Here is a 121,325-nt window from a genome sequence, read left to right as displayed (position 1 = left end):
TCCGACAATTACTTATTATATAGATGGTTAATTATAAACAATAAAAATTACCGTTAGGCAACAATAAACGTTTCTATATAATATTTAAATATACGTTGTTAATCTTCGCAAATGTATAGTGATATTATAATGCTTTACTCGCTTTATTTACCCTTGACATTATTGTTGTAAATATGCTATTAGCCTAATTTATTTTCACTTATTCTATAATTTTTCGTAAATATATTCTGTTGCTATCAACCGTTTTGTTATGTATTCAACTTATGTCTAATTTAATCATATTAAAATACATAGCCCGTCCATTCCATCATCTGAACCACGTCCTTCAACTTCAAGGGAATATGGTATAGATCCCTCTGCAGGACATCAATATCAAGAGCAGCCCGTTTTATGTGAACAAGTATTCGAACAACACTTAAAAACTATTCAAAAGTAATGACTCGTTTTGCTTATATCATTCAATGTAATATCATTTTACTAGAAAAATTTACAATTGTATTATTTTAAATAATTGCTTTTTCTACATGTAATCATATTATATTTTAATGCAGATCTGTACAAGTTAGGGAAAACGCTAATAAAATATATAGCCCGTCCGTTCCATCATCTGAACCAGGTCCTTCAACTTCAAGAGGACATGATGTGGATCCCTCTGAAAGTAGAAGTGGAGAACAACCTGACTCGCAAGTTCTATCATTTGAACAAACGACAAGAAATCCAGGCGCAGTTGATACGTAATTACTTGCTTTTTACTTATAATGACTTATAACGTAGAATATAATAACATCTTACTACTTAAATATTTTGACCTTTCTGCACAAGAATAATTTACAATGTTAATATCTTAAATAATTCCATTTTTAATGACATCACATTTCAATGCAGTTCAACAACTTCAAGTTTAAAGGATGTGGACGAGTTTGTAAACTCTCAAACTCCAGAGGTCCTCAAGCCTGTTACGAGTGGTGAAGAACAATTAGCAAACTTGTACAAAATTGATAAGTAATTACTCGTTTTGCTTATATCATTCAATGTAATGGCATTTTACTAGAAAAATTTACCATTTTTATTATTTTATAAAATTGCTTTACCATTTCCACATTTAATCATATTACATTTTAATGCAGATTGGTACAAAAAGCTTTAAGCGCTATCGAAGAACATAGCCCGTCCGTTCCATCACCTCAACCAGGTTCTTCAACTGCAGAGGAATATGATATGAATCCCTCTGAACGTGAGAACGATGATAAAACTAGAAGTGGAGAACAACCTGACTCGCAAGTTCTATCATCTGAACAAACGAGGAAAAGAAAGGGAGCAGTTGATGAGTAATTATTCGTTTTGCTTTTAATATTATAAGTAATTACTCGTTTTGCTTATATCATTCAATGTAATGGCATTTTACTAGAAAAATTTACCATTTTTATTATTTTATAAAATTGCTTTACCATTTCCACATTTAATCATATTACATTTTAATGCAGATTGGTACAAAAAGCTTTAAGCGCTATCGAAGAACATAGCCCGTCCGTTCCATCACCTCAACCAGGTTCTTCAACTGCAGAGGAATATGATATGAATCCCTCTGAACGTGAGAACGATGATAAAACTAGAAGTGGAGAACAACCTGACTCGCAAGTTCTATCATCTGAACAAACGAGGAAAAGAAAGGGAGCAGTTGATGAGTAATTATTCGTTTTGCTTTTAATATTATTTTATACAATGTCACGTTTTTCTTTCAACGATAACAATAAATATGAGAAATTATCTTAATGTATAAGAACATTAATCTATAATGCTATAATACGAATACAGAATTAGGGGAACTGTACCTAATATCGCGCATCACGTTTTTAAAAACCAAAAAATTTTGACTGAATACTTTTATATAAGACTATAACTAAACCGCATCATTTTATTCTAGGATTATCGTAATATGATCTCCATAGCATGAATATGTTTAAAGTTTATCTTAATTATCTTTTTTGAAGGAAAACAAAAAAGTAGCATTTTTCGAGTAACATTTAAACACTGACCATATTGTTTTTTCTTAATTATTCTATGTACATATAAATGCAGAATAATGACAATTTTGTATGTTCTATTTCAATTGACAGCAATGTTGCGGATGCAGACACTGATGACACACGTAAACGCCGAAAGAGTGACGAAACAGACACTGATGATGACGAATAATTATTTACATTGCATATGTAACACAACACAGAAAGAAGAGTGTATTACAAATTCAGTATGTATTGACTTTTTACGCAAAATTTCTCGTTTGTTTTGTGTAAAATTTATATAACGTTAGTTTATATTATAAATTGTTTTAGTAAAAAGTATATACTTTCCGCTTCTTTTTTTCATATTTTAAATGTTCATTAAGCAAATTTTTATAATTCTATGTATCTGCACAGAGCAAAGAAATAATAATGTTTAATATATCTATTTTTTTGTCACATTATAATTTCTTACATCTTAAAACAATTTATATTTATTTAATTTATCTTTTGAAAGTATCATTTTTTACACCTTAAGATAATGAATTTTCTAAAGATTATTATTAATTTCATAGATTATTATCATATTTATATATACCAAGTGAAAGCAGAATTATACTTTGTGTAAAGGGATGAGATGATCAAGTTGTGTAGGTGTTTTTTAATATAAAAGTGATTTAACAAAAAAATGCGTTACTTGTCGCATTCATATAAACTAAACGCAACCGTTGCATATGTTAACATTTTTTATACAAAAAGAAGAGATCTTTTCGACGATCACATTGACGAGACACAAGTTTACATTAATATTCAGTTTCTTACCTGTTAAAAATGTAATAATATTAACCTATAATGTTTTATCCATTAAAATATTTTTTTGTTTATATGACGTTATAATTTCACATATATTAGCTTTACGTGTGCAACGGTACAGAGTAGAGCGAATGACTGAATTTGCTGTAACATAAAAAGTCGCTAAATATATTTTTCTTACTTTAATAAAGATTATGATTAATGCATGAACATAATGTAATGGTATATAGATAAGAGAGATAATAATAAAAAGCAATTACATTACGTAAAAGAAATGTATATCTTTATTTCCCTTATTATTATGTATTTTTATTGCAATTGCATCGATCGGGAGGGCTCGTGGCGTAAGAAACGATCATCGACTCTATCTCAGTCGGCGCCAAATCCATCGATCGACGTTACCATCGCTTCTCGACACGAGATGGTTTCGGTGCTTTCGCGCGAAATCGGGTCTAGTAACGCGATTGATCGCTACCGTCGACTGTCGACATTGAACCGAGACAGACGAAAAGAAAAAGAGAGTGAGAGAGAGAATGAGAAAGGTGAGAAGGAATGAGTTGAGCAGCGTCGATTTCATGCCCCGACTGTACGCGATAGTATCGCGGTGACTGTGGGAAAACGATCCCGGCGCGAAAGAAGCCCGAAGAGCCGTGATAAAAAGCGTTAAACTCGTGATTAGACGCGGATTCGCGCATGCCCTTGCTTGCGCCGGATCCACCTTTGTGTCGCGCTCCCACCTTGTCCACACCGCGGTCATCGCGATTTCTCGTTGTAAGGCGAGACCTCCTCATCGATCGACGTGCCGAGACGAGCCGAGCCCGATTTTCTGGAAATCGAGAGAAATGCCCGCAATTTCTCTCGGTTTCACGGCACGAGCTCAATTTCCGTCACCGTTGGTCAACGATGTTAGCGATCTTCGAGATCCGCGGTACAGATCGATGAACATGAACGTTGGTTCCCACACAGCGGAGCACAAAATTTTTAATTACTTTTAAGCAGTTATTAATTACTTTAATTACAATTTAATCACCTTTTTAGATTTATTCTAAATGCCAAAATAACTTATTAATTTGATGATTAAAGTATGTGTGAGAGAAAATGTCAGAATCTCTCTTTGTCGTAAGAGAGAATGATTCTTATCTATTTTTTTAATAAATTTGATAAATGCAATCTTCCGCACATAGTATTAACTGTCCATTCATTTTGACCAAATTAAATTGTATTCTGCATGTATTGTAATTCTTTGTTTCATCTGCTTTTCACGAAGAATCTATAAAGTGATTAATATTTTTAAACAATCGGCGGCGCGAACCGATGCTGTGATTTCGACACATTTTGTGTCGCGATGAATGAGCTCCGATTTAAATGGCTAATCGCGATTAGTAAGTTGTAATTATCACTATTTATTTAGAATATTATGGTTATCCAACCTAGCGGATGCCGTGGAGACTTTTTGAGGCGACTCATTCATAAACTCTGGAAGGCACCAGAGGTAATGTCGCGGTGATATCGCCTCTCGTGCCTCGGATTCAGGAAATTTATTACGCCGTCTCGCGAGTAAACTCGGTAGGGAAAAAAAGAACGAAGCCGAGAGGAGGCGATAATGAAAAGAGGGGCTGGCCGCGAGTGGAAGAAAGAGCGAGCGAGTAGTCCGTAGAACCGCGTATATACGTAGCGTTGACCCAAACGCGTGACAAATTCATCGTGTCACGCCGCCTCACGCGTTTTGAGGAGCTCGGACCACCTCGTATAAAACGAAATAACGCGACGCAATCATCGTAGGGACCGTCGTCGCCGGGACCGTTGAAACGCGAGGCGATAAATTAAAACTAGGAGAAAACGCGGGGCTATTAGCGTACCATTAGCGGCGCTGACCATGCGTGACCCCTTCGCAGGACTCCGGTTTCAAAACGACCCTCTTGCGCGTTGCGTCGCCCCCTTCGAATAATCTTTGTCCCGCACATATTCGAATCGTCGATTATAGAATGATTATACTTCGTCTCGTAACTCGGATTCTTCAAATTGGTTTTTGATATGACACATTCCGATTATTTCATTCTATATTTTAATTTACTTTGAGTAAAAATATATCGAGAACCTTTTTACATTTATTTTACATTTGCATCGTTGCTTGTAGGTACAGTTATATTATTAATAATAGAAAGAATCTTCTTCCTCCGGTGTATTAACCCTTCCAATATTTCCCAAGGAGTTGTCACGATATAAATTCTTCGATTCGCGGTACATAATTGCGCGAAACCGGAAGCTCTCATCGTGGAATTCCGAACCGGCGCGGCGGCTGTGTCTAAATTTAATACTGACGCGATTATAACTTTGAAATGCTGTTATTAACATTCGGAATTCCTTTCCGCGGATCTCTTGCAGGAAATATTATCTGACGCTTTGCTTCTTGACGACGCTGCCGTTTCACTTCCTTATTTGCGCAGATGTCGAACTTAATCAATAAACAATTTTTTTCTTGAAATGTTTGGCCGAAAAATTCGAAGATACATTTGGAAATTCGCGCTGTTCCGGTGGCGTCGCTGAAGGGGGCGGCGATTCGATATTAATATCGTTGTTACACCGGATACTCATATAAGAATCCGCACGAGCCGTACAGTCTCACGTTTACGGTATGGCGCGGCGCGGCGGCGGACTTCGGAGGCTGCCCAGGACCGTACAGGATCGATACATCACGGGGTCCCAGCGGGGTGTCGAGATACCATCTTAGTTAGTGTCTTCGAATAGACGTGTATCTACTATCCTCGCTCGAACGAGCCAACCTCGTCATTATACTCCTATCTGCCTATCTATATCGGGGCCCGATATTCACGAATACGATCTGTCTGCATTTCGAACGTTCGATGTCGGCCGGTGGAACGAGGTTTCGCCTCGGTAGCTTTTTACAACATTGTTAGCGCTAATACGCATCTTCTTTCGTGGTTCGGAATACATATTATATCGTACGAGAGATGGACGTGCATGCGCGGAAAAAAGAATAATTGCAATTCTCCAAATGTTCTTAAGATATTTCATTATAAAGTTCAAATAAGATTGTATGTTGTATTAAGCGCTTATACTGAGACTCAACTCTAAATTTATGAAAGATAAATTGACTCGAGTGTCGAGCGATTGGTCAAGAATACGTGATATAATTGCCACGCTTTTTCGAACATTCACCGCGAAAGCCAACAGAAAAACGTGATCTAAAATGTCATAGGGACGGTATACTTAAATCAATTTCATCATTCTGTAAAAGTTGCAACAATCGGTGCGCCAGAACGTTTCGCGTCCCAGACAATTACGGGCATCGAGCGGCAGAGTTACGCCTACGATCGTTCGCGTTACAAAATCGTCGGTCAGAAAGATTAACAAAGGGTTCAGGACTGCTTCATCTGTTCTCGATCTAATAGCAATAAGAACGAGCTCCCCTTATTTCTTATTAGGCCTTTCGCAATTATATCCCTCATTGAACAAATCTAAATTATCAAATAATTGCAGAATTGCACCATAAAACGGTAATGTTTCCATATTCACGATAAATCGATTAAAAGAAATTAAATATTTTTACGATCGTATTACCGATGAAGTTATTGTATGTACAAAACTTGACAAGATTAATCTATATTTATTACGCTGAGAAAAAAAATTGTTAATCCCAAGACATATTTAGCCCTTAAATGCCACCCGGGGTTTAGCGGACCCCAGACCCTTTAGAATGATATATTTTCAAATGTTCCCCCCAAAAATGGAGCTCATGCTCCCATTGATGATAGTTGAGTGATTGACCTACCCGGTTGTACACTTAGCAGTACTCAGTTTACTTAATTTTTTATACTATGTTGAAATTGAAATTTTAACAATATAAGCATTTTATTCTCTTTTCTAAGCCTTGAACAATATTGAACATAATTTTCTTAACTAAAATCAATGAGTAAGGAGACATTTTTCATGCTGGGATCTTTTAGACCCCATGTGTCATTTACGAGATTCTTGAGAGATGTGGCATTTAAGGGTTAGTCCGATACGTTCAACTAAACATTTTAGTTAGTTAACTAAATATTAGTTGTTTCAACAATTTATTTGGTTTTTTTAATCAAGAATTAATTAATTCAACTAATGTTTAGTTAACTAACTAAAATGTTTAGTTGAACGTATCAGACTAAATATTTCTTGGGATTGACAAATTTTTTTTCTCAGTGTAGTTAGTATTCGTGATGCTACCCTAGATAACATTATTAAATAATATTGATCTCTACAAATATATTTTTTCCTTATACCGGCTTTTATCCTCTCTTTCCGTACCACCTAGCCCCACGTTACACCGATCACTCAAGATAGTTAAACACCGACATGCATTATGCGCGACACGCCCGGCTTTATTGTTCATTACGATAATGAGGAGGTGAGCTCGAGAGCCTCACGGACGGCGATCAATTAGCGAGCGCGACACCGGCGTTATAGGTAACCCGAAACTGGGGAATGAATAAAAGTTGGAGAACGCATTGCGTATAGCGATCGCGGCCATGCGGCCAACCGGTCTCCCGGGACCCGCGCTCACCGGACGCATAATCGGCACCAAATTCGAGAGAATGCGAGACACGTGTATTAATTTCACGGGACGGCTCGTAAAACTCGTGCCTTTACGATTCTAGCGCAGATACGGCACGATGGGGTCGGCGCCGAACCGGGCAGGCAGGTAGATGCAGGTCGGAGCGTGCAGCACCAGGTGGGATGGATGGTATGAAGTCGCGCGGAGGACCCCGCCGCCGGGGCCCGGTTATTTATTCAAAATGTACTTATACGCGTTAAGCGTTTAGCGCTTTGTTGCGCGAAATAATTGCGTCGCTGGTTCGGCAACGAGGGCCAGGTAGCCAACTGCCATGCCGGAGATACTCGACTCGGCTCAACATGACTCGACTCCGACTCTCGCAGCCACCAGGCTGTGCGAGAATAATTGTTTATTTTGAGCCGACGATATATATATATATATATATATATATATATATATATATATATATATATAATGCAACGGAGAAATATGATGCCTCGTTTCGCAAATTGGTTGCGTCGCTTTGTCATTACCGCCACTGGATTGACTGTTACCTATATCGTAAACGCACGTTTTACTCGAATGCGAGTTTAAACGGCGTATCTTTGTGGAATATCGACTACCGTTCCGCGACAACCGATTGTCACGCTTGTACAACTGACATCGATAAGGCGCCCGGAGTGGGCGTGCTACAGGTTTGTAAGCGTTCGACCGTGTGTGGGTGCGGGATCGCAGGAGGCGAAGATTATCAGAGGAGCGTACCAAAAAGTACGACGAGAGCACCGAGATTTTCAGGGCTCGATAATCGTTGCCAAACCGACCCTCGTTACCTGTTTAAATGTCCGCGACGGAGAAATTTGCGACAAAGGCAAGCCCATTCTGTTAATTGCCCAAAATTCCGGGTCAACGTCGTTAAGTAGTTGCTTTTAAGTGTTTCTCATGCGCCCGACCTCGCACTCGTCTCACGGGAAACGACTCGAATATTAATTAAAATTACGCTACAGCTTAGCAGGAAGTCCAATATATTTCAGAGAAACGGGCGACTTTATTACTCGCGATTTCGCGATAAGCTCGTCGCGCGGTTATCTATTCGCCGACTAACGCGACTTTGACACCGCTAATGCCTTTGGTACTTTTCTTAGACAGATCCTGCTTTCGCCAAAGAATGTCCACTGTTGATTACCGTAAGAGTGCAAACATTCCGAATGGTCTAAATAGTGAAATAGAATATATTCGTATATATGCTCCACGAAAATAGAGAAAATTTTTTCATTATATAACATAGACGACATTATCTATAATTTTTACAATATCCACAAAATTAATTTTTGGGAATGTGTCTTCTTTTAAATGAAGTCGTCTTATACAAAGTGCAATGAAAGCCGTGTTTCCGATGATAATATCGTAATCAAATATTTGTCGCAGTGTATAGTATTTTGAGGCCCAATTTATTTCAGCTCTCCTGCATCTTTCGGCAATCTTAGTTTGAGTATCCTATCAACGACATCACAGTCGATACGAATCGACTGTTCGCGGAGAAAATACCAACGGCGTTTTCGATTATTTATATCTATTGTAGCTAATCTGCAAAGAGAAAATGCGCGCACGTAGTGTTGGTTGACGATCCGTTGCAAATGGATGCTCCTGCGGCATACGTTTCCCGAAGTCTTTCTCTTTCTTTCCCGTTCTCTTTCGCGCACGCCATTCTTTACGACGCCAATTACTTGCCGAGCGATGGAACGCTTACGGGGTATTGACGAGTGGGTTCCCGTTACCTTGCAGGGCGATCTTCGACTTGGCATCGATTTGCCCTCGAAATCGAATCGCCGTGGCGTCGACACGCGAGAAGAACTCGCAAGCATCGTCTCGAGCCGAGCTATCTCGGGTTTCTAACAAATTCTTTTTTTACACAAAGAGACAAATTGAATAAAAACGTGGATTGATAATTGGCAGCAGATATGCGTGTTTAATTCGGGCGCGACTGCAACGACTGTAACGAGGCGTGCTCGTTACATTTTTCATACGACCAGGTATGTTAGCGATCGATTCTTTAAATTGTCCGTCGTTGATTCGGGCCCATCATCTCTCTTCCCCAATTACAAGATACTTTTTCATGAAACACACGGGACGAGCGTGTAATAAATGATAGGCGATAGATCAGGCGCGATGTTATCGGTAGCGGGCAGTAAACCCGTTTCTCCGCCCCGTTCCCCGCTCGCTTTCAGCTATGCTTAATTTATTCGGATGATCTTGTAAAGAACGTCCGCGCGTCTAGCGCCTGCACCTGTAAACGGTGCTCAGCCACTAAACACTAAACGCCAAACGCGCGCGAGGCTGCTGCCCACCGCGCCTGAATACAATCCGCCATAAAACGTTCTACTAATAACGCCGCGATCGGACTCGTAAAAGCCGCTGAACGAAACCTGTCTCGCTCTCGCGATCCGATCGAGAGCCTCAAATCCTGCCTCCCCCTGTCTCACTCGTTCTCCCTGCTTCATTCTCGTCCGCTTCTCCTCTTCGACCTCGACCGACCCCCTCGTCGTTTCATCCGTCGACCCACGCCTCGGCTGCCCTCTCGATTACCGGCCTCAATAAATGCAATTAATGATCTGTCACGTTTGATCCTGACTTACTAATCGCCTTGGATCCCGTTTTAACAGAATATCAATAGGGCGTTAAAAAAATCTGTGGACGTTTTAACTCTCCGGCCCAGCAGCAGCAGATTATCGACAAGACATTTCGCCAATAAACAATTTGCACAATAATAAAGCGTGATTGCCGAGGTACGAAACGCGCTACGCCGAAACGTCGTTGCGCAAAATAAAAATATATTGATTAGTTCGCAGCGGATTAATATTATAGCGGATTTAGCGATGAATAATGGTCAGATACAAATTTTACATTCGTATGTGCATTTTATTTAAGAGATATACATTTATACGCATGTTTTTACATACGGTACGTATTTCTAGACATGAAAAAAAAAAATTCCGTTTTATCATCATCGTCATTCCAAGGTGAAGTAAAATGCATTTCTTTACATTGCGCAAGTCTCTATGCGTTTGTGACTAAGAAATACTTTCAACCGTGTACCTTTCACGATTCGTCACCGCAATGCTTCGCGAATCCTTCGATCCCTCGATATCGCACCGATCTAATTGAAGCCTCATTAACGAACCACCAATGTAACCGTGCAATATTATGGGACAGTGGTTCTCCATCCGACTTTCTTCATATGAGACATACGAGCGACGAGTTGCTCTATGAAAGCGATGCGTCGATAGGAGCGATTTGACACAACTCCGAAATAGTTTATTAAATCTGATAAAACTTTTTCTTATGAAATTATAGATCGCTAATTACAAGAAGAATTTGAGAGGAACTTTTTGTTGACAGTGATGATAAGTCTGCAGATATTAATATGCGTTTCCTCGCATTGTATCAGAATCTAGAATGGAAAGCATCTAAACTTTCGGATCGCGCATCTGCGCCGCGGTGTGGGGTTCAATGTACCCGGCGTAATTACCACAAACGAACCTGAAGACAGACGACATGTAACTCTCCTGATGCGGACAGGAGGGCCGTGCAGTCACGTAGCCGGTGAACAGGGTGGGAACGGGTCCATCGAGGTTCGTGCGATGCGACGAAAAAGCCTGAGTGCCGTGGAAAGAAAGACGTGGCGGCGACGATGGCGGCAACACCGGGAGGAGGAAAAAGTCTGGAAATAGAAGTCAGCTGAGCGAGACTTAGTGCGCCTACTCTCGATCGACGGGTAATTACGAGACCTGCGTGAAGAGCAGACGATATCGAAAGAGCTCGTGCCGACAGGCGTGACCCTCCTTCACTCTCGTTGCCTCCTGCCACGGCAGAGGATTCTCTTTGTTCCACTCCGCGGCCTACCTTCGATCCATCCATCCGTTGCCCTCCCCTCCCCCGTCCCCTTTTGCCTCTTCTTGTCGTCACGGATATAGCCAATAACCGTAGCACCTACCTACTCCACGCCAAATTCCAAAGAGCTAACTCGATATATACGATCACGTCGAAAGCGATATCTTCCGGTACTTTCTTGCACGCTTCGTACGCGCGGCGAAGAAATACAGCGATACGTGTGAACGGTTATCGGCAAAACGAACGTGATATTGTTTTCACGGTAAATCTCTTTCGGTCGAACTTCGGAAGAACATCGAAGGATCCTCCACGGTTACGCGAAGAAACAGAATGCAGAATACTGAACATCTTCCGTCGTTCTTCATGGTTAGCCGGTGCGCGTTAGCGTCCTTCGCAAAGAACAACGTATCTTCGCGGATACGTTTCTTTCTCCATGTCTCTACAATCGTCGCACTTTTATCTTATACTCTTTTTCTCCCTCCTTTTTTCATCTCGCACTCTTCTCCAGGCTGAAGACCAATAATCGTAACATCTCCCTCCGGAATTCCAGAGAAACGGAGAACTTAACTGTCGGTGACGTTGTCGTCTAATGAAAAAGTCGTGGCTGTCATCTCCCCGTGGTTCTCCACGGCACCGGCGCGCTCCTTTTCCGCTCTTCGGCGACGAGTGTGAACGAGCAAGCACCTACGAGATGATTCATGCTCATGCCTATCCACGTGGAAAACGAGGAGGAACGGAGAAGAGAGAGAGCTCGTGTGATCGCTCTCTACGCGGTACATAAACGCGCGCGTATCTGTGCGTGTAAATAGTCAACGCGGCAAGAATGTTAAGTGCTCGTCTTTTACGAGACGTTGCATCGTAATTAATAATAATGGTAGGGTAAATTATTGTGTGAGAGTCCGGTGACGTAAGGACGATCGCCGGACACGATAGCCAACGAAAACGTAGAAACATATCAAAGTTACAGGTGCGTTATTAACACTCCGCCAGCGTCTCGAGAATTTTATTTCGAGCTATTAATCCGTGCATTAAAACAGTATAACTAAATTAGAACCAAATGATCATCGTTCTGCGTAAAAGTCTGTTTATTTATAAAATAGATAGTTTTTATCAAATAATAATAATAATATGGACAAATATTGAACAAACTTACAATTATAATAGAAAGCAAGACTAAAAAATATATTCCAACATGCCGTAAAAATTAAGTTAATACTAATGTTTGACAGTAGGAGAAATTTTATCGAGAATTCAAGATAGATATATAATTTTTATTAATGAAGACACATCATTTCAATCATATTTCACGGGGTCGAGAATATCCAATTTTCTTCCAGCCGAAAGACGATGCGCCTGGAAAAAAATTATCTGCCGCCGAAACTATTCGAAAAGATATAGGGGACCAACGAATAGGATAAATACTCGCCGTCGGCGAGAGTCTCTGATCCTTACGATTATAACTATGCCGCTGCTTTTATTTCGGTTGCACGGTTGCTTTCAACATTTTATTTAAGCCGACTTTTTATTCAGGCCGAAAAACGTATAGTCGTATAAAAAAGCGTGATTGTATCTATACATACGATTAGAGTCGTTAATGAGGTAGCTGGAATTTTTTTTACTGTTGAACAAATTGTTCATAAAATTTTAAAAACCGCAAAATCATGAGCAGTTTAGTTCTAAACATTTCTATAAGAGTTTCTATATGCGCATTGTAGTTGACAGAATAAATATTCCGAAATAATGAGACGTTAATGCACGCTTGAACTCGGTAACTCGTTTATTGTCCAGCTAGTTTTGCTAAAACGTTGAATTCTGGGTTAATGAGTCAAGATTCTGGCACTCTAGAAATAGGACAGAATAACGAATGCCGTCCAGTCTACTGGCTATTAATTTATGTCGTTTACGTTTACGCAATGTGCGTACACTGTTCATGTGGCACGATTCCGCTTTCTTGTTTTCAGACGATCGCGAATTATTAAGCATTATTCTCAGATCGTAAAAGTCCATTAAATTCCACGCCACGGTAATTTCAATGGTTCCGTGTCTCTCTCGTGGAATAATTATTATCGATGATTGTAAAGAGGGTCGAGGACATGGCCGCGGGACAAACGGATTCTCTCTCTCTTTCTCTATCGCGAATTGCGTCGCTTACGAGATTCCTTTTCAATGGAATCCTTCGGCTCGCCGACGCATCTCGCAAGCTGAATTTCATTAGGAGGACGCTGTGAAACGTGAGAGCCGGGACGAGATCGCCGTTATGTTTCAGCCGACTGCGCGCATCCCGCTAATGTAATCTACGCGTCGTAAGTGGAGAAAAGTATTTCAAGTATATATGAGAAGTGATATAAGGACGACTGTGAGACTCTCGAAATCGCTGCGTAACCGTTCTGCCGCCGCGTGCGGAAACCATCTGGCGAGTATCATCAGGATACGCGATGCAACCTCGATAATTGCAGCTCCCCTCCCCCGTTCTATTCGCGGTTTCCAGTCCCGCGCGCGTTTCCAGGACCTTTATCATCCGGACGTCCGAGTAAATAGGATTATCCGAAAAACACAGCATCCCGCTATTGGCACCGTTTTCGGACAGACCCCGGTATTATCCGAGCATTCAAACGGCGCGTGTTGGTAACCGTTCTAATTCGTCAGCAATAGCGGGAAGGGGAGTGTTGTTTACATCAAATTACGGTGCCGGACGGCACATCTGGTGTGCCGCCCGCGGCATTATCCCGACCGGCAACTTCTGACCGGGCCCGTCCGTCGCTTCAGGGGCGGTCACGTCTCGTCAAGGGGGCCACCAGGTTGGTCGAGAGGTAACGACCTATCGGGTCAAAGCGCGCGCGCGCGTTTGGACAGGGATCAGGATGAAGGATCGTTTGTCCTTAACAGGAAAAAGTCACCAAGGAAACGCGCACGTCGACGTTGACCGACGCGGTTCGGGGCGAGGAGAGAAGGAAGAGATCCTCGCCCGAGATTCGATCAGTGCTCGGCCGTGGACAGTGCTCCGACTCCGCTGCCGGTCTCATCTCATAGCTCGTAGGGACCGAACGACACCGGGCACGAAAGAGTCCCCGCACACATATACATAGAAATCGGTCGTAGTGGCGAGGTTGTATATAGATACTCGCGGTATCGGCTGCTGGCGTAGTCGAGAGTAGTTGAATCGTGTGTTGGCAGCGAGGAGTTCCGTGTACCCGTCTTCCCGGCGTCGAGGGGGGTGGGGTGAAGGGCGGTGGAACGGGATGTTAGGACAGCGGGGAAGTGATGGAGGATCACAGCGAGAGAATGATGAGGAGAAAAGGACGCGACGAAGATGCGGTGAAAAGAAGGCGACGAGAAGAATGGTAGGGGAAAAGGGATAAGGAGCAAAGGAGACGCGGGAGAGGGGTTGAGAGAGCCGCGAGACGGGGAAGCAAAGTGGATGTTGGAAGCGTGAGGTAGATGGAAAACGTGGCAAAGAAGAGCCGGAACGGCGAGACGGAGAGAGAGTGCGGGAGCCGAAGGAGATGCCCAGATCGAGACTGTTCGGTGCGGAGAGTGGATGCTGGCGAGCCTCGATGGACCACCTACCGTTCCTGATCTGATCTCTCCGTAACGCTCGTTCGTTCGTCCGTCCGTCCGTCCGTTCGTCCATCCGTCCATCCGTCCGTCCGTCTGTCCCTCGCATCGCTCGAGATTCCCAACTTGGGGCCCGCGCGACCCGCTGTTCCCATCAATAACACGCTTATAATATCTAATTAATCACAAATTATCTAGATCTCGTCTGGAAAGGAAGTAGAGTTGATGCAAACTCGCGGCGTCTCGATACATCAAATTATCTTCCAATTACGCGGATATATATATTTCAATGGTCAAGAATAGAGAATTCGAAAAATGTCTTCTGGTTTTATACGTTGTTTAAATGCTATACGATTCTTCCGTGAGAATCTACGATCGTTTATCTCGCACGCGCAATACGGCATTTACGGGTATTATTTAATGGTGAAAGTCTCACCCGATCGAACTTGGTCGACGTGGTTTGATATTTGAATCATCTCTCTTATTAAATTAAACATTCATACGCTTCACGGAATTTTCTCACATATCGGCTCTCGCGCGACGATAGATTGACGTATGTGGTAGACAGCTTATGGACATTATGCTCGATGAAAAAATAGCTACGTCTAATACCTACGCGAGATCTCTTTCCCGTTCAATAGATGTACAATGTATCCATACGCGGATAACAATAAGCGTCACCTAAACGCGACATGCTGTTGCGCATAACGTGTACGTATTCATTCGAAGTCGAGTTTCCTGACGAATAGCGGCACGTAGGAGGTCGCCCACATGATATACGATACTTATTAGACGTATGCGAGACGTAAATACGTAAATCTACGGAAGGCGTAATAAGTTTGCACAAAGAACGAACATTTGAAACAACACGTATGAATAGAGCTTGAAAGGTGGCCAACGTATTTCTGTATTTGTCCGCTGATAGCTCAAACATCACACATATCCGTGCTACCTTCGCGTTTACAATTAGTATGTAAGTTTTGTTAATCTAAGTATTGTTAAATCTGCGTATTGCGTTTAGTATGTAAGTTATGTTGTGCGTCAAAAATTTTTACTCCCGTGAGCGAATTCACCTTTCTGTATGTTCTATTTTATACTGGTAGGTTTAGAAACAACGCGTGTGTGTTGATGCCTTACCATTTGCGTGCTCTTTTATTTGCTTATACTCTTCATGACTGTAACCCGACTAAGCATTGCAATAAATAATAATAATAATTATTATTATATGCAATTAAATATTTGTAATTGCTTTTGTATCTAAAATATTATATCTACATTCTATTCTATACTTTAATTAATCTCGGGAGATATTTTACAGAACCGATTATAACTTGTTTATTTTATTGTAATATCCGCGTTTGATAGAAAGAGATCTTCGGAGAAAATGAGACAAATCGATAGGTGGTTCTCGATAATCGGATCTAACCCGCAACATCTGCAAGTTACGCAAACGCGCGGAAATTTCTAAGATTCATCGTACCGTAGGGATCAACGTGATACGTGCCGAATACAATAACACAGCTGATATTCGACGTGCAGCCCGATTAAATTCAACTGGTATGGCACGCTTTTTCGTGGCCAGCAATGAGACCACAGTAGGAGCTGGCTAAGAAGATCGTTCCCGTGCCTAACACCGTGGAACCGCGACACAACGATACGAAATGGAAGATACTAGATATCCGTAGCCACGCATCGTTGCTCTGCCACAAAACGAGGAGAGTAGGGGAAAAAAACTTCGGTCCAACGCGGGTTAAGAAATGGCCGGTTAATCGAATAAATGATACGCTTGTGGTGTGGGCCGTTGGTGGAGCGGCTAGACACGCGAGCGTAACGAATCGCGTCGACCGAGAATTAAATTTGTTCCTGATCGCGGCCCATCTCCCCACGATTGACGTATTTTTGTCGCCCGTGCTGCTTGATCGACGTCTTCGCGATTGGTCGGGCAGTCAACGGAGCTGCGATTTCACTAACAATAAGATTCATGTGATTCTACATCTGAAATACATTGGAATTTTTAGTGTGGTAATTATTTATGGGATTTTTATTATTATTAAATATAATAATAAAGGCGTAACATTGTGGGAGAAAATTTGCATGTAAAATGCTCAGCGTGGATATTTGCACGATCGAAATATATTTCGTACGTCGCTTAAATGAAATTAACGTTAAACAGACGTATATGAATTTTATAGAAGCCTAAAGAGATTCAGTTCATTACGCAAAGTTCACCTTGTGGTGTTACAAGATTGAAGACTGGCTTTTAAGACACCGATACGGTGTTTGTACTACATCATCTATAAATCTGAGTCGGCAGTCTAACACCTAACCCTATTATAAAAGTCGCAGTCATAAAAGCTTGCCCTTGCACCTAACATGTCTGCCATTATTATTTAATAGTCCCATTATTGTAATTGATAAGTAGCCCCGCCGCCGTTTGGCAGGAACTTGTGGTAGCAACAACACGTTTTATTACGTTGACTGTTACCGCGGGCGTGTGCGCGGCTTTTCTTACCGCCTCTTTAATGAACGAAACTGCTCGACGCCGGTTTGATAAGAAGTCGAATTATCTCGACACTTAAGACCGGCTTCTTCAGGCTGTACTCGATACGTAAATTACCCGCCGCATTACATGTGGCCGCTTATTACATTTATATTCTAGGCTGTTTACTTATCACCCGACTAAACTGCGAAAAGGTATAAAATGCGCCGCCCCGAGTAGGTATCAAGTGATACGCCATTATGACAAAAATTGTTCATGGGCGATTTATCTCGTAATTCTCATTTTTATAACGTAATTATACGGGTCTAAAATATATATAGAAAAATAACGAAGTTGAATGATGTGGAGATTTATATAATACCGATTATAAGAAGAGATATTTATGTCATCAAAGAAAGTATAGGAATCAATATCTCTGAAAACTTACATCTGGTACATATGTCAATTTTAAGATTATTACACTTACAGTAAGATTATTATTAAATTAAGTTCATAGATCTTTAGGAACACCTGATGGCTGAGATAAAATTTCATTTTCCACGTCGTGAAGTTAACGCGACCGTTATGCGCGCACGAAGAAGAGAGGAAGAAGATGATGAGAGCTGCTGCACAGGAAATGCATCGGCGTGCTTCGGGGAGGAAGATCGATGCTGGCGTCCTTCTCCACTGGAAATATTACCAGAAATTTCACGGACGCTGCTCGCGCGGCTCTGACACGGCGATAGAAGTACGGAGACGGCCGCCGCGGCGGCCGGCGGAGCTCAGCTCGTCTCAGCGCGGCTCGGCCGGCGCGATCTCCCGGGTTGCCCTTATGCGCTTGTATATACTAGCGTAATGATGGTTTATGGCCGATGGAGGCGCAGACCCCGTAGCGGCCGTGTTGGACATGCGGTAAACCGCAGAACGCGGCCGCGGCAAAACCTACTCTATACGGCGGAACGCCGCAGAGACGGGAGAGAATCGCAAGCCGGTGGCTTCCTCGCTCGCTTGTGGGACGATGCGCGCGCGTTAAGCTTAATTACCTCGTCCGGGGCTCGGTCTTCACCCTAAACCTTATCTCTTATAAGGGGTCGCGTGGTCGTAAAATTGCCGTGCTTTCGAAAACGGATGCGCCATCTCAAATTATGGACTCTTCGACGCGCCGTGCACCGAAATCGATACTGTCTCGTCGGAAAGATCCTCGGTCAAAAATGATGTAGAGCGTAATAGTCGATTGTATAAGGATATTGCTTCTGGAGAAGCGATCAGATGTTTTTTTGCAAAGTTGTTCCTAGAAGGTATTACTTAAAAATTTTTTTTATCAGAAATAGCTTCTAGTATATATTAATTATCAGGCTTATTTCCTATGTACATTGCCTACGACAAAAAAAATCATTTCTCATATTATCGCGTATAGATACATGGTCTGTGCGTACACTTGGCGCGAGACGAGACTGGTATACACTACCATGTTTCTTAATTACAGAGAAGAGAACAATTTAAATAAAACTTTAAAGCTTTGCAATGGAAAAAAAAACGACCCAACAATCAAACGTCCAATAATTGCGCTATTAATCACAAATCGGAGGAAGGAAGGAAGGATAGACCGCGCATCATTATCGGAAGCGCATCGGTCGCGCGGCGCGAGATCAACACGATCGCGAACAGCGATCACGGATGTTTCTGCAATCGGCAATCGGCAATTGGCGGCGGTATCATGACCGATGCGAAGAAACGTACGTACGTATGTACGTATGTTACGTTGTGTTCGAGGCGAGGTTCAGGACCTGCGTTCGTTTGATCGAATGCCGCAATGATTGCCTCGACTGATATCTGCTCCCGCATCTCTCCGGCTAATGATTATTAGCCGTAAGTCCTTCTTACTTTTGCCCCCACTTCTCCATGTATCCATCCACTCGTATTCATATACAGGCGCGAGTATGAGATCGCCGCGGATCGTATCCTTACGGTACAAGCCGACTACATTGGGCCCACACCACCATCTCTCTTTCTCTCTTTTCGACCCCCTCACCTCGTCCCTTCCTCGTACGGAAGATATCGAGTCATCCAGGTAGGCAGGCAGGCGGGCAGATACACCTTGCACGTATCGGAGCCCGATCGAACTCGGGGGGGATCGTGACTTTCGATTCGTGGTGTAAATCGAGCGATGTAATAAAGTCTGATTGCAAAATGTATCGGCCGCGCAGCATCGGGGATACATACATATCCTACACGTATATTTCGTGCGCCGCGGCGCGGCGCGGCGGCGCGGCGTAATGCACGTTTGTTAAAAGTGCTCTCTTCGCGGTGGGTATACGGTATACACCATCAGGTGGGTTTCGCACGTCGCGGCGAAACTCATCGTCGTCTCTTGCCTGGCCACAGAATCGAATCTTGATTTCCGTTTCCACGTCGACGAGCTTCATCAGAATCGATTACAAGCGTTCATATATACGACGTGTTGCGACGTGTTAGGCTCACCACATATAGATGCATTAACGAGCGTTATCGGTCATCAATTATCATTATTTCGACCATGACTTACGACTTCGTTTCGCGGTTTCGTCACGACGTACGATCGTGGCGCGCATAATTAACGATCGTATAGTCAAGAAGCCGAGCCGAGCTGTTCCTTTCCGTTCCTTCCGTGCCAATTTTGCCGACCATTAAGATCACGCCGGCCAAAACGATCAGATTATCAATCAGATGTGTATCGGGAGATTTACGAAATCAATGAAATCGGTAAACTACTTCATACACTGCCGAGAGTAATGCGCGTTACCCTTTCTTTGCCACGACGACGTCAAGAACGATGGTCGTTCAGCTTTGAAATGCTAGAGAACATTGCGAATGACATTCATTACTATGTTCGAAATTACGATAATTAATAACACTATAAATCATGACCGACATAGTTCTGTCGTTCATAAATGATGCTGTAGGCTTTCAGTCTTTCATTTAATCTTTACAGGTATTATCGAACTAGATCGTAAATATTATGCGAGGCACAGTTGGGAGCCAGGAACATTGCGCAAATGACAGAACAGTGAAATTTAAAGAGCATTACAGGAATTCTCCTAGGTTTACGCTTCGACAAAATACAAACTTCTAGATAATATCGTTAATGTAATTGTTTAAATATTGAAAGAATATAAAACCAAGCATAAGTAATTAGTGAGTGAATTAGATAATTCAACAAATTTATATATGATAGAATTAATATAGTAGTTGCTATTTTTAGCAATGATTTTGTTAGTATTTTTTCATACAGCGTATAGATTATTTCTTATTTTTAAGGAAATGTAAAATTGCATATAATCACATTTCTCTGCTGATATAATATTAATATTATCCAGATAATTTATTGAAACATTTATACAGGAGAAATATGTCGACAAAAAGAATGAACATTAATGTTAAATGGTTTCATATACCGCCATAAGCATCTCAGGGTCTCGCGTAATTATCGACGTCGAGAACGATTACTTCGTGATTTCAAAACAAACATCAGATAATACATACGTGAGATGATACCAAGCAAAGGCCGCTGTAATAATTAATAACCTGATTCTCGAGCATCAAATGCGATCCTAAATAATTGTCTTTACTTTCGGCCACGGTTTTAGACCTTAGCCTCACTGTCGTTATTAATTGCGAATATCGTATGAATCATTGAGGTGCAACAGAGTAACAACGAAGAACGTTCTCGCCAGGTGGATTTTTTAATCGATCGAGGAACGCACGCCGATGCAAGTCGATACCGACTGTGAAGTTATTGGAATTAATAACTCGGTATCCCGGCGCGATTCCATCGATTCTCAATAATCCCCACGATCCTAATCAAGCGCTCACGGTCAAAGAGAGAGAAAGAGAGGGATAGAGAGAGAAAGATCGTTACCATTATTGTTATCATTATTACCGTCATTTGCGCGCATTTCACGTCGCACACGTGCGAGTGATAAACTTGGTCCGTTTGCACGCGCGAAGAGGAATCTCTCTTTCTCTCTCTCTCCCGATCCATCGCAGGATCGAAAATTAATGACAGCGAATCATCGGCGCGACCTATCGATCCCGATCCATCGGTCGGACGGTGCCTGATCGACGATTCCGTTACACATCTCGCCGATGTTTTCCGGGGTCTCGCGCGCGGCCGCCGCGCCGTTTTACCGTCGCGTTACTTACCACTTTGGTATTCGACGAATCGATTCCACGCTCGTTCGGCGTCTGTTACGCTGCCTGGACGTGAGCACTGCGGAAGCGATGTGCGCCGATGGCGCATCGTGAGAGGGTGCATATCAGTTTTCGGATACACTCGAGCGCGCGCTTGCTAGCTACGTCACCGCGGCGGATCGCGCGCTTCTGGAGTACTGGTAGCAATGGGTAGCGCGGGGCAATTTTCTGGATATTCTCAGTATTATACAGAGAGAGAGAGAGAGAGAGAGAGAGAGAAGCCAGTCAAGAGGTGGCCGTAATTAACCGTAATTAGCAGAGATTCAATCTGCTCGTATCTTCGCCCGGACCGTTTTATCGTCTCGACCGTATCGACGGAATTAAAGATGCCTTGTCGAGATTTATACCGGTTGCTCCTCTGTGACTCTGCCTTGCTTGCGCGCACATGCTTCCGTTCGTGTTATTTCGTTGAAATTGATGGGAAGCAACGCGTAACGCGCCTCTCCTTCCTCGCTTCGTAGAATCTCCATGCGGTAAATTAGAAATCGCGGGGGTTGACTGATGAACGATGGGCAATTTGTAATTCACACACATTTTAGAGAGATAAACGCGGGAGAGAAACACAGGTTTCAAATTATTAATACGCAACACTGGAAAATATATTCTGTATATAATTAAAGTTTATTTTTAAAGACGTATAATTTACAATCGTGCTCTTCTTTACAATTTTTTGAAAGCATATCTGTAACCTTTTATATAGTAGGAGTATAAATATAGAGTACTTTGAGATTCTCGTCATCGATAGACAGGATGTGAAAAAGAGCCGCGTTTGCCACGTGCATGAGAGAAGACAAGTGTTCTCATATCTCATATCCTGCTTGGATCAACCCTTGTCAATGATGAAGGGTAATTCAGGGTGCGGCACCCTCGATGTTTCTATGATCCTCTTTCAAGCTCTAAGTGCATCGTCACAGGCTATCGGCAGCATCCCATAGAAATACAGTAGAATGCTTTCTTTTTGATTGGGACTATTTTGCATATTTATGGCAATATACTTAAAATTTAAATCACAGTATACATTTAAATTACATGATTAATTAATTTTTTTATTAACTCATAACTTCTCATAAAGCAGAAATTTAAGCGTGAATAAATAATTGACGCAAAATTACATTACCGTATTTTTTTATTGAATTATATAGAGTCTATTTTGAATTCTAAACTAAGATTTCAGCAATTTAGCGAAGGTTGAACGCGTATCTTATCGGTGCGCAACATTATCTTGAACCACGCTACGCGTACGAAATTCAATCTGACCATCTGGATGCTGACATGTGTAGGGCGTTTAAGAGATCAGTTTGCTGGCGACAAGGCTTCCCAAGCAAATATGCATTGCGTGGTGCGTGTACTGTACTTAAGTGTCTGTAGAATGGCAATCGATAACTTCCACTCGGTTTCGTCTTACATGAGCGCCGCGAGAACGTGGAGAGTTATCTAGCCACAAATCTAGTCCGAGTCCAAATGGATAAATCAGATATTTCGATTATTTTTTCGCGTTTCTCACGAAACCTTCAAACTTCCTAGAATAATATTGTCCGTGACATTATTTACTTTAATTTTTCTTATCAGAAAATTGGCTTGAACGTTTAGTAAAAGTGTACACGCGGATCGTGTAACGTTATCTCGTGACGTTAATCCGTTCGGTGGAAATCTGGGTGCTGACACGGCGAGCTTGAGGGATCGGGCTACAAGACGGGAACGTGGGACAGGTAAATACTTATCGCGGTACGCGAAGCATGCTTAAGCGTGCGTTCGGACGATCGGTCGGCGGATTCCATTGCCTTCGAATCTCGTCTTACGTTTTAGCGCCGGCATAGTCGTGTACGCAAAGAGATACAAGGCGAGACGACAGAAATGGAAAAAGATTCCGCACGCACGCAGAGAAGAGATACGAGTGAGAAAGAGGGAATGCGCGTGATGCGTTTCGCGTAAACGGCCGTCTTCTCGGATTACTGGCGGTTTTCTGAACAGCCGCGTCGTGCAAACGCTAGGCAAAAGATGTGTGAGGCACACGTGCGCGGGATTGCAACGCGTGAACGAGTACAACCCTCAAAATTCGTGAAAGGGTGACTTGCAAAGCGAGCCGTATCATAGGCGTCGAATCAATGATTATATAGACACTATTATTATCTTTATTAGATACAATTATTAGGTAATTTTTTTGTAAAATGTTTAAAATAATTAGAATAAATAACTTTGTATATGTCAAAGAATTAAGCTAATTCGCACAAAAGTCAATAATTTTAAATAATTTTAAATATTATATCGTAGAAAATGGAGCACTATATATACGTGTTGACCATTAATATTGATATCAATATTGCATATATTTATCCCAATTTTCTTCTTAAAAGACATGAATGCATAGGTACACAAAAGCGAGTTTCTGCTTCTTTCGCTAAAGAATAAAAAAATTAGGACAAATAGCACGAAATTTACGAGGCGTTGCCATTGCCTATGCCAGTGATCGATGCAAAACATCGGGGAGCAGGCGCGTAGGATGAGAGCTTAACCCTATTTAAATCACCTCTGGCTTGCTGACAATACCGTGATGATTGCGACAGATGCGTGGTCGCGCGTGTCTCTTTAAAAGAGCGTTTTCGCACCCTTCGGCGGCGACGCAAAGCCACTCATTTCGAACCTTTCCCCTCGGCAGGGGCCCTCCATTCACCGTTGAAAAGCGCACAGGTGCGTACCACGGGATTCCCATTGAACACAGGGTTCTTTCCCGTCCCTTTCGTTCGCTCCTCGTTCCTCCAACGCGCTACGACCAGATGCGTCAGCGATGCAACGTTCCCGCGGGCGCAAAACACGAAAGCACCCACTCGCTCGTATTCACGGATGCATCTGGCGCTCCCATTGGGGGATTGGGAAGAGAACGAAAGATAAATTTATACCGGAGAACCTGGAGATTTAATGCAACGACGCAAGTGAAATATTGCTCCTAATTAAGAAATTAAGTTGCGTGAAATAGATGTTGCAGTACATTTGATAAGTAAAATAAGAAACTTTATTTGTTGTTGAATTAACCATATTTCATACGGATTGAGAATATATTACTTATTTGATACAAAATTGATATAACAAAAAAGAAATTATATAATTACATTATATATAGATTACTTTTTTATTAATTATATAAATTAATAGTATGAAAAAGAGATGAATCCAGCATTATCAGAATAGTGTCCCTGTAACTTGTTTTAATATATATATATTATTTTCTATTTGTTTTTTATTTGAAAATATTATCTTTGTATCACATAATAATTTATTTTTCCGTACATCATACTATATTTTTTCCTTAAAAGATGAAGGTGCGTGTGTCGCACAACTTCGTAGAGATCAAATTTGCAATTGATTACCACATGAAGAATAAACTCGAAAAGGAATAATTATCAAGTGCCTTGTAACCTTGACAGTTTCGCAAGCTTATTCTATCAATCATCAGGCGTTCTAGATTGCAGAATACGTGGCGAAACGCACTTGGCGCGAACATATCTTGTCAGTCTCACGATGTACGCTCGGCGCGTTTTATCTCAACGATTAAAAATTGCCGTACAGGCCTGTTAAAGCGTATATATACCGCGCGGTAATCCGATCGAAGGTAAAGCTACTCCCCGTGTACCTCTTCGTGGATGAGAGGAGGGCACTGCCGCTCTGGCCTCGTAATATCTGGCGACTTCGTCTCCGCCGATCCTATCGAGCGCGTAACATTCTCCGCAGCAAACGGGAAGCTGCGTTAACTCGCTCCGCGCGAAAGTGCACCTTCGGGTTCGCGTGTCGCAACCGTCGTGCGTGCGTATGTACACACGCGCGGATATCATTAACCGTTAAGATATACGCCGAGGTGACGAAGAATTAATTAGCGAATCACGCTTTCCGCCGGGTGAGGACCGGTAATTAAATCAGCCGGATACAGCGACGCTCGATAAATTTTATCGGCGCGTTGCTCCATTTTCTCATCGAGTACCTGGAATAGATATCGATCCGACACGCGTGCAAATAATAACAAGCGAAACGCAAGTTGAATTACCGCTAATGTAAACGCGTGAGATTGATATCGCGTGCGAGCGAGATTCCCCCGATATCCGCGATCGCTCTGAGCACGTGCGTATCTCAAAACTGTGACAAGATGATGCCGTGCGCCATGTGTCGCTCCGCAATCATCTCGTAAAGGGGCACGAAGACCTTCATTATGTCGGCCGCCCATGATACTTGGCCAGGACGACACGGACTGCGTTACCTCTCGAAAACGATCGCGATCGCCGAACGAGCGCGCACGGCGCGGTTATCGAGAGATGTGCTCGCTCGATCCCGGCCTTTTTTTCTTTCGTCCGAAGGAGCATAAGCTCATTTACGTTCCCTCTCTTTGTCCACATCCCTCGAGCAAAATGCACCTGTACGCTGTTCGGCGCAGGGGCGGATGCCAATGCCGTCTCGCAGGATGATAATTTTTTGACGAAAGAGGTATCTACACGAAGGCCTTTCCCGTTACGCGGAGGAATGTGTATATACATTACTTGAAAAAACTGGCAAATATTTGTGAGCGAAATTATTCCGCGTTCGGTGAGGGGTTTGGAAACTTGATTCTTTCGGTCAACTCAGAACGCGAGGCCGCTTTTATGTCAATATAACAGTCGATGGAATTTGATAAATATCTGGCCTTACTCCATTACACGTTACGTAATACGTTACTGAATAAATACTGAAAGGTAATATCTATGAAAAAAAGCAAATTTATTTTTTATAAACACAGATATCTCAAGTTGGAGATTAAGACGACGCATCGAAATAGTTGGGGTTTCATTATTCTCCACGTAAACCCGTCCCTGCGTACGTTTGCATTGAAAGGGCGGCATGCTCGCGCCCGTACGGTAGGCGCACGCATAACAACGTGTACTTATGGGGCCTCGCAGGCATAGATTGGCATCGGGGTAACCCGATAATCGGCATATCCACCGAAGGGCCCGGCGCGCCTATTAAGCTCCAATAACGACACGTAATAGCTCGGGTATTGCGACCACTACGACCGCGACGTTGGCGAGATCGTTGCGAGTGTGCGAGGAGAGAAGCGTATCGAGAAGAGTAGTGTGCCGCGAGAGAGCTCGTTGCGTAGCGTGACTAAGCCCGCGAATGCGAGCTGATGACGTCTCGGGAAGACGGAGGGCCCCGAAGACCCGTCTCGTGCCCTCCGCATATGTTCGCGCATAGTCCCGGAATTCCACGGAATTCCGGCGTTGCAGTGGTCGTAGCGCCACACAGGTCCTTCTCCTCTCTCCTTTCCCGCCGAGGGGGCCTGAGGGATCGGCCGGGCCACCCTGAAATTATGTGGTGTCCGTCAATTAAAAAGAGTGACCGGCGGCCTCCTCGCCTTTCCGACGTCGTCGTTTGACCGTATCCTTCCTCTTTTGTGTCCGCCTGCGATTCATATCGGATGCGGTACCCTGCTCTTACCGAAGAATGTTCGGGGGGCGATTTTTATACAGTTTTTGTCAGTCTTTCCGTGAAACGCGATGCTGAATGCGGGGATAGAGGCGTAGAATCAGCGATTTGATTGAAGTGCTGAGGCAATAACACGTTAAACTGTATACGAAAGATGGCTGTGCGACTCTTGTTAGTCTCTATTTATACTCAGGTTCGATCATGGCTTTGAGAGGAGCTTTCTGCATTTTACTTGAATATAACATACGAACTCTAAGGGCTCATGCACAATGAGAGGAATAACGAACAAGGAATTAAACATAGTAGTCGCATCTTTTTTCAAGACGCAGTTTCTCTCTTTTTTCAAGACACGGAAATCTCTCTATGTTTAATTCCTTATTCCTTATTCCTCTCATTGTGCATGAACCCTAAAAGTTATCGAGAAAGAATAAGTCCTAATGATTTATAATCTTCCACTTGTTCAATTGTGGTATGAAATATCTGTAATTCCTGTAAATTGAACTCGGTAAATTGTTGAAAGATGTATCATTGAAAAACTGGAATTTCCTCGGAAATTCCTTAGTTTCCTACATCGTGATGACAACTTCTGCATTTCTCGGTAAGGGAACGGAAAATTGAGACGTTCGACGCCTACGTCCTCGCGCGCCTCGTGTCCTTCGTGTCGCGCGGAACGTATATGTACGATTCATGGCGGAAGGCACGGCGCACGGTGCACGGCGGCTATAACGAGGTCCTCCTAACGCCTCGCTGTGGAATCTCTATATCCTTATCCACGGCAGCGCGTCGTACCGTTATTATTCTTCCTGCGTCGCGCAGGACGTGTTGCTTCTTTCCAGCAGCAGTGAGAACGTACGAGTTCGTTCGGGTCGACCATTCGCGTGTATATCTGACGACGAGGACCACGACGATGCAATGCACAGACGGTGCATCGCTTTTACGGGCGTGTAACGCGGCACGATCGCAGCACACGTATATACACGCGTCCGACGATGGTTCTTCCATAGGAGGAGCTAGTTCTCACGTGTTAATTATCGCCCTGGCCGTTTATCGGGATCATAGGCGCGTTATCGTCCCCGCGATCGGCGAGGAGGCAGTCCCGCGAGCCCATACGAGTTTTCTCTCCGCGATTTCTTGCCTTACTTTCTTTGCGCGAGCCGATCGCGCTATTAATGATCCGGTAATTTCGCTTGCCCATCGGCTACGATTTTCAGTCCGGTATTTTCAAGTCAATATATCACTAGCCACACGCGTCGCTGGCATAATTGTAAGTTCTAATCACCACTTTTGCAGGATTTGTAAGATTTGTCAACAACAATTACACAAAATAAGGACAGATATATATTGCAATGTGTAATTATTTACTATATTATAATAATATAATGCATCAGAAATATCAAAATGATATATCGTTGGTTTGCGTTAGTTTGCTATTTAATATAATATAATGATAAAATACAGTAATAAAATATTCTCATAACGAACAATACTAATTTTGTTCAAAAAAATTGCGGACATGTCTGTTAGCTAAATTTTAAATAAAATGAACCTTCCGCGCACATTTTTACTTTTTGAATTTGAAGAAAACAATCGACATTATTGCCGCAGGGGCTGCGCGTGGTTTATACGAGTTTACAGCTCGTACTCGGCGCCGTTTGCGGTGCCGAGCTGCAGAGCGCGGCAGGTGTTAAAAATAACTTAATTAATGCGCGCCCGAAGCCGATGCGATAATTGGGCGGGCCAGCGGAATGTTCGAACGTAGGAACTATGATTAACTCGGCATCCAATTAGTTCGTATTAGGAGTGCGAAGCGAGGCGAGCGCACGCGTGTGCGTAAATCGTGTAATATATAACTACAGCCGCGGCTAAAGTCTGTCTGTCATTACTTCGGCATTATCGGGCGAATTATTCACGGTCCTCGAATATTCCGATAATAGGCGCCGCCTTATTACGTTCGTCAGGATGGGATATCGTTACTCGATTTCTTACGCTCGGCACAACCCGTCCTTTTAATAGTCCATCGTGGCCTCGTTATATCTCCTCTAATGCTGCAAGTATTCTCATTTTCGTTTATCCCCAGGCGATCAAATGAAAAACGTTTCATAGATCACACGTGCGAGTTTTACTATTACAAAATAGAACGTAGTCGTTATCCGTATGAGCGACAATCTTAGAGTTATCGTGCTAGTAGGTTCAAGAACATGACTTGGGTGATGCAACGAGGCTCGAGTAATAATTACAATGCAGTATCTTATATATCGTGTATGAAAAATGACATCTATATTACAGATTATATTTATATGTTACTTAACTTCCGGTTTTCGCTATTGCTTTCTAATTTTCTACTTGACTTTTTCCACTTTTAACCGGCGATAACCGAATGGCGATCGCGCCGCTGGAAAGGTAGTAATCAGTTGGTTAGCAGCGATCTTCCCGCCGGTAAAATGTTGCTGCGCCCTATCGAGTTGTACGTAATTGTGCAATAAATTGTTACTTAATTGAGCGCCATGCCGTCACTGATTTACATCGTGCTTTCACTTCTTTCATAAATCGCTCGACGTACGTTAATCTCAGCTAGTTCAGCTGTAGGAAAGTGCTGGTAGCGCCGTTATTCGATTTTCCGCGATGTCAAACAAGAACCTCGCCCGTGGAATCTCAAAAGTGATTAAACCGGATCGAAACTGTCTTGCTTATTGAAGACATCTATTTCACCGAATAACATATAAAACTTACATGCCAGAGCTTTTAGATTGCACGCCCGACGTATCGATAAATGATATTCTTAGTTGATCTTGTGACTCGCGTGAAAATAAAACATTATCTCGTAAAAGGCCAATTAGCCGCACTCGACTGTCGTCGATAGCAACCATCCGCCATAAAATCGCTTGCCATCCGTTATCCGCGTGATTATAAAAATCGAGAAGCTTCCAATCGAGCGGAGTTACTTCGTCATGCGCCGTGCAGCGCATCCCGAACCACGACATTGCAAACAACAGGCATTTCGCGATCGTCCGCTCTGCCGTGTTGCAATCTCGTCGTTCATAAACAATACACGAGAGGCGAATCTCCTTGAGATCGGCAATAAGTAATAGCCATGACGGGTGAGGCCGAGCCGAGAACCCAGTGAGCAACATTCTTAAAGGGGTCAGCGTCGTGTCACGGGAAGAAAGAGTTCGCGATTCCTCCGCAGGAAGTATATATAGAAGCTACGTATTTTCGCTTGATGAAGACTCGACTTTGCTGTAGAAAATCGAGAAGACCACGTTGCAGTTTTGCAATTTGAATTTTTATTATGCGTTTGTATGTGATAGCGCAGAAATATTTGACAGTTTCGATATTCATCATGTACTATATACTGAAAGAAATTGTGTAGGTATCATATTTATAAGCATCCTTACCTATTTAAAACTACATTTTTTTATAGAAAACATTGAGAACGCCATTCTATCGCTGATGTATCATTAGTATATATTAGTCTTGTTCTCTCCGCTGACACTATATTAGATATATTTTCTGTGATTAAATATATAAATTTTATCGATGATTATGGATACATGTGATTTATCCGACGATGATACAGAGATGTTGCAAACGCCCATTTAATTGATCATATTTTGCATAATTATTACAGAAATAAGAAGTCAAGACTCTTTGCTTGCATTTTTAAAAGAATTCTATTTTTATCTTTTTTACAGTATTTATGTTTATATTATTATAATACCGCGCTTTGCAAAATACCGTGCGGATTCGAGCACCTTGACTTCAAAATCATATGTTACGCGTCTCTCGCCCGAGGCGGTCGACGTTTCGTGAATGAAACGAGCACTTTTCGACGTTTAACGACCTCACCAGAAGTAAGGAAACATCGATTCGGCTGGATATCATTTGGTTCCAACACGTGATCCGACACAAATTGCCGTCTCGCTCACATTTACGATCGAATCTTTGCCATTTTCGTGGTGTAGAGATTCTGGTAGACAATAAGCAGGAAAAGAAAATAATTAGAGATATATAAATCGCGAAGGGTGGATCGTTATTTGCGAAATAGGTACTTGAGAAATTCATAGACTAGACTAGAAGCTTTTAAAATTTATTTTGCTTGGAATTTCATACAATAGGTATATATATATATAACAAATGCGTAAAAAGAAAGAATATTACAAAATTTATACAATAAGATTTAGATTTTATCTAATTTATTTAACAAGGTCTGTGATGGGCGTCTGCGATGTTTTTTTTTAATACAAGACTTACTTAACACAGTGATGTTATTACGTTGTCAAAACGAAACAAATATGTGCATATGATGACATCATCTTCCTGGTTCTATAGTTGTTTAGGTTTTCGAGGGAAACCTGAAACTGCCTCCTGAACGAGGCATCAGGCGTGTTCGGGAGACAGTTCGGATTCGTGAAGCGGCGTTTATGGAGTATTTGATTATGGTGACGAGCCATAGTGAATGAGATACGTGGTGGGGCGATAACACGGCGGTTAGTATGCAGCGAGTACTGTTACTCAATGTTAATGCCAAGGGGTCCCATTGATCCCACCCGTCGGCAACGCGCTGTCCGGGAATGAGAGAACAGATTCCAGACACAGCCGAACCGAGAAAGCACGGTCTACCCTTCCTCTCTTCTTCGCCGGGGTAGTGTTGCACGAAGAAACCGACTCTGGAATGCCACGAGTCCCGATCCGAGCTGTACAGTCCAGATCGTTCCAACCTGTCCAGCATCTACCACCGGAACAAGTCGATGGGGAGCGAGAAAGAAAAGGTCCGTGCGACGCGAAAGGAAGAAGAGAGAGAGAGAGAGAGAGAGAGAGAGAGAGAGAGAAACAGAGAAAGAAAAAAAAGAGAAAAAAAGAAGAGAAAACGCAAAGAAAAAAATCGTTTTATCGCGTCATTCAATGGCCCCTTGTGATTTTTTCAATTCATATGTGAAAAAATTATAATTTCGCGGAATTGCCGATTGTGGTTGATGCCTTGTAACATTCGACAGGAAATAATATTTAATTTTGAATGTTATAATTAATCTTGATAAAAACTGTAGGCGATAACCGCGTCGCTGTTAATTAACAGTCCGAAATCCGGTGGACACGCTGATGATGTCGTTGAGGCAAGATGGCAGTTCACAGATAACTTTTTGCGGAATCATATGCCCACGTCGTGGAGGGATTCGGCAGATTAGGATCTAAAAAGGATTCAGTCGCATACGAGTGCGTCGGCGTTAATCCGTTTGATTCGTTCAGGTATATAAATCGGGCCGATTCCTTAAATGAGGGAACGGGAGTCTCTCTGTATTGTCGGCTTAACCTTCCGAGAGACACGTGACGTCATCCGGCGTATTTCTTTTCGGTCTCTCTTAATAGCGTCGGATAATTCACTCGAAAAAGGCGACGAGTGGACTGAAAGAAAAACGAATGCGTGAACGAGGCGGCGAGGGCGCGCGAGGAAGAAGGACGGACCGGCATCGAGAGGAGACGACAACGGGAGACGTCGAGTTTGGTCATACTTCGCCGGAAGAAATTTTTATGGGGCCCCGTCTACGACCTCCGGGCTCTCGGCGGGAACGTGTGGAATTTTTAGATTCAACCACGCTTAACTCGTAAAAGCGCGCGCCGTAATTAAAAGCCACGGAGAGATCACCAGCGTGTCTTTACGCTGCGTGTCTCCGACGCCGTTTCCATTATTGCAGCTGGGAGGCATCCGCGGACGAGACGTAATCACGTCATCGCACAGAATCACCGATCAACCGATGTAGATATCGCTGATACTTACGTTTAATTACAAAATCGTGTTGACGACACAGACATGGAAATACCGCGTTGCATCCTCAGAAAATTCGCGGCGGGAGTTGCCACAAATGGCACAAATTATACGAAATAAAAACGTATCACAATTTGCTGGAAGAATAATTGACGATCGATAAAGAGAAGGTTATGATTACGAAAATATCATGCATTTTAAATTGTTATCGGGCTATAATGGTAACTCTTTTATTCCGGATTACTTGGAAATAATTACGATTGACCGCGCGACAAGGCTACAAGGGGATCGACGAGGGCCGAAAGTATGTCGGGACGAAGGAAGCGATGGAAACGATGTAGGAAGATACCAATCGACGGATGATACACCAGAGAGAGGAAAGAGACGCGCTAACACGATCGAAAAGACGAGAGAAGAGAGGGAAGGAGGAGAATGTAGGAAAAAAGAGTCGAAGAAGGATGGACTACCGAGGAGCTTCGAAGGATGGAACCTATGGAAGCAAAAACAGAAACCAGTCTCACTGGCTCAAGGCTGCCTGGCCTGAGAAGAGAGAGAGTACCTGGGCCCCGCTGGCTGCTGGAGCGCGCTGCGCTGAGCTACCTGGATCGTCCATGAGTACCTGTCTGCCTTTACCTCCTCCTGATTCTCTCGCCTCTCTCTTTCCTTCCTTTTCATCCCTCCTTCTCTTCTTCACGTTTCTTTATCTTCTTCTTTCTCCCGTTCCTCCTCCTCTCGCGGATTTGTTCATCTCCTCCAAGGGGGCCCGGCCGCGCCGCGCCGCGTCGCGCGCACGCTCTTGCCGCTGCTACCTTTATCCTTGGCCCGTGCACCAAACCGATACCGCGGCGGAGAGTCGTTTCACGCAAATTCGCCCAAGAACGCCTTCTTCGTCGTTCTGCGGCGAGGCAATGCGCTAGTGCCGAACTCGTTTCCCCGTCAAAACCGTGACGCGTCGTCCGACCGGTCGAAAGCAACACATCCGCGGGTATCGTCCCTTCTTTGATCCCTCGACTTGGCGAAAGGACGGGGAGAAGAGAGACCCCCGTTCGATTCTTTCCGCGTAATTATACGCGCTCCTATCCCCCGATGCGGCGAGCCGAGGGTCACGACGACGACGACGGCTCCGCTCCGCCGAGGTGGTCCGACGTGGTTGGTTCTCGTTTTGTTCGATAGTTCGAGGATCCGTTCAGGGATTAATTAAGGACGAGATAAAGACGAGAGCAACCTCGTCTACCGTATCCGCACCGTATCTATACGCCTATCGAAAGCAGAGACGGAAATTAATCTTGAAATGGGACACGAATTTCATTAAGTTCGATTTTATTTATATAAACCAAAAGTTGATTTAGGTTGAATTGGCAAATTTATATATTTACCAATTTAGTAGATAGTATTCTTTATTTAATGAATGTAGTTTAAGAATGTAATTTGAGAACATATATTTTAAAAATTTAGTTTTTTGATTTAAAAAATATATTAACTGCTGCAAGAACCTTAACCCAGGAAACAATTAACTATGGAATAAGTTAAAAATAAAAAATTTGAATCAAGCAGAGGCATCGCACATACATTTATTATTATCGTTTACAACAAGTGGCATGTGTTCGATGTACGAACTATAAATATTTAAACGATAATATCAACAGTTGCTTCCAACAAGTGGTAGCGATGACACGAAGCATCTCCAGCGTGTCAATTTCAAGCGCGTGAGAGAACAAGTACTAACGCAAGTTATCAGATTTGCCGGTGGCTTATCGGCGTATGACGCGCGTAGAGCGTAGGCAGTATGCAATAACAGATCGCGATAGTTTCGACGTGATCGCGATAGGACTTGAGCATAAGTGACTGCGGGAGCGAGCGTGGAAATGTGTGGAGAGAATATTGGCCAGTCACCACTTATACAAGGTGATCGTCTTTCACAAAGGAGACAGTTGTTGCGCATGTTCATAGAGAATATGCATCTCATGAATATCGATAGAATGCGGACAATGAATAAAAAATATTGTCAAGAAAAACTGATACACACTTTTTGTGGACTGCGTAGCTCAATAGTATTTATTCTGGTTTATATCCTGAACTGTTTGTTCCGATAAATTTATATATATATATATATATATATATATATATATATATTTATATTTATATTTATATTTATATTTACATTGCAGATATTTCCCATTTTAGCTATGACAACTAAATAACGATCAAATGATACGATAACTTTTTTTTACCACGAGAGAGCTTCAGATAACACGCAGCTCACAAAAAGGTCGTTAACACTTTTCAACAACGCGCTAACTCCGTCGTACTTGAACCGATCACCCAGTATAACAACCTCGACGTAGAAACACGTAGCGCAAAGGAGCACCACAGTGGCGATCGAAGCCAAGCAGTCAGCCGACCGTCCAGTCGCCAGTCGCGTTGTAATCGCAGAATAATTGAATCCGTGCGTTCACTACGCACACACACGCTACTTTCATCATTGCGCTCATTTCATCATTCTCCTTCTTCCCGTCTCCTTCTCCTCCCTCCTTCTCTTTCTTTCTCTTTCTATCTTCCTCCGTATCTCCCTCTTCTTTTGACTTTTCCTCTTCTCGCCCGCTCGCCACCTCACCCCTTTTTCCATCCTTTCATCTCTTTCTCTCTCCGCGTCCCGGCTCTTTATTTATAAGCGCCTCCAGCTACCGGCATAAATGCAAGCGAGGACTGCATTCATAAACCAGCTCTCGGACTGCCGCCGGGTTTCCTAGCTGCTGCTGCTGCTGCTGCTGCCGTTGCCGTTGTCGTTGCCGCTGATGTCGGTGCCCTGGGTGCCGGTGCTGGCAGCCAGCGCCGGCACCATACCGCCGCGCCGCGCGCCGGTGCAACCGACCCCGTTTACATTGACTGCGGCGGCGCAGAGAGCCCCCAGGGCACGCTACCTCGCTTACTCGAACTGAAACGATCGCCTTTTTGTCCACCCTCTCTTCGCTCCTAGTTCTCCGCTCCATTCCTCTTGGCGAAACACTCAGAAGATTAATGGGGAACCCGACGGTCTCCGATCTGCATGTCCTGACGACGTTTCCGGTCCGTGGATTCTTGCGACCTTATCTCGCTATCCAAATATAATATTTTTTTTTTATAATGTGTCACACGATTTCATTATTATTCCTAGAACACGAGCTAGCAGAATATATCTTGATGAGTATTAATCATCAAATGCGTAGGACATAAATAAATGAGTCTGCTCTGACAAAACATTTAACACAAAGGTATATTACGCTATCTAAGCCAAATTATCAAAACACAAAAAATTTTATATGGAATTAATTTGCTAATTATTTGCTATTTTTTGCTTTTAAAAATATTTTTTTACTCACACTATTAAAAAGTTACAAAAAGCTGGATAACTTAAGATTAAGCTGCCACGCCATTGTAAAAAACAGCATATTCATAAGTCGAAGCAAAAAATTAATAATACCAAAATTATTGTTATTTTTTGCTTGCAAAAATAATTTTTTTGCTTACACTATTAAAAAGTTACAAAGGCTGGATAGCTTAAGAATAAGCTGCGAGCAAAAAAATTATTTTTGCAAGCAAAAAATAGCAAAAATTTAGCAAGTAAATTTGGTATTATTAATTTATTGCTTTGATTTATGTATATGCTATTTTTTACAATAGTGTGACAGCTTAATCTTAAGCCCTTTGTAAATTTTTAATAGTGTGAGCAAAAAAATAGCAAATAATTTTGGTATTATTAACTTTTTGCTTTGACTTATGTATATAGTTATGTATATATATTTTTTCCTAACGCGAGCGTGAAATGGGCCGCTTTTCGCGCTTGTTTTGAGTGAGCAAAACGATCCATTTCTCCACTAAAAATGGAGCCATTTCTCAACTAGTGGAGAAATGAAATTGTAAAACAAGCGCGAAAAGCGGCCTGTTTCACGCTCTTGTTAGGAAAAATAGTATGAACAACTCGTGGGAAGAGTGGTCGAGCCCAAATGAGTGTGATGGTCAACTTCACACTCATTCAGAATCGACCACTTTTCCCACTAGTTGTACAATATACTATTTTACAATGGCTGGATAGCTTAATCTTAAACTATCCAGCCCTTTGTAACTTTTTAATAGCTGGAGCAAAAAAATTACTTTTAAAAGTAAAAAATAGCAAATTAATTCCATATAAAGCTTTTTGTATTTTGATAATTTGGCTTAGATAGCTTAATATATCTTTAACACAAAGCATTTCTTGAGACTACGGCGATATGGTGATCTCGTTAGATTTTGTTTCTATTTCCTAGAGGATGCAGATAACCTTGCGCATTCGATAAATCTTTGCTTGAAAATAGGTCATGCACCGAACTCATATACACGATACACGTTATTACTTATCCAAGAGATGGGAATATTCATTGAGTAACAACATACTCTATTCAATCTGATCTTTATTAAAGATAAACGGACCTACCTTTCTTATTCCTTAGAAGTCGTAAAAATGTTTTAAGTGCTTTATGTTAAAAACACTTCGAATTACAATGCTTATCAGACGCTTAATCGTTTGTCCGACATGACTTTTTGTAGTAATTAATAAGCGGCCATCAACGCAGAGGCGTTTCACAGGCTCCCGCTAAAACCGATGTCCTCGATTGCATCATTTACGGCCACACCGTTACGTTTTATGACAGTTTGATAGCGAGATATTGCTCGTTCTCACAATAAGTCATCCATACGAGACGAAAGCTATAGTTACTACCAGTTAGAATTAGACAAAAGTACATTTATCGGGTTTCACAAATCGCAACACAACGGTTGCGAAATCTCGAGGAATACACCGATGCATCATTCTCATAGCGATCAGACACAATAAACGGGGCGATGATGCGGTCGATTCGCGCAAAGAGCTATTTAATATCCCCCCCGGATGGCAGAAGTTAAAATCGCGTAAGGAGGATAGAATCTTGGGTTATCCTTGAGTAACAAGAAGGCTATTCCCTGGCCTTGGATGTCTGTGCGTTAGAGACGTATCAGAGTGTGGAAACACCACGCTCGTTATTTTCCCGGCCGAGAGAGATACGAACCGCGCGTTGTGTAATGAAACGTGGTTACTCGCTTGAAATCTGTTAAGCCGCGCGTGTATTTGCTTCTGACTTTATTGACTCTGTCGGTCAGGCGACGGGAATAATCGTCCGCGCGCGCGAAATGTATCGGCAGTTCCATTAGAAGTGGCCGCAATGTAAATTTACGCGACCGACCAACTGGGGCTCGAAAAAAATACGTGTAAAATTAGTGTATACCTGCTTCAGTGAGGCATTTTGGTCATCTTTTTCCATTAATGAAAATTAGATTTCTATTATACGGGAACTAGTAAAATTGAAACTTTGAACCTCAATTGTCAAGCAATAATGTAAGATATAATTTAAAATTATTAATTTTTTGTAGTTAGACATTATATACCCAAAGTAAGAAATACTTTCTTAACTGCGGTCCTTTAAAAATTATTAGCGTCAAATTCGGGAAAGCCATCATTTGTCTTTGCTATTATAACTATAGCGTGAAGCGTATCCTAACGGCAAGCGGATTTTTGAGCGAAGAGAAAAGCCGACGGAAACGGAATACCGATGACTTTGAGTCATCCTCATGACGATGCGGACGTCATCGATATCCCCGCGCGAGCAAATCCTTGGGAGATTACGCGTATCCTTGGGGCCGTAAGAAACAGGATCCTGGGCACGCGGATGTGCAACATTCTGCACGTCTTATCTCTCGCGTATCGATTAAGATCTGCGGATTACTGACACGGGGCAATCTACACCCTGGCGCAACGATACATGCGGTGCTTTTCACATTCGTTCTTTTTACCTCGCACGCATCATTAAGCCGGATATGCTCAATAGCGAAGTCACCGTCGGACAATCTACTAATCTACCGGCCTGCTACCCGGTTACTCTGCAGTAATCGCGAGTAAATAATAATGTCGCATTACGCACCATACGTAAATTGGCGTACGACGCGCGAGAACGTGGGGGCCTCGTACGAGAGAACGCGCTCGACTGTATCGAAATAGCGCGCATCTGGAATGTCGTTAACATTTTTATCGCGTCTAATTAGATGGCTCACTTTTTGTCTTCCACGCCTCGCATACCGGAGCACAGCGGCAGTGAGGCGAGTGTACGTAAGTGGTCGAGAAATTAAGTCGGAACGATAAAAGCGAACGAGGAGGGAAACTGAAACGATATTATTAACATAAAATCATAATTCCTGTGACACTTCGTTAGCACAATTAATGAATTATTCCTGAATAAGGCGTCAAGTTACCGTAATAATATTGCATCGAAAATGTCGACCGTCAGCTATACCAACGTGGTGATTTGCGTAAACCGCTCCGGCAGTTTCTTTATCGTGGGACGATGATAAAGTACATTGGAGAAAAATCGGAATACCATTTTCATCAAACTCATCGTTGCGGTAAGCCGGTTCTCAGGAGACAGGGAAGAAAATCGAGGAGAATGGGGGGTACCGATGTACCGTACTTTAAAGAAACGGCGAGTAAGTATGCTTGAATGAGCCCGTGAGGCCCCGAAGGATTTCTAGACGCTGCTTTTAGCCGCCTCTGATCCGTGACGAAATATTAATTGACACAAAAAGTAGTAGCTCTCTTGGCAGACCGTCCCGGCACCTTACGACTTATTGCTATACACGCGGCTTTTCTACAGGTTCACACTTATCGCCGTGCGGGTATTAATTCGTATTAATACCGCTGCGCTGGTGCGCGCAAGGAAGGAGAGCATTGTCATTATGCCCGGGCCGTTATTAATGGTCAGCCGTTATAATTGATACACCGGTTTCCGATGGATTTAGTGTAATTACGTGAAAAAAAGGAGGAACATAAATTGATCGCTTTATTACACGTAATTGTATCAATCTGCGCTAACGACACGGAAAGTCATATCGGTTTTGGATGCGAGAGAAGCACTCTTTTTTTTTTTTAATTATAGTCAAATTGTAAGAAAGAACTTTTTTCGTCTCGATTAAATTTTAAATGAACGGATTTTATAGAATGTAACACAGAAGTTGAATTATAGAATTTGTCTTCTAATCTTTATTTTGCTTTTTTTCTATAATTTTCTTTTTATATTAAAAATTACAATCCTAGCGTGTCATATACCTTTACATATGTACATTTATTACATATATTCTCAGAAGACAAATAATACGTCAATAAACAATGTAACGCTAGTCGACGAATCTTTCTAACACCTCGATCGATACTTTCATTAACGTCGCTGCTGCCAAAGAATTTTTACTACCTTTCTCCCCCTATTACGCTTGCCCTTTTACGGCGGAATATTACATAGGCACCGCCGATTTACGAGGAGTTCTTGGCGGCCGTAAAAACGGTTCGTGAATTCGTGAAAGCACAAAGAAGATGCCATATAATTTTACAGCTGCCGGCGCCCTCGTTTTCCATGCTATCGTCGCACTCATATCACGTGTATATTATGGACCTTCTATAGAGCGGGCTGAAAGTAATATCTGCCGGTATAAGCGGATCAAGCGATGAGAATTTACATCTCCGTGCGAAGGCGAAGAGACGTGTGCTAAACGAATCAACGCTCGATTTTACCATGCAGATTGTATTTAAATTTTTTCGTAAACTTACGGTAGTTAGATTTAGTAATGTAACATAATTGATACATAATTGATTACAGTTCTCTAAATTTTCTTTAAACATTCGGACACGTCACATCTTATCAGACGGTACTATAATATCTTAATTCTTATTCGCGATATCTTAATTTTTGTGACGTAAAGAAACATCTTCTTTGCGTTGTGAATTAAGCAAGCGTCGAGGAATTTTCTTGAATATAAACCACGTTACTATAATTGTTGCCTTTTTAAAACGAGCCAATATTTATCGCTCTGCATGCGCGTAATTCTCATCCGTGACGAATCGATGCGAGTATTTCTTCATTCCTTAATCCACATAGTCTGCATCCGGTTATTCAAACGAATCAACCTTTCGGCCTCCCACGAATGTCGAGATGTGATAGGTGAAAGAATGACCGAAAAACTCCTCGCAAACATGAAGATGCGCTCTTACACGACCGCTATACCGAATTAGCGTTAAATAAACTATTGCAATATTTCATCGCCTTCATACGAGGCCCCAGCTTTTCAGGCTAAAGTCCTGAATACGGAATTACCCGCGACAAGCTAATCTTAAAATACGATAATTCGTTGAGATACATCGAACGCAACGGTAAATCATGCCGGACAATTTGTCCGACGCGGTTCCGTGATTCCACGTAATATATAATGATGTTTCCGCGATGTGTTCGCACGTACGTCAATTCGCGTTCGCATTTCACGTAACGATAGACGATTACTTGTGACACGTAAATACAAATAAGCCGAATAACAAGATATGATTCGCGCCGTTGAGCAACATTACGCGAATGTGGACGCCTCGATCGAACGGCGTAATCTTGATTGTCGATCAAGAGTCTCGTCCGATGAGATTTTCTGAGGGAAGAAAATGACCGTTCCGCGCGCTCGAGGTCAACGGGTGTACGTTTTATTCTCGGACGGACGGGCGGCGTGGCGTAACATACATTTTCGAGATCTTATATTGAACATACGTGCGTACATGTAACTATGTCGTTACGGAATTTGCGGAATGCGCTATCATTTACGTATTGCGTATCTCTTTTGCGAATTAAATGAATTCGGGGAGATTAACGTGGCCGAGAAGCGACGAACCAGCCAGCGCGTCGAAAAAGTACATAAAGAAGCACGGCGGAGGGATTCAGCGTCGGATTATTAATACCAGCTTTGGAGGCCTCTTGAAGCGAGTCGAGGTGGCGAAGCGTGCTTGCAGAGGTCCGCGCCGATTAACTCGGCTCGGCGGGGCCGGGTGGATCTGTGGGGGGGCCCCGAAGGGGACCCGTACCAGGGCCCACCGTCTCTTGCGAAGCGGTAGAGGCGAGATAAGTCCTAAGCGCAATTTTTAACTTTTAATATTATAACCAGAATCCTTCCTTGCTCCTTTCTCCTCACTGCACAGTCACTTTGTTAAAATCCACCAAAATTTTTTTATTTTTTATAGTAACTCTCTTTTTTCCTAAAATCTTTCCAGGATTTGTCACGTTTGACATGAGCAAAAAAAATAGTATAAGAAAATATTATCCTATACAATATTTATCCTAATATAATAAATAATTACAGTGACAATTGCGACTTGTGATAACGATGTAAAGAAAAAGAAATTGACGATGCAAACTGAACAAATTATCTCGTAACGCGCATGGCACTTACATGTTAAAACAAGTCAATCTACGAAGAATGCGGTGAGACATGACTTGATCCGTGGAATCGAGATATACGAGGCGCGACACCAAAAATGTTAATTAGTTAATTAAAACATTTTCGTGCGTTTCCACTTTAGGATATATTTAGATAAGCCGCGTGTCCTATAATGGCGTATGCTTTTTGAGGGAGAACCGGACTGTGGTTATACTCCGTTGCCCTGCCCTCCACAGTTCAAACAGAAGATAACTCCAAGATGGACCAAGCGGTCCTCTCGGCGTTGCCATTTAAACAACCGGTACCGATGACTCGATCATGTTAACTTTATAAATAACGAGTGAATTCTTAGAATAAATATAAATAAATTTACACATAATATATAAAAGTATATAAAAGTATAAAAATATACTAAATTATAGAAATATAAGAAAAATATTTTATATGCGTTACATAGAACAGCATCACGTAATTGAGTTATATTTAAATATAGAGAGCCCGCCAGAAGTTCTTATTTAATTATCATTTAACAGCCACATTGCGAATGATTACTGGTTTAGCGACATTGAAACGCTTTTAGAATAAGAAATAATAAAGTAAACTCTATATCTAGAACGGACGGCGCGGTGAAGGCGAATATGTATCGAGCTGAGTTATGCTAACAACACAGTTTCTCCGCTTTCGTTGCGCAGACAATATTATTACTCTATAGGTATATTACGCGTACCGATTACATAAGCCCGCACAATTTACATTATTTGTTGCGGCCAGACAGTTAATGAAAATCGCGCCGAGAAACTGGCTCGCGATTATAATCTTGACATTGATCGCAGATAACACCCAACACAAGTCTCTATCATCGATCATTAGTTTCTACCGAACGTCTACCTAGATTCTGAGGCGGTCTTAAGAACATTCCGAACGGTGAAAACCGACATCACCTTAGTGTATGAAAGGCCGGCTCGTTTATTCGTCCATATAACATGGAATGACGTGTGAAATAAAATTGTATGAACGGAGAAGTCGCCAGCTTTAGGAGAGATTTTTAATCCCTTACTTTTCGGCAGCACACATGACTAATCCGCACGTACGAGAATAATAAATTGTCTTAAGGAGGTTCGCCTATTAGTCGAAAGTCAACTTAGAGTCTTAATTTTTTTATATGATTTACATAAACACTTTATACAAATAATCTCCCAAAAGTTGAGCAATATTGACCGTATAGTTTTTTTGTAATATTATTCAGAAGTTAAACACTTTGAGCCTATCGTCTCATGAGAAACGGTCGCTCCGAGGTAAATGATCACTGATTTAGTATACACTTAGCCAACTTAGGACTTCGAAAAACTAGCATTTGACACATGAAACATCAAGGATTGCATAAAAAGTTTAAAAATAGGATTTTACCGCTTTATTGTCACAAAGTTTACTTTTACCTCGTGGATCGAATTAGTAATGACAGACGTTGCCATTGGCAACGCAAGTAACAGCTGATGCAAACCCAACCTCACAAACAGTGTTTAACCACTAATCATGAGTTCACGACACGCAATCATCAATAATGTATTAATCATTTTAAGTCTTTAGTATTCCCTGACAATTGTTCATATAGGTTTTTATAAATTATTTGTGATTTTTCTTTTACTTTATAATGTTGGATAATAAGTATTTGACAACGATTCCCGAGTCGTTGACGCTCTCATACTTCGGCATACATTTGTTAATATTCTATACTAATAATTTACGAAGAATATAGCGCATAACTAGCATCCACAATTCATTACACTAATAATTCATATAATTCGGGATCGCTGTAATGACATTATTATTCAACCGCATTTTTTACTTCAGAATAGTAGGCGTACCTCCTTAACGTAGAATATGTTTTAAATTCCCTAATCTTAAATATTAACTTAACTCATATGAAATATTTATTTATTTTTTTTTTTTTTACATAAAACATAAATAACTTTTCCATAATCTATTTTATCGATATACTGTATTATGTACAATCGAAGAAAAATTATTAGATATATGAAATATTACATTTAAAAAATTTGTCGCTTATTAGCCGTAATATTTCGCGAGCTTCTTATAAGTCTCTCGAGAGGAATAAAAATCAGATTTGCGTGGGCTAATGTACTGTGTGGCATCGCAGCGATTACTCGTCGATTTCATCGTATACACGTACGGACGGAATCTTCATCGGTCATCGGCGATCCGGATGCCCGTCACGTGGCGGCGTTTTGCGTGAGTACCTCCATAAGAACCTTCGCGAGAGCGGTCCATTGAATGGAGGATCCGGCAGGAGAATCGGAGAGAGATGGCAGGAGATATACGGAGAAGACGAAGCGGACCGTACTAATCCTGACGACCGTGACATCGTCCGTGTCTATGCAAACGTCGCGATATCTGGCGATATCGCTGGCAATATGCGACGGCGATCCATTCTGCTCTTTTAATCGGACTTATTAAACTTTTGGGCACACACCAAGACCTTCGCAATTCCACATCAACAGCTTTCTCTTTGATCATTTTTTTGATATCGTGATAAATTTCCAATTTCGAAGTATATTCTATGAAAAGTACAGATCTGTTAGTGAATAATTATTGCCTCGATACGCTTTGTTTGTTCTCCGTCGTTTCAAAAGCGCGAACGGAAATCTTCTCTCGGGATCGTAATACGCCTCGACTCAAGTCGAATCACGTTTACGACTACTTTTTCACCTCGTTATTATATCACGGTAGCATCGCTTGTAATATACGCATTAAGATTTCGTCGCGTTACGAGACTTCGACTCGCAATTTTTCCTTTCGATTTGTTTCTTCATCCTATATTATTTTTGCGAGATAATTTGAACTAAAATACATATATATAAAACTCGCGCTTGCAACACGGCAATACAATCGCGCCGATGAGACCACTTGAGAGACGCAATGATTTTGCGCGGCCACTTTCAAAAGCTGGTATATGCAGAAATTAACTACGCGTTGCCGCGCGCGAGTGATTCGTACGACGAGAAAAGAGAGGAGAGAGAGAGAGAGAGAGAGAGAGAGAGAGAGAGAGGGAGAGGGAGAGGGAAAGAGAGAGAGAGAGAGAGAGAGAGAGAGAGAGAGAGAGAGAGAGAAGGAGAAAGAGGGACAACGAGGGAGAGGGAGCGAAGAGGGAAGCTGGTCGCCGCAAGAAATTCCTGCGATTTAATGGGATTCTTTGATTACTACTTGATGCCGATCGCCATTCAGTCGATCCATACGCCGTTCACGTATATCGGAGGCATTCGTAAGAATCGCGGCTTCGCCGTCCATGCCTCGCGATTTCGGCGCGCGCAGATTTTCTCCTCGCGGACCCAGAGAGAAGGCAAGAGGGAAGTGACGTCTGTGAGACACTGGCGATCGTTGACTTAACACGGATTATTAATAGAACGCCCGGATGTTTCCCACGAAGGAATTGTACTTTTATCTCTCTGTCTATTATTACCGGAGAACACGCGGTGTGCGTATCAGATAGCCAACAGCTCGTGAAATATTCCTAAGTGAATAAATACATTAATGATAATGGAAGAATACACTAATGCGGGAATATTCGGCGTACGGAATATGTGCGGACACGGTAACCACGATCGTGCCGCGTTTTGCTTCGTCCGCGTGCCGTTATGTAACGTGTATTACGTCGCGTTGCCATTACGATCGTTCGCGCCGTGATTGCGAATTTGGTTTCAAAATTTTGACCGCGTCGGTCACGTCACGAAATTACGAATGACGACGAACATGCAGCAGCCGCGTTGAATATGCAGTGCTCGATACTTCCGCGCGCGAAAGGAATTAAACGCGCGCCCGCGCGAATTCTTTTCGCGGTCGAGAAATTGTATAATGCTGGTGTGTTTCACGAAAGTCGGACAGCGGTTAACTCATGCGTTCTCAATGGACGTAACGCCAAGAAGCGTGCGATCTCGAATGCGAATTTCGCGGCATTACGAGAAATTGCTCGCCGCGATGAGAGAGTCCCGCTTGTTTTTACGCGATGAATAAAACACTTCGATCTACGTTAATTAAGGCATCTGTAATGATATGCATCAGCTGCGCTCAAGAAAGGCATATTTTCTTACGTAAGTTCGTATCCGTGATTCGCCCGAGTATCGCGTAATTTTTGGGCACGAATATCTACCCGACCTTCCAATCGGTTTCGAAAAGCGAAATTCGCGGAACTCGGCTTCTTCTCTTTCGCAACGCACACAGGACTGCGCTTCGTTAACGCCGAGACTGCACGAAATGCACGAGATCGTTAATAAGCGATCGCGGCCGTCTAACTCGGTAGGGCCCTCGGAGTTTTCACCGGGGGGTAGGGGAAGCCGAGCGGTGCCTGAACGCTCAATTTCCTGAGCGGATAACGATCGGGCCCGGGTACGAGGGAGTCCAAGAACTCTGTCCGTAATTGACAGGTGACTCCTTCCACCGTCGACGTTAGCACAGGTTAGCCCTTAAACCTGGAAACCTTCAGTTCGGTCCTTAATAACTGTGGGAGCCTCCGCCACCCTCTCTCGCTTCCACCAATCGCTCCGTCTTTCTCTTTTTTCTCTCGCCTACCGTTCTTTCTCTCGAACCCTCTCACTTTCGTTTGAGCTCTCCATTCTCCCTCCGTTTTCTGATCTATCGCCGTTTTCGTTCTTCCAATTGTCGTGTCTCTATCTCTCGTTTGCGGGCCCTCTCAAATGGTTAAGTTCTTATGGCCACTAAATGGATTTCGATAAGTTTTCGTTAGTGACAGGTAGGAAAGACACCTGTTGATTCTACCTTAACACAACCGAGTTAGGTCTCCTGTGTGAGAGGGTAGAGCGGTCCGCCTCTCGTTAAAAAAGCCACCTTGCTCGCTTCCAATATATCACCGCAGTGGCATGTACATGTCCGATACGACGAAAGGGTCCTCCAGAAAATCGGCATCTTTCGAAACTAATGGGATTTTAACTAAGTCAGAATAAAACGTCACTGTCGACAGCCTTATCGATCGATCGATGGTTGGTGAAATTGTTACCTTCTTTTAGATATTGATCTGTAGTATTTATACGAAACAGAACGTAAAATTTTTTACTGTGTCGAACGTATTCTTTGTGATTATGTCCAAAACTATTATTTAATTGTTTTAAAATTAACATTGAAATATAGTTTTTAAAAGATTCTCTCTCTCTCTCTCTCTCTCTCTCTCTCTCTCTCTCTCTTTCTCTCTTTCTTTCTCTCTCTCTCTCTATACGTATAATAAGTTTCGAGTAAGAATATGAAGAAGTATAATTTTTCTTCATATCTGAAACTTATACAAAACGCTTACCGATATCCGAAGTGACTTTCGAAATTTCAAGGATCAATTTGCGAGGCATTAAAAGAAAGTCATATGGGCAGCTGCAAGGACACTGGTCGCTGTTCAGGATTCTAACGATCGTCTTCGAAAGCTGCCAGGGGAGCGTGGCCATTGCCGGACGAACGACCAGCCATTCTCCCGCGCGCCAGGCAGATTAGATAGGTCTTTACTTGAATTTTTACTTCGATCCCCGTGCGATTGTTTAATTTAACGAGCACAATATGCATATCGAGAATGGGTCTCGTGGGGAGAGGCCTGTTGGCGGTCCGGTGGCGTCGTGGTGCGCCATACGGACGCGCGCGCACACGAGGCCCTTTATTCTTATCTCGAGCTTTTTTTTAACATTAATTAACTCGACCGGGGCTTATCGTGCGGGGCTTCACTGACCCAACGTTAAACCAGACCAAAGGCCTCAACGCGCACACGTACAACGTGTGTAAAGTCCCGTGCCACGCGGCTTCGTCGTGTGCGTGCTGTGACTCGGCCAGCGCAGAAAATTGAATGATCACCCTCTGCGCGCTCCGTTCGTCTCATCGGCGTCATTCGATTATTACACGCCCAAATATCCAGTGCCCGCCTCCTCTTAAGACTGCAATAAAAAGCAGCGATTTGCGATGCACCCGCCGAGGGGCGGGTGAGGCTTACTTTCGTGATCCTGTTTCCGATGCCCAAAAACTCTCACGGGACCGTAATTATAATTTTTTTCTGGGATCGACCGGCCCAAAAGCCAGATTGTACTCGAATATTAATTATCTCGCTAATAGCATTTTACCTTGTTACGATCGGAGCGCGTGGAAAGAGGGACGATAACAAAAATAACCGTTGCGAACGACCGGCCTCTTATATAATCTATATCTGGACACGATCGTGAATAGAGTCGTGGCTAATTGACAGAATGTACACAGCTCGTAATGGGAAAAAGTTTATTTCTCGCATATGGAACGTCACATATTTTTTCAATTCGACTGATTGACAACTCACGTCCATCTGTAAATGGAATATGCGTCGATTTTTCTCGCTTTATACTCGCTTTACTCGCGCGCTCGATATGCTGGCGAAACAGCGCGTTTAGCCGGAACGATAAATCTCTTTTATCCCTCTATCCGTCTATATATCTTCGTCTTGGTGTCGGCCGTTCGTCTAATCGTTATTGACAGCGTCACTGAATTAACGGTATATGCCGCATCCTTACATTTTTCCGTCGGTGGTTGCCAATACATCTTCTGAAAGAACGAATTAGAGGCACTGAATCGTACGTCATAAGATACATACGTCAAGCATCAGTTAAGTAGATACTCATACGACGAGATGCTTACGATAAATATTAGAATGTACCGGTATATTGGTTCTTCAAGGAATTAAACGAGAAAATAACATTATTTACGATAAACATTTACGTTAGATAATTATTTACGATATTACAATACGTATAGATATAAAAATAGAAACAAAAAAAGTTAATTTTGTATTTTAAAGCTACTCTTAAAATTCCATAACACAAAATCTTAATATTTAATGCATATTAGTAAGAAGAGATTTTAGTTTTCAGTTGTATTTATTTTAGAATTTTTGTAAAAATATATTATTTATCTACTGATATTACTGAAATGGAATAAGCAAGGGAATAAGTTTATAAACAATGTTTTTAGATGAATTACAGGATGCAAATATTACATAAACTAGCTATAGGTAATTTATATAATATTACTAATTTTCCGGTAATTGTATCGCTACGAGATGATAGAGAAAATATTCAGTTGCGTTACTTCTGGAATACTTTTACTTTTATTTACAAATCCAGATGCTCGATTATCGCGAACGCCACGCAATTATTTAATAAGAATTGTTCGAATGGATAGTAAACAGAGAAAGTTTTACTTTATTTACGCGCTCGTCGAAGCGCCGCTAATTACGCGCGTTCGTCGTAAAATTTGCATATCATCGATTCTCCGATTCGCTCTGTTCGGCAAGCGAATCTGCATAATTTCGCATACGAAGAAAAGAAACTGCGTGCTATTCCAGGTTCATGGAGCAAGTATGTAACGGACATAACTTGCTTTCAGCAACAATTAGCGAGACGTCAAAAGGACACCTGACGGGTATTCGCGGGATAACGGAACCGGAGAAACCGAGCTATCCCGGAGTTCATGACACGCCTGCGAATCTGTCCGGCATATACCCAGACGTTATGAAATTCTAGTGAAATCTTAAAGCGGCATTAAATTTTTCGTATGTCTTACAGATAATTATAACAATGAATTAAATTTCTATTAAAATTATAAATATATTTCTCGTGAAAGTGATGCAAATAACAGTACGAGGAATAACATTGTTTTATTTGAAATATTTCTGAAAGACAAGACAAAAATGTGTTGTAAAATTTATTAAATATTATGTAATATCTTACGTATGCGTGTGAATCATCGAGGCGAGTATATAAGGAGAAATTGTTGAACTTTGTTACAAGTAATTACTTAAATCGTGGGACGTTTACATTAAGTTTACAAGGAGGAAAGAAAGTAAGAGTACACAAGAAGTTCGTGTCCTCGAGACAGGCTGCGCGGATGCAGCCGAGTTCGAAGCAACGTACGGCTGCGGTCCAGGTGGAATCTGGTATCTATAGTCCGACGAATGCCTGAAGAAAGATCATTAAAATCCTCCTGCGTGTGTATACACTCCGCGCGGTTTGCGCCCCGTCGCGTATCCATTACATCTCCCGCTTTTGCAAAAGCCCTTCAGAAACCTAAACGTAAATTCATGAATAATGAAAATAGAAGGCGAGGAGAATAATATGCCTAGAGTCCTGTCGATGACACGCGTGCGAAAACTATATGGGATTCGTTGCAAAAAGTATTTTTTTCGAGCTACCCAGCGTACGCATAAATACCATAAATAATAATATACGTAGCGCTCGTTTACTTAACGGGCAATCCTAATATACTGGAATAACCCGAGAAAGAATCCGACCAAATCTGATAAAAAGGAAAGGCGACTTTATGATTCTTTCATTTTTGCCACGGCGATGTTGTCTCTGCAACATGAAAATATTCCACGATCGCCGAACCGGCCCACATAATCCTCCGTCTGCCGTTGCCATTTGAGTCGGGCTGTTAAAAATACGCGTATCCAGCTAATTCGGAACGATCTCATGAGAGAACGAAACCGAGGACAAGAGGAAACCGCCGAATGGCGGTAGGCAATTTCTTAACGGACGGTCGGGACGCGCCAAAAGGCGGCGAGGACGTGCGAGGGAATCGCGAGGTGCGAGGACCGCTAAATGCTCTTATTACGAGCCCTCGCGTTTCTTCCGTTCGTTCGATTCATGCGTATATCGCGCACCGAAAATCCACATGTTTTCTCGTCTGGGCGCCGCCATAATCCCCCGGGCCGGTTACGCGGCCCGGGCTTTTAAGAAAACAAGAAAAGAAAGAAAAGAAGAAAGGACGAGCTATCCAGCAAATTCGAAACGATCTCACGACACGGGGAAGACATGGAAGGAGACGAGAGGAGGATGAGCACGGCAGCAACGGCAGCATATCAGGCAGCACAGGTGGAATCTCGTATCTGGCTCTCAGAGAGAGCTCGACTCAAGACAGACTCGGAGGGAGGATGGGGAAGCGAGGAAGAGGAGTATGCGAAGGGTCGCGCGAGGGGAGGGAACCGCACCTAAACACCCTTGCATGAACGCTCACTCACTCGCGCGTTTTCCTCATCTACCTACCGGGAGAAACGCGTGTGCGTTTCACCTCGTCTTTGCTCCCTCGCGAGAGAGAGACTCCCCATGACTCTCCCGCGTCCCTCCCGCTCCTCTTGCGCCTCTGTAATAATGTGCTCACATATTGGAGTACCTGAGAGAAGCACCGAGGGAGGGGGCGGGAGGGAGACGAGAGGAACATAGGGAACGGCGCTGAGTGCGAAGGAGGGAGTCCGGTGAACCTCGAGGTGGACCGTATCCCGTGTACGTACGAGCTGGATTTGCAGACGTGTGTGTGTATGTGTGTATGTGAAACATACCTACATGCCCACGGCGGTAATAAGAGAAAATAAGTAAAACCCTAAGGTACGAACCGGAGGGGGCATAGGGCGGGTTGGCGATGGTACGCGGCGCGCAGTGAGGAAAGGGGAAAGGAGAAAGAGAGAGGAAGAGGAGGAAGAGGAGAAGGAGGAGTGGAAAGAGAAGGGGTGGAGAGAGGTAGGGAAGGAGGTGAACCTGTTCCCGAGGGAGTTCCTTGACCCTCGGGGGGCACACTCTCTCGTGAGCTTTCGAGAGACGCGAGAAGCCAACGGAGTAGCCACCATAATGCCCGCCGGCTAACTCGGGGCCCTCGAGTAAGCAAGTCCTCCGAGACGAGGAAAAGAGAGAGAGAGACGGAGAACGGGAGGAAGGCGGAAGGTATAAGCGAGAACGAGAAGAGTGACGTACCTAGTAGTAAGAAGAGGACGAAGGACAGAGCAAAACGGGACGGAATGAGACGATGAGAGATAAAGAAGGACGGACGAGAATGGAGAGACTGTAGCGGGCGAGAGAGAGAGAGGGAAGAGACAGGGAGAGAACGACGGATGAGCGTGCGGACCAAGCAGCATCACCGCGCAGCATCCCACTACTGATGTTCGCCCGTTCGTCCATCCGCCCATGTGGACCACGGTACACCATACTGCTGCGCTACCACACCGGGTTCGCCGTCGGATTCAAGAGACCGCCGCCAGAAGAGCAGAAAGAGAGGATAGATATAGTCCCGCCGTGTTGCGCTATACCGTCCGTTACAGGCTCTTTCAGCCGAAGAGAGCCCCGCCGCAATTCTAATGACCGCGCTAATCAAAACTGGCGCGAGCGTCGTGAAATTTCATTTCCAAGATATTTATTTTTGTCATTCAATTCTTGCCTCTTGAATATTTTTATCAACTTTTGCGCTTTTTTCAATCATTAATGACATTTAACAGTTTGCCAAAGTTTTTTCTTAAACTCATAATGGCTGAAATACACGATCTTGCTTTAATAAATCTTTAACCCGAGAACGGTCGTATGGAGTGATTTTTACACTCCATTGTCGAAAAAATAAAGCTTACGTCGCAATAATTTTAATGTGCTTTTTTCGTTTTTTAAACATTTTTTAAATTTTTTCTTACTTTTTTTTAGAAAATATTGAGTAAATATTCTGTCTTCAAATACTAATAAATTATAGAACAATGAAAAATATGCAATTAATAACAATGACTTTTGATTGAGGTAAAATTCACCCCAGATAACCGTTTATGCAAAAAAAAAATAAGGTAATCGTTCCTGGGTTAACCATTGCATAGATACGTAAAATAGTTTAGGATTGCAAAAATAACAAAATTTTTTATTCATCGTAACAATAAGTGTTTTCAGTGGCGCGAATGCTCTCGCATAAATTCAAAAACTGTTCGCAAATTTTTTATTGCGACGATTTTGATGAACACGTTTACATATACAGATTTCAATAGATTAATTTTCAAGAAAGACGTGGTACTGTACGATAATCCGCGTGCGTTTATAATTTTCCGATTACCAGACGTTGCGTCACATAAAAGTGACATACATCGTTACTTACGTAGTTCCTGAAAGAAGATCAGCGAAGACGTTTCTCATTGCAGCGATAATTTATAGCCATTTAACTCGGGTTCTCAGTTCGCATGATACTCCCGACACGCGAATTACGGTGGAACGGTATATATACTGTATGTATATGGGGCAGAAATTCAATGACGATCGTCACGACGCGACGCAACGGCGATGGCATCTCTCTTTCGCGAGGAGCATAGCCCGCTAGCCATATAATGACGATGGACACGCGACACCAACAGGACTTATCCATTATTCATCGTCCAAAATCATTCTTCGTGAATACATATAATTTTGTCTTGCCAGCCGGAGTCTACCGGGAACCCACCTTAACGACTCGATACAAACAACCGATCTCCGATACGATGATTATTAACGACATTTAAACACCTTTTTTGTCTCCGCAAGAAAAGATAGTCAATTTATAAGGAGAGTAACCTGTCAAATATTTTGTGAATCCTTGATTAACATATCCACACATAATTCTTAATATATCTTGCGGTATTTTTATTTCTTAAATTGAAACATTACGATGAGAAACTAGGCGTTAACTTTTTGCTACGAAAAAGTAATTTATTCATGTGCAGATTTTAAGAAAATAATTTTTATTTGAGATGCCATCTGTTTCTTTTAGCTGCACTGGCTGAACTAGGCTGAACTGGTGCCAATAAGTTAAAGTGAGACAAGTATATTTTGTTTTACTTTAACTTACTGCATCAGTGTGCACCAATTCAGCAAGTGCAGCTAAAAGAAACAGACCCATTATTATTTGCAGGAAGGGGTCTTGCTTTAATATTTTTCATGTATTTTTCGCTTACGGACGGAAACAAGTGACTCTTAATTATTATTCCCATAATTCTCATTGTGCTCATCGATCCGCTATTCCTTCGCAGTACTAACGAAATTTATATTACTCCGGCGATTTGCAAACGCCATTCGCGGCCTAGATGGTACCCCAGACCGCAACTCCTCGCGAGCAGCCCCCGCGAAATTCATATCACGAGTGGCAGTCAAAGAGCGCGCCTAAGCCACGCGTTTCTCGCCTCGACCGCGAGGCAAGAGGTGAGAATACACAACCACCGCGCGGCGGCGCGGCGTTACCGACTCCGCGATGCCGCTCGTGATGAAACCGATTGTAAGACTTATATACGGACGCGCGCTAGCTCGTGTTCAGCCGGGCCCAGCATCCTGGGCACGGGGGGCACAAGTGTACGTCGTCGTGTAATGCCTCATAGAAAGGCAAGAGAGAGCAAAGAGCCCTCGAGATGTTCGCGCGGCGCGCGCGCACACACAGTCACCTATGCGCGCGTGAGCAAACGCGGCCCGATGCACACGCACGTGCGCATATACGAGGTGGATTCGCGATCGAGTAAGATGGAAAGAGAGAAAGAGAAAGAGAGGGCGAGCGTCGGCGAACGTGTGTAAAGTCGCGATGCGCGATGCGGGAGGAGAAAAAGAGAGAGGACCCCGTAAGGATGCGAGGTAGAGCGCGCGCGGGGTACACACGTAAAGGGGTCCTCCGTGCTCCCGGAGGTGGAGTGACTCGGGAAGGGGGCTGCACCGAAAGGGGGGGACGAGCCGCGGTGGGATTAGGGGGGAGGCCCGCAGGCCGGCCTGCGGCTCTCCGACTCAGTATCCCCGGAGCGACCGAGTCGTGTACCCCGCGGACGTTACTGCGTTTCCGTGCTCCAGCGTGCGCACACGGATTAACAAGTGGTATAGGAACGGTACACACGGACATCGCCGCGCATTCATGCACACGCACACGCACACGCGCGCACGTGCACACACACACGCGTCTTTGTGCACGCCGGCTACCGAGCGGCGGCGTGCGTGCGTGTCCGTGCACACAGCGAAGGCGCGTTGCACGCCGTATTATACGCACACGTTCCCGCGTACGCCGGACACGTGCACACACCTGTTCGCCGCGCGTTTCCGCGGCGGCGCCGACGACGCCGGGCGGCCGACTCTCTCGCGGGTTCTCGCGGTGTGTCACGCGTGTGCGTGAGGCAGTGTCACACGTCTCGTTCTCCCGACGGTAGTGCCCAGATATCGCGTTTCTCTCCCGAGGATCTCGAGGAAATCGCTTCTTTAGGACCACAGGATTGTTACTTGTGTGAGTGAATTGGGGTGCGCGACGAGCGTCTTGCGACAATAAACAAATTCATTCAAAAGGTGCGAACGACTCCCGCGAAGATTTCTTTCTCCTCCCTTCGTGCATCGGGGATTAATTGACGCATGGAGTGCGAATGGAATTATCTGATAGCTCGAACTCCGAGTCGTTCTCGTCTTTCATATGCCGCAACGTGCCTACAGATTGAGGAATTGACCGGCGAAAATCAGTGTCAAATCCAACCGTAACTACGTGTCCGGGAAGGAAGAATACACGCGACGCTACCAACTTTCCAAATTGATTTCTACGAACTGTCGTATCACTCGTACACGTGGGACACGTGCTGGACATCGCGACTTGCGCATCGAGGAAAGCAGGTGTCGAGTTCTGGAGTAGCGCGCGTGCGATCATCAGGCTTTTGCGCGCGCAGTCGCTTTCTCCTGTCCGATGAAAATTTGTAGGCACGAGTCGTGTAATTAGACGCGATTAGTCTTGCACGAGGACCGACGAACAACGAAGCGAGTGAGTTGCAGGACGAAGAAAAAAAAAGAGGCGTGAGAGAAAAGGACCGTATCACGGCGATCGTGGTTGGAGTATTCTCGAGAGCGAAAGGTACCTGTCGCGTCGCGAGAGCGGTACGCGAAGAAGCTTACGCGAGTCTCCTCTTTGAATGTCGCTTATGCACGGGAAAAGTGAGGATTCGAGGATCTTTACGGACGAGAAACGGCGGAGAAAAACGCACGCGAGTCTACCATTCATTCACCAAGTGTTGACGAGTGTTTAGTGCTCCACGGAAAGGAGAAAGGATCGTTCCTCCCCGCGGAGGACACAGGCCAGTGGATATTCGGTGTTGGTGCGCGGACCGGAAAAATCTGAGTGCAGTGTGCCGATAAGAGATCGATAATATTCGGTGAGAGTGGTGAGAAAAAGGAAGAGAGAGGGAGAGAGAGAGAGAAAGAGCGAAGGATACGTACAAACGGCGCGACGGGAAGACAGTGCAGGATTCATCGAAAGCGCGGAGGAGTGCTCGAGAGAGCGGCCGAGGAGTAGCAGCAGGGGATATCGATGATATGCGGTAGTCGAGGGATTCCCCAGGGAGAGACATGAGGGCGGCCGCCACCTACGTCCTGTTCCTTGCCCATCTCATACAGGTACGCGCCGCGACACACGTCGCCTCCACACTTTCCTCCGATTCACCTGGATAACTCTCTCGCGTGCTTCACTTCGCGTTTCGAAACGGGCGAAAAGAATCGTCTGAAATGTCAAGCAATAATAGCTAGATATCGTCGCCCTCGGGGTGTAACTCGATGCAAATACAAACGAGCTAGTCAGAGAGGAGATGAATAGAATAAATTATTTTGTAGGATTAAACAGGTTGGCAGTATAGGCAATACGTTACTTTTGAAATAAAACGTAATGTGGTACTCTAATTCCGAAAATTATAATTTCAATTATTATGTCAAAATTGCGTTTATTGTAATTTAAAGTAGACACGCAGTAAATTACAGTTACAAATCTGCAAACCTATAATCGACCATATTTATCATCTATAACATGAATTTAATAGAATACGACAAAGTATGATATATTTACAAGGTATAGAAAATCATGTATACTTTAAATCTTTAAAAGATAGAAAGATGGACTTTTATATAATGCGCACATATCAAAATAACTGAAACCTCTGATTGCTACGTCCAACTTAGCAATGTAAGCTCCGTATGGCCACTGCAATATCTTTCACTGCAGGCATTTAAGGCGGCATTTAAGAGCTGTAAAAAGCACAGCATGCGAGAAGATCACGGTACTATTTATACGAATAATCACACATAATCAGCGCGAACGCGCACTTTTTAGTCTCTGCGAACGACTGTTTTCGCGATCGTTAAGACATTAGATTGCGTTATAACGTTGTACGTTTGCTCGATCGTCAGCAGTAAAGCTTCACCCAGTCGAGTGAAAAGTATTCCCTTCTTTCGCTTTGCGCGGCGACACAAGTGAGATCGAAAAAAAGAGCCAATGGGTATTCGAACAGGTGATGCAAGCGTACAGAACGCAGTGTACATACATACCCCGAGGCGTACGTTCACAAAAATAAACAGTTGTACGTGACAGGCCATTACGATACACATTTATGTATGATTGAACTCAAGTTTTTTTCATTGCACGTCTATCAAGTAGGTTTTTTCTCGTATATAAACGCCTCTTAAATTAAAACTTTTATCGTTTACTAATTAAAAACATAGATATAATTGCTTTTATGCAGCAAAACTTGCTCTTGACGCTATCCGCGAAACGGCAGAAATCGATTATAATTTAACGGAACATCAGTGACTCCAAATATTTGTACGCTTGTACATATCCCACCATTGGATTATGATAATGTAATAGAAAATACCCATACTCGATTTACGAGTACCGTCTCGTTATCACTATGATTTACACAAGATCTGCTACCATCGCGTATCGGAAGTTAATTTGCAAGACAGTGCGGCAAGATTTCCATACCAGTCCCCGCGACCATTATAGATCATTGCGATCTCAGCGCATAGCGTTGGCTCCTTTCAAATGCTCATAGTTTACCGCTTGCATCACCGCACAAGGTGCTATCATGCGTGATGTAGCATCTGCGACGCGAGGCCGTTCTCACGTACGTGTTCTGATCTCTGGCAGTCTTCCGCCTTGGGGTACGATCAATGATACAAAACCAATCGCACAAAAGTAACACAAAAACGTGGATTTTATTATAATCACAGCTATTTTGATCTCGAAGAAACTTAATTAACATGCGCGTGTGTGACACATCGGAGTTTAATTGTCAACAAATTTTTTTCTTCCTTTGAGAGAGAAAGAGAGAAGCCAAGTTCATTTTTCATTAACATACAATTATCATACATTAATATACAATTTAAATAGAAGAAAAATAATTTTATCAAGAGACACGGTAGTGTCTCGCGCCAAGTACACGCGGAGCGAGACCGACCGTGACTCTTTTACGCGACGCGACGGGTTGCGAGTACCCGAGATGTTGAGATCTCGATAACGAGTGAACGGATCAAGTTCTAAGTAGGCTTGATCGATAGCTTGGGGTCCAATTAGGGGGGGGGGTTTCTCTCATATAATATTTACAGTAATATTATGATTTAACTTTATAACGGAATTATCATTTCCAATATTAAAAATAAAAAATAAAACATTCCATAAATTTATAAATTATGAGACTAATACTTAATAATTCTTTTCTCACGTTCTTATTGCTTCTATCACAATTTTTATTGCTTTCACATATGTACCGGCAAAGCCGGCTTTTGCATAATATAGCCGGTTACACGATGTAGTTGATAGCTAAATTATTCATCGATAAGTTATAACATATAACGATGTTTGAATATACATTACAAGACCAAATTAATTAATTAAGATTATCGCGTTTATCACAATCATGTTGACCTCAGTTTAATTAGTAAAAAACGGTTATATATTAATCACTTACATATTACAAAACTAGCAAACTACTGTAAAGTGAAGCGATTAGATAAATACGGGCGAGAGAGACGGTGATTCACTTAATACAGTTTATTAAATTACTTATGCCCTTAGATATTGACACGATAAGAAACTCCTTCGTCATTTTGCAACTTCATAAAAGTAGCACCTGATATATATATATATATATTTTTTTTTTACAGATTAATATATTCTTACTTTCAATGTTAAATAATTATAAATATGTTCATTGAATTGTCATCAAGGAAAAGTAGGTTCTGACTCTTGATGGAATTAATAACTAAGAAAAACTATGATTGTTGCTACACCTTGCGTACAAGGACTGCTTAGAAATGCGACTGAGTTTCACATCAAAGAAACAAGATTTCATTCTATTTCGTTGGATATTAAAGCACGATCGGAATTCGCTTCTAATGAATCGGCGTCTCTTTGTCCTCGTGATCGTCGGCTGTGTTTCTGTATACCACGGTATGTAATATGTCGTTGGACGACTATCTTAACGCGTCTCTCCCGCGAGTTGCACAAGGATAGGAGGGCGGCGCTACATCCTTCTCCTTGTTCTCAGCCAGGAGAGATTACGCACTTACTGCGTAAGTATAGTTTTTTTGCGGATGTTGCCCCGTCACTCGCACTTTATAATTTTCTTACTGCGTCTCTCCTCCGTATTGTGCACTATCTCGGATAGCCTCGTCCGGGAATGACAATATCGCGCAGTCTTCGTTCGCACTGCAAACTTACGTTTTTCTATCGAATAGTTGCCGTATATATGTATAGTATTTTTTTAACTCACCAATCATGAACTCTTTAAGTTTGACTCTATATTTAATATTAAACTGACATATCAAATATCTATATAGCTTATTTTCTGTCTACGGATTGCTTAGCACATCACCATGTATTATATTGTATTGGAATGTATGTTAATGTAGTAATTAATAAGAGTTATATATTTTGACCAAACTGACTTTAATATCGAAGATTCTTACATTAACTCGACGTTTCGTAGTAATTAATATTAGATTTTGTCGCGCATATGCGGGTATTTATTTTTCCATGAATTATTACAATTGTTCAGTCAGTCATCGTGTCAGAATCGCGTGTATAAAATTTTAGCATCTTAGTTGCAGGCACGCCTGTAAACTTGTCAATAATGTATCAATTTATTAGAGACTGTTGAATTTTCGGCGCTGATTATAAACTTGAAATAGCAATGGAAAGAAAATTCTGTGATATTACGCAAAATTTATATATTTTTTAAGGGACAGCGCGCACTACAATAAAAATAATTATAACTTCTTTCTCTTCTAGCTATTCCGTTGTTTCGCCGTGGTATCTCGGAAAAGAGCCGCAATCACGAGCGAAAATGATTAAATTATAAATATCAAATGTAAATTGCCGGGTTAAAGTATGATGCGTGTGTTCGAGCGAGGAGGCAAGCAAATCCACGCTTCCGTAACGATCGACAATTTCGGTCGAACCCGACGAATAATGGGAGCTTAGGAGCCGGAGCGTTGCGGAGCCTCGCTCCGACCTGGAGTTACCGGGGGTCACCTCCTCTCCTGGACCCTCTCTCTTATAAATGACTTTCGAAGAACGGGCCGCGGTAGAGAAGTTCCCTCGCCGGGTCCGTCCGTCGTTCTCTCGATGATTTCGACCTAGTGCAATTAAGCCGTCGCCGCCGCCGTTGCTGCTGTTGCTGCCGCATTGTGTGCGCTGCTCTCTTTCAATTACAGTCCGAACGGAATTACCGTTATAACGTGCGATGCCGAAAAAAGTTCCTCGAAAGCGGTTCCGAAGAAGCGCATATCCCGCGTCTGTTAGATTCGTGCCCTTTCGTGTGTGTCTCTTCGACCGTGCCCTTCCGCGTGTTCTATTTTAAAAAGGAACATCAAATTTAAGAGAATTTCTCACGTTAAGACATCTCGTCTTTCGACTAAAAAAAGTTGATTAATTGCTTAAAGTGTACAAGTAGTTTTTCCAAAGATATATTAATTTAATGTAGGAAGAACATTAGTTACTCCATCCGTGAATTTCACCACATGGCACACTGTGATTCATGCGCGCGAAGAGCGCTAGCTGCGAAAAAAATCACGGGAAAATATACGTGAACCTGAGAAAGGGAACTTAGCCTTCGCACGGTTGCGTTGTAATTTGCAAAGCGATTACTTCCGCGCAATTTCTTGCGCGATTCTCGAGACTTTCCACGTGCGCGCAGCTGACGCTTCCTACGGCCACGGCAATCGATGAGCCCGCGATTGAGATCAACCCGGAAGTAGGCGCGTGATTTTTTTTAAATGTATATATGATGAAACGATTGTGCTCCATACTTATAGATCGTTACTGAAACATATGGCATATGGGAAATTATCCTTGTAAATACTGATGTATATCTTTACAACACTACTGTTACGTTACTCGTGATATCGTAATTAATTAATTAACCAATTTTTTCTAAAGGCGAGATATCTTTAATATGATAGAAATACTTTTTCGATTTTGCATTTGCATTATCACTTTCGCGTTTTTCCAATTTTTTCACTTTAGTCTTCCCAGTTCTCTACAGATCGAACATTTTATTTTATTATTTTTATTCGACATGAGTTGCGGCGCGCAATCGCGGGTTAATCGAGCGCGATCGACTTCGGGCTGTCTGATTAAAGACGATTTCACGGGAAGAGCCACGGCTTTGCGGATCGGAAGGTGTTGATGTGGCCTGACTAACGAATATCGAAGCCACCGGACTGGCGGATCGGCCGGTCGGCTTTCTCATCGCGATTTTCCGCCGCGGAGAGATTCCGCGACGATCGCGAACGATCGGCACGATCGGTGGAGGAAGAGAGACGCCGGTTTATTAAGCTTGAAATTGCACGAGGCCTCCAACAATTATCGTAAACCCCCGTTATGGATTCCCGGTGCTGGAGATCGATCCGCATTCGTCTGCATATGTGCAGCGAGAGAGACGCGTGAGATGCACCTGAGATTCGCCTCGGCCCGACTTTTATTGACCGCCGCCGTCGCGAGATGATAATTCATCGCGTCTTCTCCATCGCCGCGGCTTAATTATCTGCTGAACGCACCGTGGACTATCATCAACTCTCATTCAATATGAGAAACATAGTTTATACAGTTGCGCTGCTCGACTCTGATTCCGACCGTTAAGTGCATCCGCGATTTTTTCTATTCTTTTAAACAACTAGCAGCTCTCTCTCTCTCTGTCCTTGTCGATATTCTACATCATATATATTATTATTGTAGTTATTGACGCGATTCAGTCACTTACGTTTATGCCTTCGACCAACTTGACAATTACGTTATTGCTTGGCGCACGCGAATACGCGTTACGTAATTGTGTACTTTCACTGACGTTTATTGAATTATTATAATAATCTTGAATGCTAATTCGAAAAGTAGGTATAATTGCATCTACTTGTGAAAACGAATAATTTTTGCATTTCTCTTTACGAGCTCTTACGTAATGCAATATATTTTTGCGTTGTTATATAGCGAGTAACGATAATGATTATTAGTACAACGGCGGAAAATAATTGACCGTTTTCAGCAATGCGTCTCTAACTTTCTCAGCATCTGCAATTTTTATATGTTTTATAGGTTTTTATTGATATCTTGGACAATTTGCCGTGAAACTGTATTGCCGATCTTGTCTCTCACAGATGTGCGCGCTGTCGCAATTTTCTCAGATAGTTCTTACGGTCGTTTAGACAAAGTCGTAGGCCTCGACAAGAAAGTTTCATTCGACGTGGAGCGCGGAGTATAATTAATCGAGCGTGATTGATTAACTAGCCGATTGATTAACTCGCGGAATCTCGAATCACGATTATTTCAAGCATACAATCGCCTCGATCGGCCGCCTCAGTTCCGGCGCGCCGGGCCGGGCCCCCCCGAGTTTAGAAGAACCTGAAAGTCCACTGAGACCGTAATTACACGCTGGCACGATTATGGGTCTCTTTGCATCGCGCCAGCGCTGACGATATTTCGAGGTACGAGCTAATTAACATGAGCTCTTTAAATTCGATCTATCGCGCGGTCTTAATTAAAATCTGCGGTTACGCATTTGCCGCGGCAGACTGATGGCTCGAGTTCTTCCGCGTGACAGACGCGAGATAAAGCCGAGCAAGACGTATATTCGTCCTACGCTACTTGCGTTTCTTGCTCAACGACGACGACGACGACGATCTGTTAAGCCGGCGCGCCCGTACCTCCTTCCGCTTTCGTCCTGAGAACCGAGGATTTTCTCGCGCATCTCTCACCTTGATCCATCTTGTTCTCTTTTCTTTCTTTTTTTTTATCTCTGTTACCATTCCATTCCGCGTTCGATCGGCGTGGCCAATTATCGATGTCAGGAAGAGAACGAGGAATGCTCCAGGATCCTCGAAAGTGAAAACTCCGGTTAACTAGAAGGATGTGCGGTACAATGGCAAAATCCGATGCCTCCTCGATTTACACCATGTAGAGTGACGAAGGCAATAAGAAAAATTGGTAATGACGAAAACAAAGTTCGAGAAGAAAATCAAACAAAATATTAATCTCGGACCCGGCGAGGAGGACTGAAGAAGCGAGGCGCAAAGTGTGAGAGAACGGAAATAACGCGGAACGCGATGATGGCCGGGGTGTAAATAGGGAATCCTTCGGGGCAGAAGAAGCGCCTTCCGCGCGAACGAGAGCCGCCGGGCGAGGACGTGCGGTGGGATCCGCGAGGAAAAAGCCGTGGCGGGGAGAAACGAAGGGCAGGCCGGGAAGAGATGAAAACACAGAGAGAGAGAGAGAGAGAGAGAGAGAGAGAGAGAGAGAGAGAGAGAGAGAGAGAGAGAGAGAGAGAGAGAGAGAGAGCGCACTGCACAGCAGCCGAAGCGGAGCCGGGGCCGGGTTAAAGCGAAGCGTTTAGCCGGCGGTCACGCGAATCCCCTATAAAAATCAGCCCCGAGGCGGAGAAGAGGAGCGAGCAGCCTCGGCGAATGCTCGGCAGATAGACAGATAATGCGGTCCGGTGGCGTTGCCCCGTGTGGCGTGGCGTAGCGTGGCGTGGCGCTGGGGGCCTCGTCCTGACCAACATGTACCCCATGGACCACGGCGGCGCACAGGTGCGTGCCTGCGAGTCCTTTTTCCCCCTCGGCTCGCCGCGCCGCCGATAGGAAGGAGCAACATCAGGCGGAGAACCGGAGTTCGCCGCCGAGCGAACCTGCACGGAGAGCTTTTACGAGTTCGTGGAAACGAGCCGCGAGATGCTCCTCACGAGTTTCGAAACGCGCCGAGTAATGGGGCGCGCTCTCTGTGATACGGCACGAATGCAGCGCACGATGGGAATTGCCGAAGCAGCACGTGACGATGTGGATATTAATTCCGCTAGTTACGCCACCGAGTTTGTTCGCAGCTTCTTCGCGCTTATTGCGATTTACTTGTCTCGATTTAATTTCTATTGTGTACAAGTACCCGGTATAGAAACTAAATCTTGTTGCGACAGAGATGACAAGAAGGAAATTATATTCCAATGGCGGTTTGGGCGGTCGTCTCGACATGATTACCGGGGCGATTATCTTTTTTCCTCGACATCAGCACAATTTCTTTTGATTGATGTTAATCGGATTTTCTTGGTCGATCGCTCCGTTATTCGATCGAAAATAATGGGTAAGAAGAACGAGCGCGAGAAGAGCAGTTCGTCAGTGCGGGAACCGCGCGAATACCGCCTCGAGAGAAGAAAGACGCGGGGTTTTTTTTTCGCAGATGCCTCTGTGCTTCATTGGCCGCCTCCAGTTTTCTTGTCTTCCGCCGACGACGGCCGTGGACAAAAGAGTGGACGATTCGATGAACGTCGACAGGTGTGACTGGTGAAAACTGCGAGGCGGAGCCCGTTAACAGTTACTCCATTTCGCGTCGCGTTCCTCGACGAAGTGTCGCGCCGATGTGTAGAGATATGTATTTTAATATCCCCTTGCCTTCTCCGCGAAGATACGGCTTCAACCTGATACGCCATATTATCTTTGCATGCGAAACCAATAAAGCCCTCAGCCGCGTCTCTCTTATTATATATTATAAATTATAATTGCTATACAGTTCCAACGAGTCAAATCACTCGTTGGAATTATATGGCACTTATCATCGAACGGTGAGTTCCCCTTTTACATCTCATCTTAAATGCATAGTGTGTGCATTTTGCATGTTACATTTCGCGTACATGAATAGCACACGCGACAGAAATATGCGTAACGCAAACGGCCGGCCGTTTAGAAGGATGACGTAGCGGGATTTATCGCCGGCGGCGTGTTTTATTTGGAAATTTCAATAATGAGACTATCTGAAATTCAAACGGGGGAGACTCCGTACGATCCCGGCTCGTTGCTCATTTTCGTGTTCACTGAACTCGAGCAACGTCGATTATGATTAACTGCGCGCCTTAACGCTTAGTTCGCTCCACCAACCGGGCGACGTTTTTCCTTTTAATTTATTATCGCGTTTCGTCCCACTCGACTTACCGCCGTAATCGCTTAGCCACTGTCGCGAGAGTACTTACACAACGTGTAATCGGTAATAATCGCCCTCGTAATCTATAGTCTGGTGATTAGAGACTACGGACACCGCTTTCTTTTCGCTATACTCGCGGATCAGCGCGACGGTCTTTTGTGCTGAAGACGGCTGATGCTTCGGGCGGTTCTGCTGATTGTTTTACACTTCCAATTTTTTACCACGAAAAGTAACCGCGAAATATAATCGACGAGCCAGGACAAAACGCGATTTACAAGGTTATGATTTTGTAAATTCGAGAGTAACGCCCGCAGTGGCAGTTCATGATTGAGTATCAGCAAACGATCATAAACTTTGTTATGGTCGTTCGTTTATAATTAATTTTAGATATTAAAAAAATTTTTAAGATACAAATTATAGAGAAATTTTAGAACAAATTTTCCTCTAATTGCTGGCTCGGTGCTCATTTTAAACATCATGTAAGAACGCACGAATTTCCGAAGAATGCCGGATTAAGTCGCAATTACTGACTCGGAATTAATTACGGGGGACGCGAGAAACAGACTTCCTCTTTGGAAGAGGAAAACGATATACGAAACGATAATCGCTCGACTGGAATAAAGCGATCGTTATTGAGATTTTATCGTACGCCATCCGCACACTTATCAGTTAATAGAAACGAAACCGATATATCTGTCTGCATTCAGGACAGACGCCTTGCGTGTAAAAGCGTGTAAACGAAACAATCCCCCAACTCACACCTGTTGCCGCCGGTTTCTCGGATCCACGATCCTCCGAGGCAGACAGGTAGAAGACGTTTAGGCTGAGCGGACCACGGCCGATCTTTCCAATCCGGCCTTCGATCGGGTTTCAAACGTTCTTTCGACCGGAGCTAACAAAAGCTCATCGATAACGACCTGCCGTTTTGCTGCAACGATGACAAGTTCCCATGAGTCTTCCCACGACGAATACGATATACCCACTTCGTCAATCGCGTCCGATTGAGATCAGAAAAGCAAGACGTATATAGTGTACCCGCACATTCGCGAAAACGTTCTCTCGATAAATCTCCTCGATTTCCAGAGAGGAGACCGAGGGGAACGGCTTTATGGTTTTATAATTGTTTTAATCGTTTGGGAAAATATAAGGCATATGCTCATGAAAATTTAATTCTGCCGGTAAGCGGCGGCGAAACGGGAACTACCTGTCTTATAATTATCACAGGGAGGTAGATATTACTTGAATTTTATTACCCGATCGATGGAGTGTCTTAAATGCGCTCTTTATGGCTAAATCAAATTATTGCCTCGGCCGTGGAAGAATGTGAAAATGATAGCCCACTTCGAGGAGTTATCCCCGCGATTATTAATTTCAGTGCTTTTAACGATTACAGTTTTACCGAATGCCCAGCGATTTTTACTAATCACGTGATGCGCCTTAACGGTTTCAAAGCCGTCGACATACTATAAAGCAGGTACAATTAAATTGAACGACGCACGATGACATTCCTTTTCCTTTTATTAAATGGTATCTAAGAACACATGCCGCAGGAAACGCCGCGTCGAGGCATAATCTCGAGTAAAACATCCGGTCTTTAATAGACCTGTAAGAGAGATATTCAATCACAGGCTCGGATGTTTCGATTCGGATCTCTCTTGCCTACCCCGAGCAATACAAGATGATAAAGGGGGAAAGCGATGGGGGGTTCGCGAAACTTCCCACGCAAAGACTTTTTAATTATTTCGGTAATTTGTGGTCAGGTTAAAGGCAGTCTGGCGGGTTTGCCGAGTGGGTAGCAAATAATATTAAGTATAGGTCTCCCTATCTCTCGCAGGGAGGATGGAGAGAGAGATATATGGACCGTAGGGGCATGGCCTAAGTCCGTGGTACACTGGGGCAGCGCACCAACACACAAGCCTGTAAAACCGTGAGCGAAGGCGAGCGCGCGAGACACACAACGAAGCGGAGTGCAGAAACGAGACGTGCAATACGGAGTATACGGACGGCCGACACGCACACACACGCACACGCGCACGCCCGAGCGATTTGTCCGTGCAGATTCTACGGTATAAAATTAAATGGTGTTCGGTAGGTCTATTTCACTCGGGCAGGTAGCGGCCACCGGTAATTACTACCTACGACTTGGGAGCTCAGAGATAAAATGAAAGGCCCGGACGATTTTCGAAACCGAAATCGCGGCAGTCCCTGATGCGGCTGTTGCCGTTGTTGCTGCATGCTGCTGCTGCTGCTGCTCCTCGCTTCTATTCTTCCTCTTGCCAATTTTCTATTCTTGCTCTTGTCCTTCCTTTCCTTCTGCAATTCGGAGTGATCGATCGCGCCATTTGGCTCGCGATCTCGCGATGATCGGCGAGATAAAGGGATGATAAAAAATATGTAATTTCCATTGCTTTATTAATGTGCAGGATACGAGAGATTATATTTACGTAATCAATTTTAGGAGATTATTGCGCCGCGCGCCTTGTCGCGATTCCTTTTTCTTTATTTGGGCGCATCGATTATCGGGGATATCGTTCGTTGCAAGTAGTTTAAGGCAACACCGAGGTACTTAGCTAATTTAGCTAATTTAGATGGAAATTTTTTTGCAGGCGCGTCGCCGTTTTTCAATTAGCGTTAGCATCTAATGATAAGATACGGGTACTTTCATCGATGCGTCCCGTTGCGTCGTCAGACGGTAGCGGATTCGCAATTAAGATATTAAAGGAACACTTCTCTTCCGTGGGTTTACGTAATCATAGCCGGGTGTAATTACGTATTTACATAATTACATATATGCCGTACTCGTTTACGGCACCCTAATGAGATCGGTTGATAACAATCGATTTGTACACAGCGTACTTTCTGCATTTATCCACTTTTTAAACTTGTTTATCTTCGAGTTAAGTGCAATGATTACCAACTATAAATCGGTATGCATCGAATTTTATAATCTTACATTTTCGTACAATATCCTCGATTCCGACCGATATTGCTATTGTGTGCAAGAAGGACTTACAATTAGGCAAGAAAATATTATTGTACTTAAATAAATATTGTCACCTCTTTATTATTTATCTATACATTTATTATTACTTAACGATAAAATTGAAAAAATTTACAAACTGCGACGGATTTTCATCTAGCGTGAGAAAAATTGTGCAAATGCGCCAAGCGAATTTTTCGAAAGCGGCAGGTTCTGATTTTCGCAGACGCGGCTTGCATCGGCAAATGAGTTTCCTCGGAAAGGGGCAAGAACAAAGGAAGGAGGAAGACGCACTTGAAGAGGACACGGTAGAGTCGTTCCTCAGTATGCGTTCCGCGAGCGTTTTTTTCGGCCAGCCGGGCGAATTATTCGTACTTCGCGAGTTCTACGAGAATGTATATAAAAGTAGGCGCACTGAGGTATGGCTCGCTGCACCTTGGTTATGCGGAAAGGAAAGGCTCTTCTCTGACGAACGCTGACCGACCAACCGACCGCCGCGCGAGCGAACGCGCACACACAACTCACGTGCAACTCGCTACTACATATACTGAAGGCCATCATTTTGTTCATCTCGTGTATATTCACACACACACACACACACACGCGCGCGCGCGCGCGCGCGCGCGCGCGCGCGGCTAACGTTGCGACAGGTTACAAAGATGTGCACACTCGCAACGAGAATAAGATGTCTCTTTTGATGAACACTTTTTCATCATGTGATCAAAACGGGCAACGTGAGAAATAGTTATTACTAATTTTTACAACGTTGAAAATGGCTCAATGTGATGCCGAAATATTATCCGGAATATTATCTTGTAAAAATTAAAGTAAATTACTTTTAATCTATAAAATTACGCGTTGTACTCTCATAGCTCTTTAGTACCACAATTTATTATCGAGAGCCTTAAGTTAATTTTTCTTTTTATTAAAAATTTAACTTAATAGTTTCCGAAACTTAGACTGGACCGCCAGATAGGTATGTTCATCGTTAGGAAAGAATTAAATTTCAAACATTTTCCAAAAATATCTCCTTCGATTTCGTCATTGAGAAGGTAAGAATATCATGCATAATTTAAAAAATCTTATTTTTTAAATGTAAATTGTGAAAACCTGTTTAATGGACAATGAAGTTATTATAATGACGTATAATATAGTTAGAAAGGGATGAACTTTCAACCTAATAACCGCGAAAGCGAGCGTCGCTGCGAAAGACGAAAGAAATAATCGCTTCGCAGATAGAAGGCGCGGTACCAGGATAAAGGAAGCGATCGTTAATACGAGGTGTCTCCACTTTTATTACACCTCGGCAGCCCCGAGAAACTTCAATTATCGTTGGGTGGCGGTCGACCTCGATGAGAGAATCTGAGATACAGACTTTGGCTGGAATCTTATATATAGGAAGAAACTGGAATAGAGTCCTTAATATATACTACGTTATACAACATCATTAGTACACTTTAACTTTTCATACATTTTTTATTTACAACACGATAAGTACAACATATCACTGATTATTACAGCATTACATAACGTTTACAACACTAATATATCGTGGAATTATTTTATGAGAAAAAATGAAAGCGTTGTCGAAATATTAGGGGAACACATTTTTCAATCTGGTGCCGAAATTTCGTCGAGCCACCAAATTCTGGTCGCGTCCGCGAGCGATTCTCTTGAGCATCTCCCAGTCGAGGCTCCGTAAGCGTCCATCCGCGACTGCGTCGGAAAGGCTCTTCCGCGTCGGCTAACCTAAAGCATCTCCAGCTTGCTTGTCGTCCGACAATTTCTCGTCGGCACGTGAGCGGACTGTGCAAAGTTTGCGGAGCGCGCGTTTGCAAACGCTCACGCGCGTTCGCTCGCCAGCAAGAGAAAGAGAGAAAAAGAGAGAGAGAGAGTTTCTATCGCTGGACCGCACGGAGGCAGGAGGTTACCGACGAAGCCGAGAGAGCCTCCAGAATAAGTATGCTCGGCTAATAAAACGCGTACGCGCGCGTCGTTACACACAGCGTTCGCTTTCCAAACAAACGCGCGGCTCTCGTCACCGCGCGCACTCGGAAACTCGTACCGACGGGATTTATCGCCGTACGGACGTCGGTCGTCGGACGTAAACGCGAACCGCGACGACGACGGCAACGACGATGACGTTGACGTCGAACGTCGTCTTATGACACGACACTAATCGAAGAAAAAGAAAAAGAGAAAGAGAGAGAGGGAGGGAGGGAGATTTATCTTTTATTTCTCGACATACAAAAAGCACCGGGCGATGTTAATAGACGTGCATGATGCTGCGGGGATAGTTATTACTATTGCCGAATGGGTCGGGTTAACGCGAGGATAAATCGCGATACTATTTTTACGGCGATGGGATCGCATATACGCGAGGTCGTCTTCGCGATCAACAGCTTGATCGTAAAGCACAAAACGCTCGTTTGAAATTTATTGAAACGAGCCTCCTTCCGTGCGTTCCACCGCGGAGTGATGCACGATGGAGCGGATTGCCTCGCAGATTGCAATATTTTGAATCTTCTCTAAATACGATTCAACTGTTATTGAGGTATTGAATTTATTTCGTAAATAATGATAGCCATTTTCTTCTAACAATTTCTCCAAATTGCTGCAAGTGTACATTACCACGCGTGTCGTTAATGTCGTTATGCGAGTCAAAGGCGGCGAAATTACGCGGCTTGTCTACTTGGACGAATTTCTATTCACCTGCCGTGCGCGCGTATTGTCCGAACGTACAAAAGATCTGATTCGTTACGAATTCCATTGTGTTATCGGCTCCTTCTCTCCTCCGCCTTTCTTGAACCGCGCGCGATTATCGTCACGCGGACGATCGCCGAGGTACCTATAGTTTTGCTTTTCAATTATTCTCTGATTTATCCCCGACGTCTCCCGAACCGGAGCCGCGGGAGCTCAGCGCCCGCCGTGCCGACCCGTTAAAATGTCATTCGCGAGAGACGGGCTTATATAACGTAAAGGGAAACGCGTTATGGAAAGCAAAGGCCAGCAGACGATCCTTTGCGCTTTCTACCTTCGATCTTACTCTTACGATAATTACGTGTGCCGTGTATACGTATACACACGTGCACGAACACGTGCATGCACCGTGTCGAACATACCCTATACACGCACTCGCGGTGTACAGTGCAATCCCATACTCCTACTCATAGCTCTTTAAGTGAATTTAAACTATAACAACGTCACTTTCTCGAGAAAGCAGTTTTGTATAGACTATCGTTACCACGTTAATTTCTAAAAGTAGGTATTCCTAATCGATTCTAAACAATTAGACAATGTATTATCACAAAATAAAAAAGGGAGATTAAAATAAGACAAATTGTGAATATATATTTAATTTTTATTTCTGTCTTGACACATGTTTATATATTTGGTATATTCGGATTACTATTAAACTGCTTGTTGTTATCCGAATTTGCGTATCAGGAACTCAGATTCGCAACGGGTTAGGAAAAAGTAATCATTCATTATACTTATAGGATGTAGAATGTGTGATGCGTATCGCGCGTAACGGCACGCAGTATCGCGGCGAGCTCGAAAATTGCCCGGCCGTGATTGCAGTTTCGAAACTGCTCGATTTCTTTTCCGAGATTGGCCCGAAGCTGCTACTGCTGCTGTATTCGATGCATTCGCCTGAGGCCTCTGTCTTTCTCTCTCCCTCTCTCTCTTTGTCCTGAGATGCTAACATGAGATTTCCGTTTCCACGATACGCAATAATGGACAGTAACCCGAGGCCTTTTCAGGTTCCCGCGCTTGGCGCAAAAGCGGGAACCGAATTTAACGAAAAAGTCTTTCATAATATTAGAAGAGGTTCCTCATTTCTTCCCCTCTCTCACTTACGCTTCATTTTCTCTAAATTTCACGATTTATGAAACAAACTCCTAACAAGTTAGTGAGAAACAAGTAATTCCGTACTTATAACAAGTCGTTATGCAACTCTTATAGCATATATGTGTAGCATCTAGGCATAGATTGTTTTATCTGAGACGGCAGAAGTTCTTTGATCTTAAAAGCGTTTTCTTCTATTAGAAGACGTATATTCAACATAATATAATATTATCACGATAATAATATGAGAATCAAAACACGAAATAATCTAACAAGTTGAGTTAATTTTAAGTTTTTATCTGCTGTGTTGCAGGCAACAACCGCGAGTGGATACTTCGAGGTGCAGATCCTCTCGCTGACGAACAACAGGGGCACCCTGGTGGACGGTAGATGTTGCGGCGGGGGAGGCGGCGGCGGAAAAACAGAATTCCCGCCCTGCACGACGCCCTGCTCGACAGCCTTCTGGCTCTGCCTCAAGGAGTACCAGTCGAACGTCACCGCCATCGGCTCCTGTAGCTTCGGCAACGTATCTAGTCACGCCCTCGGCCCGAACACTTTCACCCTCACCGACCCCGTCACTCTGCAACTCCACTTTACTTTCCGATGGACGGTGAGTCGTTATTTCGCAACAGCCTACAGCCTCTGAGCTTCTGTTTTTTTAAGCATTAATTGTTATTCGCATTTTCCCCTCATGGTGCAATATAAACGTTGCGCAATCTCATGTTAAAAAGATTTCGCGAACATGTTCGATATTTAATTTTGATTTATGAGTATTACTATGACAAGTACTTTCTCATTTATGACGTTCGCTAATATTGTTTGTTTAATACGAATCCAATGTTGACGCTGTCAGATGAGAAATCAGACAATCGCATTTAATCGCTAAATACACGTCGAGAGGCAGTCCGAGAGTCGTTCGAGTGCCGAAACACGCGCGGCACTACCTAATATCCGTGAGAACGCGCGAACGTCGGCTGAAAATCCCAACCGGTCGCCGTTACACCGCGCGTATAACGCACGAGGCGACGAGGCTTAATTCGATGTCCCGCGATTAATGACGCCGCACGGTGTACATGGGACCGTAATTTTGTTTGGTCACCGGCACAATGAACGTCGCGCCGAAAGACGAACGGGCGGAGAGGATGAAGTCGTAACGAGGGGACGACACATTCGGGCTTACGAATCGGCCGCCACTAGGATCATTTATCATCGACGCCGTGACACGACGCCGACGGAGAACGGCGGCGTCTCATTAGCGACGCCGCCCCCGGGGGCCACTGTAAATATATGTATGTAGGTGTGTGTATGTGTGGATATACCACGGCGATTACCTTCTTTTCCCGTTTCGAGCTCCCATTCTCGAAATCGCCGAAAGCTGGCCGAGTGTGAATCGCGAATGGCGAACGGCGCCGCTCTTTCGCAACGTATAAGGCTAACGACCAGCGGCGAGTAAGAGTCCGTGCGCTTATAACTCGCATTATATCGCCGGTCGGATGAATCGCGAATTTCTAGCCCCCGATTTCCTTTGTCTTACACGGCGAGAGAGAGAGAGCTATCGAATCCGCGCGAGGGATTTCCGGTCCGCTGGTCTCCCATCCGCGCGAGTCGTTGCGTAGAATTCCAGTTTGGTTCCAGTCGCTTGGCAACTCCTCATCGTCAGTTCCTCCATCTCTCCCGCTGCGTTCCTCTTTCTCACCACGCTCTCTCGGTGAACTCTCGCTGCGAAATTTTTACGATCGTTCACCCACGTTGAATTTACCTTGTCGCTTTTTTCCGCGGCACACGGAATCAGTTCGCTCGACCGTGAAGAGCCGACGGTTTTGCATACGAATTTTGTAATGCTCGAAAATCGCGAGTTTTCTACAAGGTGTCACGCCAGATAATTTCGCGAGATAATTGTCTCGTATTTAAAAGATAATGAAGGAAAGCGTGTAGAAATTATGCGACTTGAAAAATAACATTTAAATACTTCATTGTTGCAACGTTAACGTAAAACGCTCTATCTATTTAAATAATTATGTACATTATCGTGCACTAGAAAAATTCCCGTCCTTCTTGGGAGCCGGGAGAGTCGTCTTGTCGGTACCCAATTAGTAGCGCACCACCTACGACCAGACCGCCGTCGTCGTCGTCTAACGTAATTACGGCATAATGTACGAGCGATTTCGAGGATGCCCAAACAGTCCTCTCAAGTGATGCCTGGAGTGCGCAGGCGAGGCGTGCTCTCGCGAGACCGGGTATACTCACAGGACCGTCGAAAGTGCCTCCTTCAGACGACGATGGGTTCGGTGGGTGCCTGACGGGTCCTGAAGGGTACCACGCTCGAGAAAAAACGCACCCGTTGTATCTACCTACACGCGTCCGCGTCGTCGTGAGTTGTTTGAAGAGCGCCAGTCTTTCTGTTTGTATATTTCATAACTCGCTCGCGGCTATCTTCCGAGAGGCGACCCATCGCGCGACAAAGGGGCTCTAAGGCCCTGTTCTCTTTTTCTGTTTTTTCACCTATCTCTCTCTCTCTCTTTTCCTCTCTTCTCGAAGAACCGCCGCCACGACGAAGGATATAAACAGAAAAACCCTTAAATTGCTTCCCTTTCGTGAAGTATTTCTCCTCATCCCGCTTTCGACGCGCTACCTTCGATCATTTAGCGCTTCGCCGGTCTAATTCAATTATGCCGTTGCTGCGTAATAAAGAAAAATATATATATGGAAAGCATACAGGTGCGCGAGAATGTGGGCATGTTTGCGCACAACGAAATATACGTCGAAATAAGGGGTCGAAGGGGAATAAGAGGCGCGGAGAGATAAAAGCCCGGATGCCTCGGTATCTCGCGTACTCGTGCGTCGTGAATGTAATAGCCATAGAACGGTTTTCACGTGGTACCCACCGTGGAAAACGGTAAACTGCCTGACTTTCATCGTCCTTCCGCGGATAATGCCGTCATTATCGTCTCCGCTGATTGAATACGGTATATATAATCTCGTCCTCTCGACCAGGCACCGAGACACGTCGAGTGAGCGGCGAGCACTCGCAGGCGCGCGCAGGCTACCGAATGCCACCTGCGCTTAGCGAGAGGCTGGCTTGAGAGAGCATCCGAGAAGTCCTCCTCTCTTACTAATACAAATCCTACGATTCCCATCTTATAATTCTCATCCGAACGAAGTCGGTGCCTTGATCGCGCGTCCATTCGCGAAGATTTTCAATATAAAATCGCTCGTTTCGCGCTCGAAATCGAAAAATAATTTGTAAACGATTTCTCGACTTTAACACGCGCAAACCAGTCGCGCGTACGTGCGAAAATTGCGATTCAAATTCGTAGAGTTTCATATACGCGATACTCATCACGGTAAAATAATTGGATCGTTGAGTCTAACAGATGAAGAAACATGGTATAATGGTTAGACGTTACTGATAGTCTCAGATACTAGGCCATCCATCTATATAACTTTCAATAAGTTACATATGCGGATATCGCCGGCAATCGCAAGAGTTTTCTAATAGCGACCTAGTTTACGTGAACGTGATGCGGTCGCGATAGCAACAACGTCAAACATTGTAATCGTCCGTCGTCGCCGTCGCCGACTTTCCCTGCTTCTAATTTCAATACCAATGTAAGGAATACGGGATGGGATAGGCATCTCTCTCTCTCTCTCTCTCTCTCTCTCTCTCTCTCTCTCTCTCTTTCTCTTTCTCTCTCTTTCTCTCTCTCCTATCTTCGGCGATCGCATAATAGCACGGGAAGCGATCGGCGAGATGAGAGAATATACGGTCGAGCTTTTACACAATCCACCTCGGAGCTATATGCATCTTCGAACCAAGTGTGCTCCGTGTCTCCTTTCTCCGGCCACACATCTCCTCGTGACTCGATCTCTCCTTCTCTCTCCTTCTCTCTTGTTCTCTGCGAATCGTTCTCCCATCTTTTTCCCCTTATCCCCCGTTCGTTCTCGATAATTTCTCCTTGTCGTTCGACCGTTGCCAATGCGACTCTATATGAACTCGACTATACGATTCACATGCGGTGGTGCGCGTATACATGCGACCTGTCTGCGCGTTTTGTATGCAGCGGCACGCACGACTGGCCGGTTGTGTTGAACGCATCGGAACACATACAGATACCCGCGCGTACAATGTCTGCAATCGGGGCGCCACTATGAATGGTGGAGCATCACGAGACGCCGCCGCTGGATCCACGTGGACGCTGTAGAATTGTCCTCTAAAAATAACGCGCGTACTAAATGACCGAAATAGTTCAGCGATTTCTTTTGTGGTTTTAGTTGTGCCACGGTTAATTGATATATTACGTAAAAGGACAGCTAGTTGTAAATTTGCGATACGCAATGGCTGTCTCGACTGCGGAAAGTTTCGACTAAAATAGAGGTTTCAATTATGAAAATTGTCTCTTAAGTGTGGCATTGGCGTACAGTTAGGCGAAACACAAAAGAGAAAGAGTCTCTCCGAATTGAATTGGAAACCGTGTGTGTCTACATACGGCACGTTTAATCCTCTTTTCTCGTGATTAATTCCGACAATCGTAGTTTCGATAATGGACATATAATGATAAACGATGTTCTCGGCCGAGCGGCATTCATCACGTAAGACTCGTAAGAGGCGGCGGCGGTCGGCAACAGGAACGGTGGGGAGCAGAGAGAGGAACGAAAATGAAGGAGCCCGTTCGAAGACGCGTCGCGGGAACGCCACGGGGATCGAATGACGTGAGTCAGGGGGCCTAACAGGTGTACATCCGCGTCTCGAAAACGAGCCCCGCGGCCTTATAAGCGTTTTCCATTCTCGCCGATATCTTCGTTGCCTACCTTTCAACCTACCACGTGTTTTAAAACTACGAGCACAATTCGAAATTGACTCTTGTATTCTGCTTTTCTTTCTCACAAGGGGACGTCCCTTACCGATTTTTACGAGTTTTGGATATACCCGCGCGTAAAGTACACACGTATTTTTTTAATCGGCTTCGAAACATGGTCAAGGGTTGAAAGAAATTCCATATATTTGATTACGAGTGAATATCTCTGAAACAAAATATCATACTTTTTCAAAAATAACATTGAGAAGAGTGGAGGTATATTGAAATAGTTATTTGTGTAATAAATGCTGTAAGATGGAAATTGGACGTGCGGAGTGGACGCACGAGCCGGAGGCGAGTGCGATCACCCGCACGTCCAATTTTCAACTTAACACACGTGTTACACACTCTATTTTATGTTGCAAGTGCGTGGAAAGTAGTCTATCACGCACGCGTCGCGTGCGTAATGGGCCACTTTCCATGCACGTGTGACATAAAATATTTTTTAAATATTTTAAAATGTTTCTTTGAAGCTTATGGAAATAAATCTTCAAATTATTTATCTCTTATTTTTGTGTCATTAATATCGAAAGCTGAAAACATTTCTACTAGTTATTAAACATAATAATACAGTTACAATAATCTCTACTTTACAAGGAGACAACTTTTAGCGTTTTGTTTCGTCTAATGCCGCTCGCAGAATCGCCGGCTGCGCCGTGCACTTAATAGCGTCATGAATAAACTGCGCTAAGCCCGCGAGCGGCACCTACGGTTGTTCAAATATATTAGTGCCGTTAATACGCGACGCTAACGCGAATAATGAATAACGCTCGCGGGATTTACATCGCGAGCGGCCGTTCGCGTCGCGCATCCCTGCGCGTCGCCGAGTCTTTTTATCTAATCGCAACGTAAATTGCACCATTTCGAATGCGGAAGCGCGAGCAATTTGTCAAAACTTCCGTGCAAACCGGTCTTCGGGAGGGGAAGGGGGAGAAACGGACGATCCGAAATTGCTCTCTTTGCACCGATCGCCCGCGGGGTTACAATCATGAAAGGCCAGCCTCATCGGTTCCCCGCCATCGAGATTTACGTTCGCGCGAATTAAAGATTTCCTGATTGCCAGCTCCCGACTGATCGGCTCTTGGCGAAGACAATTTCTCTCTACGAAAATCAGTGATTACAGCGACACACACACTTGTGGTACTTCCGACGTACACGCCGATATTAATCTTAATTCCATTAACATAATAGCCACGCTGTCGATATAATGACCTGTACAATTTGTCATCGATTGTTGAGCACGATATCTCCTCTCCCTGCATCGTTTGATCGTTATTAGACTTATTTTTACGATAGGTAAATGACTTACTTGCGCGCTTTATGTTCTCGTAGATCGCTTTCTCAAAATAATATCGGCGATGAGTATTAGAGATCGCAAGATAGAAGGGGAAGAAAAATTAATTAACTGCAAAATAAAATGCTGAATAATTTAATAAAACTCAACGATAAACGAGTAAGAGATTGCCGAAATTAAACATGATTATCTGAATTAGGACCAAATACGATTATACATATATAATTGAAAATTTGGTTTAGTTGTAAAAGTCGTGAAACATGAGAAACCTGGCGTTAAACGGAAATGATGAGAATAAGATGCAAGATAAAAACCTTTGTGAATTAATTATTACGCGAGTTACGCGAGAAATAGTTAAGTAGTTAAGCTGCGTTAAAGAAGAACGAAGGAGAGACGCAGACGAGGAACGTCCAACAGAGTCGCGTAATTTTTTTTAATCACGAGAACGCGCACGATTTCCTCCTCGACGAGAGTATAGTAGGCTCCCGGGCGGATCAACGGGTGCCCATTGAAGCCGGGATTCATCGCGCGGCGAGGTTCACCGGGGAACGCATAAATTGCACGTTTTTAATGCGGAAGCGCAGCCGATTTGTCGAAACTTCCGTGCGCGCGAACCGGTCCTCCTTGTTCTCTCGCCGCTCCGAAATTGCTCTCTTTATGCGATCGCCCCGAGGATGGTTGCAATCATGGTGTTTTCCCCTCCTGCCGTCTCCCTCTTCTTTGCAAGATTTACATTTGACCGCGTTTATGTTATTGTATACGCATCCGCACGCACGTGTCGGCATCAGTGGGTGGACGTGCGCAAACACAGGCAGGTGCAGAATGCAACGGCGTGTTACACGTGAGGCAGCGGGAGGGCGGGGGGAGAGGGGGAATGAAAGGCAAGGTGGGTACACGAGAGGAAAAAATGTCGCCACGCTTTTTTGTCACTTGGAGACGATGCTTCTTCGCATTGGAGTGTCTCCGCGTCCACGGGGGGCTCGACGAGCGTGTGGATGGAGGAAACGGCGAGGGCCCCGAGGTCCTCTCCTTTGGGCCGGTCGTGTGTGAACCCGCTGCGCGAAGCGCATACCAAACTCGTCCCTCTCTCTTTTTCTCTGTCCTTGCTCTCTCTCTCTCTCTCTCTCTCTCTCTCTCTCTCTCTCTCTCTCTCTCTCTCTCTCTCTCTCTTTCCCTGTTCCTCCTTTCTCTCGAAAGGCTGTCGAGACCGTCTCTGTACGAACCCGCTGGCAGCGTGCAGTGTCTCTCCGATTCGCGATTTTCTCCGGGAGTACTTTGATTCGCCGTTTCTATACGAACTTGTAGAAGGTATCACATATAATACAACGTAACATCAGAATATGTGCAAAAGAATTTACAGTTAAATACATTTCTATCGTTTCTAAATAATTTATTTTCTGCGCGGACGGCAGGAATTGATTTTGAACTTTACTTCCGATATCGCGATGTACCTCGCAAACGAATGTCGATTACGTGCGATAAGGGACGCATTACGTTGTCCCGAGTCCGAAGTGAAGCACATTCGTGGAGCAACGTGGAACGCGGTCGGACAGTCGAGGCGAGTATTTAATGCGAGGCGTAGCGCGCGCGTATCCCACAGACTCGCGTTATATTATGCAGGTAACGCACCACTACCAGCACTACCAGCACGATCATCAGCATATCGCCCGTCCGCGGCGTTTCCACTTTGGTTCCGCCAAGCGGGAAGAAGGCGCGCCGTTGCACTTGGCCTTGTGCCCTCGCGAATAGTGGACGCCTCTCCTCTACGAGCGGTCTCTTCGTCCAACGAAGACGACGACGACGACAACAACGACGGGATCCTCTCCCTCCTGTCGTCTCCTCTTTCTCCTCAGTCCTCTTCTCAGTCCTACCTCTCGCAGTACCGCTTTTGCCCTTTCTCTCATTCCCGATCCTACCCTCTCGCTCGAAGAGAGTCTTTCTGCAGTTCTGGGTACACCGCGAGATTTATTAGCCATCCGGCTAATTGGGAAGCGAGGACGGCCGCCGGGATTACAGAACGGAGATTTCCGTCGCCAAAGGGAATGCGCTACCGAGAGAAAGAGAGAAAGAGACGACGCAACGCGACCGGACGGTGCACCGCGCCGGACGGAATCTCTGGCGAACGAACCAGAATCACCGGCCGCAAAAGCGGCCCATTGCGTTCCTCGACGTCGCCACGTTTTTCAATTACGGCGCGACGCTCTATCTACCGCGTGTTCCTTGGCTTGGTCAATTAGCGAGATTGATTCTCCGCTGCGAGTCGAACACGTACGTGATTATCTTCCCCGACGATTTTCTCGAGGACAATCTGCGTTACGTAATACGTCATAGAATAATATTAAGGAAAAGGTATTATAGCAAATATAAAGATTTATCTATTATTCTATTCTATTGAAAACTGAATTCGTTAAGATATTTCTCAATTTTCGGTTTATATAAATAAAAAGGCGCCTACTTCGCAGAGATCGTTTGCTCTATAGCATCGCGTTACCGTGGCCGCCTGCAAATCCCGTCAGAATGAGGCGACACATGCGTGAGAACGACTCCGCTCCGCGTCGTGTCGCGTCGCGAAATCTAACACGACGACTCCTACTTGGGTAGAGGGAGGAGATCGCATGGGAAATCGGAAGGTACCCTTTGGTACCCTCGTTCGATCGTACGGCCGTTGTCTTTCGTATGCGTCCTCACGTACAGCTCGTTCGATCTTTTCCGCGAAACCTAAGACACGTCGCCTGACATAGAGAGAGGTGGACTCGGCGCACTCTATTCGGCGTACGTAAGTACCTATCTACCTGCTTGTCCGCCAGCCCGCAAGTCTACCGACGAACGCACACGAGCGTGGATGCGCGCGTACGTAAAGTCATAGGCCCGATAGACTGACGGACGAGGTAGGCAGGCAGGCGGGCAAGCAGGCAAGCAGGCAGGCAGGCAGGCAGACAGGCAAACGGCCAGATAGCCTCGCAGCGGGATTCTACGTGCCTCACGTGTCCGCTCGCTTCCTTCGATCTCTTTAGATTCGCCTCGAATCGCCTGTGCCGCCGCGTGATGCTCTAATACGCCGGGACATGCAGATTGCACGAATTCCGAATCGACCCGGTCACCAACGAGAGCTTGCCCATTGAATAAAATTCCTAGGAGCACTACTACGAATTGTTTAAAAACATCAGACTCTAAAAGTTCGGACTCTAAAAGTGTGTTTCATTGTGTGTGCAATATATAAAATAGAGGATAAAGATTGTAAGAACCAGCTGACTAATACCTAATTGCGTTTCTCACTCTTGACTAAGCAACGCAATCAGTAAAGGTTGCGTTGACAAAATTGATTATTATCTTGACTATGTGCCTATTAGTATGAAATTATGTTTTAAAATATTTAATCTGTGCAACACCCGCGGACGGCGTTTTTCAACAACGTTTTAGAAACCTTGCGTCAACTGCCCAGGAATGGAACCGGCCATGGTCTCACAGGAAATTAATTAATTGGTCACTATACAGAGAAAAATAGACGTGCATCGACTTCTTCGAGAATACCGTTCGACTTAATTAATTTCCTACGCCTACGCGAGTTGGTCGACGCGGCGATTCTTTCCACGTCCCTCTCGAAAAGACAGTGGAATCGTGCCGGCAATTTCCAATATCGAGAGGTTCCGTTCCCTGTATCGAAGGCCACGTCTGATTCGCACGTATTGGATGCTTTTCAAGTTTTCTTCGTGTATTTTCTAAAAAGGAAAAATTGTCCAAGGGTGCATCCATAAACGGCGTGATCATAAAAGAAATTCCTGCTCGCGATGATTTATGTATTTCGGCGCTGTTTACGCGCTCTGACACGCATTCAAATAATGGTTTATGCGTGTACTTCGCGTCGCACAATTTGAGAAACAGGATAATTCATGTTACGTACTGGACGGCCGTGGAATACGAGATGATGCACACGACCGCGATGCAGCACGTATGCACATCCCACGCTCCTCTTTCTTCCGCATTATATTTATTATATTTTCTTAAGGTCAGAGAGAGATAATCGCGCACGATAACATTGATAACTGCTATTCTTAATAGTTATTGAGTATATGTAATTTTGATTTTAAACTGCAACTTCAATCATTGCCTATTGGTAATTTATTATCATAGCTATATTTACTAAACAGTCCTAATTTCTCAATCTCATACGATTAATTTCGTTCCTTATTTCTTATCCGGCGTTCCAGGTAAATTTAATTATTATCAGTTGCTTTGGTTAGATCATCAGCCGCAAGGCGGTTGCATCCTCAAAGATGCATCCACCTCAGTGGCTTTCAATTTCTCCCTCGTTATTTAACGGTGAAAGGGGAAATTCGTCAGGTACGCCCGCGTGATTATGAAGCTGCGAGCGGAATAGCGAAACGCCCACGCGAATTCCTAGATCGGTACCATCTTGTCGGCTCTTGGTTCTCTTCTCTTGGCGCATCACGCGTGTTCGTTCCTTTGTTTTAGGACTACTTACTTGCATGATAATTCCGAGCAGGTACAGCGAAGATTTAAAGTTCATTTTGCATAACGGGCGAACGGTCAGGAACGGAAAAGCAAAATGCTTAATTCGTGATTTCCAAGTTTTTCTAAAAAATTTTCGGATAAAGTAAACATTTTGAACATGTCTAAAATTTAAATGAACAATTTTACTCATATATCTTAATTGTTTACGATTTTTCCGAACACATTAATGAGACGAATTAATTAGATTTACGTGCAATGAGCTGACGCTTATCACGCCGGTCGGAAACTTATCGATCCCGAAAAATCTGACGCGATATTGGACACTTCCTCCGACCTTAACCTTAAACCATTTACGTCTCAATTGTGACGAACTCGTCGTGAAGGAATAGGAGCGGCGCGACAAAGGAAGCGTCACGACGTTCGAGCACAAAGAACGTTCTTTTCACGGGGAAGCAGGCGCGACGGCCGGCCAACCCGCTGGCCAACCGACCGACCGCATTAGAATATATATACGAGGTGTAAAAAAAAAGGCGAGCACGAAAGTCGCGGGCGTGGGAAAGTCGGTCCTCGAGCGAGCCACCAATTAACACCAATTAGCGCTCATCTGCTCTAGGTACTGCCAAGCGAGCGGAGCTGACTTTACGTTTAGCGCGAGACGTCTGACTCGCCGCGGATTGGCCACAACATGCTCTTTGTACTGCAAAGATTGCATCATCGAGTATATTGCCTCTATACCGTCGAAACAAGAGAAACGTACTAGATAATCGTTATTCCCTTTTGATAGATTTAAAACCCGTTTAATATAATTAAGTTTTAGAATTTTCTAAATTCTTTGACGCGCAAAACTAACTCGCGCCAATCGATAGATGCTATGCATAACAATTTTGATTGCCGAGAAAGATTTATAAGCTTTAATTTCATGAATCATAATTGCGCAATTAATTATCGTGCACGATGTCAAAATTGGGAGAAGAATCAATCAGCAAGGAGTAACAGATTACTCGCGCAAGAAATAAATCAAGAAATAAATCGCTACACTTGGAAAAAAATTTTTATTATATTTGCAAGAAAATAGATTTCTTTGAATTTAGTTTCCTTAATTCAAAGAAGTATTAGGTAGATTCGAGAAAATATTTTGAACTCAGAAAAATGTTTTTTTTTAATAATGCAAATAATACATTTTTTTTAATGTAGTGGAAACGGATCACTCATTGTTAGTCAGTTTGCATCCCGTTATCCAAAATTATTTTAATTTTGAAACTGTAATCTTTTCGCGACAATTTATATTTCCAAAAATATATTTAAGAATATATACACTTTTATTTAGATAAATATATTTAACAATATTAACTTGTCAACATGATATAAATTTTGAAATGCGCGTACAAGTTACACAGTTTTCACGGTTATCACTTCGCGAATACCGAAGTCGAGAACTCCGTGTTCATTGTCTAATTTCCGAGGATCGTCAAGTTCATTATACCGATGCAGACGCGTTTGCGAGCGCGAGCGCGAGCGCAAGCGCGCGCGCGAGACGCCAATGTGCGCGCTGATCTTTTTTTCGCCGGGACCGGTTCCATCAGAGGAACACTTCCAGCTTTCTACCATCGCATCGGCGGCCCGACTCCCGTGTAACCCCATCGGGTGCCAGCGCGCGGCTATACACGAACCCGCGAAGAAACGGACGGTCGCGTCTTCCGCGCGCGGCGGCAGCAGCACGATTCGAATTTATTTATTGCATTAGCCGGCCGTCGCTCACTCACGGCGCTTGATTGGTGGGTACCAATCGGGTTCCCCTTTGCGAGCGAAGAGCAACACGCTGGCGGAGATAAGCCGGCTATATAAAGGACAAAACTGTCATGTCGATACTCGTGCAAACGGCGTTGTAATTATCCTGATTAACGGCTATTCTCTCAGTTTTGCATTATCACGCAGGGCATTATCAATGTATTGCTAATCGTTACAACAGGACTTACGGTAATACCCAAGTTCTAATCACGATGCCTTACGTATACCATTGAAGTTTATCCACATATAAGTATAATGTCGCATAGTATATGTAAATCATCAACTACCTACTGTATAATTTAAGAAACATGGCAATTTATATAACGCACTTTACACGGTGGTGAAACAGGAGGCGACACACACGCTGCGGCATCGTGTTCATCTTGTTTCGTTCAGATTTACATTACATCGGAATCGTTTTACACTATCCCGTTTTACACCGGAAGTTGTTTTCTACCGCATAGTTTCGCACGACGTATGCGCTTTCGTGTAACTCTCGGTTATGTAAGTCCCGAAGTCCTGAAATTGGTAACCCTATACTATCATATAATTTAAACCGCCCCCAAAGGTCAGCAGACGCTGTATAAATTTGCAAAAGCACCAGGCACCGAAGGTCCCACTTAGAGCCATGCCTGGCGAAGAATTATTCAAGCTGGGCAAGGGTTAATTGCTGCCTTCATCAAACCACCTCCCTTCCTCTTTCAAATGAGCCCTTGTCGTCCGTGACATCACCGTTCTGTATTTAATCCGATTTTGTTGCGTCACGGCAATGCTGGATCCGTAGACGAGGGATCCAGATAGATCCGTCAAAATATAAGAGGTGATCTCGATCTTGATAAATGTACGTTCTTTTTTATAAAGATTTATTCAAATAATTATTTTTTACTAAATAAATAAAATAATATTTCTATGATTAAAATTAATAAAGTAAAGAGAATTTATATAAAATAATAAAAGCAACGAGAGACAGTTTTTAACCTGAACATTTTTATCGTCTACTTGTCGCTTTGTAGCTTTTGCAAAAAAAAATAAGTTAAATATATTCTGTTACAGAGGCAATTCACGTTGATCTTGCAAGCGAGGGACGAGGTGAGCGCCGGCGTGATCGAGGAAGCGAGTTACAGCGGCATCGTCCTGCCAGGACCCACGTGGCACACACTCAATCATCAAGGAAGAAACGCTCACTTGGCGTATCGGGTGCGGGTCCAGTGCGCCGATCACTATTACAATGCGACCTGTACCAAATTCTGCCGACCTAGAAACGACATTTTCGGCCATTACACCTGCGATGAGAACGGGGACAAAGTGTGTATACAAGGATGGAAAGGCGTCGACTGCGAGACAGGTGAGTCTGACGATAAGTTTGCTCGACGACCAATTACTCGGGTTCGTTGTTACATAGCCATATGTCACTTTATTTCGAATATGCCTAAACATTTAGATTAATTGTAACGCTGAACTCAACGTTTTTGGGAAAATAATTATCTTTAATAAATTGTTAAATTACTTTTTACCGTCTCCAGATGGTAATTCTCCTTATCATGCAGGAATGCGCTGCAAGAAAGAGACGCAAAGAATTCCCTTAACATATTTCAGTATTAGCACCTCAGGTGTGCATCGACTTTAGAATGAATTATTGCTGATTAATCCCGCGTTTACCGCGCGCATAACCACGTATTACCATGCGCATTATTAATTATACCGGACATGGTGTAATGTATAGGTAAAAAATATCTCCGTAAACGTATTCCTTGACCCTTCTCTGAATCCTTTCATAGAAAATGTTTTGTTGGTAAATTACTTTTATCAAAATATTATATAAAATCTTTATATGTACAATATATAGTCATATTTGATTTTTAATTCATTACATCTTGATTTTATAATACGCAGTAACATCAGTTTTCTTGATGATGCGAAAATGCGCGCTTTACGCGAAATAAAAAAAAATTTGCTTAATTAACTCCGTCTGTATATGTGGGTCTACGGCGTCCGAGCTAAAATGATATCTGCTCGTAACTGTAAAACTTGTAAGCCTGCCAGAAAATATTAAATAAACGATATTTATCAAAATGACTATAAAATCATCAACTACAATGTAGACAGAAATTTTGTGAATTTTTTCAGATTATTTTTAAATATTTTACTAGGGTGCAAAAAAAAGCGTATACAGACGGAGGGTTAATGAACTCGCTCATAGAATTTTCTTATCCAGGAGAACTTGTTCGCGATAGAAGATACATCGCGAAATTCGCACGCCATATTCCCGCTCGTCATCGTTATCATCTCGTTACGCCTAAGGGTCTTCTCAACCATATCGATAGCGTATATGCGGCACAAGCTGATTTTTTGCGTGCACCGCCGCGCGCCGCCGCGCCGGGAGAATAATTAATCGTTCATTGGAGCGTGAAATCTCACGACAGGACTTACCGCTTATGGGTGTCGTTTAACTCGATTTCTCACACACGCATGTGCACCTCTCAGCTTAACGAGACTTGCAAATCGATTGCGGGTCATTAGTAATCATTGTAATGATCAAAACGTTGCATAAGTTGGATAATATTGAAAATAAAAAAAGGTCAATTTTTATCTAAGAGTTCTATCTTGCACCTGCTTTTGTGGAATCCGTAAATGACAATCGAGATAAGCGACATTACGAGCGATATTACAGTGCAATGAACTTGACGATATCTTGATCTTAAATTATAGTATTAGTTTCTTTTATCCTGAAAAATATTTATTGAGGACTTTGGGTATAATATTTTAAGGCTTGAGTAATTCATGAAAGGCTATACAGACACGGAAACGAACGGCACAAAAAAAGACTCCCGAGGAACCTGACGGCAGAAACGGAAGGACGAACGAAACTGCCCTCCACGTTCCGCGATTCCTATCTTTATTTCTACCGTTCCGGATTCTCGTCCGTTCCTACGGGAGAACGCAATTCCGTCACGTCCGCGATTTAGCGCGCAGGAAGTCGCCGCGGCGAGTCGAGCCCGAGAGAGGAAGATGAGCGCCGCCGCGCCGCCGTGCCGCCGTGCGTGGTCCCGTATGGATCGTAAAACACGCGAATTATCCCGGAGCGTGCCTCAATGAGGCGGACGTTAGACGCATGTCGTACGATCGCCACAAAGGTAGCGACACATCACGCCAGGTCCAGTCGCACAATGCTGCGCCGACTAATATAACAGCTCTTTCTTCGCTGCTTAATCGTTACTTCCGCCTCGCCGTGACCGCTCCGTGGTTACTGTCATCCCTTCCCCTTTGTAATGGGGGGAGGGGGGGCACAAGCGCATGCATAAGGTCGATCACAAGCGGACCGACCGCGACGGACGACTCGAGGAGACCCCGGAGACCGCATTCATTTGACGATTCCGGCCGTTAGATAGATACGTGAGTCCCCTTTCTGCACTCCGGCATTTAAATCATGCCACTCGTTTTCAGAACAGTCCGCGACATTTGCACGATATCGTGACACTATCCAGGGCTGTTGTCGAGTCAAGATGAGAATGAAAAAAAATGGGTGTACAGTTTTTATTTTTATTTGATATAAACTTTTTCGAATAGATATACAATTTTTTGAGACTTTGAATCTTATTGCTAGTATCGAAGCGTTATAAATTAAGAAGTCGCGAGTCAAATATATGCACACATATGTATATGCATTATTATTTTATTACTAAATAAATTTTGGGATGTTATAAAACTGTGATAAAATCGAGATCCCGTCATGCGCTGCGCTCAAACAATAATTTGCTTACCTAATCATTTCGCAAGTTTGCACGCTGACGATATTATGCCGAAGGAATTTAAATAACATACGTTTACTTCGACAACGCTGCTCGTTTTCCTTGGCACTATGAACTTTGAGATTCTACTGTTTGATAATCAGCGGCCACGATCATCTCGGGCCGCTACTCGATAATCCGCTTCCTGCGCATATCAAACACGTGCGATGGCGATACGACACTTTCGTTTCATAGCTTCAAGTAAACGTCTCATCTCGTCAAAAGATCGAATCTTCTTGACAAAAAGTTTCTCCCGTTTAACGACGCGGAAGGATCGAGTTATCGTTTTGAGCACGTTCTACTTAAGCGGACGGAAAAATGCGCAAACCCCAATTAGAAACTATCGGCGAAGATCGCGTGTTCGTGCAAGAAGCGATGAGACGCGAGTCTCGGCTACGAGAAAAGATAGAAGGAAAGAGAAAGAGAGAGAGAGAAAGAGAGAACTGGCTCCGACATTTTTGTCGCGATGTGAAAGGTCAATAGGAGAATTTCACTCGTGCATCGTCTTCACACGATGCGCCAACCTGGTCGCGCGCGATAGAGGTAAAATCTCTACGCCAAGCACATACATGGTGCTCCTTTAACATTTGGCGGCCGCGAAAAGGGGTTTCGCAGGTGTGCAAATTATAAAAACATCGCACCGTTTGCATAACGACAATTGATACGTGGTGATAGAATTAGACCGAAAGAAAAATTCAGAAAATTAATAACGTTTCTGCCTGTGCGTTATTCATCGTCGAGAGACGAGTCTTTATCTTGCACGCGATAAAAATATAATTACACTCTAGGAGAGAGAGGGTCGCATCACGACAATGACCCTCTCAACGCGCGGATTACCGACGGACGAGGATAAAAATTTTTCTCGCGACGCATGCAACCACGGGTTGAATTTTCCTGGAAAACGCTTCCGCGTGAGCGGTCATAGTCGCGCGCGTACATAGTACGATCGCGCGAAAAATCGCGGACCGCCGGCGCCGCGCCGCGCCGCGCTGGGTCCGGCAATCCGCCTCTCTTCGCGCAGCTGTTTCGTACGCAAAAAGGCGTACGATGCGGAAAAAGGAAGAGAGAGAGACGCTTTGCGCAAGTTAATTTACCTAACTGCCGGCGTATTAATCAACCGCGAGCCGTAGGCATATACGAGTAGCAGCGCGCGATCGTTTCAACCCAGGGGGGATTTATAGTTTCTAAACTGTGCGAAAGGACTGCGCGCGGGGCACCGCGAGAGAGTCCCCGGAGATTGTAAAAGCACGCGGGGCAAGCCTTGATTAGCTCGATCCTCTGACGGAAGACGACGATGACGACGATGACGATGACGACGACGACGACGACGACGTCTACGTTAGCATATGCAGGCACCGCGTCTCGCGGGAATCGCGGATGGTGCTGCAGCGCGGCAAGAAAAGGCTGTCGCGAATGCATCGTCATTTAGGGGGCCCCGAAGTATCGCGATGCAGTCGTATAAATATCCGTAAATGTCCGTTGTCCGTGCCGGACGAGAGAGCGGGGCTATTAATCATTAGGAATGCCGCGGGCGGTATATGCGCCCGCGTGTATACGCGCGAACGTATCGTACGCGTGTACGATAATCGCGTATGCACGGTAACGGTAAAGGTGTTGGTATACGCACGGCCGACTGAAATCCCGAAAAGACATACATACGTACGTACGTGCACACTAGCGAGCGCGCGGCATGAGTTTTCGTTTCACGGTTGGAGGGATAATCCTTCTCTCTGTCACTTCTCATCTGTCTTTCTGTCCCACCGGCTAATTGAGTTGCCCGGTCCCGGCGAGATCCCCGTCACGTACGTCCTCTTTTCCCCGCTGTTTCGTATTTTTTTTTTTTTTTTTTTTCATCCTGACGGGAGGACGGGGAAGAAACCGAGTTGTCATCGTCGCCGCGTCTTCGGCGCGTCTCGTCGGTTTCGGGGATACGGTACCCTGGCAACGCCATTAGATTTTCTCGTCCAACTACCTGTTACTTCGGTACGTCCTCTCATGCCTAGTAATCGAGATATCCGGTAAGAGATGTCTGATAATCGTGCGTATCCCTTCTTTGAGAAACCGTAGAAAATGTCCCTCATCGGCCCTTCCGCGTTCGTCTCGACGCGTACACTCGTTTCGTTCATTACATCTCCGCTAATTACGTTTGCCCCGACTCTATGACTGTTACGTGTCGCATGTCGCGCACGGAGGACGAACAAGAGACTTAATCCGTCTACGTCACCATCCACAAATGTCCGTGGACATCTCGAGAGAGAATTCTTTTCGAATCTCTCGTTCAATAGCTACGTGTGATCGATGAGTAAAACTTGGATCTCTTGAGAGTACGCAAAGTATATTAATCTTCCCGATACCGTATATTACTAATTACTTGAATCTTATTTATAACGGTTGGAAAGTAAACGAATATAATGGAGAAGTGTTAGACATCTGAAACTGCGCTGGAGTTGCTACAAAATCGTCATTAACCCTCCAGTGCATGGGTCCAGTGTTTTCTGTTTAATATATTATTCATTGGTGTACAAACCTTAAAGTATATTAACAGGTTGAAACTTTAATTTTAATGAATCCAGAACACTCATCTTTTTCAAGTTGTTGTGGGATATAAAATACACCCTATACGCGTCCACTGGAGGGTTAATGACATTGTTGGAAATTATTGCGAATTAGAATCTCAAACGTTCCGAATTGATCGCGACGATGGCATGTGATTTGTCGTGTAATTGTGTAAAAATCATTTTAGCCGTATGCAAGGAGGGCTGTCATCCCGTGCACGGCCACTGCAACGTCAGCGGCGAGTGCCAGTGTCGGCACGGCTGGCGCGGCGAATTGTGCGACCAGTGCATGCCTTATCCCGGCTGCAAGCACGGCTACTGCAACGGATCGAGCTGGCAGTGCATCTGCGACACGAACTGGGGCGGGATACTGTGCGACCAGGACCTCAACTACTGCGGCACCCACGAGCCGTGCCAGAACGGCGGCACGTGCGAGAACACCGCCCCCGATCAGTACCGGTGCACGTGTCCGGAGGGCTTCTCCGGGCCCACCTGCGAGAAGGTCGACAATCCGTGCGCGTCCAGCCCGTGCCTGAACGGGGCGATCTGCCGCGAGCTCGGCGAGACCGCGCAGTGCGAGTGCGCCCCGGGCTTCGCCGGGCCGTTTTGCGCGACCGACATCGACGAGTGTGCCTCGCAGCCGTGCCAGAACGGCGGTACCTGCGTGGACGGCAGGAACGGCTTCGTCTGCAACTGCCCGCCCGCCTGGCAGGGCGTGCTCTGCCAGTTCGACGTGGACGAGTGCACGCTCAAGGAGTCGCCCTGCAAGAACTTCCTCACCTGTATCAACCTGGCCGGCGATTACAGGTAGGTACCGCTTGCCTTTATCATCAATTATCACGAATTCGTGGAAGATCTTTCAAAAGCGGGCCGGTCTTATCTTTTCAATATTGATGAATGTCCAAGTTACATTTAAAGTAAATGAGAAATCAAGCTCGAATATATATCAAATATTATAAAGTGATTAAATGACAAATAAAACAAGCAAATAGATGTTAAAAAATTAAATTAATATATTAACGTCAATAAAAAAATGTTACGTTTCAACTATTTCTTGCGGATATTGCGTTGGTTTACGATTTTCACTTTATTACTTTCTATTGTTGCTTTTCATTATGTTTTATTAATGTTGATTTACTTTTATTCCTAATTTATTTATGGCTTTCTAAAGTATCATTGTTCTTAAGTTTCTAATCTTATTTATTTATCGCTCTTTATTTGAGTTTAGTTCTAAATTTAGAATTTTTCTATTTGGCTGATGAAGGTCTCAGTGTAGTTGAAACGTTCTACTTTTATATTGAAGGTAATATATTAATTACATTTTTTAACATTTATTTTTGCTCGTTTATCGGCTCTTAATCGCTTTAAAGTTACATTTCTTATGTCCCATGTATTCGACTAGAAGAACTATATATGTTAAGCGACCAGTAAACGCATTTATTACCTACATAAAAGCTATTAATTAATAACATTCGATAATTATAGAAGAAATGCGGAGATATCAAAATTTATGTTATTATCATAAGTCGTATATATTATTAACAGGTTTGACGTAAATATACAGCGCTGTTTGAAGACAAGTTGACATTATTGCAAGCTTGAGTTTCCGTCCAGTCTTTCTATTTTTTCGAATCACAGTGCGTTACGTACAAATTACAGGTTTCCCACGGACGATATAGTTATTAGAAATTAAGTCGTTATAGACCATTTCCCTCCGTTCTCCACAGCACGAGGCGTTAAATAATATACCTATAAATAAATATAATGCGTTTTTGTCATTTGACTTACTACCCGCTTTACTACCCCCATCGTTCGTAAAATAACGCTAACGAAGAAAAAAACCGTGTTTCAGTTGACTGTGATTAAATGTGATTTAAGGATTCATTAATCTTTTGCAAAACAGGCGAACAGTAATTAATAAACCCAACAAGCCAAATTATATTCGGATCTAACCGAAGTTCCCGTCTAAGCGATTTTCTCGCAAGTCGCAACCCCAACCACTTACAAGTTTTATTGGTTCGTTTTGCAGGTGCCGATGCCGGAGCGGCTTCACCGGCAAGAACTGCACGAAGAATATCAACGACTGCGTCGGCCAGTGTCAGCACGGCGCGCTCTGCATCGATCTGGTGGACGATTACCATTGCAGCTGCACTCCCGGCTACTCCGGCAAGGACTGCGACGTTGACATCGACGAGTGCGCATCCAAGCCGTGCCAGAACGGCGGCGAATGCCGCGACCTGGTGAACGCTTACGAGTGCGTATGCCCGGTGGGCTTCACCGGCTACCAGTGCGAGATCGATCGCGATCATTGCAGCCCAAATCCATGCCGCAATTCGGCGCCGTGTTTCAACACGCAGACCGACTACTATTGCCACTGCCCGGCACAGTGGCAGGGTAGAAACTGCTCGGAGTCGGTCTCGCATAATCCGCAATTCGGCGCGTTGGACGACGGGCAGTCGGGCTGCGGCAGCGAGGGCACCCCGTGCGGCGGTAAGGGTCGCTGTAGCGGCGGCAGATGCATCTGCGACCCGGGCTACACCGGCGTCCACTGCCACGAGAACATCAACGACTGTCGCGGCAATCCCTGTCTGAACGGCGGCACATGCGTCGACCTGCTTAACTCGTTCCAGTGCATCTGCAGGGAGGGCTGGAGCGGGGATCTTTGTGACCAAAGTAAGTAACGGAACACTCGAAAAGTGCTATAGAATGAAAGTTGATCAATTAGACTCGATATAATGTGTAATTGATAAATGAATTCTTCCAGATGTGGACGAATGCTTGACACAGCCTTGCCGCAACAATGGTACCTGCATGGACGGCGTGGCAGATTTCACGTGTATCTGCCAGGGTGACTGGAAGGGCAAGACCTGTGCGCTGCGCCGCGGTCACTGCGAGCCGGGCACTTGTCGGAACGGCGGTACCTGCCAGGATCGTGGCGACGGTTTCACGTGTCACTGTCCACGCGGATGGGAGGGTGCAGCCTGTCACATCGCGTCGCCGTCGGCGTGCACGAGTAATCCCTGCGCGAACGGCGCGACCTGCGTGAACACGGTCGACGGTAGCTACCGGTGCGTCTGTCGCGAGGGCTTTGAAGGGCCGAATTGCCGGCGCAACGTGGACGACTGCCAGCCAGTGCCGTGCCTGAACGGCGGCAAATGCGTGGACGGTGACAACTGGTTCAGATGCGAATGCGCGCCCGGCTTCACCGGGCCGGATTGCCGCATCAACGTGAACGAATGCGCGAGCGATCCGTGTACCGGCGGTGCTACCTGCGTGGACGGCATCGCGAGCTACTCGTGCATCTGTCCGCCCGGTAGAACCGGTCCGCGATGCGAGATCCGAACGGCCGGTGGGCCCGGCTGCGCGGCCGCCTCGTGGGAGGATGACTGCAACGTATGCGAATGCCGGAATGGCAAGAATCAGTGCAGCAATGTCTGGTGCGGACCGGGCAACTGCCTGAACGGCACCTCTTGCTTGGCCCACGAGGTCTGCGTTCCTAGTCCAGGCGAGAGTTGCCTGGCGCCGCCGTGTCCGGCGTGGGGCGAGTGCCGTCCCATCGAAACTGGGAGGCGAGTCGGCCCGCCCGCGCTACCAGCTCCGCCGTCCTGCTGGCCCGGACAATCCATTCTCGGGCCAACTTGCTCGAGACTTACGATACTACTGCGGAGGGACACCTTGGTGTCCGGCACGTCGGTGGAACTACTATGCCGTCGTCTGAGGAAGCTCCTGGCCGATCCACGAAGGCCACAGTCGGTGGTGCTGCTGTGCGATCTGAAGCCCGGTGACAACGACACGGTGGAAGTGACCATCTTCTCCGAAGCGGCGGCGGACGCGGCCCGCGATCTCGGCGAAACCCTCAGTCGCCCGCTAGCCAGGCCTCTCGTTTTGGCCTCCGTGCTGGAGGTCAAAGTAGAGACGGCGTTGCTCAGCGAGCCCAGTTCGGCGAGTGCGGCTAATGCCGGCGGCTACGTAGCTGTTTTGGGCGGCGCTCTGGCGACCGTGCTGTTGTTGGCACTATTTGGTAGCCTCTGGTACCTCAAAACTATGAGGCACAGATCGAACCTGACGGCGACTATCAGCAGCGAGACCTCGTTGCACCGCCATCGTAGCGATCTGGACGAAAAATCGAACAATCTCCAGAACGAGGAAAATCTGAGGAGATACGCCAATCCACTGAAGGACCAGGATTCTGAGCCTCGTGTCTCCGTCGTAAGGCCTTTGTCGGGCACTTCGCTCGGCACGTTGACCGGCACCGAAGAGAGTCTTGAAATGGTATCTGAGGAAGGTAGACATCGTTTACCACCGCTCTACAAACCGCCCAGCGCGGAAGCCAGGAACAATACGGCCAGTTTTAGCTACGAGGAAGGACCGCACAAACCTTATAGCAAGCCCAGACTGCAGGAACCGCATCCGTACCCTCATCAGCAGCCAGGTACCAGTCAGAGCCTGACGTCGGGGCCGCATCAAGTGCTAACGGTACACGTGTGATTAAATATCATTAAAATAATATGAAAAACAATTGGACAGAAGTGTCGGTGATTTTCTTGACTTTTCTTGCGTATGCGATGCACTAATAAAAATTCTTAGGAACTAGAAGGTAATGCTAGAGACTGAATGCTTACTTGGACGATCTGTTTTTTGTGATAATGGGAAATGTGTCGAAATCGACTCTCGATTTCGAGATAACTTGAGACGGCTCTCTCCTGAGGTTCTTCTTTTATGAAAGTTGAACCAGAATGTCTTAGGGACAAATGCAGAGAAAAAAGAAGAGAGAGAACGCATTCTTATTGGGCTCAGCAATACGATTATGTTATAAGATAACGCATAAATTTTTAATGCCTTTCCGAAGCGCATCTTTTTAAGATCGCTTCATTCATAGTATTATTAGAATATGGCTATAAAAATTCTCAATTTCTGAATAATTGTACAACAATATTAGCACGATTTTCAGATAGCAAATTTAGAAAACGATTAAAAATTTATATTCTCTCTTTTTCTCCTTGTCCGGCCCTCTCGCGCTTCTCTATACGACGACAATAAGCGATTGACAATTATAAATAATTTTAATGATAATGATCAGTTGTTATCGTTGTACATATGTACATAGCTCGTACTTATTAATTTCGCTAAGCCTGTCTCTCCTTCGCATCCTCTTCGGCGTTGCCATTCCTCCCCCTTTGTACGCGTCTTGATTTTATATGTTTATATTTAATCTTGTACTCTTTTGATATTATCATATATCGTCGTTAGTATTTTTTATTTTCATAATTTGAAAAATAGAATGGCACCGTCGCACCTACGAGATGTATTGTACATTCGTCATGTATAATTGTCGAAGCGAAGCTGCGTTTCATTCAAGATCAAGAAGATACATAAACGTAAAGTATAAATAAATTTGACGAAAAATACGAGAGTTTCTATAGGTATCATTTGGGACTTATTTGCGACTGATACATCGCGCAGACAATCGCTCGATTATAGTACGTGAAAGTGTGCTTTGTATGATATAACGTGGGCTTCAAACGTTCCTTCAGACGATATTATTGTGATACTCATAGAGGAAACAACGTCATTGTATAGCATTACTATGATACTCCGCGTGTTCATTTTACTTCAACACTTGCTCGAGTTTATTTTTCTTTTCGCGAAGACACGACACGTGATTTTTACGCGAATGAGAGATACTGCCATTGCGAGAGGATGTGCTATACACGATACGCTAAATCGCGACGGCACATTTGACTTGTAAAGAACATATATTAGCGGCATAAGTGTAATACAATTTTAGAACGTACTCGAACGCAGAGTAAAAACGAACGATGTACATAGTGACGCTATTGCATCGTGGAACGATGTAAATAAATCTAAATACACATGTCCAGATCGTTCTCATCCCCAGTCATTATTGACCCTCCGCCCTTAGATGTGCAATTCGTTTTCTTTTTTTTTTATACTAGCGTTTCCCATATGCCCCAGCGAAGTGTCCACAACAGACTAGTTTAAAGTTAAGAAGCGTAGCTCGTTTTAGGAGTACATAGATTTACAGCAGGAAGGAACAAAGTTTTATAATAGATACTTTATTTTGTAGAGAAATATATTATTGTACGAATACATATAGATGAGAGTGAGAGACGATGAATATATATAAATATATATAAATATATATATTATATATTATTTTATATATTATATATTATATTATTTTTATTTTATTGTCTCGTATTAATTATTTCCAGATCATAAGCAATAGTTGATCATTGTCATATAATTTTTTTGTTCACTCTCGTCGGCTTCGCTTCGAAGCCGACGGCGGTAAAAATCTGTCAAACTAATGCTTTTGGTCTAATCGACGATAAACAATAAAAAAAAAACATTCACGCGTTGTGATTATTCGTGTTTGATATCGAGAAATGTGCAAACGAATGCGTGTACATAAGCTCCCTCCTATTACCCCTCTCCTCTCCCTCTCCCACCCCTCGCATAGATTTGACGATGTGAAGGATTTCAATAAAAAGTACAACTCTTCGACGTGGCGTCTACTATTTATTATACCCTTACATCAAATGCGTCGATGACAACGCGACGCGTAATAAGCATTCCCGGCATTGAAATCACTGAGAGAGAACAGTTTTTCTTCTTGTTATTTTATCAGTAAAACAAGGGAGAACTGATGATGAGAAAAGAAAGATTAAATATCCTCAGTAGAAGTTAATATGTATATCCGAAATAGAAGTTAAGGAACATTTTATGTAGATCGACAATTAAATCTATTTCATGTTATCTGCAAATCAAATTACTACGTAATTAAATTCTCCATTTGTAAATTCCACAATAATTTACAATTAATTAACAAAGACTTTTTTATATATTTTTTAAAATTATTTTTGCAAAGAGTAGAGAAGCTTGATTTGCAAAAATTTATGATAAAGTTATCAAATTATCTTTATTGTTCGCTAGCCAATTAAGAAGTCATAAATCCATTCGCTTCTCTTATAGATACGGGCGGCGGATTTTATCAGCGGCGCCGATTTCAATGGCCCGTCACGATTGTTTCATTAGAGATAATACCCGATGCCATTACCATCGAAAGCGCGGCTGAGATTAACAAAGCGAGACGCGCCGGGTCTCCTCTCGTGTACGAAGCACGTACCGCTGAATGAACGATCTGCCGAAATTACAATACAATGGACCAGAAGAGCCACTTGACAAATACCCAGTAGATGAATCATGCACCCTGCGATGAGCGATTGCGGTTCGTGTGAAACGCAATACTGACCGCCGATCGACGCCGATGAAGATGACTTCTTCCGAGCGAACGATAGTTATAATATTCCAAAGACAAAGAACTTATTCATTATGTGATATACAATTTTATAACTTATTTAATTTCTGCGAATCTGCAGCTAATTTCACACAGCGACCTGTTGCAAATTTAGAAATCATATTATGTCTTGATACGATGATATTTATATTTATACAAGCTCTCGGTATATCACCAATTTCGTGAACGAGTAAGAAGTATACAACTCGTAAAAATGGATCTCATACAAGTATTTAAAACTTTAAACTATAGCGATTTCTAGAATGTCCCGATATACTTTCTTCTTTGCGACTGACAGAATAAAAATATGCTAGAACAATTTTCGTGCATTCTGTATTCAAAATAAATTTGCATGTCGAAATAATAATTAATGATAGCGATATAATTGAGATATAATTATAAATAACCTTCTATAAGTCCATTGAACATTGCTCAGACATTAGAAAATATAGAAGATGTTGTCGAACCATTGCAAAATGAAGAAACGGATGCGTGGACCGAATATGATGAAGATGATACTGAATATGATGAGGATGATATTATGGAAAAGGAAGAGAAAGACATCAAAACGGAGTCAGAAGAGGAGTCTGAAGCCATGGAAGAGAAAAGGAAAGACGTCGAAGCGAAATCAGAAATAATCGATGAGACTGACATATTGGCTAATTTTATGATGGAATTCGAGGCGAAAAGGACGAAGGAATTGGCGATCAAGGCTGAGGAGGAGAAGAAACAGCTGCGGCATCTGATGCGTGTAACTTGAGCGTGGTAACTTGGTAGCTTAACATTTCAGTAACATATGTACAGAATGTCCTGTATTTTTCGACATTTCGATGTTCCCAGTTCGATCTTATTTGATATGTCGCGATCCCAATAATTAAGCTACCGCAATGCAAATAAATGACAGGGCCGATCTGCCTTTAACTTTGGGAAACCTCTAGTCAAGTGCTACGATGTGCAAGGTAGGTTGAACGGAAGAAAGACGACGATGCGTCTGAGGAGACGGTGATCACGCCGGAAGACGAAGATGTCACCAGTGACAGAGTATCCACTGAGAGTTCGATTCATCCATGTTTGCGCGAGATATACATCAGCGATTCTCAGCTGAAATTAGTGAATCCGTATACGGTGTATATGGTGCCGAACGATCCCGGATTGCTGCCGGCTTTCTGGCTGTTACGCGAACGCCCGCCGATTTACAGCCCGGATGGCGTGCAGAAATTCTACGACACGGCAAAACGCATGGGTTTGAGACCGATCGGCCCGTTGAAGGATATGCTCATGACCGATTACCTAAATCTGCGGTATTATGGATTCGGGTCGCCGGTAATGAGAGTGATCTGCGACGCTTTGGCCGACAACACTTTCGTGCGGAAACTAGATCTGAAGGTGCGACAAGCAAGCTTGACAATTTATACGAATTGCATAAAATCCTAAATATCCTCAAAATACTACGAAAATGGTGATTATCTGTTTGAAATTTGTCTACAGATTGGAAACAAGTTCTTGAACTTTTGGCATTGTGATGCAAATATATTACTTCGCGTTGATTAATAAAAATATCTTTTTTTTTTCAACTAATCGGTATATTTCATTACAGGATAATAAACTGTCCGCGGACGCGTGCCGACATCTAAACGATTTACTGCTCAGAAACAACACGATAACCGACTTGTCACTATCGGGTTGCCGAATTGGCACGAACGGCGCAAAAAACTTGTCCGACACGATATCGGAGAACACAACCCTGAAGACCCTCGATCTCAGCAGCTGCAACATCGGGAACGAAGGCTTCGGATACGTCGCGTCCGCGTTATCTGATAATCAAGACTTGGAGAGCGTTAATCTATCCGACAATCAACTGGATAAGGCGTGCTCGGAAAATCTGCGGGATCTGCTGTCCCACTCGAAAGGCTTGATGCATCTGGACCTATCCTGGAACTCTCTGTACGATGCAAAAATATGGAGAGCTCTGGTCGATGGGCTCAAGAAAAATGCGACACTGCGTTCTCTGAATTTATCTTGGAACGCACTTGATAAAGAATGCGTGCCTCATCTTTACAAACTATTATCACGCTCGCGGAACATCGAGAAGCTGGATTTAAGCTGTAAATATGTATCACGTTATAAGAAAGAACGTTTTCACGCACAATTATATTAGAAATAAAAGAAGAATTTTTATAAGAGATAAGCTTCCTTATTTAAAATCGAGATAGCTCAACTTTCTCAAAGTTCGTGCACATTCCATTATGTTTTTATGATATATAAAATTTAAAATCGAAATAGAAAGTATCTTAAAATATGAACGTCTAACAATCAGTTGAAATATTTTCATCATATTTTGAAATAAATTCCAAAGACAAATGCTACTTTATTTTTTGCGATTCGTAGGGAATAGATTTACCGAAGACGACGCTGTAACCATCGCAAAAGCTCTTTTGAAAAACAGTACGCTCCAAGAATTACGCCTGGGAAACAACCCTTTAAGAGCACAAGGTGCTTCAGACCTAGTTCACGCGATCACCCCGCAGCTATCACCCGATAGTGCTTTACGCCTCCTGGACTTGGAGAACGTTTGGGCGAGTAAGGATGTTCTTCACAGCTTGGAGATGATCAAAAAGCTCAGACCGTGGGTCGCAGTCAAGTTGGGTGGTATTCTAAGCAATTATCAGCTCGTTGGACCGAACGTCAGGAGAATACTTCTGAAGAGAGCGAATTACGAAGCGATGCTGCCGAAACGAAAGAGGCTGCGACGCAACTTTGGCTTCTTCGTGATGTCGCTGAAAGACAAAAAAATATCGCGAGGCACGTTTGCGAGAATTTATTTCGGATTCCACCTTAATTTACAAAAAATTATGATCTTTTGTATCTTTAAAAAAAGTAAAAACAAATTTCCTCCTTTATGCAGAAAAATTTATGGAGTTAGTTCATAAGTTCAAGCTGAAGCTTTCGACGTCGCTCGTCGATGAGATTATGAATGCATTCGAAGGGCCGCATAACACTGTCGATCAAGAACTGTTAAAATCATTCTATTTAGAAGAGTACCCGAAAACGACAACTGCATTATTAAAATTGAAGAAAAGAAAACTTAAGACCGCCAAATAGACAAAAAAAGAAAGCAGAAAGTGAGACAAACAAAAAACAAAAAAAAAATACAAAAAATATAAAAACTAATATTGGAGAGGATTAAATATAAATAAAAAAATATTTGGAAAAAAATGGACATTATATTATGTAATAAATGATCGAAAGAGAATCTTTTTATAACACTATGTTACACGTTTTTACAGTATAGATTACACCATCAATATCATTTTGCAAAAACTTGTCAAGCACTAATTTCTGCATTTAATGAGGTAAAGAGTATCGACATCCAAATTAAATTTAATCTATATAAAATATTCTCGCTGCGATATCATCAACAATCCAATTAATACCGTCGACTAGATTCTCGCCCGTCACGGCGGAGCACTTGTAAATTTGCCAATGGTGAGTCTTTATATTAGGTAGCTCCAGAATGTCGGCTATGTCAGCTGCAGACAATGCGCCAGGCATATCCTGCTTATTCGCGAACACAAGGAGACTCGCTCCCTCCAGCCTCTCCTCTTGCAGGAGCTTGTACAGCTCTGTTTTACAATCATCCAGTCTCCTTCTGTCCGCGCTGTCTATCACCCAGACAAGCCCGTCCGTCGACTCGAAATAATTTCTCCAGTAGGAACGCAATGATTTTTGTCCACCTACATCCCATACGTTGAGTTTGTATCCGCGATGTTCCAGTGTCTTGATATTGAAACCAAGCGTAGGCGATATGGTGTCTATTGGTTCGCCATTAAGCCTCTTCAACACTGTCGTCTTGCCTGCATTATCCAGGCCCCTGAAATTGTAACACGGCGTTGTTGAAAAGGCAAGTGAAGAAACGCATGTATTTTCAAATTATTGTCCTCAATTATTTGACGCGTTGTAAGTTCAGAGAGTTAGCATAACACTTATTAACCTGCCAACGCGTAAACTAACCACAGGCTGAATATATAAAATAGGTACACAAATGTGAATACGTACAACATTAAAATTCGCATCTCCTTTTCCTTTTGCTTCAATTTTTTCAGCACCGTTAATAGACCCATTGTCAATCCATTAATTTATTTAATTACTCCACAATGTTCAGATCGCTGACGGATAAATGTAAAGCGCGTGAAATTTCGCCGAGCTTGACAGAAACGTCTCTAACCTCCAACAGTTTTTTGTTATTGAACAAGTTGGCCAAGTTGCGCTTGCGCGCACAAAGCGCCACAGATAACATCGTGCACCGACGGGCAGACGAGGTACCATTAAAGACGACCCTGCTGGGTAAATCATTGCAATTATCAAGCAAGACCGATAAGTAGTATGTATATACAAGGATAATTGGAAATATTGTTTTTATCGACTGTCGAGACGGGTTAAAAAATTATAATATAGTGAACCTAATACCACGGTCTTACATACAGGTCTGGAGACTACCGCTAATTCCAGTGGTGGGGTAGGTCGCTTAGTGAAATTGTTTTAAGTCATCTAATAGCCACTAGAGTCGTTGCGATCGATGTTCGCGCGGTGGCAAGGGACGCCGGAGGCCGGGGGGGATATCTGTCATATGAAATTTGGCGGAGTGGTTTTGTGACAACTTCGTAGTCTCGACATTATGGGTTCGAATCTCCGTGCCCTTAATTTTTTTTTTAAATTCTTTCACAATAATAATGTGATAAATAATAATGCTTTAAATAATTAAAGACTACAAATTAATAAAATATGTATAAATATAAATATAAATATAAATAATATATAAAAATAAATATAAATATAAAATAAATACGAGTTTTTATTCTAAAAATTAAGAACAAATAAAAATATTTTTTATATGTGTATTTTTATCCTTTTTTTTTATTTTTGTGGGCATTCCAGGTTGTCAATTCAAGGTAAGTATAACGAATAAAAATCAACTCTTTAATTTTATCTCCTTTTATTTTATTTTTAAAATTCTTGCAGGTATTTTAGTTTTTAAAATCAAGTACATACGAGAGAAAATATAAATCAATCCTTCAATTTTTGCCATTTTATTTTATTTTTTACAGGTATTCCAAAGTTGAAATGGACAGTGTTTGGCTGCATGCAAGAAAGTATTGCAAGGTAAGAAAGATGATATTATGAGTAAGAAGGATATTATTGAGTTAGGGTCAAAGCACGTAATATTGCGTAGCGATATATGACTGTCATACAATTGACTAATGAATAAGGTGCTTACGTTTCGCTTACGTAAGCACCTTATTCATTAGTCAATTTGGATAATTTTTTTTCTTCGATGTAACTCTCGATGAAGTACTTGATTCTTACACCTTCACGTTTCCCTGTAAAGAACATGCATCTGAAATCCTGTCCTATGCAATAGTTTACTATATACGACTAAGAATGAGGCAAAACGCTCACCAGGAAAATTTAAAACTGAAAAAAAAATTTGTTGTTAAGAAAAATTATCCAAATTGACTAATGAATAAGGTGCTTACGTAAGCGAAACGTAAGCACCTTATTCATTAGTCAATTATATGACAGTCATATATCGCTACGCAATATTACGTGCTTTGACCCTAACTCAATAATATCCTTCTTACTCATAATATCATCTTTCTTACCTTGCAATACTTTCTTGCATGCAGCCAAACACTGTCCATTTCAACTTTGGAATACCTGTAAAAAATAAAATAAAATGGCAAAAAATTGAAGGATTGATTTATATTTTCTCTCGTATGTACTTGATTTTAAAAACTAAAATACCTGCAAGAATTTTAAAAATAAAATAAAAGGAGATAAAATTAAAGAGTTGATTTTTATTCGTTATACTTACTTGAATTGACAACCTGGAATGCCCACAAAAATAAAAAAAAAGGATAAAAATACACATATAAAAAATATTTTTATTTGTTCTTAATTTTTAGAATAAAAACTCGTATTTATTTTATATTATATTTATTTTTATATATTATTTTATTTATATTTATATTTATACATATTTTATTAATTGTAGTCTTTAATTATTTAAAGCATTATTATTTATCACATTATTATTGTGAAAGAATTTAAAAAAAAAATTAAGGGCACGGAGATTCGAACCCATAATGTCGAGACTACGAAGTTGTCACGAAACCACTCCGCCAAATTCATATGACAGATATCCCCCCGGTTTCCGGCGTCCCTCGCCACCGCGCGAACATCGATCGCAACGACTCTAGTGGCTATTAGATGACTTAAAAAACAACTTCACTAAAGGCCTTCACACATAAAATGCCGTAAGGACGTAAAACGTAAGCGTAAGAAAATCCACCAATCAGAGTCGACTATTCCCCTCTTAAGAGGGAAGAAGAGGGGAATAGTCGACTCTGATTAGTGGATTTCCTTACGATTTACGTCTTACGTCTTCCGTCGATTTGTGTGTCCGGGGCTTAAGCGACCTACCCCCACCATTGAAGTTTCCAGACCTGTATGTAAGACCGTGCCTAATACGCTATAGTTAAGCATCGTTCTCAGCGCCACCGTGTAGCGCCGGCCGCCGTGTCGAAATTTTTCCGGGAGAAACAACGATAAAAGAAAATGAGTTCTGCAGAGAAAAAGAATTCTAATAATTGTTGTTGTGTAGTGGGGTGCAAAAATACAAGAAAGAATACAAAAAATGTTCGTTTTTACTCATTTCCAAATCGTCCATGGGAAATACAGTGAAAAAAGAAATGAATAACTGTGGTGCGACGTTTGACTGTGTCTTTTAAAATTGTCTTTCAATATTGTAATAAAGATTTTTTTGTAATATAATTAATTTGTAATATAATTAATTATATCTTCTCAAACAATTATATAATCTCTGGGTATTATTGGAATGAAAATGTAACTACAAAAGTTAACCTTAAAAACCTTAAAAAATTGTTTTGAAAAAGATCATATATATGTTTCGCAGTCATATATGCTGTTAATAATGAGTATGTAAATAAAATTTAATTAACATATAAAATTAAATCAATTAAAAAAATCATGAGTATTCTAGGCAAAATAATTTATAGTCTAATAACTGTTTTGAAATAAGTTTTAAATGTCTCAATTTTATAAGTTTGTTCAGACCTACTTCAGACTAATTTTTGTATCAGGATATATAAATCCATTAAGTGTATCAATGACAAAATTGTGATTATTTAAAATAGCAAATTTTACTACTGCTTATTTTAGTAAAGACGGAAAGCCATGGATGCCTACGAAAAATTCAACAATATGCAGCACTCATTTTGTTGGTGGAGCAAAATCGGATAATCCCGGGAACGAAGCATTTTGTCCAACTATTTTTCCACTCATTTATAGAAGAAAAACATCAGTTAATTCTGATAGAGCCAAACGTTTAGAAGCTAGACGAAAGAATGTAGAAGCTTTATGTGCGTCAAGTAGTGATTGTACGTTTTTGTAAAACAATATTTTATATATAGTAATTAAGAATAGTTATTTTTCTCCAATTAATTATTTATTTAAAAAGGTACAAATAGTAGTTAAAATTATGGTTACGTATAGATATAAAATATATAATTTTGTATTGTGCAATAATTTGATAATCATGTGGTTAAAAAAATTAAATTATTTATTACCAATAATTGGTTTCAAAATTGAGACATAAGACGTCTTAAAATCGTCATAAACACGTCTAATGTCCCGGTTTCGGACATGTTTGCAGATGTGTGCTATCTGGGTATATATATATATATATATATATATATATATATATATATTACTGTATTATGTGTTATACCTCGATTACAGGTTTATAAAAATTAGTATTATTTTTGGTGCGAAATCCACCAGGAGTTTCTCTCAAAACTGTCCCTCGCAATATTCTTTTAAACTGCAAAATTTCTTCGCTAATATGACCAACATGATTGCTGTAAAACAGTTTTTTCCCTTTTGAAACACTTTTCTTTCTAAACAAATTTAACTTCACGCTTTGAAATCCACATTTAATAATTACGGACATTGTTAAACGTAAGTGTTATGCTAAGATATGCAAATAAATGCGTTTTGTCAAAACTATTTATTACGCGTCACTTACATCTCTCCCGGAAAAAGTTGAGATTTATTACGCGAGATGGCGCGGCGTCCGCCTCAAACAGATGCTTAACTAACGTATACCAGAGAGAAACCTGAGAGCGGCCACCGGGATCATTCCGTTCCAGCGGACGTATACTGACGCGCCGCCTGAGAAAGTGGACGTCAACTACGTCGTTACGCTCGGTAACGGTAAGGTGCGATTTCATTGACGCTAGAAACCAGCGGCAGCGTCAAGAAAAAGTAGTGGGGGAAGAAGTTTCGTTGAATTTTGCGGTACGCTAAAAAGTTGAGACGGTCTGAACTTCTTCCCCCACTACATTTTCTTGACGCTGCCCGCTGCCGCTGGTTTCTAGCGTCAATGAAATCGCACCTGTACACACATGGTTCGTGTCCGTGCTATGGTTCGTGTCCGAACTACTCAGATGGAGGGGATATGCCAGTCGGCTGACTCGGCACTCGGCAAGCTTCGAGCGGGGAGAGAAGGGCAGACATACGATCTGCTGTCTCCTTCTCGCTTGAGCTGTGACGTAGCTGGCTTAGCACGCGCCGGCTATGCCACGATGCCATTCATTTCGGGTATCGCTCCTCGCGTCTCGCCGAATGCCGAGTCTCGCGTTGGCAAATCGACGATGCGCTATACGTTACATTTACGTTTATATTTACAAATTTTAATTTTATATTTATAAATAAATAAATAAATAAATATATATATATTTGAAATTTATAAATATAAAGATTGCAATTATAATTAATTAAAAAAATATTTATAAACATAAAAACTAAAATTCGTAAATGTAATGTATAGAAATCCCCGTTTTGGCAAATTTGCTCTTATATCAAAAAAGTCTTACATTAAAAACCTTTACTTTAGCATAATAGTATTTAAATTTAATAATTAAATGCATAACAATAATTACATATTAATTATATCGAGAAAAAAAGTAGTTCATAATGTTCTTTTTACTCTTATTAAATTTATATTAGCTATTAATGTTTATAAGCGGCCACGAGCAACAACAGAGAGATATTGAATTAAAATAAAAACAATTTCTTAAATAAACAATACACATGCTTAACGTTTCGACTGTACTTAGTCTTCTTCGGAACGGATTACTACGATAGAAGAAGATAAATATAAAAAAACATGATAATTAATGTTCAAGTTTACATACTAAAACATTAAACATTAGTCTAGACTAAAACATTAAACAATTATCTAATCAAGAGACACGGTAGTGTCTCGCGCCAAGTACGCGCGAAGCGAGACGCACCGTGACTCTTTTACGCGAACGCATGAGTTGCGAGTATCCGAGATTTTGAGATCTCAATAACGAGTGAACGGATCAATTTCTAAGTAGGTTCGATCGATAGCTTGGGGTTTGATTTATAAATAAGAGTCTTTTTTTTCCGTTACGTGCCCTACGAGCGAAGATATTGCGATGCAAAGTCCAAATGTGGAAAATTTTTTTTTAAGAAACGTCCACGTCGGACAAAAATGGCGGCTGGTGTGTCACTTTCCCATTTTTGACACGAGAGTGCATTCGTGCACTGTCGCAGTGCGTGACAGTGACAGTTTTTTACAACCTAGAAAAGGATAAGTGTAAGTGTGTGATAGTCGTGACCGTTGCCGCGTCGTGACAGATAGTGAAATATACAATAAGTATTGACCGTAGAGAGCTGATGCCGATAGATCTTTAAGAAGGAAGGTGTATCTACAAAATCGTACAAACACGTACGTATATGCTGTCTTGTAAAAGTTGTCAAACTGTATGTTTACGCGAGCGTTACTTCTGTAGTAACTTACGATAATTCACTCGTTTACGCGGAGTAAATTATCGTAAGTTACTACAAAATCCCGTTTACGCGAAGGAAAATTCTGTTTACGCGAAGGAATTATCGTAAGTTAAACTACAGAAGTAACGCTCGCGTGTAAACGTAGTAAGTGAAATATATAAAGTATTAACCACAGAGAGATGTCGAGGAGATCTTTAAACAAAGGAAGGTATATTCAAAATGGCACACGTACGTATATGCTGTCTTGTAAAAGTTGTCGAACTATATGTTTACGCGAGTGAGTACATCTATAGTAACTTACAGTAATTCATATTAAGATACGTCGTCGTCTCTCAATCAGAGAAACGTAACCTTCACTACTTTCAACGATGGCTCTTGATTTCCAATCATAATAGTTACTATAAAATCTCCCGTTTACGCGGAGGAATTATCGTATCGTAAGTTACTACAGAAGTAACGTTTGCGTAAATAAGTTATAAAAATAACACGATGTTATATATGTGGTTTGCCGTGAATATATATATATATATATATATATATATATATATATATATATATATATATATATATATATGTGTGTGTGTGTGTGTGTGTGATTTCTGCCTAGTGCTCTGAATGTCATCTAGTCATACATATCAAGAACTTTCGATGGGCTTCTTCAGAAGATAGGATATGAAGAAAATCCTAATGCATGATGACGATACCACAAAGATGCTAAGGCTAGATGCCACGAAATGTGCATGTATCGTCGATCACGCGGAATGCAAGAGAAAATCCGCCGTTAAATTGAGCGAACATTCACGAATCCTGATACCCACAAGTAATTTCTTACAATCTTTTTATGATCCTGATTATCTCATAATTTGTATTTTTGTACGTGTATTTTATGCTTTGATCATTGTCTTTTAATCTGGACGAAGACGAAGATGAAGCTGAGATGTCTTCTGACGAAGACAATGCCGAAAAATCCCCGCAGTCAGAAAATGTGCAATCTGATAGCCCTGCGATTAAGAAGATTTAGGAAAATCCAGATGTAGATACATGTTTTTTGCCAGTAGGGAAAGGGACGAGGAGGAAAATAAACTTAGGAAAGAATTGAGACAAGAATGGGCTAGAAAGCAGAACGCGTTGAAGGAAGAAGAAATTGAGATCACATTCAGTTATTGGGATGGATCTGACCATCGTCGGAGTGTTATAATGAAGAAAGGTGAATGTCTCAGTGGTTTAGAGAACGTTTAAGTTATTAAAATACTCCAGTGTCACTTTTGGAGTAACATTGGCATGATATATAATGTTCTGCTGCATAAATTAAATTTTCACATACAGGTAATTCTATCTATTAGGTTCTTCAGAGATGTTTAGAAGTTCTGAGGCCCGAATTCAGCGAGCTTAAAACAGTAATAGCAGATCAGTTAATGTATGTCAAGGAGAATCTTATATTACCGCACCATTATACGTTTTACTGCAACTGTAACTGATTTTATTGTAACTAAGGTAAATATACCAAATGATAAAACTTATGAAGCAATATCACAATGTTGGCATGTTATTTTAATGTATGTAATATTGCGATTAGGCACGAGGAAAGAGCGGGCCTCTGTTCACATTTGACGTTCACGATGATATTCGTATTATGCACGATGCTTCTGTCAAAACCGAGGAATCACATGTCGGAAAAGTTTTACTTAGGTATTTATTATTAAAAGAATATTTTGCATAATTCTTTTTTATGTTATTTTTTATTTTTCTCATTAGATCATGGTACGAGAGGAACAAACACATTTTTCCAGCGAGTAGATGGGAACCTTTTGATCCAACGAAAAGTTACAAGTATACAGTGTCGGATAAAAATAGGAAGAAAGCTAAAATCTGATCTTAGATTCAACGAATTGTCCAATTTTGTTTAAAGGATTCAGATTCAAGGACTGTAAATATTATAACCAGATAAATAACTTTGTTTCATCGTACAATTGATTCATTATAAAACAGCTGATTATATATATATATATATATTATAATCTATTTTACAATGAATATATATATATATATATATATATATATATATATATATATATTGTAGCTACATTGTATTTTTAAGGACTGTGATTTTAATTCATTCAGTTATGTGATAATATTTAATTCATTTACTCGATTATATAGCTCTACTAAATAGTTAAGTTTTCGCAAACATTTGGAGGGAAAATAAAAATACATGAATAGTTTAATGACTTGAATATAATAATTACAATATGAAAATACAAAACCATACTTTAATTCATTCCGATACAGAAACAGTATTAAAATATTAATCCATGATCAGATCCTCTAACAGAAATCTATTTACAAATATTAGATGTATCATCTCTTGTCATTTCTTGAAGATAACTGAACAAAAATAAATATATACAATTATATCGATTATAATCACGTATTATTCATAGATTTGATACAAGTTGGATCCATGTATGTAATATTTTTGGGAAAATGGTCCATTATAATAAACTTTTTCTCAGTCGACCTGTTCAAGCAGTCAAGGAATCCGAACCAATAAATAACTAGTCCAGACCCGAATCTGTTCCAGTAGTTTCCAGTTTCGCATCGTTTTATATTCTTCATGTGTTTTTAATACATGAATTATTACTTATTTGAAAATTAATAATTAGTGGATAAGGAATAATCACATTGTCAGGTAAATTTTTTATTTTAAAAATAATTGATTTAATATAAATAATTTAATTATTGCAGATAAACATGATTTAAAAAACAGGTTAATATTATATATATGTATATATACGATATATATGTGTATTTATACCTACCTCACATAGAGAATTTACAAGAATAACATTAAATATAATAAATAGGTATTTATTATATTTATTATAATTTATTATATAAATTTCAAAAATAGGAGACAATAGTTCTATATTATAACTATTATTACATTTAATGTTATAGCGATTCTCTATATAATACGAATATAAATACACATATATGTATATTTGTAAAAAGTAAAAGGTTTTATATATATATATATATATAAATTTAATAAAAATTTAATTTGTTGTTATTGTCAATTTGTGAATAATTAAAAAATAAAAAATGGAAATTTTTTGCCGATACTTGCTTATCACTACAAAACGCATGATATCAGTACAAAATTACCTTTTTCAAAAAAGGTAAAAAAAGGCGCCAAGTACACGCGCAATGTATGTTGTAAATCTAAAAATCTTAAATGGTAGTAGCTTTATTTCTTCCTAACAAAATAATTCACAAAATTGCGTTACCTAACTCAACCCAAGTGATATGTATAGTAGCTTTATATTTTTCTCCCTAACAGAATAATTCACAAAATTGCGTTACCTAATTCAACCTAAGTGATACGTATTTCAAAAAAAGATGTGAAATTTTTAAATTGCGCCAATTGCAAAGAGAATATATATACTTTGAAAAATAATTGTTGTGCAACTACTTTTAAAAAATAAAACAAAATTGTGTTACCTAACTCAGCCCAAGTGGTATGTATCTTTGTATTCCTGAGAGTCTTTTTATCAACCCAAGTGGTAATAGTTTTAATTCTCTTTGATAAAATTATAATATTACAAAGAATTATTTTAATCACAAAGAATTAAAGAGGTAACATAAAATAAAAATATTTAATTAAAATAAAATAAATAAATTTTTCTTGTAAAAAACTTGGCGCTGCTTTTTTAAGGTTTAGAACCTTTGCACAAGACTTTCGTATGGCAACGTAGTGTAACGAAACGTGGGTCAACGCACAAGAAACGTATCAGTTACGGCGTTAAGCGTCGTCTACAATGGCAGCAGGAGTATGCAATAAGACGTAAGCAGTAAACTATTCTATTGACCAATCACAGTCGATTATTCTTGAATTGTAAAAATCCCATTAGTCAATAACTTACTGCTTACGTCTTACTGTATACTCCTGCTGCCATTGTAGATGACGCTTTATACGTCAATACGTTTCTTGTGCGTTGATCTACGTTACGTTACCATACGAAAATTTTGTGCGGTGGCTCTAACCGATACGTTTCTTGTGCGTTAATCCACGTTACGTTGCGCTACGCTATCATACGAGAGTCTTGTGTGGAGGCTCTTATTCAGACAAATTTGCATAGCGCATAAACATAAGAAATTAATTGGTTTATATGTATATGTGCAAAAGGAAATAGACCAATCCATCTCTTTATGCATATGCTTATGCACCTATGCAAGTTTGTCTGGGTTGACCTTAAAAAAGCAGCGCCAAGTTTTTTACAAGAAAAATTTATTTATTTTATTTTAATTAAATATTTTTATTTTATGTTACCTCTTTAATTCTTTGTGATTAAAATAATTCTTTGTAATATTATAATTTTATCAAAGAGAATTAAAACTATTACCACTTGGGTTGATAAAAAGACTCTCAGGAATACAAAGATACATACCACTTGGGCTGAGTTAGGTAACACAATTTTGTTTTATTTTTTAAAAGTAGTTGCACAACAATTATTTTTCAAAGTATATATATTCTCTTTGCAATTGGCGCAATTTAAAAATTTCACATCTTTTTTTGAAATACGTATCACTTAGGTTGAATTAGGTAACGCAATTTTGTGAATTATTCTGTTAGGGAGAAAAATATAAAGCTACTATACATATCACTTGGGTTGAGTTAGGTAACGCAATTTTGTGAATTATTTTGTTAGGAAGAAATAAAGCTACTACCATTTAAGATTTTTAGATTTACAACATACATTGCGCGTGTACTTGGCGCCTTTTTTTACCTTTTTTTGAAAAAGGTAATATCAACAAAGTAAACAATAATCTAATTAAATCACAAATATAAAAACGCCGGAATAATTGAATAAAACCATAACAAGATAAATTTATATTTATATTGAGAAGTGGTAAAATCTCTTCTGTCAGGAAGAGAATGTAAAGAATTATTAACGGAGGTATTCTGATTTAAAAGATCTTTAAAATATATATTTTTCAGGAACTTTTTATAGGAAAACGAAGAAAGTGAATAACGTTAAACTTTGCATGTTCTCTCTTTTCACCTTATTTTAAAAAATTATTTTTATTTTTTAAGTAACTAGACACTACAGACGCGCGCTTTGCGCGCGCTATTTAGCTTTAACATTATGCTATTACTATTACACTATTAACCCTTGATACACACAACTGTCAAAATATACAATGACAGCTGCAAATGAAGTAAGCGCAGCAAGAGAACCAATCGGCATCGCGGAAAAGTGACAACAATACCTACGACATGCCCTTTTTAGAAGAAGAAGACAAAAATGCTCTTCTTTTCTGTTATATCCTGGTCACCATAAATGACAGACGGTGTAAATCCTATTAAGATCCAAGCTCGGATCGTACACGGCTTATTTAATATTGATTGATTGTATAACGGTCACATAAAACGGTCTTATTTCTCTTATATTATTAAAAATCAGAATAATAAATTTATTTCGCCAGTGAACAGAATAACAGTTAAAGCAGCTTAAATCGACAGTAACTGGCAATATATAACGTCTTTACCGATATGAACATTGAAAAAACCGTGAGCCAACTCGCTTTGTCGGATTCACACAGCACTTTTTCGGATCAATCATCGAGACATTATTAATTTCGACCAACGCTTTTGGTCAGAAGATGTAATTTCTAAATTAATAGTTTTAAATTTTATTAAATAAAAATATTATTAAAAATATTATAACTTTTTTCAAAATTTTGTTAATAGAATGAGAATGTGAGCAATACCTTAACGAATTAATAATGCAAGGACATACAGACGTTATTACAACCATTCGAGAAAACTGTTCAACATTTTATGTGTTGCTGCAGAAGAAATTAGTAATGTCGGCGGACAAATTATACGCTAGTGGCTAGTGCTGCTAGAAAAGATCGTAGTATTTTAAGGATACATGCTGTAGATGATATTGCTTGTCCCTCGCTTGCAGTTTGAAAATGTTTGATTATTAAAAACATTTGATTATTAAAATCTTACATTCAAAATAACGCTTATAGCAGATAAAAAAAAATCTTGTCTGTATTTGACATCACACTTGTGAAAATTAAGCGCGTAAAAAATCTGCAAAAGAAATGTAAACGTGCAAAGAAACTATTGTCAATAACATCACACATACACACACAGAAAAAAATGTAAATAATTGATTTCTTTATTATTACAATAATTTGAATATTGAAATTATTTTGTACCATATATGCTTTCTCACACTTATATGTATGTGATTAATAATAAAATATGTTAATGACAAATAATAAATTACAAGAGCGTATTCTAGTTTGAAAGATCTTAAGAACGTTCTCCGGAAAATCGATTTTCTCTAGATTTTCTTGAAACTGTGAATATACATTAATTTATGTGCTTTATGTGTAGTATAAATTTTAGTACCTTTTGCGGTATTAAAAATCGAGATATTGAGCTTCAAAGTTTTAACTTTTAACACGGAATTCCTATTCCGAGGTATTGTGAAACAGACATTTTAATAAATTGTGAAAAAGTTTTTTCTAAATGTTTTTGAAAGACTAGTATATGATGCTTTTATATATAAAAATAGAAATTAATAATATGCGATAAGTTTCAATACCATTGCGGTACTCGTTTTCGAGAAATACTTGTGTAAAGTACGCCATTTGAAGTTAACTTCTTATTTTTTAGTTGTTATATGTAATTTATCCAAAAAATCATTATTATCGAGTATTTTATCGCTCATTGGGAGACTTTCTTTCAATCTGATATTTTTTTTGTAGACCCGGCCTAAAGTAACGATTAAAGTAACTGTGATCGATTCGTTATCGTTACCCCAAAATGTAACTGCGTTACCGTTACAGTTATTATCGAAAAAAAAAATAACGCCGTTACTAAATTATTACTGGAAAAAAGTGACTTGTAAAAGTAACGCGTTACTTTCCAACACTGCCAATATCATATATACATACAATTATCAGAATTAAGTTTATACACTAAGATTGTACACTGTTAGATACACAATAATTTTGTTACACTATCAAAATGATTATAGTAGGTTGTTGAAGTATAATGATAATACTGTAAAAAATTTTGACATTTAGCAATCAGTTTGAGTGTTCTATATAATTTTACTGATCCAACAAAATTATTTTTAAACCTGAATTTAGCTAAATTTTTAGATAGTTCAGCAAAACCGTTCTTTCCGTGTAAGATTGTATACACTATTTACATTATACATAGAGTTCCTACATTCCTACTATATACTTACATTATTAAAACTGCAATTTTGTTGAACTCCACAGAAGATGAAAAGGTAATAGCGTGACACGCGTGTTACTTGCTTCAAGTGCAAAAGTATATTGAAATAAATACAATCTTACAAACCAGCTGATTGTGAGTCACTTATAAAAGGCCGAGAAACTTATCATAGAGCGCCGAGTTTGCTACGGACATTTGCTACGGAAAATCCTAACAGAAAGGAAAATTAACGGTCAAATCTCTACTATTATATAAAGGGGAAAAGTTTGTTTGTACCATTGTTTAGGGTAATCTTAGAAACTACTGAATTGATTTCAAAAATTTTTACACACGGAGAAAAAGTTACGGTTGCTACAACAGAATAATGCTGTTAATTTTCGCCCATCCATACAAAAGGGTTATGGAAACCATAGTACTCTGGAAGTGACCTATGGTTTCCATATGGTTGCCCTAACCTTAGTGAGGGTAGCTACTATATGGATGTTGCAACCATAATATATGGATGTTACAACCATAATGAACAATTATTCACCCGACAAAAAAAAATTATTTATTTCGAAATTTTATTACTATTTTTTAACTAAATTTGTTTCTTAAGATGCAGTCTATGATTATAAATATTTTCTCGTATTTAAAAACACATATAAAAACACACATACCTTGGTGGGATTCGAACTCGGGACCTCTGGATCGTGAGCCAACTGCCTTACGTGGTAGACCACTTCTTAATTTAATGTTAGTGTTATATTTAGTCTACATATGTCAACCAGCGCAAATATATAATTTTTCAAAAATCATCTTAAGAAACAAATTCAGTTTAAAAAAAGTAATGAAATTTTGAATTGGATATATGATATAATATTTCTTATAATGTCGGGTGAATGTCAGAAACCAGTGTCGGCTCATTACGAAATTTTGTGTTCGTAAATATATTTATGAAAAAAGTATATTTATAAAGGCCTATCTACATAAGACGCAGAACGCGAGTCGCAAGACACACGCACAGTCTACATGTCAATCTAACCTCTATACACAAAGAGGTTAGATTGACATGTAGACTGTGTGTGTGCTTGCGACTCGCGTTCTGCGTCTTATGTAGATAGGCCTTAAAGTTAAAACATCCTTATCAAATCCACTTTATTCTATGCAGAAATTCTTTTGCGCGCGCAATGGAACTAAACTCTCAATCATGCAGTGATTCAGTGCTGTACCGTGCAGCTATATCTTATGGATCTCTCAACCATAATAATTGTGCTGCAGACCACATAAGAGGGATAGCAATAATCCTTTGGTTGAGGCAACCATATACGAGGGTATTATAACCGAATGTTACGTATCGTAAGAACTACGGTTATGACAACTGTATAAATGGGCATATCTTAACAGCTACATTGAATGTAATATCAATTTAACTTGAATTTACATCCATTTCTCTTTTAATCATAGAGAACATTGTTGTAACAACCGTAACAATTTTCTCCGTGCATTTTTAATTTTTACTGGTGGATAGCTTATATCTTCCTGACTAACATAGGCCATGTGCCATTGTGCTACAACCCAATTTGAAAAAAAATTTGGGATATCTAAAATTTTAAATTCTTTAAAAGAGTCGTACTTAATGACTTTTCCTGTTCAGATTTTCCTAATCAACTAAATCTTAAGGGGATCCTAAAGTGAAGGCTGAACTTCCTTGACGTCGGTAATGTCAACATTTCTAATCCTGTTTTCTTGTCACATATCTATATCTGTCCTTGTCTAATGAGAGGCATCTGTCTTTGTTCGATTACTGCGCCATCTCTTGCCACACGCAATATTGCTTATCCTGTCAACCTGAATGTGCTTTTGCACATATAAATAAAGTAATCTTTTTTTCTAGGTTTTCAATCTTAGATCTAATTGCACGATATTGTTCTTAAATGTTGTCCCTAGGTCATGCCGGTCTAATTTTATTGATATTTATCGTGGAATTTTTGTACAAAGCAAATATTGTCGTCACGTATACCAAAAATTAACAAAAATATTAATTTTTTTTCGTTTTTGATATAAATTTGACCACCATGACCTAGATTTTGATGCGTACTTTAATTCTAGACAAGAATTTTGCATTTTTATAAAGTCAATTAAAAGATTAGTGCTAAGAAAAAAAGCCGGTATTACAGACGGCTTTAGGATCCCCTTAAAGTATTATATAAAGTATTATATGAAATAGGAGTAGAAAAAACTGAGGAATATAATAGAATTCAAAAAATTGCTAATAATAAAGGGGTTACCGGTTTCTGTCTAAAAAAATCTACGTAATTGCTCTGATTTCCTCAAATTTTGAGATATCGAGCTAATTTTTTTTTTATGGATAGAGTATCATTAAAGGTAGGTTAGTATTGAATTTGGTGAGAATCGGTGAAAGGGTTGCCGATTTTTGCCTAAAAAGTGTATAAGTTATACATGTTATCTTATATAGAGTATCATTAAAGGAAAGTTTTGAATTTGGCGAGGATCGGTGAAGGGGGTACCGATTTCTACCTGAAAAATGTATAAGTTATTTGATGGATAGAGTATCATTTGAGGAAGGTTGTTATTAAATTTGGCGAGAATCGGTGAAAAGGTTACCGATTTCTGCTTAAAAAGTGTATAAGTTATAACAAGAAAAACTCTATTTTTAATCGACAACGTTTGGCAATATCATGACGGTTCGACCATTGGTTTTGGTCGGATAAGTTATACATGTAATTTTATATAGAGTATCATTTAAGGAACGTTAGTATTGAATTTGATGATGATCGCGGGTAAAAGGATTCTTTCTTTATAAAATTTTGATTTGTTTGAGAAATGTTCGTGGTTGCTCTAATTTCCGCCAATTTTGAGATATCGGGCTATTTATAATTCGATTATATTCTTCAGTCCTTTCTACCTCTATTTCATATGTAATTCTTTAAAATTTGCTTGATTATAGGAAAATCTGAACAGGAAAAGTCATTAAGTACGACTCTTTTAAAGAATTAAAAATACTAGGGACACCACTAAAAAAACGCGTTAATAATATATAGTACCTCATGGTGACGTGGAAAGCTATTAAAAATATGTGTTTATGAATCATACATTGGCGGATAAGATTAGCTAGAACAAAAATGGAACAACGTAAATAAAGTCGTTTTAAAAAAAGACGCCCGGGCGAAGCCCGGGTACCCAGCTAGTTATATAATAACGATTTACTTCAGAAATATTACACAACTTTTAAAATACAATATTCATAACAAAAATGTGATTTGTATAATGTTAATTATATACAACATTATAAGTTATATGTCATTCATATTGTACTTCTTCCTACAAAAGATTTCCGAATAAATCGATGCGCCGCGCTGCTTGGTCGAGCCAGAAATAAACATGAACACCGCGGCGCGGCGCCTCAGTTATTATAGAAATATGTAAAAAATAGAATTCATCATTTCTCCATGAAATCATAAATATGTATACTTTCAGAATAAAAAATAAAAAATAAGATAGCCAGAAATAAACATGAACACCGCGGCGCGGCGCCTCAGTTATTATAAAAATATATAAAAAATAGAATTCATCATTTCTCCATGAAATCAAAAATATGTATACTTTCAGAATAAAAAATAAAGAATAAGATAGCATTATTTTAAAATTTTTTAAAAGTGTACTTTTGGGTGAAAAAAATAATTAATTATAAGTAATTAAACATTTTAATTGCTTATAACAATTAGAATTTGCAATTTCTTAACTTATTTTTCTTTAATTGTCTCCTTAGCTTTAAAATGAATTTTTGAACATTTCTCTATGATAAATGTAATCAGAGATATTAATTTTTTAAGTTGACAACTTCTTCATTTTTCGAAAATTGTATATTGCTTATAACTTCCGCAAAAAGAATTTTTTTAACGAATAAAAAAATACGTATCTCATTATTTTATGTACATTTCACGTGAAAAAAGTTTTGATCAATTTAAAAAATTATTTCTCGTCTGTTTTGACTGGAATTGCACATATGCTTCTTTGACGCTCCATACACGTCCGCGTGTGTTTTTCAGGTGCCTCGAGAGGAAATAAATTTACAAAAGAAGAAGACCATGCCGTGGACACCTGGGCAACAGGCGCAAACGTGCACACGGCTTTACTGTTATCAGAGATATTTTTAATTATCACCAAACGTCACACACATTTTTTTCCGATAAACTTGATTTCTTTTTTCGAGATAGAAAGAACCCCTCTGCTCTCCGTGCGTTCTCTAATGTCTCTCGCGAAACGTCTCGCCGCGGAGTTTCACGCGTGAAACGATTGGCTGAGGAGTTGAGGAGTTCTTCGCGCTCCGCTCTCATTGCTTCCCTCTCTTTCCACCACGTGGAAATCATCGTCTCGAGGTGAGCCTGTCGGAGATCTGGCCGTGCAGTGATAGAGAGAGAGAGAGAGAGAGAGAGAGAGAGAGAGAGAGAGAGAGAGAGAGAGAGAGAAAGAAAGAAAGAGAGAGACTTGACACGCGCCACGCACACACACACACACACACACACACACATACATACACACGTATTCGCCTTCTATTAGTGAAGGTTAGCCATACATTCCAAGAGTATATAAGGGCATCTCTTCCGCACTGATCATGCATTATAACCGGAGGGTGTGACGCGACATCACAGCGCAAGCATCAGTCTCACGATTATATACTGGTCCGTTCCCTATTCGCTCGCAGGGTTGAAAAATCGGTGCTTTAACCTTTCGCGGCCTCCGATTGACTTTGCGATTGCGTGACCGCACTTCGCTTCCCGAGGAAGGCTCATTCGTGTTTAAGGGGATGCTGGAGCCGTCTGTTTTACCGGCATTTTTTGTCGGCACGTAGCGTCGTATTAATTTGACAGAATTAAAAATCCTTCTCCAGAATTGCAGTACATACATTAATGATTCGGGGGAACTCCGATTTTATATAGAAAACGAGAAAAAATTACGGAAGTACAGATTTCCTTATCCTACTTTTATCCCAATATGGCGTCTCGAGTTGCGGCGAGCTGTCAGCTCGTCACAAGATGTATTTCATATAAGAGATATACCATTGGTACGAACGCGAAAACAAGTTCCCCCGAATTGCACAACAAGAAAAACATCGATAAACCCTCCAAATCAAGATTTGGAAGCATAATATAAAAGTATAATGTCGATGTGCATCGTGCGTATGTGTGCGTGCAATGTAGCGTGCTATCCTTGTCTATATCTTTGTCTATACAAGGACAGATATAGTCGGTGAGCACTTCTTTATCGACGCTGATCGAGTTCGGCAACGGCTCCAGCATCCCCTTAAAAACGCATCCTTCGCGCAGAGTGTCGAAGAACACCTCCGCGATAGGATCAGAATCTCTCGACTAGTTCTACGACCGCCCGCGGTAAGAGACGTTGAGTCTTACGAAAGCAAGACGTAAGTTAAGAGAACTCTGACTGAATCTTCCTTATATGATTTTTTCCTTATATGATCTTTTCTAGATCTCGAGAAGAGTGCCCGATCTTTTCTAAAGATACAAGAAGTCCATAGTCGAAGTCGGGTGAAAAATATCACTCCGCGAGCATCCTGCTGAGAGAGGAAATCGACAAGAGAGCATTGAGAAGACGGATCGAGCGCGTACGGGTCGCGCAGCACCCAACATGAGTATTGTGGCGACCTTTGTGACAGGAGGGTCTTGGATGACCGTTTTTCTATTCTCCTGCCTGCTGAGTCTTCTCGGAGTCCTGCTAGTGCAACGCGTAAAATTCCTATACGCCTTGAGGAAGGTGCTTTATCCCACCGCGTTGCCTCTCATCGGCAACGCTTATCAGCTCAACTGCTCGCAAGAAGGTAAGCCCTTTTCGCGATCGCGACGCGTGATTGACTCCGTCGAAACGTCAAAGTATCGCGATAGCCACCGATAATGAGCCGGTATTTGTATAACATAACGACTCGCTGATGTATCACCGTCGAAGTATCACCTGGGCTGATTATTTCTGAAAATAGATGTAAACGATATTCATCGATACCGCCGTTATCTATACCGGATATATTGAAGATATATTGCTACACACGGAAGGAAATTGCGTATAACCGTATGTAAGAATCGAAACGACGTTATTTTCTAAAGAGTACGAAGAATAAAACGTCATAAAAATATCACGGAGGAAATAATAAAAAATACCGTATTTCGTAACTTAATTCGTATACATAGGATGAGTCGGAAAGG

At 42.0% G+C, this 121,325-nt stretch overlaps 4 protein-coding genes and 2 long non-coding RNA genes across 12 annotated transcripts in view; 5 read left to right on the top strand and 1 right to left on the bottom strand.

Moving 5' to 3' along the window:
• Positions 1 to 1,332, top strand: part of LOC139818543 (uncharacterized) — a 2,197-nt gene extending 865 nt beyond the window's left edge. The window contains exons 3-6 of the mRNA XM_071787271.1: positions 295 to 432; positions 552 to 734; positions 886 to 1,002; positions 1,128 to 1,332. Of these exons, the coding sequence (XP_071643372.1) occupies positions 295 to 432; positions 552 to 734; positions 886 to 1,002; positions 1,128 to 1,332 (643 nt within the window). The remainder of the gene's footprint in view (positions 1 to 294; positions 433 to 551; positions 735 to 885; positions 1,003 to 1,127) is intronic.
• A 155-nt stretch (positions 1,333 to 1,487) lies between these two features.
• On the top strand, positions 1,488 to 3,077 carry LOC139819014 (uncharacterized). The gene is made up of 3 exons (XR_011733574.1): positions 1,488 to 1,685; positions 2,118 to 2,251; positions 2,579 to 3,077. It is a non-coding gene; the product is annotated as an uncharacterized lncRNA (long non-coding RNA).
• Positions 3,078 to 54,602: 51,525 nt separating this feature from the next.
• On the top strand, positions 54,603 to 97,150 carry Ser (protein serrate). The gene is made up of 6 exons (XM_071788848.1): positions 54,603 to 56,209; positions 72,185 to 72,481; positions 85,336 to 85,627; positions 90,814 to 91,432; positions 92,655 to 93,298; positions 93,390 to 97,150. Exons 1-6 carry the CDS (start codon positions 56,162 to 56,164, stop codon positions 95,111 to 95,113), a joined length of 3,624 nt encoding a protein of 1,207 aa, XP_071644949.1. The 5' UTR covers positions 54,603 to 56,161; the 3' UTR covers positions 95,114 to 97,150.
• A 1,010-nt stretch (positions 97,151 to 98,160) lies between these two features.
• Positions 98,161 to 101,345, top strand: LOC139818541 (uncharacterized). The gene is made up of 6 exons (XM_071787270.1): positions 98,161 to 98,175; positions 98,383 to 98,697; positions 98,910 to 99,332; positions 99,544 to 100,051; positions 100,335 to 100,748; positions 100,852 to 101,345. Exons 1-6 carry the CDS (start codon positions 98,161 to 98,163, stop codon positions 101,046 to 101,048), a joined length of 1,872 nt encoding a protein of 623 aa, XP_071643371.1. The 3' UTR covers positions 101,049 to 101,345.
• Arl2 (ADP ribosylation factor-like 2) lies at positions 101,151 to 102,197 on the bottom strand. The gene is made up of 2 exons (XM_071788023.1): positions 102,003 to 102,197; positions 101,151 to 101,817 (listed from the first exon to the last, which is right to left on the bottom strand). The coding sequence occupies exons 1-2, from the start codon at positions 102,065 to 102,067 to the stop codon at positions 101,328 to 101,330; spliced, it is 555 nt and encodes a 184-aa protein (XP_071644124.1). The 5' UTR covers positions 102,068 to 102,197; the 3' UTR covers positions 101,151 to 101,327.
• Positions 102,198 to 106,984: 4,787 nt separating this feature from the next.
• LOC139819169 (uncharacterized) lies at positions 106,985 to 110,068 on the top strand. 7 transcript variants are annotated; one of them, XR_011733625.1, is made up of 9 exons: positions 106,986 to 107,403; positions 107,524 to 107,649; positions 107,723 to 107,781; positions 108,019 to 108,071; positions 108,451 to 108,663; positions 108,764 to 109,050; positions 109,187 to 109,337; positions 109,420 to 109,532; positions 109,599 to 110,068. It is a non-coding gene; the product is annotated as an uncharacterized lncRNA (long non-coding RNA). The 7 variants fall into 7 exon arrangements; XR_011733626.1 differs by having other exon boundaries at positions 106,985 to 107,403; positions 107,524 to 107,781; positions 108,506 to 108,663; XR_011733623.1 differs by having other exon boundaries at positions 106,985 to 107,403; positions 107,524 to 107,781.
• The last annotated feature ends 11,257 nt before the right edge of the window (positions 110,069 to 121,325 follow it).

The sequence above is a fragment of the Temnothorax longispinosus genome, chromosome 9 (genome assembly GCF_030848805.1).
Source record: "Temnothorax longispinosus isolate EJ_2023e chromosome 9, Tlon_JGU_v1, whole genome shotgun sequence".
In the NCBI taxonomy this organism is placed as follows: domain Eukaryota; kingdom Metazoa; phylum Arthropoda; class Insecta; order Hymenoptera; family Formicidae; genus Temnothorax; species Temnothorax longispinosus.
This window is presented reverse-complemented; position numbering and strand designations above follow the sequence as displayed.

Coding starts and splice junctions, on each gene's coding strand:
- Ser (XM_071788848.1), top strand. CDS start 56,162: ATGAGGGCGGCCGCCACCTACGTCCTGTTCCTTGCCCATCTCATACAG. Junction 56,210..72,184: donor TCCTTGCCCATCTCATACAG/GTACGCGCCGCG, acceptor GCTGTGTTGCAG/GCAACAACCGCGAGTGGATA. Junction 85,628..90,813: donor AGGCGTCGACTGCGAGACAG/GTGAGTCTGACG, acceptor AAATCATTTTAG/CCGTATGCAAGGAGGGCTGT.
- LOC139818541 (XM_071787270.1), top strand. Junction 98,698..98,909: donor AGCTGCGGCATCTGATGCGT/GTAACTTGAGCG, acceptor TGTGCAAGGTAG/GTTGAACGGAAGAAAGACGA. Junction 100,052..100,334: donor CGAGAAGCTGGATTTAAGCT/GTAAATATGTAT, acceptor TGCGATTCGTAG/GGAATAGATTTACCGAAGAC.
- Arl2 (XM_071788023.1), bottom strand. CDS start 102,067: ATGGGTCTATTAACGGTGCTGAAAAAATTGAAGCAAAAGGAAAAGGAG. Junction 101,818..102,002: donor GAGATGCGAATTTTAATGTT/GTACGTATTCAC, acceptor TTACAATTTCAG/GGGCCTGGATAATGCAGGCA.